The sequence below is a fragment of the Dermacentor albipictus genome, chromosome 10 (assembly GCF_038994185.2).
Source record: "Dermacentor albipictus isolate Rhodes 1998 colony chromosome 10, USDA_Dalb.pri_finalv2, whole genome shotgun sequence".
Lineage (NCBI taxonomy): Eukaryota > Metazoa > Arthropoda > Arachnida > Ixodida > Ixodidae > Dermacentor > Dermacentor albipictus.
The window spans coordinates 25,823,489-25,967,667 of NC_091830.1; the positions used below are offsets into that span (position 1 = coordinate 25,823,489).

Below are 144,179 nucleotides of genomic sequence, written 5' to 3' on the forward strand. Positions count from 1 at the left end.
GTGTCGACGTGTTTTCGCGGTGACTGCCCATGGTATTTCTACATTTATTTGAGGCACTAGCGCAGCGACGTTATGTTAGTGATCTGTGTAGGACGTCCTCCCATATCGCGTGATGTTTTCGATGGTCGTGATTGCTGTCAGTATGGCAATGGTTGGCAAAAAAATAATAAGCTACCTCTCGGAGCGGAAAACGCATAGTTCGAGAATTTCAATGCGTTGCTTTCTTTATATTTTTGTCTAAATGCACGCTCATGGGGCTTGTCGGGGCAAATGAGAGGTATATATAGAGAAGTGGGTACGCGATGGTTACATCTATCGACAGACCGATGCAAAAGTTATCGCAGACATGCTTTCTACACTGATGCTCTTTGGTCTTGGCAGCCTCGCACTTGTCGAAGGCTTCGTGCAGTATCCCGACGTTACTTCTTGTTCAGGCAAGTGGGGACCGCTGTACCAATTACATGCACTGGCGTTAAAAAGCCATAGTCGAAACATATCAAAATGCTGGACTCTCTTATCTGCATTCGCAAAGCTGTTCTTTCGGAAGTACAATCTACTTGAAACCCTATTGTTCGTGGCAGTGTCATTTCAGGTTAATGTGTGCACACGTGCTTTATTTTATTTAGCTGTTGCTAGCGATTAACGGTCACCTGTTTTAATATGTTCTCAAGAAGATTGGTTGGTGCCTCTACTAAAGCACGATTCAAGTATACTACCGTCTTCGTGTGTACGGGCCTGCAATCATTGAGTTGAAGGTGAATGCGCGCCAAATATTCGGAGTAGGCTCGAACCGCTGCCACATGAGCATTGCTTGTAATTGGCTGGCTCGCCCTGAACTTGATAAGCGTCAAGCCAGACCTTTTTCGCGTGTTCTGTACTATGACCCACACCTCACCTCTGTAACTATTTGCCACGTGGCTGCCGTGAGTAGAACATTGCAGTTATAATATATACTGGTCCATCAATTGTAGCGTCATGTTTCATGCGATGCGTCCTTCCATGCAATCTTGCGATTGCAAATCATGCCGTAGGATAATAAAGATTCATAGCCTTGATGCCTAGCCTGCCGCAGCAATGGGTCGCTTCAGGATACTCACACTTATTGAATGCACACATTCTCAGCGTAACTTCTGCATTACTCCTCTGGTGCAGACAGCGATATAGTCTCCATGAGCGATGTCTCAATTGAGGACGCACAAATCGGGAAGAACAGGCGCCTTAACTTCACGCTCACCATCAAGGAGCCTTTGGATTCAAACCCCACGTTGCAAATCACCATAACGAAGGCCACGGGCGACATAGCTGAATGCCATAATTCCATCGGATCATGGTAAGTGATGACCGCCATCTGGCCATATGCAAGTGAGCTTGCCTCTGACTGCAGCGCGATATCAATTTTGCATGGAAATTGAAGTAACAACATTTTATAATTGCACGTTTCCTCCTAGTGACTCGGTGAGTGTGTGTGTAATTATTGAGGACAATTTTTATCACATGGACAGCATATTATATGCTGCCGGTGCCAATATACTACTCATGGATGGATCCCTTTACATCTTGCCCTTTTGCTCGTAGGCTACCTTCTCTAGTTTCCAGAAGTCATGCGCAGGCTTTTGCACATGCTCCTGCTCTTTGGATATATGTTGAATGTCTTTTTTTTCGGCTTCATGCGATGGTCAAATGTCGGGGCCATCTAAAGGTACAAACCACACATTTAAAAAAGAAAAACCTATGATTAAAAACCCAGCGAGAGCGAGCAAACTTTTAAATCGTTTTTGTATAGCGTAGATGTTCCCAAAACCTTTTCAAGAACGCACGCTAATTAATCATTATCATTGACCACAGTGGTGCTTTGCACATAGTCTTATGAATTCATAATGTTTAGGAAGCCAATGAAACTCCTGGTCCCGATGCGCCTAAATGGTATTTTATCCACCTGGAGTTCTTTAACATATCTGAAAGCGCGCTGCGCAAACATTTTTGCATTTGCCGCCCCCTGAAACCCGGTGACCCTACAGGGTAATCAAGCCTGCGACCTTTGTTCTCAGGAGCAGAACACCATACCAACCCGCCTACCACGGAGTTGGGGTCACTAAATATTCGCGAAAACGTCTAAAAAGAAAACAACTGTCTAAGAAAACCTCTGAAGTTACTCCCTGCATGAAGCGCGAAATGTTTCGCATCAAAAGGAAAGTCAATGGCTTAAGACGACAAGATATTTCTTGTGTCAAAGCTGCTAGCTTTCGAATAAAATTAGATGTAGCAGTCAGAGATGCCAACGTACGTTACTTACATTGAGAAAACAATGAGGAATTCTTTCTTTTTTCCGTTGAATCTTTCTTAGCTTGACAAGTTTGTGCGTTTCATTGTGAGACTTTTAAATATGCTTTTTTTCAGCCTTAACAAATTGTGTGGTGGAACATCGACGACGGAACAGTATCTGGGAGAGGAGTGGAACAATACATGCCCCGTTCCAAAGATAACGACACGGATAAGCGCTGAATCGCTGCTGACGAATTCATTTCAGGCCCTGGTTGGAGTAAGTTTCAGAACTATATTTCTTGCGTGCTATGACGTTAGTGCCCTCAGTATTGTCTTTGTTTTTAGAGCGAACGTATTATTCACGCTGATGTCCGGTTGCGGTCACTAAATATTTGAGAAAACGTCTAAAGAGAAAACATCAGTCTAAAATAACATGTGAAGTTACTACCTAGGTGACACGCCAAATCTTTCACATCAAAAGGAAAGTCAAGGGCTTAAAACTACAAGATATTTCTCGCGTCAAAGTTGCTAGCTTTCGAATAAAATTAAATCTAGCAGTAAGCGAGGCTAAACTACGCTGCTTTCAGCATACGTTGCCCAACTTCATTCGGACTGCTCCTAACAAGTTCTGGGGAGCAGAAAACACAAATCATCGGACCAGATTCTTCATGACGGAAATCTCATCATCGAGAAACAAGATATTGCGAGACGGTTCTACTGGTACTTTAGCAGTAGAATTTTTTAGCTCGTCAGATCTCCCCCTTTCTGATCTCATCACACACGATGATCACCGATGTCGACGAGAGCAGTTACTTGATGGCCGTGAACAGAAACCGCAATGTCAGCAGAAACTTTGCTGCCAGTTGAGATGTCGACAACTGGGCGATAACGTGTCGATTGCTCTTGGCTCACACGTTGCGACGAGGAAGGAACTTCGCATACAGCAGCCTCACTCCGGCATGTTGCTGTTCCCACTTTCTAGTAAGCACTGCGGCTAGGAGCACAAAGCGTCTAGGAGATGGTGATCGAGCCTTCCGTCACTGTGGAACCGCAAGATGATGATTGCCTTGCCAAGTACGCTTCGATTTCTTGAGCGCGCTCGCCGTAGCGCAGGCAACGATGCGGGCGGGTGAAAGCCGCGGATACCGATTTGGCGGAACGTACAGTCCCGGTAAATGTGACCGGCTCCCGCCACAATGGTCAGAGAGTGGACGATCGTCGGTCATGCGCCTTCATCATGTTCAGTCGTGGGTCAGTGTATGTAGTCGTACGCGTAGTTGCGGCTCTTGGAAACCGCGGTGCTGCCTCTCCCGTAGGAGACGAGAAGCTGACTGTAGTTGGAAATGGAGCGCGCACCACTCCGGCATAACTGATCAAGGGGGCGGGGGATGCGAAAGCTTGCACTGCTTGCCGGATCTGAAGATCTGAGCGGTGGATAATAAACATTGACAATTTCGGGGACCTAGTTTGTTTTTCAACCAGGTTAAAATTGAAAAAGAAAAACAAAACGACAGCTTCCCCACAGTGCTGCTTCTGCGATTCTTTTTCAAAGATGGCGCAAAAGAAGGAGTTTGGGAGTGTGCGAAGCACCTGGATTCAACCACGTGGTAGCAGCGACTTTGCTTGAACCAACCCTTGAGCCCTCTCGCCTGCCGCGTACTGCAGATTCCCCCTTCTTCTGGGGCATGTGAAAGAAACTACTCCGAGATGGCAATGTACTCGCCAAGCTACCCAACAGGCTCACAGGGGATGGCGTGCAAAAACTGGCACATGCGCACTCGAATTTCAATGTCCAGAAGGCTTCGTCCGTTGCACCGCGAACCGATGACACGTCAAGCAGAAATGAATCAGACACAGATTGGTAGAAATGTCGGTGAAATGCTGATGTCAAATCGATTCCTTGACCTGAAATCGTGCCTAGACTTTGAACCTGGAAGATCGGCTGGGACTTTTATGATGCAATAATGTAACAATGATATTCTCGTCAGTGATAGAGAAATAAATGCGTCAGGTTTCTGATAGCTCTGTGAGCAATAGTCTATTCTCAGTATTTTGTATTTTTCTAAAAAAACATAACATAAACTAGTTTTTTCACGCCCCTCTAAATTTTATGAAATTTTGCATCTCTAGTCGGATCTCGTCACGAATCACATCTTGAATTGCCGTAACGTTCGGCAGGGAACGTGCAGCTTGGAACTTTTGGAGTTATTCCCTCCCCACGCGCCGTACGAGGTCTGTGAAACTTATTTTCGTTTCCAGCCGAAGGGAGCAGGCGGTGGCTGTGAGACGATCATATTGCGGCAACCGCTGCCGAAGCATCCCCTCTATGGTTGATGCCTCACGAAGAAACTCCGCTGCAGTGCAAGGAGGACTACGTACAAGGCAGGCAACCAGTCGCTGTTTCAGTCCACGCATCAAGAGCCGCACCTTCTTCTCGGACATGGAAGGATCCGCTCGCCGAAAAGATCCGAGACATGTCTTCGACGAACACAGCACCGCCCTTGTGTGGTCTTTGGTTTTATGACGCGAGCACTGGCTCGGCTTGTTCTTTCCTATGAGTGCTGCTGTAGGTGTCCCGAAGCTCTAGCCGAAAGCCCTGCCAACTCGTCAGAGGAGCTTTGTGGTTCACATACCTTATGCGTGTTGAAGCACCGAGAGCAAAGTAGACGCACCGGATCTACTTGAAGTCATCCCAGTAGTTGAAACTGGCGACTCGTTAGGAGTTATCCAACTAATCTTCAACGTTCTCGAATGCGTCACCGTGGAAAAATCGAGGTGTGCGTGTTGCGTAAGTAATCCACAGGACAGGAGAAGTTTGGGTCTGATGTATCTGGCCTGCCATAGTAGTGGAAATGCTTCTCGTTGGACCTAACAGCAGATTGAACTCAGGTGGTCGCCCTTGCAGGCGACGGCTTCTTTGGGGCGACTTGGGGTGCGAAAGCTAGTAGCGTCTGCAGCTTCAGGTCCAGATCGCCTAAGGTGTCGCCTAGGTTGACCCAGTACCTCAACCAGTTTGTCGCGAGAGGAAAGGCGAGAGCAGTTCACCGGCGTAGCTGTTTCACGCCTGACAAAGAGGAGACACAGAATTCTGAACAATGGTACGAACATATTTCTTGTCCTGATTTGTGGTATGCGTGAAGATAGCCCACACATTTGCGTATCACCTCAGTTATTAAATCTGCCGGTCACATAAGACAGCGAATGGCTCATAGCCCCGTAAATACGATTTCACCCTTACGACGACAAAAGGGAAGTGAAATTCTACGCTGGAATGATTCTACGCTGTGGACGGCGACGACGCGGTTGGCGCCGATAATTTTTTTCATGGTACTTTTTTTTGAAAAGATGCACAAAATATTTTTTTTTCAAAAACATATGTTCTTACCCAATGCCTGAGACCACTCTGGGTCCCAGGTGTGACAAAGGTAGTTCAAGCAAGAGTTACAGGTCACCGACCCGACAGGTGTATGTGCCATTGAGCTTGGACCTTTTCAGCACTATCACCAGGATCGGCGCACATCATAATAGTTACTGCACATAGAGGACACGAAACCCAACATCGGAGCCGCATATAGGTTTGCTGTAAACAAAACCGACTCCTGAGCCAGGCAACATACTCAATGCTCTTATTCATAGCGTTATCTAACTTAGTTATAATATTTCGCACATCTTTGTCTTCACTTCTGCTTCCTGGAGACTGTCTTACTGCCCGTGTTATCCTAGCACTAAGAAGGGCGATTCCACAATAGTAGCAAACTTTCGTTCCATATCACTTACCTCCACATGTTGTACACTTGTTGATCATATAATAGCTAATGAAATTAACAAGTTTTGAGGAAACCGAGACATTTTGTGAATCCGGCAGCGGTTTCCTAAAGCGCTTTCCAACTTTACCGCCAATTAACAGCTCCTATTCATTATTTCGCTAGCATACTGGACAGTTCTGAGCAAAATGACCTCATACTTTTGGATCTCGAAAAAAAAAAGACATTTGGTCTTCTTACACACTCAAAGCTAATAAATGACTTGAACCTCTCGATGCGAGCTCTCCTTTGCAATCCTCCGACATGTTATCAGGCATGCGACGCAGCTGGCGAAGCGAGAGGAGGCGAGCGCAATGAGGAGGAACGCTGTGTGGCGTCATACCAAACGGGCGGCGGAACACCTGCGCAGCGGCGGAACACCTGCGGCTCGGTGCTACTAGTGGCGCATGCGCAGTAATGACTAGGGAGCGAGAGAGAGAGAAATATCCGCGGCGAGGCACGAGTTGTGACGTCATGTGCCTCCTCGGAGCACCACCACGGCGAAACTACAAGTTCGCCGCCAGTAAAGCTTTGGCTTTAAAAAAGATGCTCCCGCTGGAACTGGTCAAATTGCTTATACATCCCTCACCCGTCCTTAACTTAAATATGCAGCTAAGATGTGGTATCGTTATACTAAAACTAACATTGATGCTTTAAAAAGGATTCAGCGTAAAGCAGTACGGTTTATCTTTTTTAAGGTATCGCTTAACTGACTTCCCAAGCAAACGAATGATTGCTCATAATATTCAGTCATTGCCATTGAGAAGAGCGAATCACAGACCTAAATTTCTTTTTTTACTGATTAAAGGCAAATGATGTCTTCCTCCCCCACCTTACATACATCTAATTACCGGCCGCAGAACAAGGCATTATCACTCTCCGTCACTGACACCTTACACTGCCAGAACTTACGTTTTCAAGTATTCTTTCTGCCCTCGCCCAATAACAGAGTGGAACAGCCTGCCCATTGAACGACTGATCTGAAGTGAATCGAACGAAAATATGTGTCATTAAATTGGCTTAGTTCATCCTGTTTACTTACCCTCCTGTAGAACCAGCTGCTTAATGAACCGGTTATTTTTGCTGTGGTTTTTTGGTTCATAAATGACTTCTGATTGTGTACTTCTGAAGCTTTGCTCTATAAAATGATTTTGTGTATTGTTCATATAACGTAACATTTTGCATATTTTCTAACATGCTTGCGGCAATATATTGGGGTTGTCCTTCCATTCTACATGTACTGCTTAATTGTGTATCTACATTACCGCTTCTGCATGGGTCTTCATATGAGTGCGGTATTTAAGAAATAAATAACTTAATAACTAAATGAATCATTAAAAAACTCGAAACTCACAATTCAGAGATTCAGAGATTTCTTCTACAGTTTTGTGCTTGGGATCGTTGATGTAGGCTTTAAAGTATAGCGTTGTGCTTCAGTTTTAGTCATTTTATGATCCTTTACCTGTGTGATGTTTTCCTGTGACATTTATTTTCATTTTATGTTTTAAAAGCAGGCGCCAGCTTTATCACAGGTTACATTGCTGTAAGTAAAAAAACTGCATTTTGCCATATACTAGCTGTCTCAAATCAATCTTACAATAATTTATTTCGCTTCATAGAAAGGGGCCTGAAATCAGCGAATGTGCCCGGGTAATCCGCTTCACATCTAGCTTGCACCATTTCTGTGGTGTATGAATGCCAACCTCTTACGTTCCTCTGTTCGAACTTTTCTTGGGCTAAGCCTATTGAAGAGCCTGAGAGGAGCAGTTGGTGCGCGGAAACTTCATGAAATATTCGTTTCACAAGCTTTTCTTTCGCAAGCTTTGTGAACACACATGCACACACATGTCGTTTCACAATTCTTTATACAATTTTCGTTTCAGGTGGCCCCAACGACAATCAACCTAGCGTTTGAAGTTTTTAATGGAGGTTCATCTGTGGGTTGCGAGACATTCGATGTCCACATAAGAGCCGCAGACAAGGACAACGAGAGAAAAAAGCATCGTAAACCTGTCAAATGGCGACGTCACTAGGATGATGTGTGACCTTTAATGGCGCAAGGGCCAGATATGACCAAATGTACCATGACACAGGATGATGTGTTGTCAGTGAATTCTGGATAAAACGAAAAAATTGAGTGCTAATGATATGAATATTATTCGTCTAAAATGCATAGAAATCTGTCACTATAAATGATGTAAAATGAATAGCTAATAAAATAATGGCAATAACTAGTGTGTCTATGACAAACAAATGTTAATTAGAATAGATGATGCTATAAACATATCAGTAACACCAACAACAGTGCTTAATGAGTGCTCTTAAAGGCTAGCACTAATAGGCATGCACGTGCTACAAATATCTTGCCCAAATGATTTCCAGGATATTTGTTTCGTCGAAAAAGTTTAAAACAGTTTGAAGTTAAAAACCGTTTGGTTATTAAGAAAAACTGACTTGTGCAAAGGGAGGTTTACACGAAATGCGGAAGGAAAACCTTTTTCCTTTCTATTTCTGTAGGAGGGTATTGGAGAAGAGCATGAATAACTGTTAGAGTATTGCCACACTTGCTACATGTCGGAGGGTTGCTTCAAGTCAAAAGGCTGGAGTGAGTACCGTAAGTGTGCCTTATTCGGCAAACAGTCATCTCGTGCTGTTTTCCCCGATATCCAGCGCCCAAGTTTTTACATTCATCGAGTGCAGTTTATTGAATACCTGGACATCTCACTACTTCTGTCAGTGCTTCTTAAGCTTCTGCCGTAAGTATGGTTTGATGTCTGTAGCTGAAATAAGTACGCTTGTGTCGGTGTCGCTAAAAACTACTGAGGTAGCATTCTCGTCAATAGCTCCAATGCCTTTTGTGCCACTGTCCCCAGGTGCAAGGCATAGTACAATGAATTATTCACCCATATAAGCTTAGCACACCGATGCATATAGTTCATTAAAGACAAGTGTTTATATATTCGTACACTCATTGGGGCTCACTACACTCGATGAATCCGTGAACACAAAAATGGCTGTGGCTTAGGTAAGGTTAAGCCCAGGATGCGAAGCATACTAGCCTTTATTTTAGTTGTTGAACCACTGTTTAGCCTGGTGAACTGCTGTTGCTTGGCTATATTTGGTTCGGCTAGACGAAGAAACAACTCATGCATTACTTCTTCGCCTTCAAGAGTGGAACGCGACAGCGTTCCCGTCGACCCGCCAAGGGGTGTAAGACAATGGGCTACAGGGCAGCGACTACGCGCCCCGCATTGGACGCGGTGAGCGTCGAGCAAAGCAGCGTTCGGCGCGGCAACGAAATGTGCGCCTGAGCAAGAGACGCACGCCTTAGAAACAGCGCGTTTCTAAGGCAACACCGCATTCACTAGAGGCGCTTTTGTACCGCTTTGAAGCGTTGTACTCGTGGCTCAGTGGTAGCGTCTCCGTCCCACACTCCGGAGACCCTGGTTCGATTCCCACCCAGCCCGTCTTGCAAGAGTTGAGCCAAAGCCACTTCTCCTCTGTCGTGACGTCACGGTGTCACGTGATTTCATGGTCACCGCCGCGCCTGAGGAGCTGGGTTGAGCCCTCGTAATATGCTTCGCATAATAGGCGTAGTGACCTTAGTTTGCTTGATTTGTTTAACTGCAGAGAGAATCGCGTATGCTTCCATCGCAAAAATACTTTATGAATTCGAGGTGCCGGATGTTAAATACGAAGGTCCTAGAGCTGCGTAAGCAACACCAGGGGGGCCACTTAGAAGCACTGTATAAAATTCGGAATAGGAATACATCTGAAGTTCAGGAAAATGTAAATATATATGTGCCTCAGGTGTTTATTTTGTTATTTCTATGAAAGCGACATTAGACATGATTGTCTCTCACTCCCAAGGCCACGGAAGTCGCGTATGAGCTATTAGGACATTCTCTAGAAGAGAGACGCCTGTTCCTTGGACAGTGCTTCCAACCGAAGGGACAGGGGAGGCCTAGTGGCTGGGCCGTTACGGAAAAGCCTGGCCGTGGACAGGTTGCGAATATCTGAATGACACAGATGATGAACAGCTGATTTCACCTTCAGGGCGTAGGAGAAACTTAAATGGGTCCTTTGGAGATCAAGAGACAGTTCGTTGGATTCAGCGTACCGGCTTTTTACGGGAAGTAGTACCGAATGCACTTGTAGCAAGACGGATACCCTAGTGATGTTGGGCATCCAGCTTCTCGGTGCGGTTGGCGCCGAGAATCTTTTAAGTCTTTTTATATGAATGTTGTAGAAAACATTTTTTTCAGAAAGATCGTTCTTACTCTCGTGCCTGGGACCCCTTTGGGTCCCACGTGTGACAAGGGTGGTTCAAGGGCACGTGCTCTTGAACCATCCGTGCCCTTGAACCACGCCTTGAACGGTGCCCGTGACAGGGGCATGTGTCATTGTGCTTGGGACCTTTCTGCACTATCACCAGGATCGGCCCACGTGATGATTTGTTTTTGTCGACATCTCTGGGGGGCACATTTTTTCCAGACCCTAGCTACAGGCAGCTTCGCTGTAAAATTGTTTTCATTGTTGGAACGCTTCCGGAACTTGGCCCGCGATGCATCGCGATGAATACCCTTTGATGATGCCCGTGAAGGTGTTCTTAATTCGAATAATAAAGCGATATCTTTAGAGAACTTCTATGCAGAAAGCGCAGGGTCACTGGCGTTGACGGTTCGTTGACCGAGAGCAATAGTTTTCTAGGACTAACAGCGCGTCGCACGCAGTGTTCTACGGTCGCTTCCTTGAAGTACCACCAGAGGGCGCTCGCCTCCGCGGCTGCGGCGGCATCGGCCATGCGAGGGAAAAATAAAAAGGAACCAGAAAGCTCGCCTTTTGGCATGGCTTTCGCCGGAAGCGTTTTCGGGTAAAGGTTGCGTTTGCATAACCTGTCGTTGTGTAGAAGCTAGAGAAGTCAGAGAACCTTTAATGCTATCGCATTCAACACTTCAAGGCGAAGCTTAAGCGTCTCCCAGGTTTTTTAGAATAAAAGCTATAGCTCGCAACAGCCAGAAATTCCCCTGTATTGAATAATTACCTAGACTGCGAAAGTGTCTCTTGTGAACACAGCTGCAGAAGCATGCGCGTAGCAAAGAGGCCCGATGCTGTTGGCGTTTGATGCAATGGCGAAAAGTGCGCACAAACATTTTTTCATTGGTATGTGCTGCTTGGGGAGGTTGGCTGCTTCAATTGGCGCTGGCTGCTCCTTTGCACGTAGAGATATGATGCAACGAATTAACTTAAGGGGAATAAAAGTGAAAGTCAACTCCGAGACGCATTAACACAAAGTCCACTCACGTAAGCACACTACTACAACAAGACTAAAACTCAAAGTCAACTCGGAAATACAGCAACACAAGTTCCAGTCACACAAGTGAAATAAAGTTCACACAAAGTCTGTTCACAGAACTAGAATAAAATCGGGAACATAAAAAAGCACGGATTAGATTCAAATGAAATGCATGAATTCAGGCATTGAATGGGCCAAAGTAGGGTCAAATTAATCACATAGAGTGAGCTTATTACAAATGGACAATATACTCAATAGTTTCTGATAATATTGGCCACTTGTAGAAATCTCTGGACGGCTAGCGACGCTCGTCATTGCAATGAATATGTTGGCCAATGACCTAAGATCTTCCTGAGGCTGAATGGCCATTAAATGACGTGATGAACGCAGTCACTGTGCCTCATGCCGCGGATATTCTAACAGAAGATGCTGTATATCCTCATCCGCGCGGCCACAGATGCATTCCAGAGTATCAGCTCTGGAAAGTTTTTGTAGGTGTCTTTTATACGCGGTACCGAGCCACAGACCATGGATGAACGTTTTCAAAAGCTATGGTTGTATCCAGTTTGGACGTAATTTTGATTTTTAGCGAAAAGTCAATGAGAAATAAATATGAAGATTTCGAAATGCTATCACACGACGTCGATCTGCAACCACGGCGTGATATCTGTCTTAGTAGGTACCGCAATCTGCCTCGTGTTAGCGGGAGTACATATGTGTCGCTGTTAAAAAGCACTTCTCCAGCTTTCACGCACACTGTGACATACACAGGGAGATTGCAGCTGCCGGATATCCACTTGAAGTTTTTTTGCAATTCTCTTCACTTACTTTAGTGAGTTCCTATAGTTTCCCCTAAGCTAACGCCATGTTTTGCAAATAGATGATGTCACCATGAAGTGACAAGAAAGCTTTTCGAAGTCACAAAGGACGAACCATTGTTTCCCTTTTGGCATTTAACTTATGCATCGTATTAAAGACAATATTGCAAGAAGTTCTGTTGTCGTTGACGATGTGATATGAGGCAGTTTAAACATTTATAGTCGGCTCGATTCTGGTATGGCAAAGGCGGATGTTGAAGAATTCGTTTGCCAAGAACCGTCTGCGTGCGCTTAAATATGACCAGGGTATCAAAAGTATAAGTGGTATAACGCTAGTTGTTGCGCTGCTAGAATAAAGATATCTCGTCTGCGATTGATTCCTTCAGTAGAAAGATCTATTGTGAGAGTGATCAGTCGCCACTGAGGGTAGGAGATATGTGAGATACAAAAGTTGCGATTTGGTAGTAGATTTTGGAGACGAGAATCACCGTATTGATACAAGCCCTGTCTCTCTCAATAACAGCAATTGTTATACTCTAAAAAAAAGTTTGCACGCTTTGGAGTGTATCTCTGCCACACAACGATAATCGTCATCTGCCTAGATGCGTATCCTGACAGGCCACATAATAAATGGACCTAGTTAACGGTGTCGAAGGCTCGTTAATGTGTAAAAACACCACTATTGTCACATTTTCTTCATGGCCTCCACTGTGGTATTTTGTTGGTTGTGTTTCGGTTCATATTAAGAGAGAAATGGTAACCTATAATTTGCGATTGAAACTGTCGAATGTTAATGGAAAAAATGTGTTTCACTTTCCGAAAAAGCCGTGTGGTGTTATTGGGGCAGACGCTTAGCATTTTGAAAATCTAGATGCATATTTGTAAAGAAGTGAAATTAGTAATAAGCTACTTCTAAGCATCCAATTTACCCATCGGACCAAAAATTTCCAGAGTTTGCTCCCGAGGGTAGTAGCCAGAAATAATTGTTTACTGAAACTCTAGTAAGTCAATGGGGCTTGTGCGTCCCACTTTGTTGAAATATCACTTAAATCTACTGTGACAAATAAAAAGCCCCCTTTTTTTTAGGTGAACGCCTCTTGTGGAGAAGCGAGATTTGCAATAAACTATTTGTAAGCACTGCGTTTTTTGCTACCACACCAACATTTCAGCAGATTTGTTAAGAATATATGGTGCCCTAGAAAAGCGTATAGTCGATAGCCATCTGGAGGTGGGTTCTGCCTGAATGTTTTATAGTCTAAAACGCATAATGGTAGTCTTATAGATATCTCCTAGTTCACAGGAAATTCGACATTTTTTTATCGTTATAGAAGAGGCATCAGTGTACAAGTCGGCGCGTGTGTAGAGGATGGAGTCAGTGCATTGTCACGGCAGTAAAAATGAATGGTTGTGAACAGCTGTTTTATTTCCAACGTTCAGACATGGCAACGGACAATGTTCGTTTCCTGCGGGATAACATTTTCATGCGTTTTAGGTTTATTTTATAGTATTTGAAATGGCCGCTTTGTACGCTACGAATGAGACTCAGCAAACATAGCTCACAAGGCAAGAACTATGACCCATTTCAATATGTTTTTGCTATAAGCGCCATGCTATTTCTACATTTAAGTAAGGCGTGAGCGCAGCGACGTTATGTTAGTGACCTTTGTAGGGCGTCCTTCCATATCGCGCGATGTTCTCGATGGTTGGGATTTGTGTCAGTAGGGCAACGGTTCGCAAAAAAAAATACGAAGCTACCTGTTCGGGCGGAGAATTTATAGTTCGAGAATTTTATTGCAGTTCTTTACATTTTTTTCGAAGTACACAGCTCATGGGACTTGTCGATGTGAATGAGATGTATATATAGAGAAGCGGGTACGCGATTGTTACCACTATTCGACAGACCAACGCCAAAGTGATCTCGGACATGCTTCGTACACTGACGCTCCTTGCTCTTGGCAGCCTCGCGCTTGTCGAAGGCTTCGTGCAGTATCCCGACGTTACTTCTTGTTCAGGCAAGTGTGGACCATCGTAATAAGTACATGCACTGGCGTTAAGAAGCTATTGTTGAAACATATCAAAGTGTCGGACGCTCTTACCGACATTCGCCAAGCTGACTTTCCGAAGTACGATCTGCTTGAAACCCTATTGTTCGTGGCAGTGTCATTTCAGGTTTATGTGGGCACAAATGCTTCATTTTATTAAGCGGTTGCTAGCGATTAACGGTCACCTGTTCTAGTATGTTCGCAAGAAGATTGGTAGGTGCCTCTACTAACGCACCATCCAAGTGTACTACCGGCTTCATGAGTACGGACCTGCAATCATTGAGTTGACGCTTGATTGAATACTCGGAGTAGGCTCGAATCGCTGCCACAAGAGCACTGCTTTTAAGTGGCCTTCTCACCTTGAACTTGATAAGCGTCAAGCCAGACCTTTTTCGTATGTATTGTACTATGACCCACGCGTCACCTCTGTAACTATTTGCCACATGCCTAACGTGAGTGGTACAGTGCAGTTATACTACTGGTCCATCAATTGTAGCTTCGTGTTTCATGTGACATGCAATTTCACGAGACGTGTAATTCCATGCAACCTCGCGATCGCAAATCATGCCGTAGGATATTAAAGATTCGCAGCCTTGACTCCTAGACTGTCGAAAGCTTCGGTGGCTTCAGAGTACCGACACATATTGAATGTACACATTCTTAGCGTAACTTCTGTATTACTCCTCTGGCGCAGACGCTGGTGTAGTAACCATGAGCGACGTCTCACTTGAGGACGCACAAATCGGGAAAAACAGGCGCCTTAACTTCACGCTCACCATCAGGGAGCCTTTGGATTCAAACCCCACGTTGCAAATCACCTTAACGAGGGCCACGGGCGACAAAGTTGGGTGCGAAAATTTCAGCGGAGCATGGTAAGCCACGACTGCCAACTGGCCATCTGTAAGTAGGCTTGCCTCTGACTGCAGCGCGATATCTTTCTTACGTGGAAATTTAAGGACGTTTTATAATTCACGTTTCCTCCTAGTGACTAGATGAGTGTGTGTGTAATTCATGAAAACACCTTTTGTCCCGCAGGCTACTTAATATCTAGTGCCGGTGCCAATATACTGCCACTTGACGGATCCCTTTAAATTATTGCCATTTTGCTCGTATGCTACCTTCCCTCGTTTCCAGAAGTCATGCGCAGACTTTTGCTTGTGGTCATGCTCTTTGGCTATATTTTGACTGCTTTTTTTGCGTTCCATGCGATGGTAAAAAGCCGGGACCACCTAAAAGTGCGAACCACACATAAAAAATATACCTATGAGTAATAAGTCAACGAGAGTCACCAACTTTAAAATCGTTTTTGTATACCGTTGAAGTTCCCCAAAATTTTCAAGCAGGCGCAGTAACTAATCCGTATAACCGACCACCGTGGTGCATTGCACTAATTCTTATTAATTAACGAGCCAATGCAACTCCTGGTCCCGAGGCGTCTGTGGGGTATTTTATCCGTCTGGAGTTCTTTAACATATTTTAGAGCATGGCACGTAAGCATTCTTGCACTTGTCGCCCCCTAAAACCAGGTGACCCTACAGGGGGATCCATCCTGCGACCTTTGTTCTCAGCAGCGGAACACCATAGCCTCTCACCGGCCACGGAGGATAAAACTTACACTGAGAAAACAACGAGGAATTCTTTCTTTTTTAGCATTGGACCTTCCTTAGTTTCACAAGTTTGTCCGTTTCATTGTGAGCTGTTTATAACAGAGTTTTTTTTTCAGCGATAATAAATTGTGTGGTGGGACTTCGACGCTGGAACAGTATTTGGGAGAGACGTGGAACAATACATGCCCCGTTCCAAAGATAACGACGCACATAAGCGCTGAATCGCTGCTGACGAATTCATTTGAAGACCTGGTCGGAGTAAGTTTGAGAACGGTATTTCTTGCGTGCTATTTACATTAGTGCCCTCGTTATCTTTAGAGCGAACTTATTATTCACGCTGATGTCATTTTGGTGTCACTGAATATTCAAGAATACGCATGAAGAGTAAACTTCCATCTAAAGAAACGCCTGAAGTTACTCCCTGGATGACGCGCGAAATTTTGCACATCAAAAGGAAAGTCAAGCGCTTAAGACGAGAATGTATTTTTTGTATCAAAGCTGCTAGCCTTCAAATAACATTAAACCTAGCAGTAAGCGATGCCAAACTACGGTACTTTCAGTATACGTTGCCGAACTTCATTCGGACTTGTCCTAACAAGTTTTGGGGCTTTCTTAGCAGACAGCGCATATCTGTCGAACAGATTCTGCATGAGGGAAATCTCATCACCGAGAAACAAGATACTGAGAAACGATTCGACAGGTACTTTAGGAGTCTCGTTTTTAATCGTCAGATCTCCCCCTTTCTAATCACATCACACACAATGATCACCGGTGCCGATGGGAGGAGTTTCTTGACGGCCATGAACAGACACGGTAACGTGAGCGGAAACTTTGGGGTCAGGTTAGATGTGGGCAGGGGGAGGGTCGCTTAATCGGTCGCTCTTCGTTGACACGTTGTGTGGCGGCAGGTAATCTGACAGTTTAGCGTATAGCGGCCTCACTCCCGCAGGTCACCCTTGCTAGCTTCCCCGAGGTCGGCTGGAGCCACTGTGGTCGATGAAATCAAAGGGGCATGGCGTTGAGGCTAGGGGGCACAAAGCACCTAGGAGAGGGTGTTCGAGACTGCCGTCGCTGTGGAACCGCAAGATGATGATATTGTCACAGACAAAGCCACAAAGGACTTCGGTCGACGCTGGAGATCTCTTTATTTATCGCTGTCCTGGCACCTTCGTCGTTCTCTTCTGCGAGCCACCCAACATGCCTAGCATGTGGCACCGAATTGCACCGTGTGGCTGTCAGCTGTGTCGAGGTCGTGGCATTACCCCCCTCCCTAGGAGCATCGTCTCGATGCGGAACATTGATGCACTGGAGATTGCCACGGGGATACTGTTAAGAGAGACGCAGATGGTGAGAGAGGTGCGGAGCTTTGTGTTCAGCGGCTGTTGTATAACTTCAGTCGAGAGACGTGAACGACATCGGACAGTGGTGGGCGTCGGGGACGGTGCGTGGTGCCTTCTCCTTCAGGAATCGCTTCGTATGTGACGTCGCCGAGTCGTTGAACGATCCTGTAAGGTCCAAAGTAGCGGCGCAAAAGCTTCTCCGACCGACCACACTGGCGGATCGGTGTCCACACCCATACTTTGTCACCGGGTTGATAAGTGACAATATCTTGCCAAATACACTTCGATTTCCTGGGGGCGCTCACCATAGCTCCGGCAATGATACGTTCGCGAATAAGCCGCGGTTACCCATTTGCGGGAGCGTACAGTCAGGGTAAGGTGACCGGCTTCCCCCCCAGTGGCAACACAGTGGGCGATTGTTGGCCATGAACCCCACCTTTGCCTTCGTCATGTTCAGTCATGGGTCACTGTATGTAGCCGGCCGCACGCCTAGTTGCGGCGCCTGGAAACCGCGGTGCTGCCTGTCCCGTAGGGGACGAGAAACTGGCTGTAGGTGTAATTAGTGTACGCACCGCTTCCGCGTTTTTTATAAAGGGGAGGGGGTGCGAAATGTTGCATTACCTGCCGGGTAAGAAGATCTAAGCGGATGAAAAAAAAATTACCGACGATTACGTTACTTCCTAATGCGAAATTTGAGCGCAGCAAATTGCATGCATGAAGAACACAGTCTGAATCGACACAAGTCCGAGTTGGGAAACGCACACCGGGGATTCTCACGGCACGTATCCGGAAGCGGTTTCACGTCATTTTGGAACCAGAGCCGATCACACACTGAACACACATTTCCAAACGGATTGTCTGTAAACTGTCGCCGGAAAGCATTTGTTGCACCCTGACTGTTTGCGAGCCTTTGTTTGCGTTAGGCCTCGGCCTCGGCCGCGCGAACGGTAGAGTCTTCTCTGCGACGGCGATGAGCTTCTGCTTCAGCCTCGCTTACTGCTGGTTGCTCTCGACGGCGGCGATGAGCCTCCGCTTCGGCGGCGCGAACTGCAGGGTCTTCTCGGCGGCGGCGATGAGCTTCTGCTTCAGCCTCGCTTACTGCTGGTTGCTCTCGACGGCGGCGATGAGCCTCCGCTTCGGCGGCGCGAACGGCAGGGTCTTCTCGGCGGCGGCGCTTAGCCTCTGCTTCGGCGACGCGTACTCCTGGATCATCTCGACGGCGGCGACGGTAAGCTTCTGCTTCGGCGGCACGCACCTCTGGATTCTGACGGCGACGGCGCTGGGCCTCTGCTCTGGCAGCTCGTTTAGCAGCAGCAGCAGCAGCAGCAGACGGAGGACTTCCATCGGTCGTCTCGCTGATGGCTCAGAAAGAACTGGCAGATAATTTCGCAGTGGCGAACGGCAGCGGCAATTTCGGCTCGGGCGGTGCACATATACAGATCCGCCGCCACCGATCTGGCTCTCTGATTGCCACCGCACAGGGCGAACGGCAGCGGCAATTTCGGCTCGGGCGGTGCACATATACAGATCCGCCGCCACCGATCTGGCTCTCTGATTGCCACCGCACAGGGGTTGCATTGGAGGAGGAGCGAAGAAAGGAATTAAGTTCGAGCCGGCCCTTTGACAACCGGAGACTCGCAGGAAGAGGGGGGAGGGGGGCGGCGTGTACACCCAGCGGCAAACGATGGGGGCAAAAGCGCGCGCAGCAAGCGGACAACACGATAAAGGGAGGAGGGAAGAGATAGCAGCGACTGACTGATGCTGCTGACGCCGATAGTGAGTCAACCCCAGCTGCGGAGTTGGTTTCAGGGACAACGCCGCCGATGCCGACACAAACAATATGATACCCTCGCTTCCGCAGCGCTAAGAACCAGGTCTAGCCGTGGGAAGGTGGTCACGTATTCGTCGACGTGCCGGGGCCTACGTGAAATAACCGGCGCGTCGGCAACTGAAGAGCACCCCATCCGCCACACAAGAACAGGGGGGGGACCCTTTCCTCCTCTTTCTGCATGGCGGCGACGGAGTTCTATGCAGTCACGTTATCTTGACTCTCTAGCGGCGTCAGCGGCATCCAGCGGTATCAGTCGGTCGCTGCTAGCGCTGGGGGGATGAAAGGGGGGCGGAGCTGGTTACGAGGCCGACGACAACGCCGACGACGACGCGAAACCCAGGAACGGACGCCAAAGAGCTGCGCTCTAAAAAACTTTGACCATTTCTGCCACAAAGCTTCGTTTTCATTTCTTTTTTCAACCAGGAAAAAAATTATAAAAAAACTTGAAAACTGCTTCCCCGCAGTGCTTCTGCTGCGATTCCTTTCAAAAGTTTGGTCAAAAGAAGGAGTTTTGGAGCGTGCGCAGCACCTGGATCTATCCACGGGGGGCAAGGACTTTGCTTCAACCAGCCCTTGAGCCCCCTCGCATGTCGCGTACTGCAGATTCCCCCTTCTTCTGGGCCGTGTGAGAGAAACTGTTCCGAGTTTGGAAATGTGCACACCAAGCTACACAACACGTTGCAAAAACTAGTGTACGCGCACTCTAACCTCAATGTCCGGAAGGCATCGTCCTCTGCACGGCGAATCATTGACATGTCTAGCAGAGATGAATCGGACACAGATTGATAGAAATGTCGGTCTTGAAGAGTTGATATGAAATCAATGCCTTGACCAGAAATCGCGCCTTGATATTGAACTTGGAAGCTCCTCTGAGACTTTTGTGATGCAATATCGTAACAATGATATTCTCGTCTGTGTCAGGGAAATAAATGTGTCGGGTTTTCGATAGCTGTTGTTCTGATAGTTTTTGATAGCTGATAGGTTTTTGATTATTTAAAAAAAGCTTTTCAGCTTTTTTTATTTTTCTGAAAGAAAAACATGAAATAAACTTGCTTTTACGCCCCTCGAAATTTCAAGAGATTTTACACCTCTAGCCGGATCTCGCCTCGAAGCACATCTTTAATTGCCGCCACATTCGGCAGGGGTTGCGTAGCTTGCAACTTCTCGAGTTATTCCCTCCCCACACGCCGTACGAGGTCTGTGAAACTCATTTTCGTTTCCATCCACGAGGAAGCAGGCGGTGGCCGTGAGACGATCATATTGCGACGACCGGTGCCGAAGCACCCTCGCCATGGATGGTGAGTCACGAAGAAGCTCCTCTACAGTGGCAGGAGGATTACGCTCAAGGCCGGCAAGCAGTTGCTTTTTCAGTCCACGCATCAAGAGCCGCACCCTCTTCTCGGGCATGGAGGGATCCGTTTGCCCATAACAGCCGAGATATGTTTTCGATGAACCTAGCAACGCCCTTGTGTGGCCTTTGGTTTCGTGACGCGAGCACTGGCTCGGCTTGTTCATTCCTATGAGTGCTGCTGTAGGTGTCCCGAAGCTCTAGCCGAAAGTCCTGCCAACTCGTCAGAGGAGATTCGTGGTTGTGATACCATATGCGCGTTGAAGCATAGAGTGCAATGTAGACGTACCAGATCTACTTGGTGTCGTCTTAATCGTTGAAGCGGGCGACTCGTTAGATGTCATCTAACTAATCTTCAACGTCCTCGAATGCGTCGCCTTGGAAAGATCGAAGCGTGCGTGGCACGTAAGCAAGCCACGGGACAGGAGCAGTTTGGGTCCCATGTTTCTGGCCTGCCGTAGCGGTGGAAAAGCTTCTCGATGGAGAAGGGTTGAAATCTGGGCCAGTTGGTACATACTTGAACGAAAAAGCCAGTCAAAAACACAAAGGACAAAAGGAGAAGTTCACACCACAACGACCAGTCGTTGTGGTGTGAACTTCTCCTCTTGTCCTTTGTGTTTTTGACTGGTTTTTTCGTTCTCGATGGACTTTCCAGCAGATCAAACTCAGGTGGTAGCCCTTGCAGGAGATGGCTTCTTTGGGGCGACTTTGGGTACGGAAGCTAGTGGCGTCAGCAGCTTCAGGTTCAGTTCACCTCGGGTGTCGTCTAGGTCTACCCAGCACCTCCACCAGTTTGTCGCGAGAGCAATGGCGAGAGCGGTCCACCGGTGAAGCTGTTTAACGCACGGCACAGGGGTGACACAGAATTCTGAACAAAAGTACGAACATATTTCCTGTCCTGATCTGTGGTCACCGTGAAGATATAGGTACACACACGCACACACATTCGCGTACCACCTCTGTTATTAAATGCGTCCGTCACGTAAGACGATGACTGGCTCATAACCCCGTAAATGTGACACGCATTACAACGAGAGAAGGGAAGTGAAATTCTACACTGGAATGATGAGCGGCAACGGAGCCAGCTGTGGACGACGACGACGCGGTTGGCACCGATAATTTTTTAACAGTCGTTTTAACGCGACAGCGTTAAGGAGCTCGTGTCGCAGAAAAGCCGGTGTCGTCGGCGTCGGCGGCGTTGGCCGTGAGCGATAAATCCCAGCAGGCACTTCATGAATAAAAACAACTTGCAACATGGGCTGGGTGGGAATCGAACCAGGGTCTCCGGAGTGTGAGACGGAGACTCTACCACTCAGCCACGAGTTCGATGCTTCAAAGCGGTACAAAAGCGTCTCTAGTGAACGCGGTGTTGCCTTAGAAACGAGCTGTTTCTAAGGCTCAGGCGTGCGTCGCTTGCTCAGGCGCACATTTCGTTGCCGCGCCGAACGCGGCGCTGCTCGACGCTCACCGCGTCCGATGCGGCACGCGTAGTCGCTGCGCCGTAGCCCACTGTCTTACACCCCTTGGCGGGTCGACGGGAACGCTGTCGCGTTCCACTCTTGAAGGCGAAGCTTAAGCGTCCTCCAATTTTTTTTGGAAAGTTGTATAATCTTTTTTCAAGAACATATTTTCTTACCCTTGTGCCCGAGACCGCTTTGGGTCCTAGGTGCGAGAAAGGTAGTTCAAGGACGAGTTACAGGTCACCGATCCCACAGGGGCGTGTGCCGTTGAGCTTGGACCCTTTCTGCACTATCACGAGGATCGGCCCACATCAGAAGAGTTTCTGCACACAGATGCCACGAAACCCTAGATCTGAGCCACACACAGCTTCGCTGTAAACTAAACCGACTCATGCGCCAGAAAACATACTCAGTGCTTGTCTTCATAGCGTTATCTCACTTAGTTATAATATTTCGCGCACCTTTGTCTTCACTTCTGCTTCCTAGAGAATGCACTCTTAGACAAAAGGTAGACCCTTTGGGGTACATATCTGCCGCACAATAATCGTCATCTGCCTTGCTTGCGTTTCATTTCTTGAAAACGCCGATTGGGCATGCTATGTCATGCTGATAACGCGCATGCCGTTCGTTACTGGGAAGTACCGGGCTCGCAGAGTTAAAGAAAGGAAATGCGAACAAGAGAGATGACGTTTGTTGTTGTGTGGCAAGATACAACCCAAAGGGTGTAATTTTTTTTTTAGAGTGTGGCTTACTGCCGGTGTTATCTTAGTACTGAAGAAGGGCGATTCCACACTAGTAGAAACCTTTCGTCCCATATCACTTACCTCCACATCCCTTACAATTCTAGATCATATAATAGCTAATGAAGTTAACAATTTTGGGGGGAAACAGACATATTGTCAACCCTGCAGCGGTTTCCGAAAGGGCTTTTCTACTTGAACGCAATTAACAGCTCTTATTCATTACTTCGCTAGCATATTGGACAGTTATGTGCAAAATGACCTCATACTTTTTCGATTTCGAAAAAAAAATATTTCATCTTCTTACACACTCGAAGCTTATAAACGACTTAAGCCGCTCAATTTATCGACGTACATGTTTAATTGGACTGCTGCTTACCTTACTAACACCAGGCAGTTTGTTGTTATTGCTACTTACTCTTCTAGTGAACTTCCCGTAACTTCTGGTGCTCTTCAGGGTAGATTGTTTATATCAACTAACATTTTGCTTTTCGTTTCTAACATATACTTGTGGCAATATTTTCGGGTTGTACTTCGATTTACATTACTCCTTTATTTTGTATTATCGTTACCGCTCCTGCTCGGGCCTTGAAATTACTGCATTATTTCAAAAATAAATAAATAAATAAATAAAAATCGAAGCCCACAGTTCAGAGATGACTACAACAGTTTTATGCTTGAGATTGTTTATGTAGGTGTTAAACTAAAGCCTCGCGCTTCTGTTCTGTTGTTCGCTTCTGTTGTTCTTCTGGTGTACGGAAATATCGGGAAATTATCGTTTCACAAGCTTTTCTTTCTCAAGTTTTTGTGAACACAAACGCACACAGATATTGTTTCACAATTTTTTATAAAATCTTCATTTCAGGAGACCCCAACGACAATCAACATGGCATTCGAAGTTTTTGATGGAGGTTCATCTGTGGGCTGCGAGACATTCGATGTCCACATTAAAGCCGCAGATGAGGACGACGAGTGAATAAAGCTGCGTAAAACCGTGAAATGGGGAGGTCACTATGATGATGTGTGGTGTTTAATGGCGCCAGGGCCAGATATGACCAAATAGCATCATGACACAAGATGTTTCTTTAATGAATTATGGATGAAATGGAAAAATTGAGTGCTAATTGTAGGAGTAACATTGGTCTAAACTGCATATAAATTTGTCATTGTAAATGATGTAAAATCTATAGCTAAATAAATAATGGCAATGACTAGTGTGGTCAAGACAAATAAAATTTCACTTAACTAAATGATGCAATAAACACATTAGTAACACTAGAAACAGTGCTCCATGAGTGCCCTTAGAGGACAGCACTAATAGGCAGGCAAGATGTTTGTTTTGTCCAAAAAGTTTATAGCAGTTTTCAAGTAAAAAACAGTTCTTTACTAAGAAAAAATGACGGGCGCCGAGGGATCTGTTCATAGTATGCTAAAGGAAAAAATGTTTTCCTCTCTGTTTCTGCAGCAGGGTATTGGAGAAGAACATGAATAACTGTTAGAGTATTGTCACACATGCAATATGTCGGAGGGTTGCTTCCAGTCACAAGGCAAGAATGAGTACCGTAAGTGTGTCCTACTTTTAATCTGCAAACAATCACTTACTTGCATCGTGCTGTTTTCTCCGATATCCATTGCCCTAGTTTAGCTATCATCAAGTGCAGTTTATAGGATACCTAGATATCTCACTACATCTGTCAAAGCTTCTTCTGCTTCTGTCTTAAGTATGGTTTGATGTCGGTGGCTGGAATGAGTATGCTCGTCGGTGACGCTAAAAGCGACTGAGCGTTCTCGTCGGCAGCTTCATTGTTTTTTGTGCCACTGTGGCCAGGTACAAGGCATAGTACGATGTACGATGCCTTGTACAGGCATAGTACAAGGCATGTACTATGCCTTGTACAAGGCATAGTACGATGGAGTGCTCACCCAATAAGCTTAGCACATCGATACAAATTGCTCATTAAAGACAGTGTTTTTATGTTTTCGTACACTCATTGGGACTCGAACTACACTCAATGTATCCGTGAACACAGTGGCCATAGTGAGATTCGTTTTCTTGATGCGTTTAACTGCAGAGAGAATCACGTATTCTTCCATTGTAAAGAACTTGTGTATTGATTCAATTTACCGGATGTTAAATACGATGGTCGTAGAGCTACGGAAGCAACACCAGAAGGCCACTTAGAAGCACTGTAGAAAATACCGAGCGGGAATACTTCTCAAGTTCAAAAAATGTGAATGTACATGTGCCTGAGGTATTCGTTTTGATATTTCTACGAAAGAGACGTTAGACTGCATTGTCTGCCACTCCCAAGGCGGTGGAAGCCGCGTAGGAGCCGCTACGACATTCTCTAAAAGAGACACGCCTGTTCTTTGGACAGTGCTTCCAACCGGAGGGACAAGGGAGGCCTAGAGGCTGGGCTGTTACGGAACAGACTGGCCGTGGACAGGTTGCAGATAGCTAAATGGCATGGATAATGAGCATTTGATTTCACCTTAGGGCACAGGACAAACTGAAATAGGTCCTTTGGAGATGTAGAGACCATTTCTTGGATTCAGTATATTGACATTTTACGGGACTAGACCCGAACGCACCTCAAGCAAGACGGATACCCAAGTGGCGTAGGGAATCCGGCAGATTCAAATTACTAGGCGTGGCACAGTTCTATAAAGTGGATGCATAGTCAAGGCCATACCGTATAAGACTTTTGTACAAGGTCTTTTCAACACCTTCTTTGTGAATGTCCTCGATATACATTACAGAGACAATCACTTGCAACCGCGATAGCGTGCTTTGGCCAAAGACCTCTCACAGAGGAACTCATTTTCAGATAGCGCCATCATAAGCCATCGCAGCAGAGGGCGACGAGGGCACTGTTGCGGTTCTTGAGGGCGACAGAACTGGACAGGTGACTGTAGCATGAACAGATGTTGATAGTGCTACAAGTGTCAGTGTGCTGTGCGATGACAGTGTTCGGTGACAGTGACCGATTGTGGTTGTGTGTCTATGCTTCCTCCTTTCCTTATCTCTACTTTGTTTCCACTTTACCTCCTCCTCCCCTCTCTCCCCAGCGTAGGGTAGCCAACCGGATTTTTTTCTCTGGTTAACCTCCCTGCCTTTCCCCTTTCCTCTCTCTCTCTGTACAAGGTCAAGAGACACCTTCTGTCACTTCCCCAAGATGTGCGGGACAAGAGGTTCAGTAGATTCATTCTCTTCAGGCACATCATTTTCAGGCATTTCAAGTTTGGGATAAAAGGTAATTTAGAATCTAGAATGAAGCCTATAAATGTGTGTTTATGGCTCACAGATAGTCGTCCTCCATTAACATCACTAACGGGTCTGGTATTGCACTCGTCTTGTTCGAGAAGAGAATGCGCATACTTTTTTGAGGGTTTAGCTTAGAACCGCTCTCGTCCGCCAAATTAGACAATTTGTTCAAGCCAACCTGCACTTGTTGCTCGCAGATACTAAGATCGCGTGATTTGTAACCTAGTTGGATATCATCCACATATAGAGAATAAAACTTTGTACATGGTATGATAGTATGGAGCGAGTTCATTGTAAAACTAATGGAGTAAGCTCAGGACTCCATCTTACGGCGCACCAGTCTCCCGCGTGAATGGACGAGACAGAACGTTACCAATCCGAACACGAAATGTGCGCTTGGAGAGATAATTGTGGATAACGTTTACAAATTGCCTCAGACGCCCTTTACAGCCAGATCACAAACTATTTCCGAACGCCAGTTAGTGTGATATGCTTGCTCCATGTCCGAAAATACCGATCAAAAAAACTTTTTGTGCACAAAGACAACACGGATATTTGTATCGATGTGGACAAGATGATAAGTTGTGGATCTACGTTCCCTAATGCCGCACTGCAAGGGATCTAGTGTTTTCTTGCTTTTAACAAAATGGATGAGGTGCCGGTTCGTGATTTTCTGAAAAAGCTTGCACAGGCAACTTGTTAGAGCTATAGGGCAATACCTGCTGGCCGAAGACGGGTCCTTGCCTTCTTTGAGAATAGGAATTATCACTGCTTGCTTCCCGGCGGACGGAATAAATCTGGCAGCGAATATGGCGCTACAAAAAAGGAGCGTCTTGTGTGTTTCGGGGTGTAGGCGTTTGATCATCTCGTAAGCTATTCGATAGTTTCTAGGGGCCGATTTATTAAAGCAATTTAGTGCACTCTGAAATTCCACCATGTTAAGTGGACGGCTGCACGATTAATTTTTTTCTATTTCTGATTGAGAGGCAGTCACTACACTTGTTGTAGCACCCCAGGAATGCTTCTGAGTAATGCGATTAGCTAGAAATGTACTAAAAATGTGTCCCAACACACTCAGCATGATCCTCAAGAGTATTTCCCTGCGGGATTACTAATGGTAGAGGATGAGTCTGTCGACCTTTCATTTTGTTCACTCTGTTCCAGGCTTTTCGCTCGTCAGTATAAGAATTAATGGGGGAAATATATTTTTGCCAGGTTTCCCTTTTGACACGGCGGCACGTTCTTCTAGCCTCGGACTTTATTGTCATGACAATGAGCAGCTTTACCGTAGTTGGAGAGTGTCGAAGATGTCTCCAAGCATTATTTTGATATCTACGCGCTTCCTTCCACTCGCCGTTCCATTAGGGAACACGTCGCTTACATGGCAATCCATTTCTTTCGGGGATACATAATGACGCCACGTCAACTATAAACGCCGAGAAATATGCCACTGTATCATCGATAGAAAGTGTACGGATGTCATCCCAGGTCTAATGAGTGAGCTCCCTGTATCCAGTCCAGTCGCCACAATTGATCTCTACAGAGGGACATGGAGAGCACTCATAATCTTTATGACAATGGGGAAATGATCACTCCCGTACAGATTCTTAATCACGTTCCACTTCAGATGCACCACGAGTGTACTCGATGCGATGCCTATATGGAAAGATGGGAATGTTTTGTGGGTGGCGCTGCACAATGTAGGCTCTTGACCATTTAGCAAGCATGCATCTGTAGGGAAGAGGGTCTTCTACTAAATGCCCTCTGGCATCACAACAACCCCTCCAAATGGTGTTGTGTGCATTAAAATCTCCGACGGTAATATAAGTACCGGGCAGTTCATATATAAAGCTGTGAAATTCTATTTTTCAAAGATGATAGTTCGGAGTGATGTATAGGTAGGTAATTGTGACCAGCTTATTAAAGCACCCCGCAAGGAACGCAACTGCTTCTAGTGGCTATTTAAGCTGTTATTGCCGCCAAGCAACACCCTTATCTGCTGCTATGGCCACACAACCCGACAAGGCAAGAGCGTCATTGCGGTCTTTTCGGTAAATGAGATACTGCCGGGGAAAGTTCGCGTGTGAAGCATTAAGATGCGTTTCTTGGATATACAGCACCCTTGGATTGTACTTACGTAGGAGTTGCTTAATGTTCTGTAGATTGTGGAGTAAACCCTGCCATTCCACTGTAATATCTGTGTGCTTATGTTACATGTGGTTTGTGCTGTGTGTCTAAGAGATATAGATTAAGTTAGCTCAAGAGACATTTCCAGGCCTCCTGATACGGAATATTTCCTTCTCCCCTGCGCACTCGAGGGAGTTGCGCCGTTCTTTGGACGTCTGGGCCGCAGGAGCTTCGCTGGATGTGTCCATAACCTCGTATGAGGCGGTGGATAGTGCCCGCACAGAGGGCATGTACACGGAGGTATTGGGCCTACCTGCACATGCAGTGGCCTGGGTGCGTCAGGCCCGGGGGTCTGCTGGCCCTCCTTGGAAGGGGGCTGAACAGCACTGGCTGCTCGAGCCGGGGAGGGGGGGGTAGGCTGATGGCGTGACTGCCATCACACTTCGTGTGACTTTTTGCGGCCGCCGAACGATGTGGGGCTTCTCCCGGGCGCGCCACATCGGTGTAGGAAAGACTGAACTGATCGCGTGAATAGTGTCAGGATTGGGGGCTCAATCCCATCGCTGGTAACCCGTTGTAAAGATTGGAGTCCGGCTTGAATTAGAAGGTAGCTGGCCCATGCCGTCGTCCAACTTATCCACGCTGAGGACGTTGTTGAAGGGAAGGACTGCTTCTCATCGAGAACGAGGAATATGGGTTTATTTGCAGTATGTACATGCAGTTCATCAGTCTAGCATGACTGCGAGAGAAAGTACATAAGTCTAACATGACTACTTGAGAAAGTGCATCAGTCTAACATGACTGCTTGAGAAAGTGCGCTGAGCAGCCGCACAACAGCGATTTGTAAACACACGGTCCTTCCCCGATACCCAGGTGACGGAAACGGCCGTCCAGGCATCGTAGACAAGTCGCCTCTCTGCGGGACGGTTTACACACACACACTCACACACACACTTCCTTGCGCCAGGTTCAGGGTCCGGAGCCGACGTCAGATGGACTTCGTAGAACTCGGGGCTTCCGTCAGGAAAGGTGCCTTTTATTACCCGAGCTGACCCCTGCAACGCGGCCGGGTGCCCATTGTCTTGCGTATTGGACGGCGCGTGGTAAGGAGCCTCGAAATACGTTCCCGCGAGCACTCCCCCCCTCGCGGCAGACCAGGGCGGTGGTGGTGGATCAGTAACAATAGCTGGTCTGCCGACAGCATTCAGACACAACGGCGACGAGGCTAAAGCGTAATGGTGGCGTTTCAAGAAAAGTTGCCGCCACTGTCGCAACTGGCTGGCAAAACTTGCACCTCAGCTGGGCCGTTCTTAACAATACAAACGATGGTGTGCCTCTGGGAAAGATAGACTTAGTTTTACCTTCAGTTCTATTATTTGTTTTTCTTTTCTTCACGTAGGCAGGATCACAAGTAGGCAGGGGGTCTTGTTCACAGCACAGTGGGTTGCTGAAGTGCAGATGTCAGAAGAGCACAAGTAGCACGCTCTCTTAACCTTTGCGACCTATGTCCGAAAGGTTGACACTTAAAGCATTGACGAAGATTTGGGATGTAAGCTCTGACACCAAGCTTAAAGTAACAGGTTTCGATTGATTAAGCAAGCTTGTTGATTGCAAGGGCAATGATTATATGGCTAGTTGGCATTTCCTTTTAACGCGATAGCGTTAAGGAGCTCGTGTCGCAGAAAAGCCGGTGTCGTCGGCGTCGGTGTCGGCGTCGGGTGTCGGCGTTTGCGGCGTTGACCGTGAGCGATAAATCATGGCAGGCGCTTCATAAATAAAAAGCAACTTCCAAGATTGGCCCGGTGGGAATCGAACCAGGGTCTCCGGAGTGTGAGACGGAGACGCTACCACTCAGCCACGAGTTCGATGCTTCCAAGCGGTGCAAACGCGCCTCTAGTGAATGCGGTGTTGCCTTCGAAACGAGCCGTGGAAAGTTATACTGCGGTGTATATCGGTAATTATGAACATGTAACGTACAGAAGTCACAATTACACGAGTTGCGAAGTGCGTTTCCGCTGCATTTCTTCTGCGCTTTCCGCACACGCTGAGCCATCTTGCGGCAAACACAGAAGACCCCCTCCTCTCAATGTACGGCGCTGCCCCGACAGGAGGCGCGCCGCGCGCGCTGGGACCGCTGCCAGGCGCGTCGCGGGACTCCCTCTCCCCTGACGACGCTTCGCCGTGCTCCCGGTTTAGATTACTATCTATCTCTCTGCCCGTGCCGATCACGACGTTTGGCTGGCGTAGATCGTTTCTCCTCCGAGACACCGAGTTCTTTGGTTCGTTCCGTTCGCTCAGGCGCACGTTTCGTTGCCGCGCCGAACGCTGCGTTGCTCGACGCTCACCGCGTGATAGGTGGGCGCTAAGTCCGATGCGGGGCGCATCGTAAGTGATCGCTGTGCCGTAGCGCATTGTCTTATACCCCTTGGCGGGTCGACGGGAACGCTGTCGCGTCCCACTCTTGAAGGCGAAGCTTAAGCGTCCTCCAATTTTTTAATACCACCTTGTGTTTATTCTTCGAACCTCGACAACGTTCTGGTAGTTCCATCCTTCAGGTGATTTGTTTTCGCTCAAGACGGTCATCTTCTGAGATGACACCACGCACTGTGTTCATCGACCAGTGTGGGCCTACTCGAACTTGAATTTCCCCAAACGCTACAAGTTTCGAGAGCTTGTCGTGCTGTGGTTTGTTGCGAATTTTGGGAGGATCTTCCTTTCCCATCTTTATTACTTTCCGTATTACTTGAACCGATTGCTTGAGTGAGAGATTTGAGTGCAACAATGAGAACGGTCGGACTGTCTTCGTCTTGTGCTCACTGTGGACAAAGGTTGCATCAAAACGTCAATGTTTCATTAGTGCGCCCCCATTTCAGGGAGCGATCAGGTATGGGGGGAAGCATTTGCCGTATAAAATTTGAAAATTTGGCGGCGATGGCAGGCTACCAACCCCCGAACTCATGAAGGGGATGCTACAAGTTGAAAGGGAATACTTACAAATGCCAGCCATGCATCGCCGCTATAACCTAATATAATATAACCAAGATTGGATAACTATACGAGCTTTACTCTTGCCGTCCAGAAATTGGGAAGCGAGACGCGAAAAGTAGACAGGAAATAAGAAAAGGCAAGAGAGAAAGAAAAAGATTGATGAGCAGGACAGGAAAAGGTGATTGCTGATTTCCTCCAGGCGGGTCAATCTGGAAGTGCCGTCATGTACAGCAGAGGGCGAAGAGGTGTGTTGCCTCCACCGGGGCCTTAAAACGTGCAAACACCCACCATTGGCCCAACCACCAGAATCCACCTTTCCCCAGGCACGGCTAAGCAACGCACGGCTAAGCCACGCACGACTACGTGTGGAAGGGTCCAACCCTCATGTGCTCGGGTACGTGGTGTCGTAACACACCACGTACCCGCCTGCTGACGCCTGCCAAGGCCTGCTGACGCACATGCCTCTGCGTACTGCTCTTTAATAAGCTGGTCAGAATTACCTTTCGACACAACCCTCCGAACTACCGTCTTCGAAAAACAGAATTTAGAGATTTATATACGAACTGCCCGAAACTTATATTGTCGTCAGAGATCACTAGAGAAGTGAAATCAAAGGCTACTGAAATTAGAAGTCTGATTTCTTTGACAAACATAATTTAGTTTGCATTTTATTAATTATAGACCAAATGCTGCAAATATCCGATGAACTTACATACCTCAGGTGTATCACTTGCAGCGTTGAATATTCTAGATGATGTTTGAAGTAGGTGTGACTGGTGAAAAATTAAAGTACGAGCTGGTCTTCCTCGGGTGCAATCAGACCTTTCCCAACAATTCTCGCTGCCGCATGTGAGGTTATATTTTTTAGTGTGGGCTTATCAGTTATCATGGGGTTGTTCTAATAGCTGTTTCGCCTGGCGATGGTGTCCGCCACCACCTCCACCGCCAGTGTCCGTCGCAGTTCTCGCTTCGAATGAGAAAAAAAATTCATCAGCCCTTCCGCTCTGGGAAGAAGGAGGAGCAGCGAAGCTGTGGTGTGTTCAGCCTTAATCGACGCATCTATGTATACATAGGTATTATTATTATTATTAGAATTGAACCACAACGACAACGAATACATCTTTTGACGGTGGAGTGATTCATTTTTATTCTTTTATGAAGTATTGACGTGTGCAAGTGCCGCAGCATGGCAGGCGGGAATTCTCAGGCCGCCACAGTGTGGCTGCGCTGAGGAGAAGGAAGACGACGTGGCCACCGCTTGATGTAGCGTCGCCATAATTGCCACCGTTTGTCTACGTGTAAATATATTGTAAATAGACTCATACGTCAGCTACACGTAACATTAATTTGGTGGAGGTGCTGGGTCAAACGTCCGTCGTGACCCATCGCATAAACACTGGCGATGCGAACCCTATTCACCGACGTCCATATCGTGTTTCTGCGTCAGAACGAGCTGTTATCCAATAGGAAGTCAAAAAGATGCTTGCAAAGGACATTGGCAGCAGCAGCGGCGGCGTACAGACGCGTCATAACCAACTTGATCTACCTTTCGCAGGAGCAGGACAAGCTCGCTGCCAGCATATTGTAAGGGCTCCGGAACATATCTGCTTTCGTGCATTACCAATCCTGAAGAAAGGCCAGTACTTCAGGTGCAGCGGGACTCACGCCTGCTGCCATCTGTTTTCGCTGACCGGAGACTACTCCTGGGATTATCGGCTTCATCGAGGGGGCGGCATTCCTGTGTGCCGCATTCACTTTGGCAGCAGCAGCGGCGGCGTACAGACGCGTCATAACCAACTTGATCTACCTTTCGCAGGTTGGTGGTAATTCTGTTCCTATTTGTGGAAATATTACGCCGTGCCGTCGCTGTTGCTGCAACGAGTGTATTGCTTATTGCCTGCTTGTCGCCAAATTTGTGTTTGCCGGGACACTCTCGTTTCCCTGGTGCTCTCTGTTCTGTGAATTATGGCTAACACGGGTACTCTCGGGAACGTTCTCACGGCTTTTGGTGAAAAGCAACCGAATAGCTTAAAAGAGGTTGTGAAAGTGTTAGGCGAGGTACTAGGGAAGCTTGACAAGTTCGCAACTGACATGACGAATGAAATTGCAGCCGTGCGAACATCAAACACTGATATCCATTCTGAACTAGAGGGAATACGAGGGGCCATGGGTTTCATGAATGAGAATTTTGAGCAGTTCAAGAAGGATGTCGCGGGGCTCCGCCGCGAGGTGACCGAAGTCAAAACACAGAATTCTCAATGCCAGTATGAAATTAAGCAGATGCAGAAGGCACTATTGGAAGCTAAGAAAGAAATTATCGAGCTCAAGCAATACAGCAGGAGCCAGAACGTAGAAATAAAAGGCATACCAGTGGTGCCTGATGAGAATCTGCGCAAGTCAGTGGAAAAGATGGCAGCATCCGTGGGTGTCGATGTTTCCGAAGACGACATTGACGTTGTGCACCGCGTCCGTTCAAAGGACAAGGATAGACCTAATGTTGTGTTGCGCTTTTCCACTCGTGCTGTGCGGGATAAGTTCTTCTCTGCAGCTAGAAAGGCAAGGCTTACCACAAGAATGCTTGGCTTCGAAGAATGCAATCCGGTTTATGTTAATGAGCATCTCTGTATTGAGAACAAAGTACTATTGAGCAAAGCACGTCAACTGCGCTTAGAAAAAAAATGGAAGTTTGCCTGGGTTTCGCAAGGAAAGATCTTCATGAGGAAGACAGAAACCTCAACTGTTTTGAGAATTGAAAGTGATAGCGACCTGGCTCAAATTGTATAGTTTCTTTTTTCCTTGTGCATATCTTCTCGTTGTCTTTCTGTTTTATAATGACATTTAGTTGGGATCAAGTAGATCAATTAATAAAACACCAAGATGTGTTCTCAGTTTTTCATTGCAATGTGCGCAGTATCCAAAAAAATCTGAACTTACTGAGTGCCTACCTATCAAAGCACACATTTCTTTTTGACTTGATCGCTATTACGGAAACCTGGCTCAAAGATAATGAATCACGATTTATACCAGGCTACAAACTTTCCTCTCTGCCAAGAGTTTCAAGGGCACGAGGAGGTGGTGTTGCCTTCTTTATAAAAGAAAGTATTGATTTTGAAGTCCTTTCTGCCCTTACTATCAGTGACCCTACCATTGAGGCACTTTTTATCAAAATTGAGTGTGGTACAACGGTCGGTGTGGTGTACCGGCCTCCCAGTTCTGCTGTTTCAGTTTTTATTGAGAAACTTGAATCAATTATAGAAATCTTAACCTCTAAAAAAAGTAACCGTGTTGTAATTGTAGGAGACTTTAATATAGATGTGTCTGGAGAAACTAACAATTACACCTTACTTCTACAGTCATATAACATATGCAATCTTATAACAGAGCCAACGCGTATCACAGGCAGTTCAAGCACTTTAATAGATCATGCCCTTACGAACATCCCATGTAACAGATGGGGTGGAACTTACCTAGATCCAATAGCCGATCACATGCCCATATTTTTAGCTGTCAAAATCGAAGGAAAGATATCTGCGAACATATCTGGTCATGAACGGCAGAAAAAGATTGACTATCAATTAGTTCGCGAGAACCTGCGGCAAGTAAACTTCTTGGACACCTATGATACAGACATAAACAAAGAATATACAAACTTCTTTACAGTTGTCCAGAGTGCCGTCTTGCAGAGCACCACACACAAGTTCTCTGGTCGATATGTTGCACCTATATGCCCATGGATGACTCGCGACATCCTACGCATACTAAAAGAGAAAGAAAAATGGCATGAAAAGTGGAAACGTACTAAAACCAACAATTATTATCTAAGCGAGTTTAAGCGTTTCAGGAACCTGTAGGTGTCTCTAATGCGTAAAAGAAAACAAGAATACCACTCTTCTCTCATCATTAATGCGCAGGGCAACTCAGGTAAAATTTGGAATATTGTAACAGGTGCAGTAGGGCTTCGTTCAGGGCAGCGTATGTTGCCTGATGTACTTAACCAGGAAACAGTTGATGAATCTAACGAGTATTTTGTAAATATTGGACCGCAACTAGCAAGCCAGCTTCCTCAAGTCACCGAATGTACGCAGCCTATCAAATCAGTGGTGAATACTATGGTAATTGAAGATATCACTGTGGATGAAATAATAACAGTTGTTAATGGGCTAAGAACTAAGGCTGCTGGGCTTGACCAAATACCTGTTAAGCTAATTAAGGACAACATTGACATATTAGCGGGTCCCCTCCTTCACCTATTTAATCATTCCCTTGATTCCGAAACATATCCCTCAGAATTAAAAATCGCAAAAGTAATTCCGATTTATAAGGACGGAGATCACTCTAGTCCATCAAGTTATCGGCCGATTTCTATTACTAGCGTGGTCAACACAGTGTTTGAAAAGATACTCGCTGTGCACATAAACAAATTCGTATCGAAATACAATATACTGAGCCCACACCAACACGGTTTCAGACCTCAGAAATCAACTTCCTCCGCTGTTTTCACCCTGACGCACCTACTTAATACGGCTCTGCAGCAGAATAAAATTGCGGTCGTTGTCCATCTCGACATAAAAAAGGCCTTCGATACAGTTGACCATCAGATACTACTGAACAAGATTAACAATCTAGGGTTTAGGGGCAAAATCCTGAACCTGCTTCGAAGCTACCTTAGTAACCGCAAACAGCAAGTAATACTTATAAACTATACGTCTACATTACAAACTGTACTAACTGGTGTGCCACGGGGTTCCGTTCTCGGGCCCATGCTTTTCTCACTTTACATAAATGATTTCCCTGCAACGCTTAGGCATTCACAGGCTTTGATGTATGCTGACGACACCGCTCTTCTATTTACTGGAGACAGTCTGTCCGATATACAGGATAAAATAAATGCAGAATTAGATAATGTTTTTAAGTGGTTCACGTCCAATGAACTGACCCTTAATCTTACTAAGACTAAGTATACAGTTTTTCATTCCAGGAAGAAAAAGCTCAATACTGAAATACTGGACATATCATTACGTGGCATTAAACTACAACAAGTTGTCTCCTACAAATATTTAGGCATTTTCTTTGATTCAGACATGCACTGGAAAACTCACATTAAACACCTTTGTTCTAAGCTAGCTTACGGATGTTACATTCTTCTTAAGGCTCGTGAATGTTTCGGATATCCTGTCCTTCGCATTCTGTACTTCTCCTTCATTCAGAGCCACATATCGTATTCTATTGACTCATGGGGAAACACCTTTCAAACTTACCTTGAGCCAGTATTCAATCTGCAAAAACGCGCATTAAGAATTATTACCTCATCTAAGTGTACACAATCCAGTATGTACTTGTACAGCTCATTGCATGTGTTGCCAGTGCAGGCATTGTATGAATTGAAAATTGCTGAGGTAATTCATAGTATTATCGAAAACAATAATCCACTTCCAATTACCTTGTTTAAAATCCCTTTACGAAATACAAGAGCTGCAAGTAATCAGTGTTTTAATTTGCCCCCATGTCAAAATCAGTACGGGAAAAGGCTCGTGGAATTTAACGGCGTACTTATTTGGAATTCTTTGCCAATACATATAAAAGAAGCCCGTAACTTTAGGTCTGCTGTGAGAAAATACTTTTTTGAAAATTACTGTCGATAAAACGAACCTACTTTAAATTTAGATTCCTGTCTAAGTTGTACATATCAATTGCTCGAGTTGTGAATGTCATTGTCATTGTTAAGTATTATGTCTGTTTTGTTGCTCGCGCGCGTTGAGGATAAAAGAACGCTGAGTTATATTTACATTCGTGTCTGAGTTATCTATGTTTATATTACTATTATGTAATATGTCTGCTGCTTTTGTGTGCTCGCGTGTTGCGTTTTATAGCCTAAGTTCACTATGGACCCGAGACTAGCCAATGGCTATGGGTCCAGTAAGGCTTTCGTATTTTGTAAAATATGATGTAAATAAAGAATGAATGAATGAATGAATTATCGAGCCTTCCTGTAGTCCCTGGGCTTCTCCCGTCGTACTTGTCAAAAAGAAGGATGGGACGTGGCGTTTTTTATTAGATTATCGCCACCTGAACAAAATCACGAAAAAGTACGTGTACCCTTTGCCACGTATTGATGACGCTCTAGACTGCCTCTACGGTGCCACTTATTTTTCTTCTATCGACTTACGGTACGGATACTGGCAGGCTTCCATCGACGACATGGACAGAGAGAAGACTGCATTTCTTACCCCTGACGGCCTTTATCAGTTCAAGGTCATGCCTTCCGGCCTCTGTAACGCGCCCGCCACCTTCGAACGAATGATGGACTCTTTGCTTCAGGGGTTCAAGTGGTCCACCTGTTTGTGCTATCTGGACGACGTCATCGTTTATTCACCCACATTTGACACGCATCTAGACCGCCTTTCAGCGATTCTTAACGTGTTCCGCCGCGCCGGTCTCCAGTTGAACTCGTCAAAATGTCACCTGGTGATCTAATAAAGGTATCGGTAGTCATTTTAGAGCATCGTACACACGAACACCGCTCCGAAAGCGGTAGCAAAACGCACAAAACCAGCGAGTGAGCACCGCAAGGAACCCCACCAGCCGCTACCATAGCTACCGTAGTGGCCATATTGCTCATTGCGTAACGATGATAATATTAGCATTGATTTTGCCAGCGTCATCTCTCGGTTGCATAGTTTAGTTCACAACGCCACCGCTACTCTCATTTCCGTCGCACTGTGGAAGGTGCAGTGTCCCATCTCTAAGTTTATATAGGTGCAGTCATGCAGGTGTTCTGCGATGCAGCGCCGAGCGAGCGTGAGCCGGCGGTCTGTCGTTCTCGATGCCGCCGACCGCCGTTGCGCCGCCGGTGGGCGCAAAACGCCGAAGACCGTCGGAGATTTCTTCCCCCATTTAAAATTGCTAAACGCCATGTATCCCACTCGTTATAGGGTCAACTGTCTTTGGTACGGTGGCATACCTACCCTAATACATATAACCAGGGAGTGCACTAAGCGCCCTCATAGGCCAAATACCAGTAACAGAATGGAGCAGTGGGAGGCACAGCTCGCCCGCTCCGACCTGGCAGGACAAAAGTCCTTAATTAGCCAGGTCAGGCAGGCGGCAGAGGCCAGTGGGGCCCTGGACTGAGAGGCTCCAACCACCCCTCCTTCAAATTTTTACAATTACAATAAAGTTTCTCTCTCTCTCTCTCTCCTTGTGGTTGGGCCTTAAGAATATCGCGTTTCATTGTGCGAGTACTTTACGTCTGGCTTTAGGAGAAACCATATAACATAAATACCTAATTTCTTCATACGACATGCACCAGAACCGTGACCGGTGATATCCAATAAACATAAAGCGGGTCGGTGATGGGAGGTCTAGGTTGGAAAAGTGCCTATGTGTCGTTGAGGATTCACTCAGTGAGACGGCGCGTGTCGAGGACATTCACGTTTTACAATGAAGTGCAAGCGACATTGGTGGTCTTTGGGAAATCAACAGGCCGGTGAAATTGTGGGCACAGCCAGACCGTCAGGAGGCCGGGAAGGTACGGGTCTGTGCGGGTTGTTGTAGAACCGCTCTGTAGGTCTGCTGGCAAGCTATAGAGTCGGGGGCGAACACCGAGACTTTTTCATTTACAACTGATGATTACTATGTATTTTGTGAACTGCTGCCATAGGTTGCCTAGATATATGGCGCATGACTGATTTCGGTAATCATTTTGGCAGTTTGCAACAAAGAAGAAGCGCTGGTCAGTGAACGACTACATCGACGCTGGAACTTCGACGCCAAACCTTTCACCCAGTGTAAAGTCCGAGGAGCTCGTTGTACAAGCGTGTAAAGCAATAACTGTGTTAGGTCGTACGTGTCGGTATAAGCGTGTGGCATTGAGTGGTTAATCACCATTAGAAAATGGTGATTCCTTCGGACCCAAATTATTTTAGGCCACCCACTGTGCAGCACAAATCAGCTGACCTAAGTACTAAACGACTAAATGAATGAATATGATAAAATAATAATGACCTCAATGCATCAATATGATAACTTCAATACATCTCACTCAAAATAAATACAAATTTTTCCAATTTGCATGGCACTTTCGTGTTTCGCAGGCCTTTTTTGAGGCTTGGATAAAAATTTTATTAGGTAGTAGGTACTTGCAGCAGAACGCTGGATTGTAAATTTTTCAGGATGGTCAACAATTTCCGCATTGACACTTTTGCTTTGAATAATTCATAGGTTTAATAACTATTCAATGAAGTAATTAGGCAACTTACAAAAAAATTACGTGTTACAAGCAACAGCAAACATTACCTTGGTTCTGTACAGCTATGTGGCACTTTTTCTAACCTTCGGCACACGTTGTGTGGGACACATGGTATACATATGAAATTAATTGTGCTTTAAACTGTGAAATCAAATATAGAATAATTGTTATTACAGAAATTGTACAGAAGTTCTTAATATAGGAAATTTTACAACAATATCTTAAAACTGGCAGGTACAATATTGTCACACATTAGGTCAGTGTGTCAAGCTTGAAACTAGAATTTTTTCAAAATTTACTTTTTGTTGGCTAAAGCTTCAAGCAATGTCAGAAAACAAGATTAGTAAGTACACTTCAAAGAGAGTTTCGTTTCTTCAAAGTGCTCTTTATTATGCCTGCAAGCATACTTGCAAAATGTGTGGAGCGGCAAGTTGAAGCAGAATGGTGCCTGTAGTTCCGAAAGTGTCAAATTAGAGACAGTCAAAATGACTTTTAGAGTGCTAGTTCCAACCATAAATGTCTCTTTTTTTCTTTTTGCCATCGAAGCATGACACTCAAAATAAAGCACCGATGCAAGTTACGCAGGCATGCGTTTGGTCACTTAGCCCTTTAACCATAAATTACGTGCTCTACTCAGCATGGAGGTTGTGCCAATAATGCCAATGAAGAGTCACACTTGCTGAACCCGATTTTGCGCTGATCTCATTGCCAGAGACAACTTGGCACAGCGGAGGAAGCACGGGCAATTGACGCAATCGCTGCATCTGCTGTCTTTGCAGCTGCCTTGGTAGCTTCCCTGGCGAGGCGACTATTTCGTCAAGCGGCTGCTGCTGCTGTTGCTGCAGGAAAGGAACCGCGGTGACAGCGCAAGTGAGTTACGGGCATCACATCCGCCAGGGGAAGCAAGCTTAAAGCCGCTGGTGCTCCAGGACTACGGCCACTTGGCACAGCGGAGGCAGCACGGACAATCGACGTATTCGCTGCACCCGCTATCTTTGCAGGTTGGCATTTTCTTCGTACAGTATCTCTTTCAACCCAAAATATTTCTGTTCACGCTGCCTTGACTGCTGCCAGGTTCTTAGCATTTTTTTTTCTCCTAACCATTTACATGTGTTGTACCATGGCAGATGCTGCTCGGTTCCAGGGGGAGCTAAGAAAAGAAATGAATGACTTTAAAGCAAGGTTGGAGCGTGAATTACGCAAAGAAATCCGCGAACCTAAGTCAAGCTTCGAATTGAACTTCGAATTTGATATAATAAAGAAGGAACGGGACGATCTTGTGCAAGAAAACAAATCAATCAAAATGAAGAGAAGCTTCTTTTGGACTGCGAAGCCTTTCAAAAGCAAGCGTTGAAGCTTGAGTAACGCATCGCTGCCTCCGAGCGGTACTTCAGAAATTGTAACCTCGAGGTGCAGGGTTTGCCTTTCACTCAGGGTGAAAGCATTCCTGACACCCTGAGTGAGATTGGCAGACTTGTTGGTGAGCCCATTTCGGAGTCAGATATTGACGTCTGTCACTGTGTTCCAGCGGAAAACTCCAACGTTTCCCCTAACATTGTCCAGTTCAAATGTCGACCTAAGCATGACGCTGTGCTCGAGAAGGCAAGAAAGTTGAAACTTTCGACGCGTGACTTTGGCCATAAGTCTAGCAAACCTGTGTTCATCAACGAGTACCTTTGCTCTGCTATAAAACAGTTGCACGGAATGGCAAACGCGCAAAAAATGCGACGAACTGGCGCTTTGCTTGGCCACGTAGTATCAAGGTCTATGCGGGAAAATAGGAAAAATCTCCTGTCTTGCACATCCGTAGCGCGCATGACGTAGAACAGATTGTGTAAACTGTTCCGGTTTGCGCGAGCCTGAGCAGTCTATCTCGAATGATAAATGTGTCACCGCGAGATGTCAGCAACATAATTAAAATCAACTCCGATGTATGTTTTCTTGCCTACGCCTTAACATTTGTTCGGCTAGACACGAAGAAGATGAGTTACGAGTTTTCTAGTAGAGTTTAGTTTCCACTTCAACGCTATCATGCTGACTGAAACATGGTAAACATGTGGCGAAGAAATTTACAAACCGGATGCATATCAGAGCTTCTTTGTAAATCGATCCCGTAGGATGGGTGGTGGGCTTGCTATCTTGGTTAAAGATATGATCAACTGTGAAGTTCTTTCGGAATTTTCGCTTATAAGCAACGAAGTTGGATGTTTAACTTTGTTATCACGCAATTATATTTATTCCATAGTGTACTGACTCCTTATTGCCGACATAAATACCTTTACTGAATTTCTAGACCACGTCTTCAGCTACGTAAGCGACATGTTCAATTTAATTCTTGGGGTCGACTTTCACATTGATCTCCTGAAACTATCTCCTGCGCAGGAAGCTCTTTTAATAACTGTGGAATTGAGTGGTAAGTGCAAGGTTAAGAGTTCAGGAGGAGATAGTTGAGGTTCAACAGAAAATTTTGGTCCCAGCTTCAGGGTGTCTCTCACATACCCAGTTCTGCTCCTGTCTCCTCACTGCGCTCGACCATTCTCTCGCAGTTACACGATGTGCCCACCGCTGGTCATTTGGGTGTCTCCCGTACGTACGAGCGTGTGCGCAGGTCATTTTTCTGGCCTATGCTATATGGCTCTGTTCGGAGCTACGCCGCTGCCTGCGAACTTTGGCTTTGGCTTGGTTTTGGCTTTTGACATTATACGTCCCGCTTAACAACTTTACATTAAGCAATAGTTGGGAAATTCGACGAAAAGTTGTAGTGAAAGAGCACAATATAGTTTTACGAAGCACTTAGTGTGATAAATGTGAAGAGCTCAAGCTAAGATTTTCAGCACCTGAATGTTGCTGAAGGCTGCCACCATCAGATGTTCGTCACTAAAGTTTAAGTATTCTGAATGCTTCGAGGAGTTTTCACGTACTCGCAGCCAGCTCCATAAAGCTAAACTACACATGGCGAGCATAATAACTTTTGAGGGCATCGGAAAAGCACGGATTCTCGACTTCACCTTTAAACAGTTCATAGAGTGCGGAATGACTACAAACATATTTCTCTAAACGGGTAGGCCAACATATCTACTGATGCAATAAACTAGACTTTATGTTGTGAAATAGAATAATGCTTACGTGGGACACTAGAGCTTATCAAGCATTACCGAGAAATGGGGAGCCTTGCACACTAACCAGTCAAAAGAATCCTGGTTAAATTAAGCTAATCGTGCACTAACTGGGAAACTTAAAAAACAATTACTTTGCGGACGACCTAATCAAATTCAGCTTTCATTAGTTTTGGGGCCCCGTCCGCATCTTTATCGGAAAACAAACTCCTCTTCAGACACAGGATGAACGCCTGTGACCTGCCATAGTTAATTTTGTTTTATATTTGTGCTCTTTATGTGTCGATTTTATTGCTGCCGTTGCAGTCTGTAGGCATACACTGCAGGTTAGAGCAATAAACCTCGGTTGTAACCATAACTATGGTTTAATGTATTTCTTTCTAGTCCATTTCCTTTCGTGCTGTTTGCTTTCATCATGTGTTGACGAATTGGCTGAAGCTTCTTTGTTAGCGTATGAATAAAATCAGGGGTAAACCGCAGCACGATAAAATTCTCTACTGAAAATCCCAGCATGGTCCATTATGTATTTTATGCTGGGCATGATTGAAAATGTGCTGAGTATGATGGGATTCATCGTGGGTATACTGGGTGGATAATGGGTGCAGTGGTGGATGGTGGGATGTATTGGTGAGACACGTACTGGGTAACTTGTCTGAATGGTGGGCGCGCTGAGTGAATGGTGGGTGTGCTGTGTGGACGGTGGGATACATACTGGGTAACCTGTGTAAATGGTTGGTGAATGATGAATGTGCTGGGCGGAACTGTGTGTGTGTGTAGGTGGATTGTAGGATACATATTGGGTGACTTGTGCAAATGGTGGGTGAATGGTGTGCATGCTGGGTGAATATTAGGTGTACTGGGTGAATTGTTGGATACATAGTGGGAGGCTAATGGGTGAATGTAACGACAGCGAGAAAATAATAGGTGGCTTATGGGATAGTAGTGACACAGTGATAATGGCAGGTTCATGATGTACTTTGAATCATCCATTTCCCAAATAGGATCACTGTTTCAATTGAGTCAAGCCACTCCCCCCAGATCAAGAAAGTCATCGACGCTACCTATGCATGCATACTTGTCAGCTGAAGTCTGCCGCCCTGTCTTGTCCCACCTCATTTGCTTTAGCCTTGTTCGCGGTAGTAACAATGTCAATGGAGCTGCATCGACACCAACTATGCCAAGGTTCTGCGTTAATTTCACAATTATTTCTCTACTATCCCCAGAATAACTGCCACTAGCGAGAATTTGAAGATTTGAGGAGCTTGAATTTCTGGTATTGATACATGAATACGAGTATTCACTGTGCTGTAGTAACTACAGTAGCGAGGAATTTTCTAATAAGCTTGCTTTTTTCTACCTACTTTATTTAACTTCTTCTTAAGCTATCCCCATTCATTCAAGTCGGCATTGTAGCAGTTGGGAGTCTGTGACTATTTGTATTATTTTTCACTTTCTGTCTGTATAGCATGGAGCACATAGTTAACTGGTGGGCAATGCAATCTATTGATGCCCTAATATTAAAGAAGCCCGCATTTTCGCACATCGTGCGAAATGGTCTGCTCGATCTTTCTATGCGGTTTGCTGGTTATTGCGATGTTCCTCATCAAATGAATTTTATTTCAACAGAACCACGCAGAACATATGGAACAAGTGCAATTTTAAGAGTGACAATGAACCAAATAGCTCTAATTCTACAGCTGTCAAGAGTTAATTCCACTACTTTGGGTCCCTTTCCATGCATTTGGTCCACGCAGTTGGCAGCCTTGTATTTATTCTGCTTGATGCTGTTCAGGTGAGAATGTGTTCCACCAGCGAACCTGAATTATAGCGCTATTAATCAGACGTTACTGCGCAAATGAATTGAAAGGAGTACATGCAATCCTAAAAGTATTTTTTGCAAATATACTAACGTCTAGAACAAGCATCATATGCACTGCAACTCGTGGTTTTATGTTGTGTATGCAAGTATTTATAGCTAAATATGATTTTACATGTACTTTCCACATATTAGCTTGTGTTAGAGCTACATGAAACAACCTCTCTTGTGACTTTGTTGTGACTTGTGGCTGACGAATTTGCCTTTGTTCTGCACTTATAGTTCTGTGGTGTCTTAAGCATTGTAGCAATGCGACAGCTGAAGTATTTCAGCAGTGCCACAGCTAGCCTGCACCCACTATTGCTAAAGTATGCTAACAGACACCTGTCGCCATATTTGTGGTTTCTGAGAACCATGTGTATCCACTAGGTGAAATTTGTCGTGTTGTTTGGAGTTTGCCGCTAAGTTAATATTAGTTTCGAGGACAAAATTTACACAGGGCGTGAAGGGAGACCTGACAACCTAACAAGTTTTAAGAGGAAGCTTTAGCTCGGGCCCAACTCCGACGCGGCCTATTCAAATACTTGTAAACCGAAAAAACGTTTTTCTGAGATCACCCCTGGACCGATTATGATGAAATTTGTTATATTTGAGAGAGGAAGTTAAATTTTAGTGATTGTTGGAAGCGGAATTTCGATTTATGGCTTGAATGTTGTTAAAAAGATTTTCAAATAATCGAAAGTTTGAAAAAATGGAAGCACCAAGTTTACAAATTGATAGCTCTGCGTCGAGAACAGATACCGCGGTTCTGTAAACGGCATCCATTAGAAAATTTGAAGCGGACAAATTCGGTATGTCATTTTACATCTTACCTGAATTTGTTACGTTGTTTACAAGAGTTCTGCAAAAGCTGTATTTCGTTATTACTAAATTTTTATATTCATGTGTAACATACCAATTTTGTCCGCTTTACATGTACTATTAGATGCAAATCGCGGAATTGCATTATTATTTTTTGTTGTTGAGTTACAGAGTTGTAAACTTGATAGTTTCGTCTGTGAAAATTTCTGATTTTGCTCATTCTTAATACACAATTTACGCCCTAACTCAAAAGTTCGAAACAAACAGTCACTAGATTTTAAATTTTTCTTTTAAATGCAACAAACCTCGTCAAATTTGGTGCAGTGGTTGCCGAGAAAAACAAATTCTGCTTTTACATGTATTTAGATAGGAGAACCCGAGCTAAAGCTTCCTCTTAAGGACTATTTTGATAGAACAAATAAGCATAATAACACTAGATGTGTGCTTATATTGTGCATAGGTTCTTTCAGAAGGAAAATGTGAGCTCTAATAGAAAGGCTAAAAATCAGGATGAACAGTATCTGCGTAAAAAATGGAAATAGGCACATGCTAACTTCTTTTCTTTGTGATCTAGAAAGGAATCATTTTTTCATGCATTGATAATGAGCATGCTAATGGGCAGTTATTTATTTATGTGGTATGCCTCACTGATTTCTCTTGCCAAATTTTCACTATGGGTAAAATCACATGAACGATTTTAATCCGTCCTGAAGCCCTACCACGGAAATGCACGACCTAGTCGGACGAACATACTGGTCCTCTCACTGAAATAGGGTGATTTCTTTGCTGCATATGTAAGTACTGGCCATTATGCTCTGCGTGCCATTGACCACACGTGGTAGAAATATGGCACACTGCCTCTGACACAAACTAGATGAATTTGGCGGTATCTTTAACCAAGGAAACCTCGCTTGCCTGCTCTATTTCTTCAACTCACTTGGAGACTATCCTGCATTTGCTGCCTACTTTATTGTTCGCTTGAAATGTGTGCATAGCAGTCCCCAAGCGAATTGAGAAAAGCACCCAGGCAAGGGAGATTTGCTCTAAGGTACCACCAAATTTCCCTTATGTCCGTCATTGGTAGTGTAGTCTATTTCTTCGGTCATGTGTATATTTGGTCAAATGTACATGAGGAAGACAGGCTGGCGCATCATCATGTGGCCAGGAGAACCCCATTATTCACTCAAGGGACAAGTATGCTCGTTGCACTTCACGATGCATTTACACGACTGGTGAGGCTTGCGAGATTTAGGTTGTAAGTCTTTTTTTCATTTATGGCAACTGATTGGTCAATAAAATCACTGAGGCACACCACTTAAAATAAGGGGGACATGTGTCCGCCCGCGCTGATTATGATTGCATGAAAAAAACGACTACCCTCTATATCACATGGAAAGCAACCACTCCTTGGTTATTTCTATTTTCGTACAAGTACTGTATATTAGGCTTTCGTAAATTTGTATTGCAACTTGTTTCCTTTTTCTTAAGGAACGCTTCTGCAGTAAAAGTGCACACGTAGTGTAAATATTATCTTTAACGCTTGCGTCAAAATAAACATTCAATTCATAGGTTTTCTGTCCTGTGGTCTTCTGTCTGTCACTTGTCTCGCACTCAAAAGTTAAGATGAACACACACCAACTTTCTTAGTTACTTGTCAGTTAGTGATGATAAACTTGAAATGTATTGAGTCAGAACATTCTTTTTATGTCACTTCCGCTCACTATAGTACCACTCCTATGGCTTTTTATGAAGTGGGCTAGTGTGCAATTCTGATCAGTGCAGCAGTTGCTCTAGTTGGGGATAACTGAACTTGAACATCATGACAAGCGCAAAGCACGCGAACACAAAGAGACACAGACTGGAAGTGCGCTAGATATCAACGGAAGGGTTTAATGCAAAAAACACCAACGCACATATTGCACAGAAACCTACCAAAAATTCAAAAGGTGAAGTTGTCACACGAGAGAATTCCAGTGTCGCTCGACATATGCTTTTTTCTTGTCATGTAAGGCCAGGCAAGCAGTGATCACGCATTTATCAGTTGCGGTGGTAATGCACAAGGTCTCAAAAATTTTTCTAGCTTGCTTCGCAAAATCGGGCAGGACGCGGGTGTCCTAAAGTGAGGCTTGCACGAGCACCGCCTGCCGTGACCTTCCAAATGTCCACCCTCAGCCAATGACTAAACAGCGGCGCGATGTCCTCTCAATCTTTCATTGAAGCATTGGGCAGATCTGGCCGACATAACATTTTCCACATGAAATTGGGATCTTGTACACAACACCCACTCTGCATAGCTCGAAGCATGTAGTGTGCTTTGTTGCACAGCCTGCCTCGGCAGCACCATTCACGACACTGTTCATGCCAGCATGCTTACCAGGCGCTGAGAAAATCAGCAGGATGCCGCATTTCCCGGCCACCTTCTTGAGGTTCTGTGTCAAGTAATGATTGTACGGCACAACCACAGACTGCGCCTTTTTTCCCGTTCAATGCGGCACCGTCAGGCACCCTCAATTCACCTCTAATTGGGGTTCCTGCTACACAAGCCTACAATTCTGCAAGAAAGCCAGCATTGTGAAGGTGTATCATTTGGAGCTGAAGGTTGCATGCAATCTCATGGTCAGACGATTTTTTGAGAGTAGTGTGAGTGTAGTTTTCTTGCAATAAGCCTTTTCACAATCTTAGAATGGGCCGAATCATGGCTAAGCACTCATTTTTGAACTTTCCATTGTACCAATAGCACACCTGACTGTCATGTAAAATGATAGGGAGATGGAGCAACTGAAGGTCCCCCTCTTCAGGTAACTCAGATGTGAATTTCAGCCTTTTGCCAGAGGAATCAAAACCACCAAGCACTTGGTTCACAAGCTGTTCAGAATGGTCCGACCGCATACCCTTTAGGACAACTTAGTAATCATAAACATATCTCAAAATTCGTGAAGCCTTAGCTGCGCATGCTGTGTCAAGGCATGTAAAAATACGTTTGTCACAAAAGTATAACACAACACTTAAAGAAGGAGCAATATATGATCCAGTACAAATCTCATCCTTCTAAAGGACCATGGTGTGATTAAAACTACTACTGCAGAGTACAGGTCAACATATTTCTTTCCAATGCAAGACGAAGGCCTCTCTCTGCGATCTCCAATTACCCTTGTACTCCACCAGCCGATTCCAACTAGCACCCGCAAATTTCTTAATTTCGTAGCACCACCTAGTCTTCTGCCTTCCTCTGCTGCGCTTCTCTTGTTACCTATTCTGTCACCCTAATGGTCCAACGGTTATCTAATCTGAGCATTACATGACTTGCCCAGTGCCATTCTTTTCTCTTAATGTCTACTAGAATATCGTTTATACCCGTTTGCTCTCTGATGCAAACCGCTCTCTTTCTGTCTCCTAAAGTTATGCTCAACCAACCAATGCTCAAGCCAGTGCACTGTTCAAACCAGTGCAACGTTGAAAGGCCTCAATACCAAAGTCATTGGTGTTTTCACGGACAGTACAGAAATGTTGGCTTTGCAGAATATAATAAAAAATTACTGCATCAGTAGAAAAGGGGTATAACAGCTGCAGAGGGTACTCATACTTGAAAAGAAAATTTAAAACACTCTCTGAATCGGGTACAGAAAGGTAAGGGTCATGCATTTGAAGCAACTTGAGTTGCATGTGCAAGAATGTGGAGAAGGTGCCTTGCCATGAATATTTTTCAGTTCTAGTCAGCCTAATTGGCATCCCCTCACTGTGTGTTTTTATGGAGAAAAATATATCCAGGAGAACCCTTTTTGCACCAGCTGTAGTCTTGTTGAGCCTTTCCAAGTTCATCTCATCCCATAGAGTCAAAGCTTTCTTCTTTATTTCTTTCTATGAGCACTTGACGGGGAGGAAATTCTTTGATATTGCTTGTTGAGCTGTTTCCGCGAAGACTACCGCAGGAAGCACCACGAATCAGCCCTCTTTATGAGACACCAGTAGTGAGACAAACAGAGTAATGATGAACGAAGAGTTCATTCAGACGACGTTGACTGTCTTATGTCTAGGTGACTGCATACTAATGCCAGTGTTCAGGTTTGGGACACCGTTAAGTTTTTGAAGAAAAGTAACTTAGCGCTACTGGTGTCTGATAAAGAGGGCGGATTCATGGCACTTCGTAAGGTAGCCTTCTCAAAAAAGCTCAACAAGTAGCATCAAATAATTTCATGCTCCTCAAGTGCTCACGGAACAAATTAAGGTGAAAGCTTTGGCTCCTTGCTCTAGCTCTTAAATATATTACTCTTGCGCAATGCTGCAGAGAAATACGAAATCATCTCTACCTATATTCTGCCAGAAAACTGTCTCGAATCGAAATAACTCGACGACAACGATTTTATGTGCTCGTTAGCTTGATGTTGATGGCGGCAATAATGAACTCCTGTTGCTACCGGAGTTATTGCACTCAATAAACGAACCCATATCTACACCGAGCGGGGAACCAAATCTCAATCCAGTCGAGAAAATACAAAGGTTAGGCAACTGCCTCTTTTACTTCGAAGGAAGCCAAGTAACGTTGGGAGGGAGGCGATTCTGCTGGGCAGTCGTGAAAAGCTGTCGGTACACACTCATATACTGAACTCACAACGCTAGTTCAAGCGGTCTAACAATATGGCTTTCTAAAACTCGAGGCATAGTGTATACTATAAACTATAAGTGTATGGATATAATAGTGCCCGTGATCGCACATAACCTCAAAAGTGTTATTGGAAGATAATGAAGGTTTCGTGATGAGCCTCGCGCGGTCAATCGGGAGGCGAGTGCGATTACCCGAAATGTTGAATACGAATTGAATAGTATTCGCTATTCAATTCGTATTTGGTAAACATTTTTCTCTTCGGAATTGCTGAATATTGATTTATGCTATTCGAATATAAGGCATGCGAACTAGCATACGTAGGATTCTACTGGGAGAAATATGACAAGTAGTGACGCTCGAATGCTTTCGCTGCTCAGGAACCTTTATAGTCGTGCTGGGCCGCGATTGCTGAGGCGTAGTTCCCGCACGAACCCATGAAGTGGCTGACTTTTTATCAGTACTTTCCAATCATTATATAAGAATTCCTCATCAATGTGTAGCTTACAATTTGTTTTCTTTATTTGGGCAAAACAACTTATTATTTAGGGAATCTTTACCTCTCCTTAAAACGATGCTCGTTGCTGCATGATTATACTTTGCTGCAATGAACAAAGCGCACCACGTGCGTCAAGTGACGTATGGTTTCTATGCCATGTCAGTTTCACTGTGTTCGTGCACACATGATTCACCGTTTTCACCACATTACGAAATCCTCAGTTGTCCTGATATCCAGTTAAAAACGGCCGTGCAAATGATAGAAATAAATATTGTGTTACTTTTCGAATGAAACCCCTACAATATTTATTTCCACACTTTAAAAATATTACGGTGTTTTACGTGCCGAAACCTCAATATGATTATGAAGCACACTGTAGTGGCAGGCCAGGGAATAATTTAGTCTACCTGGTGTTTCTTCACGTGCACCCAATGCCCGGTACAGAGCTATTTTTGCAATTCACGTCTATCAAAATACGGCTGCCGTGGCAGGGATTCGATTGCGCGACCTCGAGCATAGTAGCTCGACATTCAGATTTCCTAGAAATGAGAAAACTATTCGGTACTCCAGGGTCATTCTTCTCGGACATTGGCATTCGATTTAGTTAAATATTCCTGCTCTAGCAGGATTTGTAGTCAAGAGTAACGTTGTCTGTTGATGCAGTGTATTGGTTTTCTGAATATCGTATAACAGTTAACAACATTTGCAGGTCAATACTCTAGTAATGTTGCAGGCCGAAACGGCAGTTATGCCTGAACTATCCAGCTGCATCAGAGAGAAGTGCATTCCACGTTCGGTTATCGGCTTAAGAGTGGAAGTACTATGAACTTTAGTATGGGGATAAACATTGGCAGGAAATGCAGCTTGTGATAAGGGTTTCTGACTTCCAACAGTGCTATCTATGCTTTGAAAGGCACAGAACCAGTGTATAAAAAGGAAACCTCAGCTGCCATTCGGCATTCTCGAAACCTTGGAGAACGATGACGACTCTGGCGATCACCTGCTTCGGCTTTCTGGCCCTTCTCAACCTGGTGCCGTGGAAGGATCCGTCCAAAATCCGAATGTAACGCAGTGTGAAGCTGAGGCCCTTATGATCCTAGTTTGTTCTTGTTTCGAACTACTTCCGAGATTGAAATTGAAGGTGTTGTCAACTGAATTGCCAAATTTTTTATTGAAATGTAATCACTGTCAGGGGATTCCAGGTGATTACATTTGAACGACGTTTTACTAATTTCAATGGCAAAAAAAATTTATACATTTCCATAAAGAAATTTTATTCACTTCTAGGCTGTCACCTGTTTTGAACCATGAAATGATTTTAGCTCCCGTTGTGAGCGAGCTTCAAGTGACTTTGAGCCAAAAGTCAGAGTCGAACCATCATCGGGGCACTCGAACGAGAACACCCGGGCAAGTTGTGAGGACAAAACGAGATCATCCGGCAAACGAGTCAAAACTTGGGAAAATGCGCTCTCTAGCGCTCAGTATTTGTACAGGACTGCATTACGTACGCTAGTTGCTGCGCAAACGAGTTGAAAAATGCTGCTTCCAAGTTCCTCCTAATTTTTTTCTCAATAGCACTCAAGCTGTAACTGCTAGTACGCTGAGTTTTATTTATAATTTCCAATAGCGACGATCAAAAGGGAGATACAGAGGCATATCATACACTTCATTGTCATTTTTTGGCACTGTGCTTTTTTGAACGCCAGCGGTCTGTGAGTTCCGCGGCGTAAGCTTTGCGTCGCTTCGAGAGATGGTGCCACGCTGCGTGGTGCCTTCTTGAGGCACTTCTAGCTGGGCAGTGCGTACTGTCGTCCTGGCGTCTTTTGCTGCCTGTCGTGCTGCCTTCAGCCTGTTTCTTTATTCTAATTGGGCAGCGTTCATATTGACCATTGCACAGTATGACGTGGTGTGGTGGCGTAGAATGCGGTGTGCCGTCGCTAACATGCGCTACCCCCATTGTAATATTTTGTCTAGTATCATCTCCAACAAATTTGCTTTTCCGGTTGCCATTTCATGCTTACATCAACTCTCATTTACGGGAGAGCCAGGAATTTGTTTTCATGTCAAATGTACACGAGGAACCCAACAAGAAGAACAAGAAGTTATTTGTGCATTGTCTGTGCAATTAGTGCGCTTTAGTAGAAGCGCACATATAGCCCATCGTAAATCACTGCAGAAGTAATGGCTCTCTTAATATTGTTGCGCATCTCAAACCTTTCACTCAAGGAATCCGAAAAGGTAGAGCTGATTCCAAGGCGCGAGAACGATTCGCGGTGCTCGTACCCTACAGATAACACGTGTAGTAAAGCATGATGGCTGTCCGGAGAAGAATTGGGAGCGATGCGCATGCCACAGAAACGTGTTGTATATAGCACGTTGTGTCACCTTTGTGGCACCATGTCACTTTTGCTACGGGACGTATTGAACAGCATAAAAGCGGAACTGCGATTATGTAGCTAACGAAATTTGAATATGTGCAGATTACATCCATGCTAATGCATTTTCTGTGGCGTTATATAGCTTCTTCCTCTCGTACATTAAGGGGAGGGACGGAAAAAGCCCAAGTACATGCCCTGTCTGAAGTATTGCGACTCGAAAAGGAAAAAAAAGGGAGGAAGAAACTCTCAGCTGTAATGTGCGACAAATGATACCATTTTACCGCTCAGGTATTTGTGGCGTTTTTTTAAAGAATAAAGCACTCCTTCAGACACCTAAATCTGCTCGACTCTATGAACATTACATACGCAGGGAAGGAAAATCATTCGGCTACCTTAGTAGTAATCTTCATTATCTGAACTATCAGTATCTCGCATACTTCATTTTCGCAGATTTCCTCTTTGGGCAAATGCGTTGCAACGGAGGTGCGATGCGAATGATATTATAAGTATACCGAAGTGTACTGGAACAAATATTGCGTTTTTGGCATAGTGCTTCGACTTCTTGCAAGGTTACTAGGAAAACATGATTCTCAGCCTCATTTATGCCGCGTTTCATATGCCGTGTCAACTTGAGCGCGTTCTTCATATTGTAGCGCATAAAAGTCGAATAAGTGCGGAGAATCCAACGACTGGTGCGCTAAAAATAAAAAAGAGAACAAAAACCTAAAGGAAGTGTAGACCTAGCATATACACATGAGTGCTTATTTTTGTATTATCTGTCCAGTTAGTGCTTTTTTACAGCGAAGTTGTATATTGCTACCCGATTCCTCCGTCCATCGGTCTCTCTCCTGTAGGCTTAAAACTGCTTTGGTGCAGCCTCATGCGCATGCGCGAAAACAAACAGGAAAGGTTTGCGATTGGCTGCGTCAGTAGTGACGTCGTCACTCTCCGTGGCAGCCGAGCGCGCGCAGCAGTTTCTCTCCGGCGCCGAAATGGGTAGGCTATGCGTCATACGTACTCCTGAGGAACAGGTAGCTTTCGATCAGCAACACCGCGAGCAGAACCGGGAACTAGCACGTCTGCGCCGTGCCGATGCTGCAGCCCGAGCACAAGAACAGGCTCGTGCAGCCGAGCGAAGGCAGCATATACAGCAGCCTGATAAGCTGTTGTTTATTTAACCTTCGGGAATAACCAAGTGATACACACCGGGGCCGCAGATTTCAGCTTCGCTGGTTAGCCATTCGTACGGTGTGCTCGCGTGGGGATTTTTTGCTGAAGTGCCTGCCGCCACTTTTTGTAATTTCGCTAATCCCCTTCATCGATGTGGTCGCGACCATGCCCATAAATAGCCTGACCACGCAGTCTTTCTCAATGCATTTTGCCTGAAAAAAAAAGACTTACCTCGTCGTAGAAAGTTCGGTTTATATAGAGGAAAACACCGCACATGCGCCTACTATTGTTCTTGACTATCGTACAAGCGAAAGAGGTAAACAAAAGCCTGTGTCTGCACGGCAGATGGTGGCACTGCCCGGACTAGTCACGTAAAAAACGTGGCCAAACCGCGTTGTCTTCTGCTCATCCTCCTCGAGGCGTTTCTCTCCTTGATCGCTGCCTGGTGCTACCGTTTACGGGCATTGAAAAGGCAGGTTCCGTGGGAGTGAGAGTGCTTGTAAGGAAGAGGTAGTGGAGTGGTGCGACCTAGCTGGGCACGTGTCATGAACATAGGCGGCGATTGCGTTGGTGTATGGCTGGCGCGCTACATTGCGCAATGATCTCCGCCGCATGGCTTTGCGTAGAGGTGGCTGTAACAAAGGTGTGGCCGTAGCAGAGCGTGCAGAGTGCTGATGGTTTCGCGGGCACTGTGTTCTCGCCGCTCACTTCGCTTTGACGTGAAAGGCAGCACGAGGGCCTGTTCGCTCGCCGCTGCTGCCGCGCTTCCTCGCGGCAGCGTTTTGACAGTGAGTGTCCGCGATCATCGATTGACATGTGTTTGTTTGCTTCTACGCGCGGGACACCCATGCCTGTAAATTTAGTTAGTAAGCGAATGTTTACAAGTTTATACTGCCGTAAAGGCTACTAATTTGCTGTCACAATCAATTTTATCACCTTATGGTCAAAACGGCGACTTCTGTCGGCTGGAAGCAAATTTGACCATAATTTTTTTCTTCTACGTGATTTCAGGCTCGGAAGACTCTCTCTTAGTGATACAGGATGTCAAAATCACCGACGCAGAACTCGGGAAGACAGCGCAATTTGTCGTCAAAGCTCAAGTAAAGGAGGCCTTTGGCGACAATCCCATACTGGAAATTTCTTTCGCTGAACCTGACGGAAGGCTCGTGCAATGCGTTCACCTGATTATCCCAGAGTGAGTTTGCAATAGCATTGCTTTTTGCCCGGTGACCGATGCGACAGTAGCTCGTAACTGAGTGTGAATCACCGGCTTTAAATATTGTGAGGCGATTTGGTCACTTGGTCGCCATGTTTGACCTCTGCCTTCTGTCTTGTTCTGATTCGCCTCTTTCACAGCCGCGGTATCCTACTTTAGTTGCATCTGCTCGCGCTCAGTACCATATAATTTTATATATAATACCTATAGACGAATAGTAGACTGCTTTGCTGTCCTTCAGAATATTCCGCTTGCTTAGCTGTACAATATCTACAGACAGTAAAGAAACACGCTTCACTAGGACATCTCTGTCGCTCTGTTCAGAAGTAGTACTGACCGAAAGCACCGACATTCTTCAACGAGATGTGTGACGTTATAAATCCTTACAAGGGTCGTACAGGGACTCTGGACTTCATTTAAAAATGCCGGTGAACCGTATGCAGACAACACAAATATCTTTTGGACTGCACGCAGAGTAGTATAAATTTTTATGAGGGAACACACTGAGAATGGAACATAGACGCAAGCGTCACCCTATCAAATGACGGTCACACAAGGAAGCGTTTCCGCTCTCTGTGCTCTGTCTGCACAGCGCTTTTAAAGAAAAAAAGACGGAATTTTAAAGAATCACCAAGCATCCGTTTATGTAAGACTTAATACATGGCATCCAAAATTTTGTCCTCCCGTTATTATTATATCCGTGCAACAGTAATCGTACGAGTGCTGAGCAGGCACCATAGCCACAATGTCAAATACTGAATCATGCTTTCAATATCGGCAAATAGAAACCTACTTTATTCCGTAGTTTTGGTCACCACTTACTACGTTTTGAGGTTACCAGCTCATGCAGGCGTGCAGGGCTTGAGCCAAGGTATTTTAACAAATGTAATTGGTTTACACAGCAGTATTGGGCGCATTTTCGCGCACCTCTGTAGTGGCACAATTTTTTCTCTACTTCGCAAGCCTTCGACATCTGCATGAAGACATGTCAGTTGCCACTTAGCAGTGTTTCGGTACCTTTATAAGCCGTAGAAACATGCTTATAAAATTATCCGAAATAACGCAAGTGCGAACGTGCGTGCCCTGTACTTTTATTGTAGGCGTAGTATGCTAATAAAACGCACGAACGTTTTTGTGCCTACATCCTTATTTATATAGCCCGTTTTTCCCATACCAGCCTGTCACTTAGGTAATTTCACAATCCACTTGTCTCAGTTCCTTCACACTAGCATTAGCCGTTGATCACTGCATAAGTGTTGCCATATGCATGAAACATGCAAAACATTGACGGAACCGGCACATCGGACGTGATTATCTGGTGCCACAAGCTCACATGAAACCAGCAAGTTTTTCCGCTAGAGCTTCTGACGATCTGGGTGGACGCTGAAGTCTGCGGGAGTAGGAAATATTTTTCCGGCATGTAGGCGTACTGTCACTGCAGCGGTAAACGTCAAAAATGAGATATGTCATTAAAAAAAGTTAGACATTTAGCAGAAAACCAAAGCTGTGAGAGCGTTCCGAGCCTAGGAGATTTAGATTATCAGTCCAGCACCACAGACACTGGCGCCACAGGACAATTGCAGATGCGGTGAAGCAACGGGGTGAGAGAAATCGATATTTCATATCGTCTGACCTCCGTGACAAGCTGCTAGCAATGGTGTCGATTAAGAAGATTTGCGACAAAATTTGGCTGAACAAAAAGTTTGGAGAACGCTAAAGCTTCGCCTTTAAGAGTGGAACGCGATAATATTCAGAGATTCCTGACTGCAACAGCTGTCTAAGAGGAGGCATATACAAAACGTGCAGTGTATATGTGTCGCTGCTTTCAAACTGCACAATTTGTCGAAATTACGTTGTGATCAAATAAAAAGTTTCTTGCGTCGTTGTAGAAATTGCGGCTACCTTTATCAAAGAGATATTGCCATTTCTTACAAAGAAGCTTAGGCTTCCTGCTGTCAATGTTGCGTGTTTATCCCCACTTCTCTGAATAATAGACAACTGAAGCTTTGTGGTGGTGACACGGAGTATGAGAAACAGGTGACGGCTGAATGGAACAACAAGTGTCCTATTGAAGAAGGCACATATTCTCCACGTCTGTCCATCTATCTTCCTGATATGAACTTAGCCAAGGAATGCATTGGGGTGAGTGGAATCTTCATACCCGTGTCTTCCATACATAAACTAAAAATGTTAGGTTCACCTGTATTTTTCGATCACGTGGCTGATGAAAGCTCTCGCGGGCTTTGCTGCACAAGAATTCATTTACGCAATAAGTACAGTGAAATTTGTGGCATCACTCTGATCTGATGGTTGAGAGATAAATACTGAAAGGAGCTGTCGCTTTTCCAAACATACTTTTCACGTAGCAAGCTGGCACTCTCGACTAACTCACCTCGTATTTTTTGGATTGGCTTCAGGAATTAGGTTAACTGAAATGATATTGTTCTCAAAAAGGAGGTCTGATTCTGTCTATTGGTAAACGCCCAATTGAAGACAACTGCATCATATTTTACGAATTTATTATGTAATTTTTTGACAAGACAGTGCGTTATCTATGATTGAGTAATATATCGCCTAAGTTCTGACGTTATGACCATCGTCTGACGTATCAACGCCCCATAACTGATATTAGTGAATACTTCACGTTACATTATGACCTGGATATACTTCTTTAATGGTTCTTGTAGTGGCAGATGCAAATGAATGCATCAAAAACAAAGTTAATGAGATTCATCAATGGGGTAGCTAATATGCTCACGCTCACATGAAACACTAAAAAAAGACACAATTCTGATACCGTAGAGGCAGTAGAACATTTCCTGTACTTCGATGTTCAGGCTACTATTAGCTTATCATGACATCGACGTGTTGACTTCATTTTCAACAGCACGTGCAGGATATTCATTCTCACTCATCAGAGAATCCACCGTGCTAACTAAGGCACCAAACTTCTTGCCTTAACGCGTGACATACGAACACACTTAAAACATGCTTAAATATATTGAACCCTCACCAATGATATGTAATATACGAATTGGAAGCCTTACATGTATCGGTTAGGTTCATCACCAAAAACACTCTTCCAATTAAAGCATTTCAGCTATTAAAATGAGTCTTGATCCGCCATCACTGGAGACTACAAGGGAAACATTACTTCTAAAAGCTTTTACAAACTTCATCATAATACAACTAACTGAAAAACAATATTATATCAAATGGTGCACATTAATTTCGCATGAATTCATTGCGACATGAAAGTTCAGCCTCCCTTTGCACGGACAGATGTAAGGCCTCCACGATGCCGCCCGAGCTCTCGCACACCGGGTGTATCATCGTTCTCCTGACACTTCCAATCCTGACCAGCCCTGTGTTCTGCATCGCGGTCATGCGCGGGAGCGAATGGTCACGATTAGAGAAATACTCCTCCACTACCGCAGAAAATGCTACCCCCCTCCCCACCCCAGCACACAAAACCCTGAATAACTCTCAATCCACCACTTGGCGACTACTTCAGACGCGAACTTCCCCGAAACCCGTGCTATACAACCGCATTTACCCCGATGCATGCTCTCCACTCTGCAAAGCGTGCGAGGCCCGCGCTGACTTCGATCACATTATCTAGCAATGCCCCCAAGCCTGAACCACCAACACCTACCGCACTAACACTTCACGCATCATAACTACGGCCGAGCAATGGGAGATTTTGTTGCTCAGCTTGGACCCAGAGAAGCAGCGCGGGGCTGCCCGGACGGCCGAAGGCACAGCCAGAAAGCAAGGACTGGCCGCCGTCTGAGGAAGGGGGGACTGGGGGTTAGTCTCCCGTCCCCCGCCACCACTGGACCCCATAAACGACACAATAAAGCTTTACCTCTTTCGTAAGAATGATTAAACCAACCGCAGCTGAAGAAGTATCTGCCCCTTTGATGTTTTGCTATACCATGTAGTATCAAGGACGAAACGTGTTCATTTTCCCATGTTGTTTGATTTCATTTGTGAGGGCAATTTTAGTTTTTTACAGGTAAAGGGTATCTCTGAAATTAGTTCGAATGAGTACACCATAAAATGATCTCTCTTTTAGTTCCAAATTAAAATAACATTCCGCATTTACTGTTGCTTAATTGGCGTACAAATTTCACTTCGAGATCAATATATTTTTTCTTCGCATTGTTTGAAACGTGGGCCTCTGCATATGTCATCGCGTATTGTGTGATGGCGCTTTAATAGCCGTCGGCGATTGCCAGCGATTTTCTTATATTTATCAGTTCCCCTCGCATTCGAAATTCTTTCTGAAAATCTCAGTAATACATTTGCAACACTTAAAACGTTAACTAAGCCGGTACCTTTATGAACGGCTTACATTTGTTTATGTCCATTAACAAACGCACTACTGGAATATATCACAACGATGGCACGCACGTGCTATTTCTTTTACATCATGACAAACCCTGACACTTCTTGCCACAAACCCTGCTACACATTTAACACCAAAGTTTTGAGAGTGTGCTGAGCGTATTGCATTCAGTTCTAAAGTGATAATACGAGATTAAAGGTGCTTACTTGTCTCTTCAAAGGGCAGCGAGAAAGGCAGCGCTTGTGCAATGCGCCAGCAAAGCTGGCAAACTCGCTCCGAGGCCGACCATGGCGACCTAACTAGTGTATCAAAATTTTTCGTTACTAGACCATTCTATATGTGGCGCAATTCTCAAAACCTTTCGCTCACAAGTTTCTTTTTTTTTGCCTTGGGATAACATACTCAAATAAAAATATGTCCAATGTCAGAGTTTGATGAAATGTGTACTTAAGAGTAGTTTTAGCGCAGGAATTTCTCAAGGACAGTGCCCCAGTTTACAACGTTTCTAGCCGTACCTAAAATTAAGCTCCACCAAGTGTCTGATTTTCTTTTTGATGTTCACTTTCAGGATGGCAAATTTATCGTCACCCTCACGGTCACAGATCAAGGAAAGACTTTGGATTGCGTGTCCTTCCCTTTATCAATTGATGGGCGCTCCGGAAGTCTTCTGCCTTCCAAAAATGTGGTTCCGCTTTAGAGTGGTTACCCTGAGAATACGAATACAAGTGACAAAATGTTTACCTATAGATAACATGTACGTTGAAAACATAGCAGTCTGACATTTGTGTCAGTGTGCTCTTAGTGACACGAATAAATGCTTAATACAGTATCTGATAAATGCGGAGTATTGTCTCTTAATTTCACTATAAGCGAATCCTTTATCTCGACATTCTATACTGTGAAATTGAGATCTCGGAAACACACATGAACCCAATTAAAGCAAAATTGCCGTGCAAATCGATAAAAAAATGAGATCAAGCAGGCATCGTGAGGACGGATGGCATGGTACTCTTTGGATGCTTAGGTTGGAGTGTTACTAGAGTGATTCATATTTTTTCTAGGCATAAACTTTATCCCGTAGTTTCCTTGTCCCAGTGCGAATTCATTTGAGTGTCATCTCTGCATCACTCCGAGAACAAATAAACAATACATTTTCAGTTTCAATTTTTTCATTAAGAGACAATGGTTACCGTCTGGCAGTCTCAGCACCATCACCAGTTTTCCGTTTTCGCCAGGTCAAAACATAAAGCTTCAAAACGTGTTGTGAAATAAAAGATATTGTACAGAACCAGTGCACATGTCGGGACCTACGTGAAATGGACATTTCGTATAGCGGATAGTGCAATTCTTCAAGTCTGCCCATTTCCTACGTGCGTCTTGGGCATTAAATATATTGATGCGCACGCATGTCCTCTCGCGTACCCGTGCTACGCAATGGGATAAATCTTGTATTGTCTTGGATTCCTTTATTTATTATGTATTGCAAATGTGTACAGGCCGCTTCCTCACCAGTCCCCCGTTGTGGGCGTTTGCCATGCTGTGAAAACCGTCATCATATTGCCCATGCGGACACGCTTCTTGGTCGATCCTCAATTGTGGCTACGTGTCATACTATAGGAACCATAATCATCAGCACGCGGTGATCATCGCCGAGAACTAGTTGGTGTTGGCACGAGTGGAGCGTGCTTGTTCTCTGTTTCACCGAAATGCCTGTATAAAAATACTGACAAATACATCCACAAAACGCAACATGCGTTTTCCGCCTCCGTTATAAGGATCATTCTACATCGCCTTACTTCGATATCACGTGCTTGCACGGTTCTGTAAAGTGCCTATTTCTCCGCACTCTCAGGCATTCCACTACAAAGTGCTTAGTGAAACGATGCCTAGGAAAGCTAGGTTAATTAGGAAAGGCGTTTTTGTAATATCGAATAAGTGCCGCCTCTGTATTGTACCGGAAACCATAGAAAACTGCTTTATCGACTGCACCAAGTGCTTCGGGCTCGAGGCACTTGGTGAGGATGGAAATGTTGCCCCTGATGTTCACCACATCCTTGCCAGTGCTGTTCATCTCATTTGAGCAACATCTGAAAAATGTTTCGTTTTATTTCACCTCTTTTTTTCCGTTTGGTACAACATGGCATGCTTAACAACCATACACTAAGCTATAGCTTGAAAAGCAGGAAGTTAGGCTTTCCGCACTTCAATGTCGCCGAAGGGTGCACCATCAGATGTTCCTCAACATCAGAAGTTGAAGTATTCTCAATATATCTGAAAGTTTTCATTTAAGCGCAACAAGTTCCATACAGCTAACTTACAGCCTGCTAACATAATAATTTTTTAGGGCATAGGAAAAGCACGGATTCACTACTGCACCTTTAAACAGTTCAGAGAGAGCAAGAAATGGAATTACGCCTTCGTGGGGCAGTGTAGGGGGGATCAAACAATATCGACATGAAAAGAATTTTGTACACTGAGTAATTAAAATAATGCTGGGTGCTGGTATAAAAAGGCAAGGTAATCGGGCACAAAGTCAGAAAGTCTAATTTAATTTTTCAGCTTCGGCAGTCCGTCGCAATGCTCATCGTAATAGATGCTGCTTTTCTCCAGACAGAAGAGGGACACCCAGGACTTGCCCTGGTTTGTTTTCTTTAGGTTTTTGTTCTTTTTATGTGTATATCATTGCTGTAATTACAGTTTGCACAATTACACTGTACGTCAAAATAATAAACCGTCGTTTTAACCGGGAATGTGATTTAACCATTTTATGTCCCCACCTTGTTCCTTCGCACTGCTTACTTTTGCCATGTATTGACCACTATTCTAAAGCTTCTATGTTAGCCTTTGAATAAAATCAGGGGTAAACCACAACACGATAATCTTTACAAGCGATTTGTACTAAGCTAGCCTTGGGACTTCATATTACTCGTTTGAGTGGAAAACACCATCGACACTGAAGACTTCGAGCAAGTTTCCATGCTATCTTTTGCCGCCTCGTCCTGTTAGTCCACCTACTCAGCGGCTCGAACAACTAAGCCATTAAACATTTGTCAGAAAGCAGCACCACCCTAGTTCATCTCACTCGCAATAACTTTAACCTATAATAGCAATATGTGGTTTTTATTGGCGCAAGGGCCAGATATGGCTAAGGAGTGCTGTGACGTACGGTGATGGTTTCTCATCGTATTATGAATGGAGTGGACAGTGAGTTGCAAATGGTAGAAATACTGTTGGTGTATCAGGCCCTAAAGACAATTCGATGTAGATTGAATAAAATATGAATATTAAAGCATGACAATGACTGATGATTCGGGCTATGAGCATAAAAGTTCCGTTAAGAAGTGATGACATAATAACACGTATGCTGTAGCACTTGAAGTCGAGTGCTGAGAGGCACGTGCGATGAAAACATCTTGCAGTGCCGCTGCAGCCTGCAGGACAACGATGCGCTGCAGATAACCTGGCCAAATGATTTCTAAGGCGGTTACATCTGCTCAGAACTTTCACAGTGCTTCAGCATCAAAAAACAGTTTACGGTTCAGAAGGAATGCTGAGTGAAGAGGAATGGGTGTTGACTACATGCGGGATAAAAGTACTTTTTTACGTTGGGAATCCAGTTCAGGGCATTGGATAAGAACAGGGAGGAGTGTAAGACTGCAGCCGCCCATATCACAAGTCAGAGGATCACTGCAAACAAAGCCGTAAGAGTGTGTTCCTTAGGTATCGCCCATCCTTAGCCTGGAAAGGAGCGCTTCCCTGTGTCTTGTTTTCTCTGATATTTATTTCCCTATTCTTGGATTGATCATATGTAGCTCATTTGTCACTTCAATATCTCACTGCCTTTGGCAATATTTCGGCAACTCATTGCGCAGTACGTGTGAAGCATAGCTATGTTTGGGTCTGTGTATTAAAAATTACTACGTGGCACGTTCGTCTGCAGCTACACTGCCTTACTCTATGTCGAAGCACGCAGCATACAATGATAACTTGCTTGCCCGCGTAAGCTGAGCATAACAACCCGTACAGTTAATTAAAAAGTGAATTCTTGTGTTTTCGTAGATTCGTTAAAGCGCTATCCACGCTGAATGTGTCTGGGAACACAATTGCTTTCGCTAGATTTATTAGGCTTATGTGCTTAACTGCCGAGAAAATTGCTTATGCTTCGGCTTTGGAAATACTTAGATGCGGATTTACTGCACCAGACACTTAAAGAGACGGTCCCAGAGCTGCGTAAGCTACGCCGGTAAGAGATCTGGAAGTGTCCGTATAACATTCAGCTGACGAATACTTCGCCTGAAGTTCGTAGAAGTGCGAACGCATATGAGTCTCACGTGCACGCTTAAAAATATCTGCAAAAGACACATCGCACTCCCCAGTCTGCCTCTCCCAAGGCGGTGGAAGCCAACTGGGAGCCATTAGGATGGTCTCTTGAGGTAGTACGCTTGTTCCTGCAGCCAATTCTTCTAAAGGCATGGGCAAAGCCGTCAGGACAGACGGAGGGTTTCGATAAAGTCTGGCATCAGGTATGTCGCTTATAATAGAATGACATGGGTGTTCAACATCTGTCTGTACCCTCGAGGAGTAAGGAAAACTTAAACACGTTTTTGGTGATGCAGAGATTGTTCACCCAACTCAACATACAGGCTTTGCACAGGGCTAGTCCTTAAGACACCTGTAGCAAGTCGGGCACTAAGGTGGTAAACTGGGTCTAACATTCTTAAGCACTAGTTGTTGTAGAGTTACAAACTAAGTCTCCGTAGTCAAGGCGTGATTGATTAAGACTTTTCTATAAGCTAAGGAGGCATCTCCTTTCGTTTCTCATGAGGCGCGTGTCAAGAGTTTCAGCAGATTTTTCGCCTTCAGGCACTTCCTTTTCAGACACTTCCCATAAGGGAGAAAAGTTAACTTAAAGACTAAAATCATGCATAAGCAGGTTATTGAAGGCTTACAGACAGTCGTTCTCCATTGACGTCTATCACTTGGTCCAGCAGTACACCTGTTTTTTTCGAGAAGAGGACGCGCGTGCTTTTTTGTGGGTTTAGTCTAAACCCATACTTGTCCGCCCACTTAGAAATCTCGTTGAGGCCAAGCCGGATCTGTCGCTCGCAGACAGCAAGAGTACAAGATTTGTAACAGATTTGCGCATATTTCGCATACACAGAATAAAACATTGTGCTTGGTATGACATTATCTAGAAAGTTACTTTTTGCAACAAATAAAATGCGACTCTGCATACGTCCTTGTGCTACCAGCCTCTTGGGTAAGTGGACGACATAAGGCGCTACCAACTCGAGCACGGAATTTGGGGTTCGAGTGGTAACTTTGAACCACAATGAGCAAGTTGCCTCAGACGCCCATTCCAACCAGATTACGAAGGATTCCAAAACGCCAAGTTGTGTCATATGCCTTCTCGATGTCTAAAAATACTGATAAGAAAAGCAGTTTATGCACAGAGACATCACGGACTGCAGCTCTTCAGCTGTTTCGGCTTTTCGATATGTTGAGGCAAATGATTCGAGCAAGGCATGTATGTAAAGTTACCAGACAACTTTTTATTCTTTACACATCTTCCTTCTTCAAGAAACACTCCATTCCCAGTTCTTGATTGCCATGAAGGAAGCTTTGTGGTCTTGGAAATGGATGGATATATGCTCAACTTGCTGCACCGATGCCTGCTTCTCAAAAACGAGGTTTATTCAAGTATTTCGCCAGGTTGTCACATCCATAGGAGGCGTTACGAGCGAGCCGCACTCACTCCTGGGTCATCTCGATGGCGACGACGCCTAGCTTCTGCTTCGGCGTAGCGCACCTGTGAATTCTGGCGTCGACGGCGCTGGGCCTTTCCGCCCGGGTAGCTTGTTTAGCAGCAGCGGCAAATGAAGGACTTCCACCGGTTGCCTCACTCTTGACTCAGAAAGAACTGGCTGAAAATAAACTATTTACATAGGAAGAGGGATTTCATTATAATATAAACCATCTGTGAGCCTCGGACATTCCGTCTCGTGCGGAACATTTCGCACCAGCCACCGCAAACGGAGCGTAGCTTGGCGCGACTGCCTCGCTTATCGGGAGGTCGCGGGAGGCAGCGCGTAGGCGCATAGGAACGTTGCACGGCGAAAAAAATGGCAGCGAGTGACTGACGCTGCTAAAGGCGTCCGCACCTCAGCCTGACACTGCTAGCGAGTCAACCGAAGGAGGCCCTGCGTTTCGGCAACCGGAGAACACCGCGCGCTCTCGCGCGGTCGCCGCCACGCAGGAGGTGGGGGAGAAGGGGTAAACGTAGTGGCGAACGGCGGTGGCTATGCGTTTCGGCTTGCGCAGCACCACCTCATCGAGATCAGCCGCCACCGAGCCGGCGCTATGATTGCCGCCACACAGGGGTGGCATTGGAGGAGGAGCGAAGAGAGCAAGGCCTTGCTCGAGTGCGCGCAGCTAGAACAGCGCGCTGGTCCCGGCTACGGAGCTGGTTACGGCGAGGGACAACGGCGAGGCACAACGGCGACGGCCATGGAAGCGCAGGAACGGGGGCCATGGAGCGGCGCTCTTAAATGTCTCGAAGACGCACGTCCTTTCGATGGCGCGGTGAATTTTATGCGAAGCATATTACGAGAGCTCAACCCAGCTCCTCAGGCGCGGCGGTGTCGCCATGAAACCACGTGACACCGTGACGTCACGACAGAGGAGAAGTGGCTTTGGCTCAACTCTTGCAAGACGGGCTGGGTGGGAATCGAACCAGGGTCTCCGGAGTGTGGGACGGAGACGCTACCACTGAGCCACGAGTACGATGCTTCAAAGCGGTACAAAAGCGCCTCTAGTGAATGCGGTGTTACCTTAGAAACGAGCTGTTTCTAAGGCGTGCGTCTCTTGCTCAGGCGCACATTTCGTTGCCGCGCCGAACGCTGCTTTGCTCGACGCTCACCGCATCCAATGCGGGGCGCGTAGTCGCTGCCCTGTAGCCCATTTTCTTACACCCCTTGGCGGGTCGACGGGAACGCTGTCGCGTTCCACTCTTGAAGGCGAAGCAGTAATGCATGAGTTGTTTCTTCGTCTAGCCGAACCAAATATAGCCAAGCAACAGCAGTTCACCAGGCTAAACAGTGGTTCAACAACTAAAATAAAGGTTAGTATGCTTCGCATCCTGGGCTTAACCTTACCTAAGCCACAGCCATTTTTTTTTACCGCGGCTGCAATAACGGCAGATTTCGCTGCGCAGTCGCACAGAGTCCGTAGATGCCACCGCCACCTGACCGGCAGAGGTCGTCAATAGCAGACGCCATAATGCAGAAGGACACCTTCAACTACTTCACCGAGTTGCACGGCCTTGATTCGTAGACGCGTTTCTCGTAAAAAGAGCAAGTAGCGACCTCTCATGGCGCGCGGTACTTCGCATTTTCATGCGATGCCATGGACGAGCTTAGTTTTGTCTCTCTGCTTATTCTTGCTTTTGGTAGATGGCAAAACACAATCAATGGGATAGCGAAAGCAAAAACTAATTTGTTCTTTTTATCGAGGTAGAACTTGTTGGCAACTGTGGTATTTAATATAATTTGGCCATTTTTGGTTGCAAAACCGGAAAATAGCTTGGCATGGACTGGGTTACGATTCGTTCGCACCTCTGATTTGTCGAGGATGCCCGTATAATCCACCAGACTAAGAGGTACTACTCAAACAAGTTTTAGTGACATCTAGTATCCCAAGTTCGCGATGAACGGCCATAAACATAAGAACCACTAATTGGCGAGAAGGGCCAAAGATATGTATCGTTTTTAAAGCAGAATTAGTTTTGCCGAACACGTAATAAGTACACTTACCGAAATTGTTAGCTAAAACCATGACGCACTGTGTTTTTGGAGAAATGTAGGCTCAAGTGATTTCCTAAGTACACTGCAATGCCAAGTAGGTGCACACTGCGAGACCAGCTGTTAAGGTTGACAAAAATTTTCTTCCCATGTTTTTCCGATATCCCCATGGAAACGCGGCACTTCGGTTTAATCAATCAAGCGACACTGGTTGTAGCTCTAAAGTATATTTCTCGTCCTCAATGCTGCGAAAAAATACGAAATCATCTCACATACTTTCTGTCAGAAAACTCTTTCTAGTTCAAATAACTCGAGGCCAACGACTACATGTGGTCATCGGCTTCGGGTTAATGGTGGCAATAACTAACTTCTATTGCTTCCCGAGTTATTGGACTCGTAAAACGAACCCGTATCTACACGTGCGAGGAACCAAGTCTCAATCCAATCGAGTAAATACAAAGCTTTAGCAGCTGCCTCTTTTGCTTCAAAGTAAGCAAAGTAACCTTGGGAACAACGTGACTTTGCTGAACAGTGGTGAAAAGCTTTCGGAACAGAGTCATGTAATGAACCAACAACAGTAGTTCAAGTTGTCTAATCATATCAATTTCGAAAACTCGAGGAATAGTGTAAGCTACAAACTGCAAGTGCATGGGTATAAAGCTTCAGGTGATATCAGACAAATCTCAACCGTAGTAATGGAAGATAGCGAAAGTTTCGTGCTGAGCTTGGCGCAGTCAATCGCTAGGCCTGTGCGAATATGCGAAATATTCAATACGAATTGAATGGTATTTGGTGATCAGTTCTTATTGGGTAAGTATTTCTCTGCTCGAAATTACCGAATATCGATTTATGTCATTCGAATATAAGGCATGACAACACCGATAGCATTCCACAGGGAGGAAGATGACAAGTGGTGACTCTTACTTCCACCGCAGAGGGGCCGTTATAGTCTTGTTGAGCCACAATTGCTGAGCCGTAGTTGCTGCACGAGTCATGAAGTGGCTGACTTTCCATCAGTAGTTTTCGATCATGAAGTAAGAATTCCTTTTCAATGAGTAGCTTACGATTTTTTTTCGCTATTTGGGCAAACCAATTTATGATTGGGAGAATCATTACATTTCCTTGAAACAATGTTTGGTGCTACATGATTGCACCTTGCTGCAAAGAAAAAAAGAGCACCACGGGCACCAATTTACCTGCGGTTCGTAGATTTTATTAGTTTCGGTTCTTTAGCGCACGCGATTGACCTTTGTCATCAAATTACAAAATCCTCAGTTGTCCTGAAGTCCAATTAAACACGACAGTACAAATGATCCAAATAAACATTTTGTTTCTTTTCGAATGGAATACCTACAAAATTTATTTCACATTGAAAGAAACATTCGAGTGTTTTACGTGCAAGAAAAAACACATAAGATTATGAGGCAGACCGTAGTGACGGACTCCTGATTAATTTACACTACAAAGAGTTCCTTAATGCGCACCCAATATACGGTTTCGCGTTCACCCCCATCGCAATTAACCCGCATCGACATACGGCCGCCGTGGCCGGGATTTGATTGGGTGATCTCACACTTGGCAGCGCAATATTCCATTATTTAAAAATAGGAAGTACGTTTGATAATCGGAGGTCCTCCTTGCGAATATTGTAATTTGATTGATTGAAAAAAACTGCAGTTCGAACGTCCCTGTAAATACGAGGATCGATTTGTAGCCAACGATAACGTGGTCGGTCGGTGCTGTATATTAGCTTGTTAAATATCGTATAACAGTGAACTAGCCTTGGAGGTCACTAGCCAATAACTTCGCAGGTAAACACGTCAGGTATCTGTGATACACACAGCTATAACTTACTGCCTGTTGCATTGCATGTTCGGTTGTCGACCTGGAAGCGGCAGTGCCGTGAACCTTATGTGCATAAATCTTGGCTGAAAGCTGAGTTTGTGATACGTGGGCTTCTGACTTCCTGCAGTTGTGTCTATGCTTCGAGACGCAGGCAACCAGTGTATAAAAAGGAAATGTAATGCGGCCATTCGGCATTCTCGAAGCCTTGGAGAACTATGAACATGCTGGCGATCACCTGCTTCGGCTTTCTGGCCCTTCTTAACCTGGTTGTAGCGGAGGGATCCGTGCAGAGACCGAAGGTAACGCACTGTGAAGGTGAGACCCCTATCATCGTGGTCATTTCTGCTTGTTCTTGGTTTGTACTTCCGCCTTTGAAATTGGAGGTGTCGTGAAGCTAATTGTCAAGATTTTCATTGAAATGTAACCACCATCAGACAGAATCATCTCTTGAACACTGCAATCGTAAAAAAATCTTATTCGCATCTATGCTGCCATTTGTTTTCCTTTATTATGTACACGACGAACCGAACAAGAACGATAAGTTGTTTGAAAAAAGTCTGCGCAATTAATGCTCTTCTACCACCGCATAGGGAATCATTGCAGAAGCGGTGACTCTCTGAATATCGTTGCACACAATGTTTCGCTCAAGGAATCCGCGAAGACAGAACCGATTTATAGCTGCCAGAAAGATAGATGCTGCGTGGAAGTGATGGAGCTGGGAAGGAATAGGTAGTGGAGTGGTGCGACCTAGCTGGGCACGTGACACGAACATAGGCGGCGGTTGTTGTGGTGTGCCGCCGGCTTTCTACATTGCACAATGCTCTCCACCCACCGCACGGCTTTGCTTGGAGGTGGCTGCCACACAGTGGCAACTGTGGTTCGCTCAGGTACATGCATGGGTGCGTGGCTGTATAGCGGTACGTATTGTCAGTCTGGGTAGTGAGATACCTAGGGAAGCGGCATGGTGCGTTACGCAGCCATAGTTGCGATTCATGCGAATCGTGGTAAATAGCAGCGAACCAAAAACAATTAACCTGTTCTGCATTGGTTGAGAAGAGGCGCCGCTGTAGGCTTGAAGATAAAAGTAGGAAGACTTAGAGCTGCACCAGAGAGCGCCAGTAGAAAATAATGTAATAACTGTCAGATTGCCATGACGCAGCAACTTTATGTAGATGCCCAGAGATAATAATTAAATGGGTGCGATATCGCCCTGCTCTGGCGATGCAGACACCCGTGTGCAGACAGGAGGAATAAGATCTTTTTTAAATATTGCTGTTAAGCTGTGTTCGTGTAGTGTTCCTTGACGCCACTTGCACTTGATGAACGTGTCTTGCGTTTGGATGGTATTTATATTGGTTTGTTTTATTTCCTTATTCTAAAGCGTGCTGACTTCATAACAAGTGCTTTACTTCACAAAGAAACTTCAACTGGTAGTTGGCGCATGTCCTGTCCGCTTGCTGTAGTGCTCGTTCGCTTTCCCCACTTTTTATCGGTCGAGATAGACCAAGCTGGCTCAAGCCAAGTTTTAGGGTGCTCAAACGAAGGTAATTCAAGCCAACGCATGGCCGCTGAATGTTGAGCAGACCACACTGAACTTAATTGCGATGGCAATTATATGGACACTCAAGCTGAATTGGCGCCATCGTCGCCGGCGTCGGAATCACCGAGATGTTCCGTATGGAGTCCGAGTGCGATAACACCGTGGCCGCAAGGTGTACGCTGCACGTGCGGTTTACGTGCGGTGTACGTACGTGCACCAGTAGACAATAATGTAATAACTGTCAGATTGCCATGACGCAGCAACTTTATGCAGATGCCCAGAGATAATAATGAAACTCCCTGCTCTGGTGAGCGCTGTACGTGCGGCACCGGAGAGACGGGGAGGGGGGGGGGGGGTGTTATACCCCTGCGCCGGTGCCGTATGGCATGACCTAGCGCGACCACACGGGCCCTATCTTGAAAGCGATATGCGATTGGGAAATAGTGTACCGACTACTGATAGCTTCGTACACGTTGTGTTCTCGCCGCTTCCTTCGCGTTGACATGAGAGGCAGCACGAAGGTCGATTCGCTCGCTGCGGCTGCCGCACTTCCTCACTCCAGCGTTTTGACAGCGAGTGTCCGCGGTTATCGATCGAGGTGTGTTCATGTTTGCTTGTTCACGCGTGATACAGTACTTGTAAACCATTGCTTATTAATTAAATTACAAGTTTATAAGGCCGATAAAGCTACTTTCCTTACTTCGTGTCTTGTCTAATAATTTGCTCTAACAATCGATGCTTCGCTTTTCGACCGAAACTGCTACTTTTTGTCCGGTGGAAGCAAATCTGACTTCACAATTTTTCTCTGTCACGTGATTTCAGGCTCGGACGACTCTTCCATTGTGATTCAGGATGTCACAATCACGGACGCCAAACTCGGAAAGACAGCGCAATTTGAAGTCAAAGCTCAAGTAAAGCAGGCCTATGGCGTCTATCCCGTGGTGACAATCTCTTTCGCGAAACCTCAAGGACAGACCGTGCAATGCATTTACGCGATTATCCCAGAGTGAGTTTGCAATAACATTGATTGGTATGTAATGCAGAAGTCGCTGAGAGCTTGGAGCCTTCCAGCATTCATTATGACCACTTGGTGATAATATTCGATGGCTCTCCTATGTCTTCCTCTTATTCTCTTCATTGACAGCCGTGGTATCCTTATTTATCTGCATCTGCTTCCGCTGCAGACCGCGGAATGTTAAACAAAATGCGTATAGGCAAATGGTAGACTGCTCTGCTGTCTTTCAGGCTATCCTGCTTAGCTGTATAATATGTAGAGAGACTAAAGGAGCATATGTCGTTAGGAAATTTCAGTCGCTATGTTCAAAGGTGGTACTGACAGAAAGTACAGACATTATTCCACGAGATGTGCGACACTAGAGATCTGGAAATGTATCATACAGGGCCTGCGAAATTCATTGAAATACCTGTAGACCGTGCACAGATTACCTGTTTAAATATTTTGGTGGACAGTACACAGAATAGGCAACACATTTTTGTGAGGAAACATACTTAGAATGGGCCATAGACGCAATCTGACTCTATGAAATGGCAGTCGCACAAGGGAGCGTTTCTGCCCTCTACGCGCTCTGTCTGCTTCGCGCTTTGCGAGGAAATACAGAAAACTTTAAAGACTTGCCAAGCATCCCTTTATGTAAGACTTATCAGATGATATCAAACATTTGACCTTCCCCTTGCTATCCTCTTGGTGCGACAGTAACCATACGAGTGCTGAGATAGCACCATGGCCACTGTGTCAAATTCGCAAACGCGCTTTAAATTTCTGCGAATGGAAACGTCTTTAATAAAGTAGTTCTGATCATCATTCTCCATTGGTGATGTTACGAGTTCACGCAGGAGTGTAGGGCTTGAGCCAAAGAATTTTAACAAACACAACCATTTTACAGAGCAGTATCTGGCGTATTTTCATGCGTACCTGCAGTATGGTATGGTATGAAGAACTTTATTTAGGTCCTGAGGGATCAGTCTAGGACTGATGCGGGCCGCTCCCACGTCGGTACAGAGAGGCCGAGCCCCTCTGCCATCACACGGGCCCTCTGGACAGCCCTGAGTTGGTCCGCCAGCACTTCATTGTGCAGCATTCGCTGCCACCACTGTTCACCTCGAGAACCATCACCGGCCAACGCCAAGCAGCGCCACAGCATGTGTTGTAAATCGAGCAAACCCCCACACTTACTACAATAGACTGAAACCCCGCAGTCCGGATTAATTTTATTCATGATGACCGCGTTAGGATACGTCCGTGTCTGCAGAAGCCTTAATGTAACCGCCTGCGGCCTATTTAATTTAGGATGTGGCAACGGGAATGCCCTGCGCCCTAAGTAATAGTGCTTGGTGATTTCGTTGTAGGTTAACAGTTGGTCCCTGTACTCAGGAGCGGGAGATCCAGCCCCTTCAGGGAGTACACGGCACACTAATCCTCGTGCCTCCCTGTGCGCCATCTCGTTGAGGTTACGCGGGGCTCCCTCCACTGTCCCCATGTGCGCCGGGAACCAAGTAACGGTATGCGAAGTGATATCCCTACCCTGCAGCAGTCGGTTAGCAGGTTCCGCAACAAGTCCTCTCGAGAAGGCTGTAATCGCAGATCGCGAGTCGCTAAACACCAAACCTCTTCTAGAATCAATTAGTGCTAGAGCAATAGCCACCTGTTCAGCAACCCCCGGATCTTTGGTGTAAATGGAAGCAGCATTTCTAACGCTCCCTTTGCCATCTACTACCACCACCGAATAAGTATTTTACCATTAATCCATGCGGCGTCAACAAACGCAGACTCCTCAGTGGCAGAATTATTTCTCTGCTCCATTAGTCTTTGCCACCTACGTAAATACATGCCACTTATCCATGTAGCAGCGTTTTGGTGCTTTTATCAGCCGCAGAAAGAGTGTTAAAATATTATTCGATATATTGTATGTGCAAAATTGAGCGCATCGTACTTGTGTTGTTCGCGTAGTGTGTTAAAAAACACAAGAACATCTTAGTGACTTGAGCTTCAATTTATGATAGCCCGTTGGTGCCCTACGAGCATCTCAATGACGTCATTGCACAATCGTCCAGCTCAACGGAGCGTCGAAATCAACAGTACTGCCAGTAGCTCGCGAAATAGTGGAGTCACCATGGTGTCTGCCTGTGACAGCGATGGTAACGTAATTATCGCAAAATAAATTACAGAATCTAGGGAGCGTTTAACGTGGAAGCTCTAAATGCAGAGACAGAGTGGATTCATCTCGATAGACTCAACATGTCATGTAATGTCAGATGATTAGCCATATCATAAGAAGCCAACAAAAACTGACACCAAGGACAACGTAGGGGAAATTACTTTTGCCTAATAAATGAAATAAAGAAACGATATAATAATGGAAATGGAAGTGCATGCAAAAAACAACTTGCAGCAGGCGGGGAACGATCCCGCAACCTTCGCATTTCGCGTGCGACGCTCTACCAATTGAACTACTGCGACGCCGTTTCCCCCTCCACTTTCTTATGTATTTATGTTTCCTAGTAGAACTCTGGGAGTGTTAGCCAGCGCCACCACTCACAAACCTTCGCGCCGGATGTGGAGCATCCTTTCTGCCGCAGGTGTCACGAGAAAGTGATCTTTTGGGATGAAGGCAACCTGTCAGTGAACCCACACATGCTACCTGGAGGCATCAATGTTACCGGATTCGAGACCCTCGTGACGTAATGAACGAGAAGAAAGGGGGTTAACCGAGGAGCCCAATGGTATGACTAATAAAAAAATCGGGCCCTTCGGTTAACCCCCTTTCTTCTCGGGCAATGTTAGATGATGACACAGGCGAGTAATGATGGCATACATGGGCAGATAAACATCCTGCCGTCTCCGCCTCCATCGTAGAACGCTTGGGAACACTTATCGACGATGTCTGGCTATCCGTGAAGTAGGCGCTTGTGAGGAGGTTAAATCTGCCCCAGCCGTTCAAGCGGAGACATAACCAAAACGTGCAGTATGAGTATGTCACTCTTTAAAATTGCACGATTCGTCGAAGTTACGTTAGGACAGATGATGCATAGAAAGCTTCCTGCGGCGTCGCACGAATGGCACCTACCTTTATTGAAGAGATATCGCCCTTTATTTCGAAGTAGCTCGGCCTAACCTTTTTATATGCTGCTTGTTTATTCCCACTCCTCTCAATAATAGAGTACTTCTGCTTTGCGATGGCCACTCTTCGTTCGAGAAAGAGTTGACGGCAGGCTGGAACAACACATGTCCTATTGAAAAAGGCACATATTCTGCACACCTATCCATCTATCTTCCTGACAACCCTTTAGCCAAGGAATGCATTGGGGTGAGTGGAATCTCGATTTTCGTGTCTCCCACAAAAGTACTAAACTAAAATGTTAGCTTAGCCTGTATTTGTCGGTTTGGTGACAGATGGAAGTTTTCGCGGGCTCTGCTGCCCGAGAATGCAATGAATGCAAAAATACAGTGAAATGTGTGTTATCATTGTGATCTAATGGTTTAGAAATAAGCAGTAAATGGAGCTCTCACTTTTTCAAGCAGACGTTTCAAGAAACAAGCACGCACTCTCGATTAATTTACTGCATAATTGTGGAGTGCCTTCTTGGATTAAGTTGGCGTGAAATTTATTAGTTCTCAAGTTGGGTTAGTGAAAAGGAGCTCAAACTACGGCTATTGGTGTACGCCTGATTGAATACAAGTGCAAAATGTTTAATCAAATTGTGTTGTAATATTTGCTTTGGAAACACTGAATTGTCTATGAGTTCTCTATCGCCTTAGTTATGACGTTATTATTATCGCCTGAGTGGAACGACAGAGTTAGCTATCGCCCATTGCTGATATTAGTAAACACCTCGCGTTACAATATGACCTGGATACATTAATTTAAGGTTTCTATGAGTGAAAGACACAAATTAACGCAATAAAACAACGCTAATGAGATCCCTTACACGTAAGGGCTAATACCCTTACACTCACAAAAAAAATACAATTCTGATACCGTACAGGCAGTAAAGCCTTTCAGGTACATTGGTGCTCTCTAGACAACTAGCCTAATGACATAGACATAGTGACTTCATTTTCAACAGCAAATATAGAGTACTCGTTTCATTCGTCAGAGCCTCCGTAGTGCTAGCCAGGACACCTAACTCCTTGCTTATAAAACTATGATAACAACGCCCTTAAAACATGCTTTAAATATATTGAATCCTCACCAGCCATACTCAATATAAAATTCGAAGCCTTTCATGCATCAGATGCGGTCATCACCAATAAGTGTTCTTCGCATTCAAATATTTCAGCTATTAAAAACTGTATCCATCTGCCATCACTGGGGAATACAAGGAAAGCACGAGGGCTAAAACGTTTTAGATACCTCAACATAATCCAACAAACTGAAAAATAGCAATGTATTAAGCAGCGCACATGAAGTTTGCGTGGAGTTTGGGTGCACCTTAACAGGAGAAGTATGTGTGCCATTTGAGGTTTTCTTTTACCAGGTACTGTCAAGAACAACACGTATTGTTTTTGGCATGGTGATTGATGTCACTAGTAGGGGGTAATTTCAGTTTCCAACAGGTAAATGTGTATCTGTAACATTAATTAGTGTAAGTACAATGTAAAATTATCTCTGTTTTACTTCAAAACTAAAGAAACAACGTTCCGCCTTCACTGTTGCTTAAGTGATGTTCAAATTTCAGTACAAGATCACATATATTTTTTTCTTTCGCATCGTTCCAAACGGGGGTCTGTGCTTCTGCCACCGCATATACGGGAATGACGCATTCATTGGTTGCGGTGCGACTGCCATCGATTATTCTATACTTTTTTTTACTTTCCTCGCATTCAAAATTCTTCCCTGGAAATGTCAATAAGAAATTTGTAGCACTTAATAGGGTCACTAAGCCTGTATCTTTCTGAACGGCATACATTTGTTAGCGTCCATTAACGTGCGATGTCCTTGAGTATCGCACAACGATGGCGCGTACGCGCTATGTCCTTCGCTTCAGGAAATATTTATGATCTAATTTTGCAGCACACCCTTACCTATCTGCTTCACTTCTGACACCAATATTTTAAGGAGTGGGCTCAGCGTGTTGTATTCAGTGCTGAGGTGACAATACGAGAGTAAAAGTGTTCATTTGTCTCTTCAAGGGGTAGCGAGAAAGGCAGTGGTGGTACAGTGTGTCAACAAGATTGTCAAACTCGCTCCGAGCTCCACAATGGCAAACTGACTAGAGTATCAAAACTTTTTAATTACTAGAGCATTGCATTTGTGGCGCTATTCGCAAAACCTTTCGTTCACATGCTTTTTGCCTTGTGATTACATTCTCCGATAAAAATATGTCCAACGTCACAGTTGGCTGGAACTTGCACTTACGAGCAGTTTTAGCACAGGAACTTTTAGTGCAGACTGCCCCGGTTCAACGTTTCCAGCGATACCTAAGATTAAGCTGCACCAAGTATCTGATTTTTTTTTTTCATCTTCACTTTCAGGATGGCAAATTGATCATCACCCTCAAGATTGTAGACCAAGGAAAGACTTCGGATTGCGTGTCATTCCCGGCTCACTTTCATTATGACTGAGGAAGTTGTCAGCCTTTAGAAAATGTGCTTCGGCATTAACGTGTCTAACCGGAAAATACAAATGCATATGACAAAAATTTTTAACCTTTAAATAAGACGTTGATACGTTCAGAATAATGCATACTTAGATTTATAGCAGTGCGCTCTTAGCGACCACAATAAAAGCTTACTACAATACCTCATAGATGCAGAATACTGTCTCATAATTTCGGCTTAAGCGAATACTTAATTTCAACATCGTATACTGTTAAATTTACATGCTGGAAGCCTGTATGGAGCTAGCATGAATCAAAACTGTAGTGCAGCACGATAAGATATGAGATAAAGTAGGCATCACGAGTACACAGGGTGTGGTCCCTTTAGTGGCTCGCGCTGCTTTGTAGTCAAGCATTGTACGCAAAGCCTAGTGCTATCGAGGATCTCAGCAATCAAGAATTGGGACAAAGCCGAATGAAAATTTAGAGGAAGAGCTTTCATTATGCTGGGTTAACCGGTAGTATCAGAACGGCTCCAAATGAACTGAAGCAGTTCATAAGTAAAGGTGATTTGGCTACGGCTGTCACCAGTTGTTTCGGGGAGGCAAGTTTCGGCAACCTTTAATGGCGTCTGCTTGTAGCTCGAACCAGACTGGCAGACGGCGAGGGACCGACAGGAAAGATGAGATGATGTAAAAACAAATAACAGGAGTTTAATGCATCGTTACGACTGAGTGGTGCGCTCCAAGAGAAAAAGGGCCGAAACGTTCAATGTGAGTGCTCCTTTACGCAGGGGCAGAGAAGATGTGTCCGTGGCGTCTCGCATGCCTTCTCACATCCCAAACCATGCAGGCAACTTTATTCTCTCTTGCTCCCTGGTATAGGGCCTTGTCAGCACAGTGGTCAGCCCACACAGAACGATTCGGAGAGAAAACACTAACTGGAGTAGAGGTGGAGAACGGAGGACAGCTGAGAGTAGGATGTGCACCGGTACACAATCCCGTCTCGCATGGACGACGGAAAAGTCTTTTCATGTTGACGAACGTGACGATTAGGCACATCATGCCTCAGGCGTTTGGCATCCGTTCCCTGCATGGCCGCATAAAGGGAACCCTAACAGCTGTGAAAAGCAAAACGTTGAGGTCATAAATGGTTACAGTAATAACCGACACTAGTCATCATAAATTGTGCTTGTGAAACCAATAGTAGACGCTGCTGTTGACGAGCATGACGATAAGGCACATCACGCCGCAGGCGATTGGCATGCGTTCCATGCATGGCCGCACAAAGTGAACCCTCATAGCTGTTAAAAGCAAAAAGGTGCTGTCATAAAGGGTTACAGTAATAACCGAGCCTGGTCGTCATAGATTGTGTTTGTGAAACCAGGAGTAGTCTCTGAAATCTATTTCTCCTGAATGGCTTTCCTTCAAGCAGTGTAATAGGACGGCCCTCTGGGGCACTGGGTACGTTTATTTTTTCGTAATGTTTCATTAATTCGGCCTACCGTGCGAAGGACTTCCAACGCAGCTATTGGACATTTGGACGTTCAAAGGAAAATACAAAACCACCAGCCAGGAAATTCGTCAGCTTTTTATTTCGCTCTATGTCATTGAATCAGACTCATTCAACTCCAAGGGAGAAAGTAAAAGTGAGGAAATAGTTACGAATAGCCTAATTAATAAAGTCCGGTCCTTTCACCAACAGTTCAACGGCACTTAATAAATATATGGAGTGAATGTAACCGAGGTAGAGAGGGCAACAACAAGAGATATGCTTGCACATATGGTATCAACGACCGACGTAATGCATTTCCTGCATGAAAGAACACGCTGTTTTCGATAGAAAGAAACAGAAAGGACCTAAAGTAGCGAATAAATAAATGGAGCGTGTAAAACGTCCAATAAAATGTAGCAGTAACAAGAATTCGTGGAGGAAGCAAAGCGTTAGTAAAGTTCTGGCCAGCAAGGATGTGTTGGAGAACGTGTGGCGGAAGTACATGCTGTTTCTCGCAACAGAGCACTGGGAATGGTGCCTCACACATCAACGTTGCCATGGCAACCACGCTCCAGAAGCTGTCGCTGCTGCCCTAGGCCACTGAAAAGTGAGATTTGGCCGCAGAAAAGGGGCAAACCTAAAACAATTATTGTCAACGTTTACAGTTCTCCCAGAGAAAAACAGGCGGATTTTGAAAACGTGGTGGCCACCGCGGTGCGACTCGCTCAAGGTAGGGACAAATTAATATTGTTAGGCGACTTTAACGCACAACACTCAAACTGGGGCTACAATAGAGACAATCCCAAGGGCATATTGTTAGCAGACGTTGTAGAGCGCTACGGACTTTTCCAGCTAACTCAACCAGATCTCCCAACGCGAATCGGGAACAGCGTGTCCCACGACACTTCCCCCGACCTCACGTTCACCAACAACGAAAGTGAGACGCGATGGACGAACCTAGGTGAAAACCTAGGAAGCGATCACTATATCTTAAGCATATCGGCTAATGCAGCCAGGATTCGAAGGCAAGGCTATCCGACTGGACCAAATTTCAGGAAAAACAGGAAACAATCGGCAGCATAACAGGCGTAGGAGAATGGGCCGAGCGGATCCGAGTTATTCACTCTAGGGTCACAAAAACAATTGAAACGACAACGGAGGCTCCAGCCGTGGATCGTCACCTCTTGCATCTCTGGGAAGCCTGGAGAGGCCTCACAAAAAGGTGGAAAAGGCAGAAGCTTAATCGCAAACTCCGGACACGGATAGCTCAGCTAGCGCAGGAAGCTAACGAATACGCACAAAAGTTAAGCGACAGCAATTGGCGTCAGTTCAGTGACTCGCTTCGGGGCACGTTGACTACAAAGAAAACATGGCGCATTCTTCGAAGTATGATTGACCCGGGAGGAACAAAAACAGTCGCGAATCGCACACTCAAGCTACTTGAAAACGAGTTTGAAGGTCGGGAAGCTGACATGATAGACAAAATTAAAGAGATATACGTAGGAACTGTACCGACCGGGCAATCCACCAAACCCGTTTACGAAGGTCAGGACCAACCGGAACTGGACGCCCCCATAACCTTTGAAGAGGTTTACGCAGCGGCACACTCCTTCAAGAAAAACACGACCCCAGGGGTAGATCAGGTCACGAACGCAATGATTCGCAATCTAAGTGATGACACGCTAAAGAGCTTGACCGAATTCTTTAACGGCACGGTCTGGACAGAGGACGGCGTCCTTCCAAAAGAATGGAAGGAAGCAGAAATTATTCTTATTCCAAAACCAGGTAAGCCTCGTAACATCAACAACCTTCGACCCATCTCCCTAACGTCGTGCGCGGGGAAACTCTTTGAAAAGGTTGTGCAGGTCCGGCTCTCGAACCACATAGAGCTAAACAACATGTTCCCCTCCAACATGTTCGGTTTCCGACCCCACGTGTCAGCGCAGGACGTTTTTCTACTACTAAAACACGAGGTCCTGCACCCCAACAGAGGGTCGGAAGATAAATTTGTATTGGCATTGGACATCAAAAAGGCCTTCGACAGCATCTCCCACCACGCTATTCTGGAGGGACTGGAAGCGGTGAACTGCGGAACGCGAATTTATAACTACGTGCGCTCGTTCCTCAGCCACCGCACGGCCACAATCGGATTAGGCTCCACGAGGTCCGACACCTTCAACTGTCCCGACAGAGGTACCCCTCAGGGAGCTATACTCTCTCCACTTCTTTTCAATGTAGGGATGAGAAAGCTAGCCCTGGAGCTAGATAAACACCCGAATCTCGGTTGTGCGATATATGCCGATGATATTACGTTCTGGGCTCACCAGGGGTCCTACGGGGACAAGCAAGAAACCCTTCAAAAGGCCATAGACGCAGTCGTGGAATACGCGAGGGCGGCGGACATGGTGTGCGCACCCGAAAAATCGGAATTCATTCGGGTGCGTGCGAAATACGCAAGAAAGAAGGACTGGGTGCCGCTCACTCTGACTCTCGACGGGGCGCCAATTCGTGAAGTGGAGACACTCCGAATATTGGGGATGTGGATACAGCAGAATGCTGGAACATCTCACACCCTACAAAAACTAAAGGCGGTCACAGGAAACGTGGCCAGAATGATAAGGAGAGTGGCAAAAAGCAGAGACAGCCTAACGAAGGGAGAGACCATCAGCCTGGTTCACGCATTCGTAATTAGCCGACTCACATACGCCCTTCCATATCAGGCCTTGACAAACCAAGAGAATAAACAGGCAAACGCAATAATAAGAAAAGCCTTCAAAGCCGCCCTTGGTCTTCCCGAATGCGCTAGCACACAGAGATTCGAGGGACTGGGCCTGCACAATACTTTTGACGAGTACGCAGTCGCGACGTTATATGCCCAGAAAGAACGACTTTGTTCTTCAACTCAGGGCAGGGAAGTATTGGCGAGGTTACGCTTTCCCCTGAGACCCCAGTATTGCGGAGAGGAAACGGCACAGATAGACCGCAATGTTCGATCGCACATCGCGGTGGCCCCAATTCCCAAAAACATGCACCCCAAGTACCATCCCGGATGACGCAGAGCAAGGGCAAAGACCCTTCACAAACGTTTCGGCATGGGACCGGGGGTGTATTATACGGATGCCAGTCGAGCCAGCTCAGACACTTTCACCATAGTTTCTACATGCAACAACAACATAACAACGGCATCCTTCAAAACCGCCTCGGCATGCGTGGCAGAGGCTGCAGCCATCGCCTTGGCCATTCAGGACGCCGAGCGCCAAACCAATTCGGCTGTCATATTATCCGACTCACAAGCGGCTTGCCGCCTGTTTTTGCAAGGAACGGCACCCAAATCAGTAATCAATATTTTAGGTACTCAACTGGAGGGGCACCACACTATCGTCTGGTGTCCGGCACACGAGCGACTGGCAGGAAACGCTAGGGCAGACCGTATTGCTCGAGGTTTGAACGTCCGAGCAACGGCATGGCCTAGCGATGACCTTCCACCGAATTCTCGTGACATCCTCCTACAGCAAAGGCAGGAGCGGAGACGTTTTGGACATCCTCACTCCGATTTAAACAGCCAACAGGGGAGGGACTGGCGTCGTATTCAGACGAATACATACCCCAACCTGCACCACCTACACAGAATACACCCCACGAGGTTCACTGACGAGTGCCCGTGGTGCACAGACACACCCACACTAAAACACATCACATGGGAGTGTCCCAGGAGGCCTCCGCCCATAGACAGTCCCATATTACACGAACATCCACTAATGAGAAATAGGCAGTGGGAGGCATGGCTTGCGGACGAGGGTCGGGAGAGCCAGTTGGCTCTTCTGGACCAAGCCCAGCGAGCCGCTCGTGCCAGTGGGGCCCTGGAATAGGGGCTCCAACCATCGTGCCTTGTTTTATTTATATTAATAAAGTTTTACTCTCTCTCTCTCTCTCTCTCTCTGGGGCCCATGTCTTTCTTGCCGCACAATCTGTTCGCGAGGGAAGTTGACTTCGGAGCGTGAAGTGTAAACTTAAAAGTCGTGCTCGAGGATCAGAGCGAGTGTCCGCAAGCAACAAAGACACTTAAGTAAACACAGCCCGCGTCTATGTCGTCTTCTTCAACGAGCCACAGAAAAGCACAGGAGTGCGTCTGCAGCAAAACTCTTACAGAAGTTTCGTATGCTTTGTTCTGACACCCATTGGCAGCACGCGCTTCCGGCAGCTACCAGCAATGCAAATACAACGCTCGCGCCTATCTGCTCCGGCCAGCGGATTCTAGGCCCGAAGGGAGATGGTACCCAAACATAAGTGCACCTCTGACTTCAAAAACGTGACGTCAGGGCCTCTGCTATTTTCTTTCGTTGCTCCGATGAGGTTAAGTCATATGGTCGCCATTACCGTTCATTCTCATTTCTGTCTCCTTCTCAAAACCGTTAGCAATGGTTTAGCAAAGGTTAGCAAAGGTTAGCAAAGGTTAGCAATGCCTAACCTTTGCCTAAACAATGCTTCGAAAAAGTCGTGCCACCATACGGTTTCGTCTGGCTTTGCCTCTCAGTGCGAACGGCTTTCGCAGGCCGGTTATCCCGTGTCCCTACAAGTGTCAGTAGCAGAACAGATTCTAAGAGAGTTTAGAAAAGGCTACCAGCACGAAGATAATCCTGCAACTACTCGGGGTAGGACAAGCATCATTCTTTATATTCACGCCGTCTCACCTAATCTTAAGAAAATCGCCAAGCGAGCGAATATTCGTGCAGTGTTTTCTGCCCGTAACAAGCTTATGAGGATTTGCAAGCTCACTAATACGAATAAGGAGGCTCCTCCTAGTTGTGATAAGAACCATAAAAAGAAGCTGGTTAATTGCACACATTGTGTTTTTCATTGTTCTCCACTCAAATGCAGAAAACGTTAGGTTGGTCAAACTGGCCGATGTCTGAATGACAGGCTGTGCGAACATGGTTACAATGCTAAGCATCGTATTACAGCTGGGGGGTTTCTTGCGCAGCACTGCAAAACGTGCGAGTGTGAACCTGTCTTAGAGGAATGCGTCATTCTAGGTCGTGGTCGAAATCAGCTCACAAAAGAAATAATCGAAGTAAAGGCTATCGTAGGTCTGGACCATGCATGTGTACGCTCACCTTCATTATCAGTATCAAGGAATGAATTGGCGTATCTCAGACTGCCGCCACAGGCTGTCTGAATATGTTTTCACATGGTTACTATCGGTTCTGTCGCTTGGTTTTGTGTAATCTCTTGATGTCACATGGTTCGCTGAGTATATAAGTAACCTTCTGTGTCACCAAATAAAGCATCAGTTGGAAGTTAGCACTCACTCTGTTCTCCGTTCGCTTTCATTGCACAGTGAGCATGCGGAATCATAAAGTCATACGGTAGCCATCACTGTTTATTTTCACGTCTTTGTCCTCGACTTCAGAAAACCGTCGACTTGCGTCCTCTTGTTTATCATTCACCTTACAATCAGTGCGGGATCAAAATAGAGACAAAAATGCTCAAAAAAGGCGATCAAAAAGAAGAGAAAACGAAAGGCCAACAAGAAGGCCGTCAATGATTCCCATGTTAGGATAAGCATCAAAAGAAAGCACTTGTTGACACTGTTTTCCTTCGAACATGCAGTGATGGTTTCAGAGCCTGACCTGCATAAATTCTTTGACAGGAACATGTCAGGCAGATAAAAAAGGCAGCGTGACAAATGTACTTCAATTTTCCATATGCGGACAACAATATATGGGTCGTAGTTAATAAGCATGTTCTGGAAATTCAAAATTACGCTCGTGGTTCAACGCGTGTCAGCGTTGCTAGTGCATGTAAAAGCATGTAGCAGAGTGGCACAGTAAGGCACGCGCAAGCTTTCGAAAGAATCCTCAACACAATTTACGACGTGCCAGGAAGCACGCATCGAGCGTACTCGCGGAATATGTAAAAACCGCGGAGAACAAGCTTGAAGGAATGTGATGAGAAGGCTGGGGATTGATACCCGTGGTCGAGAGAGAACGTTAGCTAGAGCAATAAATTCCACCCGTAAAGTCGCAAGCTTGCTGCAAAAGCAAACGTTGCGGGAGCAGTGAACGAACGTCGCACATGAGGTTGTCAGCCAGCCGACGTAAGCTTTCTCAATTTGCAGACTCGCACGATCCAAAACGTTGCAGATGAGGAAAGGGGGTCTGCCGTCTTTCTCCACTTGCCACGACGTCAAGGGATACGCATTACAGATATGCTTAAAAGCCGGACTTGCGCTTACCGCTAGCCTACTCTAAGCATGCCGAGGGGAACGCCGATGTTGACCTTCGCCTGTTTGTGCATCCTTACTGTTCTACAACAGACTGCTACAGCTCGCCAGACACCAAACCTGACCAGATGCCGTAGTGAGTATTCTCTTTACCTCAACTCATTTATACAACTTGTTCTGATATTCTGAACTGAGACCACAATTTGACGTCCAATACGAATGAAATGGACGAAGAGCTTAATAACAATGTTGGATGCCTTGTTACTAACATGGTAACGATACAAGTCAAGTGCCCGATTTAGCTTAGGAGATCTTCCTTATTTAGCTGGTACTAGTATTTGTGACTGGACAGCAATGTTGTATTCATTACCAGTTGGAGTGCTTGTTTACAGGTTGTATAAGCGGTTCCAGAAATAGCAGTAGCGAAAGGAAGAAACCGTGCAGTTACTAAAATTTTAGTTAATGTCAAGTGATAAAAACGTGTTCCCAGGATACTTGAGCGTTGGCGTATTTTTTATGCACGGAAGTAGTCGCTTCTCCCGACCTTTGCTCTGTGAGTGGCCACAAATTAACCGACGTACTCATCATGTCTCTTGCACTGCCTGAATTTCGCAGCGGACGACGACACCATCGTACAGATCCAGGATATCTACATTAGTAACACCACCTTGGGGAACAGGCTGCAACTGGACGCCACCTTTAACGTCTTCAAAGCGTACGGCTCCAGTCCCGTCCTGGAAATATTTGTGAACACGTCGAGCGGAACGCCGCTCCATTGTGTCCACAGCACATTGCCAAAGTAAGCTCTTGGTGTTTTCAAAGACAAGCTTTACTTGCGAACCCTCCCGGACTGCGCTGCTTCGGTATCCCCGAACAGCCCACACACAGCACGGCACTCATAAAAGACATCGGCTCATACGTAGCTCCATCTCTACTACCCCTATATATATGCCGATGGTTGACACTATTCTCTACGTAACTGCTGCAGCGAAACAGCAAGGAGTGCCAACATATCATCACTACAACGAATATATACCTTCAGGCGCTCAATTACTACACTAAAGTGAAGCTTTCTATGCCCTTTCTTTTTGCATGGGTTTTCGTAAGTCTGCTTGGTTGGACTCTTTAATTCTTAGTAATAAATGCCTATCCAGAGTGCAGTACCCGATAAGGCTGACCCCAGAAATGTCGGAGAGGGGAGGACCTGATAGAACATGGGCAGGTTGGAGAGTTAGTGCTATCCACGTTCGTGAGGATCACGTACAGTGGGCGCTTGCTCATATCGATCTAGCGCGCAGGCACGTAATTGCTGTACTACAAACCGCTTTGCACATGAACAGTTTTCAAACATTGAATTACCTCTTCATGAAAGCTTCAATTCAGATAGAAATTCACATGTGCGTGGAATCGGCATGATATTTGTATCCCAGTTTCATGCTCGCGAGTGCGTAAGGCAACCAACAACATTGAATTCAGTATCGGACAAGTGCACCGTAACTTTAAGTGTTCAGTCATGTATTCCTAAGCGAAATTGCAAAAGAAAAGTAAGCCTTATGCGACGGAACATTCTGCGAGATAATAGGTGGAGTAACAGTAATCTTCCGAACGGTCCCAGTAGTTTACTGTTACGTCAGGATTGTCTTGTAATGTTAAGAAAAATTGCAGTAGTATTCGTAAGATTGCTCTTTTATAAGTTTTCTGGTTGAGGCACTCCCGCTCAATTTATCATCTCGGTGTTATTTAGTAATCTTGCAAAAATATGCTGCCGGTGAATGACACGTCAGACATGAATCGTTACGAAGTTCAAGATATGATTTGTTCAAGCACAATCAGCAGGATTGTCGCTTGCTAATTAGTCTACTGAGCCAGCGAGTGCTTTAATTTCTCAAATTTTGTTTATTTCGTAGAGTCAACTAGCGCCAAGATGAGTGCGGGAGGGTACTTTCGCACATATCACAAATAATTCTGTGTAAGCACAGGCCTGTGTGTTCTACAGCGTTGCCTAAAAAGTGCGTTCCATTAGCAGTTTTTGCCAAATGTCACCATGGTCTCTCCCTAGTGGAGTAAAACCTTTTCTATAGTCCTAGTTCAGGATGGCGGCCGACAAACTGAAACACCTTATGGAATAAAAATTCTGAGAAGAGTTAAGGTGCTTCCAACACAACAACAGTTAACACAGTTAACAACCGATGCTTGGATATTTTGCCATAGTGGCCTTGTCATTTGTCACTTTTATTCAGTTAATAGATTAAAATTATTACAGGGTGACTCTCTGAACAAGCGCTGTCCTTGTACGTTATTCGGTTATCTCCTTGTTCAAGAAGTCGCGCTGGAAAATTTTTAATCATAACCAAATAACACAATCTTTGACATTACTTTAGGCGTTAGCTGAGTGACATGAAGTGGCGTATTTCTTAATCCTGATGATGCCTTCTTTATAGCGTCTGTTTTTTGTGTCAAATAGAAAGTAACATTACTGTATTTGTTACTAAATTTTTACGCGAACACAAAAAAACATGCAATCACCTCTCATGTTTTCCTTCACTGTTTTTTATGTCACTCCTATGCAGGGAGCTAAGGCTTTGTTATGGCAAAACGGTGACAGAAGTAATGCTCAACAGGGCTTGGAAAAATCGCTGCCCTGTGAAGCCCGGCAAATACATCGCCCATGTGTCACTGCAACTTCCAGATGCAGTAAACGCCAGATCATGTCTAGAGGTAAGTCGAATTATCGTTCCATTTAAGTGACCGTAACCAGGTTGATTGGCGTTACTTTGAAGTATTGCTTTGAAAAATGTTACTCTTGTCGTCTGGGGAGGAAGGCGCCAGTGGAAGTATGCGTGCCTGGCCAATGAGCCTTTGATGCACGCAATATAGTGAGCGATCAGTCGAGAACCCAGGAGAGGCTCCCCCAGAAAATGCGTGATACGGCTCACTTTCGAGCTCCGCGCTTCGCGAAATAGTTGAGTCAAATAGTTATCTAGTATCTAAATATTTATCTAAATAGGTCTGTGTAGTTATCAGCAGCAGTGAGAACGCCTTGATCAAACACCACATGCACGAACAGCCAAAATCTCCAACCGCCGAGACTAAAAAGCCATCTCACTGAACAGACGAATTCTAAAGCGTAGTTTGAAGAACCTAGATGGCACCTTCCAACTTTATTTGAGGGCCCCCGCCACCGCTGGTATATGCCAGGAAAGGCTGCGTTGAGGTTCACTGATCCATTCGGCGGCATAGAAGTTACACCTGCCGTGTAAAAGACATCGCCTAACAGGACAAAAGGGCTTCATGGCGAGAAATCACCGAATGAAGCCAAGTCAGGGACATGACTCAGCTAATGCGCTGGCTCTTTTATACGTGTTCCTTTTTAAGGGCACAATTGCCACCGCGTTCTTTACCTGACCCTGAATACAGTCATGAAAAGCTCCTTAGAAGTCTGGTATATCTTATCAGGAATGACGCTAAGGTGCACGAGATGAAAGTACGCATGCTATCGATTTTAGCGAAAACGTGGAGTGATTCTTTAATGAGCCGTTAGCTAAATCAGTGTTTTTTTCGTCCACGTACCTATGTTTTCCCAACGACATAAGGAACTGGCCAAGTATTAAAATAAGCAACAACTAACGCGCATAAGCTTTCGATTATGCGCGTAGTTGGGCATGTCACAACTACACTACCGAAACTGTCCAGTGCAGTACCCACGTCGAAACAGTAAGTCTACAAAGACAAGCTCTAGGTTTCATATGTTTATCTTCTAACATTAGGCGACATGTCTCTACTCCACGTGTTTTCCTAGGAAGTTGTCTTGCCGTATTGGTGTCGAAAAGCACTTTTTTCTATGCACTGCCATGCCTACCCATAGCAGTGCTTTATTTACGTGAAGCTCGTATCCCGAAATAGCTTGAGAAAACTTCGACAACGCTTATTTTCTGCGCTTATCAACTAAAAAGGCAAAAAAAGTGATTATTGACGGCTGCGTGCTGTAAGCTTCAACTAATTCTCATTTATGACGTCCGGCAGGAACGCTCATGTCTAGCGCGATGACTTAATAATCAGCTAAAATAACTTTTTATGTTTACCATTGTTCTGACTGTGCATTAACTTACCTGCAAGCACGTAGAGTTTATGTTCATAAAACGGACAACGACTTCAGAGCGAAAAAAAGGTGCGATGGAAGGGGATGGGCGTGGGGAGTGTTGTAGCAAGAATTTTGCTTATAAATCTTTCTGCGAGCATGCGAAAACTACGAGCTTAAATGACCTGCCAGTAGTAATTTCAAATATCGAACGAGAGTAGTGTTGGAATCAGCAATCCAAGGTGGGTAAATGCTCTTCATGAGAGAAAAAGCGGAGTTGGACAGACCATCCACCACTAAAACGGATGACAGCTGGTTTCCGACGGTTACCAAATTTGCTTCTAATAGAAAAACACAAAGGCGCGTAGCAAACGATTAAGGACAATGCTGTGATAAGCAAATTGTGCTATGTAAAACGTTTTCAATTCAAGCTCGACCGGGGCTAGCACAGCGTGACATTCAGATAGAAATTTATCCTGAGGTGAACCTAACGGAGAAAATTACAGTTACAAACGTGGGTCCAGATAGTCCCGCTGATGGAATCATCGAGTCTCCGATTGACAAAACTAGCACCGTTATCCTCACTACATTTGTGTTCACATCTTTCATTAACCACAATGAATTGCGAGGCTGGAACATGACACACATTTGAATGCCCTATCACGTGACCTTCTATTAGTGTACGCGGCTCCGCGGCCTTATTCAAATATTGAAATGCCATACATTTTTTTATTATAAGTTTTTCTTTGGAACTAACAGACTTTATTAGGGAGAGGCCGCATTGGTGGTCGATATTGGAATGCATTATGTAACCGCGCAAACGACAACGGAAGAAGAAGGTGTTTCCTTCTTCTTCCGTTGTCGTTTGCGCGGTTACATAATGCATTCCAGTAACTAACACAGCATAACTGAAATCTACGCTTGCTATGACTAGAAGACTAGCGCATACGCCTCCGAGATTTAAATGGCGAGCGCTTTACCCCATTATTGGAGGCCATAGTTGCGCCATGCGAACTTGCTCCTACAGCGAAAACAGGGAACCACAATGTCACTGGCTTACAGGACATTGGGCAAAATAAGGACTAGAGCCTGGTGGCGCATCCAACCACCCCATTTCAAAGGGCACGCTCATAGCGTCCATCCATCCATTCAACTTAGAAATAGGATTTGCTGAGGTAATAGATACAACAACCTATTACAGCACCGTTCGATTTTCAGACGAGGTGAAAAAAATGCAGGTGGTTAATGAACGTTGCATTCACTTCTGCGAAAGCAACCCACAGTTCGGCTGTCCCAATTTGCGAGGCCGGCTATAGGCATCCCTCTCGCTTTTCAGTGTTGCTGGTGTTGCGACTGCTCCATTTCTTTTAGAGATTGCTAAGATCGAAAAACTCGGCTTACAAGACTTCTACGCACTTCTGCAAGGAGCCGCTGCAAGCAGAAACACTTCGATGTATGTGCATTTCCCTGCGCCATAAAAACTGAGTCTCCAAAAATCGGTTAATTTTGAGTCCCTCTAAGATAGACTGATGATGACGATAACGATTTTTTGTTTTCAGGATGGTGAGCTCCTTACTACCATCAGGATAAAGGACGAAGGATATATTTTCGACTGTGTGACTTTCCCCGTCACCATTGCTCTCTTCCCGCCGGATTCGGTGTACTAAATGCAAAAGCCAAAGCGGAAGGAATATGCAAGGTGGCGTGGCCTCTTCAGTTGTTATATTCCGGCAGCAAATCGGCTGTATGCATTGAAATAAAACTACGGTTTCTTTTAGTGTTCATGTAGAAATTATATGGACACCGCATGCGTAGATCCGCCGTTGTTGCCACCGTCAACGTCAACATGATGTTCCGTTAAGAGTCCAAGTGCTCTAACCCGTGACCGCGCGCCGTATTCTGTAGGTTCAAGGGCGAGCCGATGATGGTGGCTTGATCTCGCGCTCGCAAGGGCGGAAGGCGGGGCGGAAGCGGGGCCGCCTCCACCGAGCAAGGCACCGAGGGAGAGGGGGGGGAGGTTCTACTACGGCAGCGGCTGCGTATGACGCTGCTCATCATCATCATCATCAGCCTGGTTACGCCCACTGCAGGGCAAAGGCGTCTCCCATATTTCTCCAACAACCCCGGTCATGTACTAATTGTGGCCACGCCGTCCCTGCAAACTTCTTAATCTCATCCACCCACCTAACTTTCTGCCGCCCCCTGCTACGCTTCCCTTCCCTTGGAATCCAGTCCGTAACCCTTAATGACCATCGGTTATCTTCCCTCCTCATTACATGTCCTGCCCATGCCCATTTCTTTTTCTTGATTTCAACTAAGATGTCATTAACTCGCGTTTGTTCCCTCACCCAATCTGCTCTTTTCTTATCCCTTAACGTTACACCTATCATTCTTCTTTCCATAGCTCGTTGCGTCGTCCTCAATTTGAGTAGAACCCTTTTCGTAAGCCTCCAGGTTTCTGCCCCGTAGGTGAGTACTGGTAAGACACAGCTATTATACACTTCACAGCTATTATACACTTATTAGACGCTGCTCAGCGCGGCCCCAAAGACACTGTTTTGAAGGTGATCTGCGATGAGTAGAGTCAGCAGCGCGGGCCCCGTACTTAATGTGGTCTGCGATGAGCACACAATCTAGATACGCCCAGGACTGATAGCTTCGTGTGCATTGTGTTCTCGTCGCTTATTTTGCGCTATGCCAAAGGCAGCACGAATGTTAATTCGCACGCTGCTGCTGCCGCTCTTGCTGACGCCAACGATTGGACAGCGAGTTTCAGCTCTCACCGCGTTAGATGTGTTCATGTATGTACGTGCGCGACAAAATGCTTCTTAATTTGGTTACTAAGCGAATGTTTACTACATTAGATTTCTGATAAAACTACTATCGTTACTTCGTACAGCTGTCTACTAATTGGCTATCGCAGTCGATGCCTTGTCATTTGGGCGAAACTGCGAATGTTTTGGTAATATGAGGAATTTACGTTATCCTAAAATCAATACCAGCACTAGTCGCACACTTTCGAAGGCCATCTGCCCTCGCGAGGAGGTTGAACAAATTAAAGCACGCATTTTCTATCAGCTTTGGTTAGTGATATCAGTGTTTTTGCAATACAGGTTTCAGGAGGCACTCGTTCTGTACGTTCCTCAGACTGACAGCTATTTGCTGGCTGTGTGATACGCATGTAACACGGGCACTTTTTCAACTGCTACCGAGCCTATGGTCATCGGAATTCTCAAGCTCTTTCCGACTCGAAAGAACTGTGCTGCTATTATACGCACTGAAAACTGGGCGGCCGTTAAAATCATTTTAGTAATCTGACACCAACCACTTCTTCTGCAACTCTAGCGAGCAAGTACTCCGCATCCACAATAGAGACTTCTAGCGTTAAAAATAATTCCAAATATCTAATGATCGCATTTCATTGTTGTATGATTGTGAAATATCTTAAAATGGCAACATGCAAAAAATTATTATTCTTCGTTAAGCTACTGTCTCGTCAGCACATATTCTGAAGATCGTTGTCGGATTTTCTTCAGCGATCTGGCAACATTGTGTATGCTGCAGTGCTTCTTTTTTTTGGCGTTGTTGATTCCTGATGGGGGAGTTGCGATCATTGGTTGTGCAAGTAAATAAATTATTTTTATAACGTAATAGTTTCTTGGTATCCTTTTATTTCTTCGAAACCTTTGCTTATGGTACGCTAGTGTAAACTTGGCCTTGACGAGCACGCTTGTGTTTGTCACTCGAAGGACCAAAGTTTTGATAGAGTTCCGCTCCGCACACCTTCGAGTCGATAAGCTATTTACTCAACAGCCATTGAAACTGCCCGTGTAGATACGCTAACTTCACTGTTGAGTTGATTAACTATCGACTCGAAGGCGTTTATTATGCCTATGTCACATCGGAAAAGGGGATGGTGATGATGATGGTATTGGCAGTAGTAGAAAAATAAATACGGTGATAATGAAGAGTAAAACTTATGAAACGAGTTGGTGGTAAGTGCCACGTGCTTTTCGTAATATAGTTTTTGAGTTCCCAAACAACAATGCTATGGTTAAATTTGTATATTTTCAACTCGCCGATGTCTGTAATAAAACCGTTATCCATCATCACATCGTTTGGAGACTTTATCAGGTGTGATTTTTTCGCAGAACCAAGTTTTTAAACGTAGCTTCTGCCAAATAAAACAATTTTAACGCTTGAGCTAAACAACTAAATGAAGCGGGTATTACTTCTACGAGAAATCAAAACGCCCACTTGAACAATTAATGTAATTACGCTAATTATCTTATTATGAACCTTACGGCACATATTTCAATCTACAAATTGTGCCTTTAGTGAGTCATAAAGTATATCGATTTACAACAAATTCCCAAGACTAAGTTATTTTGATATGTGAATTTTCGAAGTAACTGGCAAAATTCATCCGCATTCCACTACTTTTCTGCTTCAATGCATAAAATTGCATTTTATTAAAAATGCAAGTGGAACAACAGTGCATTTTTGCCGCAACTTTCATGACGCATATCTCAGAACCGGTGGCATCCACAGAATTCGTTCCAAGTTGATATGCCCTGCATATTGATTAGCTACAATTCGTAGCGTGCAATGTGCTGTGCGTCAATTAGTAAAAAAGAAACTGAAATATGGATCTTTTTTCGTCTAATACTCCGGTTGATGTCTTGTGGAAGTAATGCCCACCTCATCGTGTCATTTAGTTGATGGAAGTTGAATCGTGCTATCTGCCACAGGCAATTTTTGAAAATATGGTACGCCTAAAATAAAACACCCAATATAGTATGTTTTATCCCACATCACTCTTGTTCTTCTTTACCTATGAGCCACTAATATTCCAAATGTATCGTGCTCATGTTTAGTGGACTAATCTTCACCCATTCATTACTGTCTTTAAATATCAAGATTTCACGGAGACTTCATATTCAAAACACCAAGAACCATCTATTGACTTGTAGCAAAACGCTATCGTCCGTCTTTCGTACGGCACAGCAAAATAATATTTATTTCTTAAGAGCGTAGCTACAGGTGCCGCTTCGGTTGTCACTCTTGTTATCGAGTGTCCTCCCACTAGCGTTCGCTAATATTGACTGCTTTGACGCTCTTGCGAGTCCTCAATTTTCTTTTATTTTAGCGTGCTCAAGGTGATTAACCGCTTCTCGAGCTAATATGCAGGGGTAATGATGAAGTGTGCCCATTATATTCACGACACGGAATTTTCAGTGTATTTCGATGCGTAAATCTACTGCGCCCAAACTTTGAACGAAACGAAATTGAAAACAGATTAGAGGTGTGTTAAGGTAGACAAATTCGGATTTTTGAAATGCAGGCCGCTTCACGGCGGACTTCTTTCTGGCGCAATATTATTATGCATTGCGGCGTTATCGCAAGTCCGTGACAGGCATCACGCTAACCACAAGTAATTAAAGATATTAATGGGATTAACTCGTCTCGCCTTGCAATTCAAAGTGAGTGGGTGAGGTTATCCAGACACTGCCGCTCCTCCAGGCGAACAGCACCTCCCAGGCGCTAACTTTCCCCGGATGCCGAAGAAATAGGAGCCTGCCCAGGCTGCCAGCACGAGAGCAGATGCGATGAAGCCGATGAAGCATAGGTGGGTGAAACAGAATGCAAGAATTCAGATTGCAGTCTAGAGAGGAAATGCAATTTACGTTAATCTCGATTTAGAAGTCGATTTCCTCGCCCTAACTTGGCCACTAAAATATCTTAACGAGGCCTCTTCGGAAAGGCTAAAGGCTGACGCAAACATCCGGCGATGCCATTCGGAATGTCAACGTACGAGCTCCGAAAGCACAGTCGCCGATCATTTATGGTCTGCTGGCTAAACCAGACACCCGACGCGGAAGGGAAAGCGTAAGCGTCGGCTCACTGTTTCGAAAAAATCTCATTATCTCATTGAACACGCCAACACCATTCTGTGGCCCGACCAGCTTCAAAGCCGCGAACGGCGCTTGCCTACAGGTTGCCTCTTCCCCATCCGTCCCATAGTTGCGCTTCTGCTGCGACAGATGGCGCGGCTCTCGCCGGCAAGCCTTCACTATCAGGGGCGTAATCTAATTATCTATATATAAATATATAATTCGAATATAGGTCGACTGGTACTTGTTTAGAAGAATGATTAAATTTGAACATGACACACCCTTATTTACTATACGGTAGGCTGCTAAATCTGTCTAGTCGATGCTCCAAGCTGCATCCTCGCCGGAACTAGACAGAACTACCCTCATCGCACGCTTCGTGCACATCCTTCATAGTGAAATTACGCCGTCTTCGCTGCCATCGAGTGTGCTGGATATGCAAACTTTTGTAAAGCGAGTCTAACTGGCTCCGTAAACGCTGGCTCCAGACTGGCTTTTCGGCTGCGCAACGGAGGTATTCCATTAGCTCGGTATTTTGCCTAGCTTTGTTCACAAATATAGACCGATAAGTTTTGGTAAAAGAAATAGGTCGATTGTTCAGTTCGGCTACCTTTTTTGAAACAGAAAAAAAGAAGGTCGGTCCATATATTGGAATAAATACGGTAGTTGTTTTCTTCCTCCATGGCGCCGAGTTTGACGCTCGTCTGCATGTATGAAACCTTACTCCGTAACTCCCGTGCCAGAGGCACCGTTCAAGGCCAGCGCTTTTGGTTGTTTTGAATTGGCTGGCGGCGACGGCGCGGTATCGGACACCTTGGTTGCAGCGAAATCGAATGCGCCCGAGATACGAAACTGGCGAAGGCTCTCTACGCCGCGTGCATCCCTACCGCGGCTCATACCACGGATGACAGTTTCGCTTTCAGCATCGTTCTCTTCGTACCGAGAATCTGGTGTGATTCACAGTTTGTAGCTCTCGATTAGCATCGATACCATAAGAGCCCGCATCTCCCAACTCACTGCTGTCAAGACACGCACCGTATGGAGCTAGGCAGAAGTTCGCTTTTTCTGTCCACTACTTTCAGCGCTAAATACCACGCACCCGATAGCATGATGTAGCGGACTCTGCTTCGATACCTCCCCTCCCCTTCCCCAAGGGACTATTGAAAAACGGTAAGTCGACGTTCTTGTTTTTGTAAGGGGAAGCATAAGTCGCCTGATAGCTGACCCCAAGCGCTCATTCTTTCACAGTAAAGTGGATAATTAGGCTATCTTGATATTTTATCAAATAGAATCTGGCGAGTTTCTATGAGTCTTCTTTGTAAGTCGGCGTGAAAGTTTACGTAACGACTGGAAGGGCCTTGTACATGTGGTGCAGGTGGTCTTGTGTAAAGACCTCTCTAACTTTGGAAGTCACAAGAAGTTAGAGAAATCAAATACAGTAATGCATACGGAAGGAACTCTTTTAAACATGTTCGCTACTACAAAAATTAGTACACCCAGTTCTGGCATCTCGACCTGGCATGTGCTGCTTTCTTATACTAATATTTACAACTCAAAAACCCCATTTCGTACATACGCACACATGAGCCAGTCATGCCAAGAATACTACGCTTTACGTGGATGTCAGCTGCAATTGAGTCTGCCTGATATTTTCTAACAGCCCTCGCTTTACTGACCAGCACCTGCAAACCAGCTTTTGCGTCTTTATGCAGGCCGTGCGCGCGAAGATATAAACATGTAGAGTACAACACACGACGCGCGGAGCAATCCACACTATTCGTGATTCCGCCAGTGCCCGTCAGGCGGCGACTCTGCTCGATCTCGCAGCCAATATCTTAATTCCCTTCTCTCACTGTCTCTACTGCACCCTTCGGACAAAGTGCGAATTTTCTCACTCGTCATGTATACTTGATAATGATAATGAACGTCGACATGGAATGTTCGACGACGCCAACTTTCAAGCATGTCTGTCTTGATCACCGCTATCGTTCTCTTCAAATATCTCTCCTAATGTGGATTATCATGAACTCTGAAAAACGTTCTGTGGGACCGTGGCTTGATGGAGCCTTTGATGGACCATGCTAAATATTACAATTGCGGCAGTGAGCAACACTTCGCACCCGGTCGTTGCTGTTGTCCTTCCTACAGCAAATTGTTGCGGTCACTGGCCAACACTCTAGCTTTTGCCGTTAATTGATGGCGTTCGGTGCAGGTGCTCCTCAAGTGCCGGCCCATACAGTCATTGCGAGAGAGAGTGATCAAAGCACTACACTGGGTCCAATGTTCAATTCACGTTTTAAACGACTGTAGCATTGGCACTCTTTGTATAGTCTGTGCGCGTTTCTTATTCACTTTTGTTTCCCTTTGTGTTTAATATTTAGCCCGCCCTTAGGACAGGGTAGCAAACTAGATGCACTTCTTCTTATTACCTTGCATTTCTCATATCATCATTATCTCTATCACTGCTTCATTCCTCTTCTTCAGCCTCACTCGCTTCCATTCTCACCATTTGCATTTAGATAATTTCTACATAGTGCGACGCCACAGAAGGCGCAACAATGAGAGTTCTCACTCAGCGCTAGGTCACACAATTGTCGAGTATAGTCTACGGCAAGGCTTAGCGGGATGTTAGAAAAGGTCTGTAGAGCGAACCATGACAGATTATCCTATCATTCCTTCCAGGCATTGCCGACTGTGCGTACACGTGCGTGCACAGCAAGATGGAGCTGGTCAGAGATTTCGGAGATCCCCACGCCCTGACGCTCGCCGAAGATCACATCGTCCTCAAACTGGACACTGCATGGGCGCGGAACGTGATTCTTCCAGAAGGTCTCTCGATTGCCGACGAGGACGGCCTCCTCCTGGTCGCGAACCAGAGATCTCTGGTTTCAGCATCGAAGACAGCCGCACTACGTGGCGTGACTATCTCGAAGGCCTTGTTCTGCGGATGTGCATCGTTTGACTCCTCGGACTGCTACGGCCGGGTCGCCGGCACGCTGCTCCGACAAACCCAGGAGCTATGCATCATACACAACAAGGACAAAGTGTACAATCTTATTCGCATGTTCCCGAACGTCGAGATCCTTGCTCTACCGCACGATCTTTGCACACATGCCTTGGAATTGGACGAGCCCTGCAGGGACCGCTCTGCACCGCTGGTCGAACGGAGCAAACTGAAGGAACTGGTGGGCAGCATTGGCAGCTTCCGCGATGGTTGCATGATTCTGAGTCCCGAGACTACGCTGGCGATAATGCGCACTTGTCCTGACGTAAGTAACGCGATCTTACAGTCAGTTTATGAACAATCCGCAGGTTTATTACATGTTCACAAATGCAGTCCGGTAATTACGTGTAGCGATGGAATTGAGCAAATTGCAGGCACGTCTTAGTTTCAAGGGGGAGGGAGGGGGGGCATTTTGAAAACATCCGGCAGAGCCGTTTCTTGCTGCAATCGGTTCAAATCTGCTGCTGACAGTCATAATGTTGAACATCTCTGTTTTTTCACGCCGTCCTTTAGATACGTCGCCTCGACTCGTTCTGGGTCGTGAACTGCTTCGAGGAGCTGCGCGGCTTGCCCGGTTCGGTGGAATGTCCTAGAATGGAGAGATTCAGCCACCTCTGCCTTCCCTTGCATAACTGGACGCCAAGTGAAAGGCTAACGAGCACATTCATAGGCGATGACGTCACGCTTGCTGCGAAGTTTCCATCAGTTAAAAGGTTGCAGGTAAGAACACATTGAGGGCAAAGTACACTATGCACATGGAGCAGCTGAACAAAGCAGTACTGCGTACTTTTCGTTGTACTGCGTTGCTTTTCCGTACCATCAACAAAATCATGATAACGATATCGGTGTGATTATTATTATTATTATTATTATTATTATTATTATTATTATTATTATTATTATTATTATTATTATTATTATTATTATTATTATTATTATTATTATTATTATTGAGTCACACACTGCGTTCAGCACAGAAGGGCCCTGCAAAGGCTGTCATATGTGACACGTTCAGCGCAACTGGAACAGGGCAGTACATCTTAGTTGAACAACATGCAATGCAACTGAGACTTTAAGTGCATCAGGGAGTGGCATACATTAAGCTGGTGACATCAGTCATCAATTATCTCATTTGCGTTCATCGGAATGATAGGGACTCTCGTCTCTAAACCAGAAAGAAAATGAGGGCTGAAATCTCACTTGAAACAAAAGGCGTAAAAACTGGCGAACCTATCACATTAAAGTCAAGAAAGACATGTGAAACAACATGGTAAATACCTCAATAACTGCAAACCGATAGAAATTATGCTTGAAAACTCCAAGCGATAAGCCACACTTCGGTTTGTCAACACTCGAACGGACGTAGTCGGGACGGGGGTGACAGCGGGTAGGGCCTGAAGAAGGGAGAGGGTGATGGCTGGTGACAACTGACCCTGTCTGTACCAAGGGCCGCGAGACGTAGTTACAAAAGTATTTTTAGTCGCGCCGTTTCGCTATGTACAATAAACAAGGGGAATGGAGAAAACAGCTACCTATACAATACAGGCATGGTTGACGGCTGCGGCCCACAACATAGATAGAACCACGACAAATACAATAACGTCATGGTGTTCACAACAATGCAGCAGAAGCTAAAAGGGAAGACTGTCAAATTGAGCAGCCTGGCATTATAAAGAGGAAATCCCGTAGAAAGAAAAAAGCATTTGGCTGTACCTGATTGCGTGTGTGCAGGACTGGGATTATTTACTCTACCAGCTAATTTCCAGTCAGTTGGAGAGAGTGACTTTTGCGGTGAGGTCATCACGTTGATCCGACGCAAGTCGACGTGTCGGGGGCTAAGTTACCTGGCCACCGGCGCGTGCTCTTCCAGTCTCATCTCATTTCTCCTCTAAACAGGGGCGTGCTCGCACCTTTCTCTTCACCGGGCGATTGGGGAAGAATGTACCGCGGCACAATCTATTTACAGATCTTCCTTCATGTTCTCTGTAGTTCTCTTTTGTGTAGCAACAACGACCGTAAACTTTGCAGGTGGTTGTGACTTCGCTGAAAATGCTCGCGAAGGTCTCGGCGTTCCGTAACCTTCGCAGCCTCGTGGTGGAACTCTACCCTGATGTTGCCTTCCGCGATGTGGATCGGGAACTAAGGAAGCTACTTCCAACGTTACCGAATCTCGAAGAGTTGGTCCTGAACAGCTGTGGTGGCCTGATGCTCTCCACAATAGCGGAACTGTGCCCCAAGCTCAAGAGCCTGATTGTCCCAAATGGCGTTGGGTCACTTGATGACATCCCTGTGGACGCAGACGCGTTTCCTTATCTGGAAAAAGTCGAAATCAAAATGGACGTCTTGAATAACGCTTTTCACTCGCTTCTGTCGGCCACCCACGACACGCTTCGCAGCGCGTGCTTCGGCGGCGACGAAATCTGCATCTTGTTCTTGACGCATTGCCTCCAGCACGGTCGACATCACCCATTTTCTCGGCTCGAACACTTAACTTTGCACACGGAACAGTCGCTACGCGTACTGCAACTTCAGCCTCAGGATCTGCACGACGTACTGAAGGCCCTGCCCGCTCTTCGACACCTGCAGACGGACAGCTACGACCTGCGACTGTTCTTCGAGAACTACTGCATTCCACGGGGTCGACTGGCGTTGTCCTGGGTACAATGCGTGCACTGTGCGGTGCACAATCCAGATTTTTTTGTGTTTCAGAAATTCTGTGCCTCCTTCTGTGGCAGTCTGCTTCCAGGCCAGTGAGAAATGCAGATTTGCATGGTCGGCCGCCTCTGGCGCTGAATCCTTTCGTAAACGTAGACGAATTATTTCGTAGACGAATCATTTAAGGTTATACACTAAAAAATCAGATATGTAATGTGAAGCCAATAAGCAAACGTTATAATGATTCAATTAAAATATATTTGGAATGCAGTCCTCTAGAGCAAGTCATATGGGAGCCGAACCGTCTTGGTTTCGTTGTCTTTAATTTTTTTTTTTTTGATCGGCGTCCATGTTACCCTTGACTAAGAAAAAATTTGTCGGGCATGATTTGCTGGGAACTTACTTTTGCCCTGGGAGCCATGTCAGCAGTCTAAAACCCGAGTTGTCCCAAGATTCTGGTGTCATGTATAAAGTGCACAACTACCTCCTGGTTTGGGCAAAATAAGTTTTATATTTGCTTTTTACTATAAGCCAGGCTATTCCATACTAGTCCTAGGGACTTCTTTATTAACTAATGACAGAAAGTTTACAGTCATGCAAAAAAATAATGCTTGGATTTATGTGAATTTCAGAGGAGACAGAAGGCACTGGTGGAGCACTCAACCACTGTTGGCAAAATGCAAAATGTTAAAGCCAGACCAAGTTTACTACTTGAAGCTTGGTAAATAAATTAATAAAAACAAGTGGCAAATAACACATTATGTTGCCCTACGCGGAAATTGCCTGTTGCCCGAACATATTACGGTCGACAAACATTTACAGTCCAGCAGCAAGAATTTTAGACGGACGGAACTTTGATGATTATTTCAGAAAAACTTTCCTGTAGTTTAGAAATATCTACAGACGTTGCCTTATCGCAAGTGGCTTTGCTCGCTCATTTGCATGCTTATAATATAGCGAGCTTATCAATGTTAGTGCAGTAAGGCAGCATTTTAGGACTATTTTTAAATTCTGTATTTTTCCTGCTGGTATGATCTTTGACTATATACGCGACCAGATATTGCATTTCGCTTGCTTTTATACAACTCTTTGCTATCATATACAAATCATGACTTTCTTGCCCTTGTTTGATTTTATTTGCAGTGATTTACTGATAAGTGATACATAGCTATCCTTTTCATTTTTGAACAACGGCATATTTCGTTTGTTTGTGTAGACTGTTTCTGTGTTGTTTTTCTTTATATTTGTGCGAACTGTTTTTTTTTATATTGTACTGCTCCGGAAAGTGTAAAAGGGGACGAGGCCCTGTCAGCTATGCATGTGCTTTTGTCCTGTGCCCCCTCTCAGCCACAGTCAGACAACCAATTAAACACATATCAATAAAAAAAAGTTTAGTTACTTGTTCACGTGACTTTCATGCTATGATTTCGTATCTCACAATAGCCACAAATATGCATTTTATGTTGTCGCAAAGCGTTAGCTGGAGAACGAAAAACGCGGTAATAAGATTCAGTATCCGCAACTACATTGCTTTCATCCTTTAACTATACTCGACCTATCGGTAATCCTTGACTATACGAGCATCGAATTATGTCGCTGAACCGTGCTCTACTACGATGGGTTAGATGAATGTGCATGTCGATGACAGCAACGTGTTTACTTAAGACGGTTTCAAATGGTAGAGATACTTTCACAATTTGGTCAACCTAATCAGTCCATTGAATCGCCCAGGTACACAGCCAAGTGGCTCTTGCAGCATATCCATGAAACCAGTCCGTATGCTAGCATCTGATTTTATTCCGACAATATGCCGCGTGGGAACTACGGGGAATAAAAAAAAGCAAGCGAAGAGACAAGAGTTGCAATATTCGCGTATATAATTCTTAAGGTTACGTTCGGCCTAGAAGGCTATTACGAATGCAGAGAAATGCAGCCTGGTTTGCGCAGAGGTAGTTGCGCGCACAAACATGATATGACTTAACGACCACTACACCTGCCATTTTTATTTCATGTCTTCTTTCTGTAGCTGTGCTGATATGGCACTCCTGTAAGAGCCTTACAAGGCCTAAAGAATTAGTAAACAATAAATAATTTAATCAACCAACAAATCTAGCTTTGTGTCTTAGTTTTGCAGTTACAGCAGTTCAAAGCTGTAAAAATTATTCGGCAGGCTGTACTTGGCCCGTTGCCGTAATTTAGTTGTTGCCCAGCGTGAATGTAGGTGCTACTCAGGAACAGTGAGCACAAGGGCACAAACATGGAGGTGACCAAATATATGAGTAATAAATTATTGCGTTATAACCTTACCCAATATTGCAGGCACTGAAGAAATTTTCTGTACATTGTGATTTGCTTTTTGCACAGGGCTTGTGGGTTGCGTTTATCACAGTCCTTCCTACTGCCGCAGCTTCGTGCGCCTGTTGCATATGTACACAGAACGTAGCGCGTCGGGGTCTAGATTATTGACAGGTAGTGATATTACGGTCCTGAAGTGAACTGGCAGTCATTGCAAAACTAAGACACAGAGCTAGATTAGTTGTTTGATTAAATTACCAACTATTTACTAATTCTTTGAGCCTTCATTCAAAAACTTCATTACTGCTTTTTCTTTCATTATTCAATTCCGCATATGATATCTCGTAAAAGTAATGCTCGCCTCATCGAGTAATTTAGTTGAAGGAGGAGGAATCATGCTATCTGTCACAGGCGATCTTGGAAAATATGGCGCGCCTAAAGTAAAGCACCCTATATACCATGTTTTATTCGACATCACCGTGGTTCTTTAAGAATGCACCCCTAACGCTCCAGATGCATCGTGCTTACGTTTAGTGCACTAAAGTTCACCCGTTCTTTATTGTCTTTAACCATCAAGGTTTTATGATGGCTTAATTGATATTCAAAACATTAAGAGCCATCGATCGACTTGCAGCAAAACGCTGTCATGCATACTTCATGGGGCTCACCAAAACAACATTTATCTCCCTATAGCATAGCTACACGGGGAGCTACTATTGTTATTGTTGTTACCAGGTGTCCTCGCACTGGCCGGTATTGATGTTATAAGCGAAGCGGGCCATTCGAGATAACGTCGGAAACAATCCAGGGCTTCTTTTTTCCAGTACCAGAGGCCAGAAGGTGAGAGAATAAGTAACCTGCGCACACTAAACGGTGGCCGATGCAGACGACTTTCCGTACCAGGTGCTGCTGTTAGCACGAAACATGAGCATTTGTTTGGGCTACATGTCGATTCCGCTTGTCCATTTGTTTACTGTGACTCGCGTAATTGCTCCTGCTTCCTGGAACAAAAAAAGGAAACTATTCCTTTTATTTATTGCCACTTCAAATTCGCTTAAATTTATGGTCCTCGGTGACGCTAGCTTTTGTTCAAGAACTTGTTCAAAAAAATTGTTTTTTTTTAACCTGCATCCGCATTTATTAATTTTTCTTACTTCAAAGCACTGTACGTTTATAACAATGCACTTTAAGGTTTCCAACTATTTCAAGCATCTTAGTGGTTAAAAGAGTTTGCAACTGGTATTAAAAACTTATTCGCGGGTTGTTGAGCAAGTCGATCTGATAAAAATTTCTTTTCAGGCCGAGGAAGGACGAAAGAAATTTCTGAGAAGGCGAGGTCCGATTTCGCTAAAACTAGTGCTGCAAAAAAAAAATAAGAACCTCGACATTTCAGCATGCCAGTGCAGCAAAGTTCATCAGAGTCGGTGTTACCAAACAGGAAAAAAAATTAAAATGTGGCTGCGACATAAGTGCACGCTACTACGGAATTTATTCACAGTTGCCTAGCAATAATAGAAGTTCACAGGGCATCTCACCCAACCTCTAAGCTCTAGTTGCTTCAGCACGTAGCGTGCTGTTGCATAAAATGGGCGTTCGTTTTGTGCACTTTAATTTGGGGCGTTTAAATACCACGCGCTTCTTTGTTTGCGGAACCAGTATTGAAACGCCTATAGCAAGGGCGCCTCGCCGCGCGTTGACAGGGTTGCTCATGTTACTGCGCGGTGTTCCTGGCGGAAGCGTCTCTGTGAAGCGAACCCTCGGTACTGAGGAGACTCGGTACTGAGCGAAGACTCGGTACTGAGCATTTCGAAAATGAATTGCGTAATTATGTATTCTGTTAATGTTTTCTTGTATTCTGGTGACTTTTGTTGAAAGTATGTGTAACTGTATTTTTTTAATTTTTACTCTGTACTCACTCCTGCTATCTCTCAGAAACAGAGACAGCAGTATTTGTAAATAAAAATTTTAAAAAATCGACCCCGTTCAACCCGTGACACGAACATGGTGAAGCGTCCCTTGAAAAGCCTCTGAGAGCAACGTGCGATAAGAAAACAACAGAATTTAATGAAAAGAAGTTGTTAGAAAATACGGTGTCTAATAGATGATAAATTGAGGCAGCTTTTCCGCGTAATGTCCCGCAAAGCACCAATGGATGTACGAAACGCACTGTAGGTCTGCACAACCAGGCAAAAGCGTTGTGACCTGGTTTGTGCTTTAGCGGACTGCAAGGGCATCATCCACGCGTGCAGCCTTGCTCCACAACGCTCATCTCGAGGGCCACGCGCAATCAGGAAGGAAACTGAGAAAAGGAGAAAAGTGTGGAGGAAATCACGTAGTAGGTTTTCCTCTTTTTTGTTGATTTTTTATTTTTTGCCGTGGCGGCCACGCCTTTTGAGTCACAATGGCGGCTTTTTGTTTTGCTTCTGTGCGCTCACACGTGTTGGTCCGTAGGTTTCGTACCATGGCAAAGGCGCCGTGCGGGCATGTTTGCGTCGGTCTCCGTGTTTTAACGGGACAGCGTTAAGGAGCTCGTGTCGCAGAAAATCCGGTGTCGTCGGCGTCGGTGTCCGCGACAGCGGCGTTGGCCGTGAGTGATAAATCCCAGAAGGTACTTCATAAATAAAAAAACATCTTGCAAGATGGGCTGGTGGGAACCGAACCAGGGTCTCCGGAGTGTGAGACGGAGACGCTACGACTCAGCCACGAGTTCGATCGTTGAAAGCGGGACAAAATCGCCTCTACTGTATGCGGTGTTGCCTTAGAAACGTGCCGTAGAAAGTTCTACTGCGGTGTATATCGGCAATTATGACCATGTAAATTACAGAAGTCGCAGTTTCACGTGTAGCGAAATACGTTCCGCTAACTTTCTTCTGCTATGCGCACACTCAGAGCCATCTCGCGGCAAGCAGAGAAGACCCCCTGCTCGCAATGTACGGCGCTGCCCCGACACGTGGCGAGCCACTCGCCGCATGATCACGTCCGCCTTCATGGCGCGTCCCGGCCCGGCTGTTTGGCTCGCGTAGATCGTTTGAGTAGGCGGTGCGAACGGGGTGCGATAACGCTATCGCGTTCCACTCTTGAAGGCGAAGCTTAAGCGTCCTCCAATTTTTGTTGCGCTGCGTTAGCTGGACTGTCCTCTCCCGTATTTGGCTGTGGCCAGGTGGGACACGAGGAACTAAAGTTCGTGAAATGAACGCGCATGCAACGCTGCACGCAATGTACCGCGCCACAGTAATTGCAACGGACGAAGGAATATCCGCGGTAAATACTGCCCTCTTTGGCGGAATCATGCTAACGTCCCATCGCAGGCCGAAAGCGATGCCTTTCAGAATCTGTACAATGAACGCCTTGCAGGTCAGTGATTCGTGCTTTTGACAGCGCCTAAGGTGAATTTTCGGCACGTAGACGTACGTTATGAATGCATAGTTCCTGTTCGGTAGCAACTTGCCGTTGTGCATATTAAAACACATGTTGCTTAACTGTTGCTTGTTCCTCGCAGTACTCGCGACAGCACGAAGTCTTGTAAGCAGAGCGCGTTCGAGGTTCATGCCCACCTGCACAGCTGTGTACCTTACAGGGGTATTACTCAGGCTCGCGCGTGCGCACCTGACCCTTCTCTGGATCGCACAGCGCCGGCGGAGCGGCAGTCGCTCCCTAGCACTTTCGCAGCAGCCCTAGCAGTCAGAGCTGTGACCCCTAACCCGCGGTTCGCAGTGAGTTGCGACCACGGCGGGTTCAGGCCAGTGGGGACAGGGTGAGTCTCGACCTAAGGTGTTTATTCACCTTAGAGTACAGAGATTCCAACAGACAACAACAGCCACAACACACACAAATACAACACAAAACACAACCGCAGCGGCGGAGCATTCCGCACGTCTGGGGTGAAACACAAACCGCACAATGTGGGAACCACAAAAGAGGCTGATAAGAGTTCAGCTCACCCAAAAGTGGATCCGCGCTCGGGCCCTGGGGCGGTGAGTCGCACACAAAGGCCGGGCGCAACACAGGGGGACGGCGTGCGGCGGTCTCAGCGGCTGATTTGAGATGCGGCCTTTCGCTAGCTCTTCCGCCGTGAGACAAACGGGCCTCGGGGGAATAGCGCTTCTCCCGAGCGGCGGAGAGAGACTCCCCGGTTCCAAGAAAGGGAAAGGAGGGAACGGGGTGCCTTGGCTGCAGCGTCGCGGCCAGGCGCGAAGAGCAGCGGGAGTGGCGAAGGTGCCCTCTCCACGCTACCCTCCGCGAGCGAGCACGTGATTATCGCGTGATAACCGCGTGGCCGCTCCGGAGATATCGGGATGCGCGTGCGATCCCCACATCCCCCCCTCCTTAAAATAACCCTTTAGCCGCTAAGAGGCCGCCGTCACCTGAGGCTTTCCTGCGAGAGGGACATGCTACTCCGACAGCAACACGGTTTGAGTCCATCCATGTTGGTGAGGGAGCAGCTCTAGCTGCAGACCGTCGTTGTCGCCGTGTAGGTGGTCGCGAGCCAGGCCGGAACGTAGGAGGATGGTACGGAGCAGCTTGACAGCAGCGGGATGCAGTGGGAGGCAAGAAGGGCGCTGGGTCCAGGTCAACTTGCGTCTCGGCGGCGTCACCTGCCCAGTCGGACGTGCCGGGTCCGTGGTGGCGAAAGGGTCCCTGGATTTTTCTTGGCCGCCTCGATTACGCTGACGCGATCCCCGAACCAGCCTCGAGATGGCGCAGGACAGCTTTCTTTTGATGTTCTCGGAGGTCGTTGCCCTCTGGTGTGGTCGAACGCTTTTCTTCCGGTTCGTTCCGACACAGCTCGCCCCCTCGCGGGTGTCGGCACGCAAGATCGGCAAAGGCGCGCCGACCCGCCCCGACGATGGCTTGCACCTCGCTGCGCAGCAGGGGTCCACTCTGTCCTTGCGGGAGAAGTGTACGCTCGGCCTTGAGGCTGGATGCTTGGTTGCGGGGCTCGAAACTCGGTCGCGGAGCCGTGCGGCGCGGTTCGGCGAATTCTGCGCCGCAGCGACCATTCCGGACCGGAAGTCGCCCGCTGCACCTCTCACCTCGCTGTTAGCCGCCGGAGGATGTTTTCTCGCCGCCTGTTGCCTGCACTGCGCTGCTGACTGCTTGCGGCCTGCTCGTCCCCACCGGCAGTGGAGATGGTCTTTCCTTTTTGCTTGGTGGTTGTTTCACGGCTCCCGACGGGCGGTCTGCTGCTGCGACAATTGTGTTAGCCCCTCTCGCTTCTTCCAAAGAGAAAGCGCGTGCTCGCTCTGGAAGCCTGCATGCTAGACATCGGAGGAGCATTCCGTCCGATATCGTGCACAATAAAATAGCCTCCGCGAACCGGACAGAGTTAGTTCTGCCGAGATCGCAAGTTATAATGCCGCACCGTGCTCGAACGTCGAGCCGTGCTACCCGATGCCGCTGCCTGCGGGCGCGGGAGAGCATTCTCCTCGGGCCACTCGTTCCCTCTGTCATAGTAGGGTTTGAGATCGCAGACATGCACCGGTCGGCTGATCGGTCTTAGCTTCAAGTCCGCCAGCCTGTACACGAGCGAAGAGACAGTCTCTCGCACCCGGTACGGTCCTGCCCATTTTGGCGCCAGAGAAGCTGAGAATTTCTTACTGGCGTCGCTCAGGACGTGATTCCGTCTCAACACCACGTCGCCCACTTTGTACTGAACTTCCCGATGAGAGCGGTCGTACTGCGCTTTCTGCTCGGCACGTGCAGTGCTCAGGTTCCGTCGCGCTTTTCGTAAAGCCTCCGTTACCTTCGCGCGCAGCCCAGTCGCATAATCGGCGCGTGCCGACGAAACAACCAGTTCCGTGCTGCTTCGTTCCTGTAGAGTATAGTTCAACCGGATTCAACAGCTCCCTCCCAAGGTTGAGGGTGGCGGGGGTATACCCAGTCGATCGATTCACTGTCGACCTGATAGCAAATCCAATTTCAGGAAGACAAGCGTCCCACTCATTGTGCGTCCCCGCAAATGCAACTAGCATGTGCTTGATGTTGCGGTTCACACGCTCAGTGGGATTCGCCTGGGCATGGTACGTGGTTGTACTCCTGTGCTTAATGCCGAGAGCTGCACACGAGTCCACGAAGAGTTTGGCAGTGAAGTAGGACGCATTGTCCGTTATCAGCTGCTCAGGATAGCCGAATCGTGTGAACACCTCGATCAGCTTTCCCATGATTACGCGTGCCGTCAGCTTCCGTAGGGGGAACAGTTCCACCCACTTGCTGAAATGGTCTGTGACTACGAGAAGGAATCGGTTCCCGCTCGGTGTCCTGGGGTAAGGCCCCATGACGTCACATGCCGCAATTTGCCACGGTGTTCGGCTATTGATCGGCTGCATGAGCCCGGGTGGGCGTCCACCACGCGGCTTCACGCGTTGGCACACGTTACAAGAGCGGGCGTAGCGCATCACATCCCGCTTCATTCCAGGCCAGGTAGCAAAGCGGCACAACTTTAGATAAGTCTTAGGGCCACTTGCATGCCCGGCCAGGCACGTATCGTGAAAGTAGCGTAAAAGTGCTCCTCTCAGCGTGCGTGGAATCACCGCTTTGAAGGACTCGTGTGTATCCTTCTCCGCGGGAATGTATCTCAGCAGAACGCCGTCAGAGTCTAGCAGGTAGGAATCCAACGCGCTCACAGCATTACCAGCTGTTTCGGAGCGCCGCGCACCCACAGCAATACCAGCTGCGTCCATGTGCGCCGCGGCCGCGCCGCCGGGCTCCCGGAGCCCCTCAAACACTTTTTTACAAAACGTATCCTCCCGCTGTGCCTCTAACAGCTCCTTTCTGCCGAACACGCTCCCCACAGAACTGACGCAGTCCAAGTGGTTCACGCTTTCGTCCTGAGAAGGGGGTTCATCCGCCCTTCCTTCGGGACCAGCGCCGTCGAGCATTGTAGCAGTTACTCTGCTCTTAGGCTGAGTCACTGAGGGGTCACGATGGGTATTAATATTACCCCTCCTGACAACCTCAGTCGTCGCAGCGGTTAGTCCGCTCACAAGCTCAGTTTCGGGCGAGGTGAGTTGAGTAGTAATATCACTCTTCTCACAGTCAACGGGCGCGCGCGAAAGTGCGTCCGCCACAACGTTGTTCTTTCCTCTCCTGTAGCGAACGGTAATATCGTATCGCTGCAGGAGAAGTGCCCATCGCGCGAGCCGGCCGCTCGGCTCTCCTAAGCGCCTAAGCCAAGTTAATGCCATATGATCGGTCTCAATTATGAATGGGACTCCATCAATATAGTAATCAAACTTTTTGAGAGCGAAAATGATCGCCAGACATTCCTTTTCGGTCACGGAGTAATTTTTCTCTGCGGCAGTCAAAGAGCGGCTGGCAAAAGCTACCGGGCGCAAGCTACCTTCGTGCTGTTGGAGCAAAACCGCTCCTAGGCCAAGGTCGCTGGCGTCCGTATGAATGACGAATTCTTTGTTCAAATCAGGTAGCCTTAACTCGGTGGTTTCCACGAGCGCGTTTACGAGGTTGCGCAGTGCCTCCTCTTGCTCGGGACCCCACCTCCACTGCTCACCTTTCCTCAACAGCATTGTCAAGGGGGCTTGCAGTGCAGCGCAGTTTGGGATGAACTGTCGATAGAAATTCGCCAGCCCCAAAAAGCGTCTCAGTCCGCCTATGTCTTCCGGTGACGGGTAGTTCAATAATGCCTGAACCTTGTCATCACACGGTAGAAGGCGTCCGTTATCCAGTTTAAACCCCAGTAGCGTTACTCGGGTTGCCGCAATCTGGGTCTTGGTCGGGTTTAGCGTTATCCCCGCAGACCTCAGACGCTCCAACACGTCCCTGAGATGGCGTAAGTGCCCATCAAAGGTACGCGAGTATACCACAACATCGTCCAGGTAAGCAAGAGCGTGGTGCCACCTTGCGTCACCCAAGACACGGTCCATCAGGCGCTGGTAAGTTGCAGACGCACCGACAAGTCCGAATGACATACGGGTAAACTGGAAAAGTCCCCTGTGACAAGTGAAGGCAGTCTTCTCTCGGTCACTGGGATCTACCTCCACCTGAAAGTATCCTCTGCTTGCATCGATCGTAGTGAAGTACTTCGCTCCGCCAACGTTGGATACGATCGAGGGAATGCTAGGAAGCGGATATGCGTCCTTGCGTGTCACCTCGTTCAGGCGGCGATAGTCAACACAAAGGCGGGGCGTCCCATCCTTTTTAGGAACCAACACCACAGGAAAACCCCATGGGCTGTCCGATCTTTCAACAACGCCTGTATCGAGCAGTTCGTCCAGAGCGCTGTCTAGTGCTTTCCTCTTAGCCAAACTCACCGGCCGAGGATTACACTTCCACGGAGAGGCGTCGCCTGTCTCAATTTTGTGCCTGTATAGCGCAGTGCAACCAGGCCGCTCTGTGAATACGGCATCATATTCAGTCAGAAGCGCTGAGAGGCGAGCCTTTTCTTCCCCCGACAAACTGCTTGAGTCGTCCAGCAGCGGGTGGTATCGTTCGCCCCTCACTGCGGCACAGTCTGCCACCGCAGCGGGGGTTATGGGCTTTGCGGGAGGGGAGCAGTTCCCCTCCGCGCCTCTTTTCTCAGCGCGGTTGGCCGGACGGCATTTCGACCCGGCCGCAACCGTTCTGAGGGACCTTTTCGGGCAATCGTTTGGTCGGTCTGCGCGCGAAGCATCATCGAACGAAGTTGTCTCTGACGCTTTTTTGAAATGAAACGAAAGGTTTCAGGGTGCCACATGCTCGCTCCCTATATCCTCCGTTGCAGACGTCAATAACAATGCCCGTCTTGGCGAGGAAATCTCTACCAAGAATTATAGGAACCGACAGGCCGGGAAGGTGAGCTAGGCGCTGTCGCCTCACTCGTTTCTCCCACCGCACCACAAGCCTAGCAGCACAGCTCGCGTGTGCCGTGCCGCTGGCCAGTCGGAAGGTCACATTACTCTCTCTCAGTCGGATAGCGCTCCGACGGAGATGTTCACACACCTCGTCGCCAAATAGTGAAGCGCTTGCTCCTGTGTCTAACAGCGCAAAAAACCTGCGCCGGGCGACTGTAACCTCTATGAGGGGGACTGGCGTGTCGCTGGGCAATCCAAAACGACAAGCCAGCGGGGCAAGGAGTTCGTGTGTCTCACTTCGCACCGCTGTAACCGCCGCCGGCCATGCAGCATTGCTCACCGGCGGCTCCGCTCGTTTCCCGAAAGCGCGTGCTCTCGGTTCGCAGGCTGTCTGCAATCCCGGGCGAAGTGCCCCGGCTGGTTGCACCGATAACAGAGGAGAGCCGGCCTTTGACGGGCTTGGCGTCCAGTGCCTCGCGCCGTTTGACCGTTATTCCTCTGTATCGACTGCTCCCTTGCAGGCACGCTCTGCTCTCGCATCATCGAGCCGGCATATCGACCACGATTCTGCATACCTCGGCCATCGGCAGCGCATGCTGCACGCATGGCATAAGTGTACGGATCGAGAGCCCGGTCAGATAAGCCCCAACCGTTTCTCAGTTGTCCGTCACTGAAAGCAACCACACCATCTCCACCGGAACGAGTGCGAAAAGTGTCCCCGTTCCACGCGCATCGCGGCTCAAGTGCCCTCGACGCTGGGGGTGGAGGTCGGTATGAGCGCAAGGCGAGTATGTCCGCCTGTATGCGCTTTGCCTCCGAGGCCAGCTCATCCAAATCCCTGAACTTGCTGCCTCTTAGGTACGCTGCGAAGGTGGGATGAGCTTGTCGTGTGACTCTCTCCACCTTATCGCAGTTCGGAGCGGTAGGGTCAGCGGTACGATAAAGTTCGTCCATCGCCCTGACGTACTCGAGCAAGGATTTGTCCGGATGCTGAGTACGTAGCTCCAACTCGCGCCGCAGACGACGCTCGTAATCTGCGGGCAGGAATTCCTCGCGTAATCCCGCTCGGAACTCAGCCAGCGTGCTAGACCGGTAGCCAGTAAGCCGGAACCAGTGGGCAGCGTGATCAGTTAACGACACTGGTACGACGCGTTCCAGCATCTCGTCATCGGACAGCCCCGTTGCGCGCTGGTAAGTCAGCACGCGATCGAGGTATTCGTTGACGCTAACTGAATCATGATACCCGCTGTAGGTGGGTAAGTCCACCCTCACTCTCGGTCTAGCAGCGGCGGCAGATGTCAGCAGAGTGTTCTGCACGGCACCTGTCAACCTCTCAATCAAGCGCATCGCGTCCTGCAACAGCGCCTGTTGAGGATCGCTCTGGCCAGTAATGCCTGGCACAGGAGCAGAACGCGTCGAGCAAGTATGCCGCAGTGGCTCCATGCTCTCCGCAAACACTGGCGAAGGGTTCGGCGTAATGTGCCTCACGCCTTCAAGGGTACGAGGCTCGCTCTGGCCAGTAATGCCTGGCACAGGAGCAGAACGCGTCGAGCAAGTATGCCGCAGTGGCTCCATGCTCTCCGCAAACACTGGCGAAGGGTTCGGCGTAATGTGCCTCACGCCTTCAAGGGTACATCCTGCCGGAGAGAGCGCCTCGTGTGTAGCGCTACCCTCTTCGAAGCTTATCAAATTCCCAGGGCTAATGTTCGCCGCAGGGCATGACTGAGCGGTAGCAGTTACCGCCGCTTCGAATTGTTGCCTGTTGGTAGCAACCTGCGACAGCGTATACAACGGCTGTAAATCAGCCCCGTATGCTGCCATGGTTCGTTCGTGTCGTGGCAATCACTTACACAAACAGACTCAACCTGTCACACCTCTGGCCCCACGTTGGGCGCCAAATATAGGGGTATTACTCAGGCTCGCGCGTGCGCACCTGACCCTTCTCTGGATCGCACAGCGCCGGCGGAGCGGCAGTCGCTCCCTAGCACTTTCGCAGCAGCCCTAGCAGTCAGAGCTGTGACCCCTAACCCGCGGTTCGCAGTGAGTTGCGACCACGGCGGGTTCAGGCCAGTGGGGACAGGGTGAGTCTCGACCTAAGGTGTTTATTCACCTTAGAGTACAGAGATTCCAACAGACAACAACAGCCACAACACACACAAATACAACACAAAACACAACCGCAGCGGCGGAGCATTCCGCACGTCTGGGGTGAAACACAAACCGCACAATGTGGGAACCACAAAAGAGGCTGATAAGAGTTCAGCTCACCCAAAAGTGGATCCGCGCTCGGGCCCTGGCGCGGTGAGTCGCACACAAAGGCCGGGCGCAACACAGGGGGACGGCGTGCGGCGGTCTCAGCGGCTGATTTGAGATGCGGCCTTTCGCTAGCTCTTCCGCCGTGAGACAAACGGGCCTCGGGGGAATAGCGCTTCTCCCGAGCGGCGGAGAGAGACTCCCCGGTTCCAAGAAAGGGAAAGGAGGGAACGGGGTGCCTTGGCTGCAGCGTCGCGGCCAGGCGCGAAGAGCAGCGGGAGTGGCGAAGGTGCCCTCTCCACGCTACCCTCCGCGAGCGAGCACGTGATTATCGCGTGATAACCGCGTGGCCGCTCCGGAGATATCGGGATGCGCGTGCGATCCCCACAACCTCGATACACGTGCTGATAGAGCGTTACGCAGAATATGTGCATTTTGCTGGCCTCGGCACCGTGCGCCTGCCAGCCGACGCTTCATCCTGGAAGATGTGAAAGAAGCAGCTGCTTTGACTTAAGGAAGGAATCCTCCCTACGGCAGGCGTATCTTATTTGTGCGCGCGAGAAGCACAGGGAAGTGAAGATTAGCGGATGCGCTGCAAGAGTGAACAATATAAGGCTCCGCAGAACGTACGCCTGCGAACACATCAAACGGCTGTTCCATGGTCGCACGACTGGCCGGTTCTCCGCGCGTACTGTTCTGCAACGTGCGCCGGCTGTCGCAAAACTTTGGTTGCGTGATGCTTCACTTACCGTGGTAAGAATTAATGCACCTAAGGCCGCAGTCAATGAATGTAAACGCGGAGTCAGAAATGACATTCTGCCTCCTCGCCGGCGCACTGTCGGCCACCCGTACTTTGTTGAATAAAGCACGACGATTCCTCAAGGGAGAATGTGTTTGTGCTCATAAACTCCAAATGGATCGCAAATGGGTCCCTGTGTCGTACGTGTCTCCAGTGCGTTCTTGCAGTGCAGTGAGAATGCGTACATTTTTTTCGTATAGCCAGACGTCTAGCTCGCAAGACCGTCTAAGAGCCCAGGGAAGTCCAAGCAGAGAAAAGCAAGTATAAGGCAGCGATAAAGGTGACCTTTCTTTAATATCGCGCAAGAACTGGGCAGCGGCCGGTACCCGCGGTTTATGAGAATAGCTCATTTGGCTGGCCTGATAAAGCATGTTTATTTTCATAAAAGCCAGTAAAAGCAGCCGATTCGACCCACGGCCCAATTTTCAAAGTTCATTATGAACTTCTTTCAATATGTCTTCGGCAACGGTAATGCATTGAGACATCGCGATTACATGATTGCTGCGGAACGCGCGCGTCCGAGCAGCCCGGTTGTGCGCCGCGCGGCGTGGTTTCGCGAAAAAGGTAAAAAAGAGAGGGGAGCTGGCCCGAGAGGCGGCGCAACGCCATGAGCAACGCCAACTTCCGGCTTCACTTTAGCTTCACAACACGGAGAAAGGAAACTAAGGAGAGGCCCTGACGTCACTCTTTGTGAAGCAAAAGTGAAGCCGGAAGTTGGCGTTGCTCATGGCGATGCTCCGCCTTTTGTGCCACCCTCCTCTCTTGTTTACATCTTTCGCGAAACCACGCCGCGCTGCGCGTGGTCTCGCGCGCGGAGCGCGCGCCGTCGCGCAACATCCGGCAGAGCACGGGTGCAGGTAACACAGCGCAACAAGACACGGTGACTAACGCAAACCCGCCCACACAGCGCCTTTGCCACGGCACGAAACCTACCAGAGCAACACGTGTGAGCGCTCAAAATTAGAACAACGCCGCCATTGTGGCCCAAAAAGCGTGACCATGCAGCAAAAAAAAATAAAAAGCAAAAAAAAATTAGAACCTATACGTCATTTCTGCCACACTTTTCTCCTAGCGCGCGGAGGGGGTAGGGCCTCTCCTTAGTTTCCTTCCTCCGTGCTTCACAATAAGTAATGTCAGGGTCTCTTCTGAGTTTCCTTCCTCCATGGCCACGTCCAATCGCAGCGCTCCTTTCTTCGGTTTTGTTCTTTGCCGCCGGATGGCAGCACATGCCTGATTGTAAAGTTGAAGTAATGCTTACTGTCTTCTCCACGTGCCGCCACCTTATACTTTCGCATTCGGCGTCGCTTGCTGCTGTTGGCTGCGGGTCATTTTGGAGAGGTGATTAATCTCGACTGCGAAACGCATAACGTTTAGTCGTCGACGGCGCTGTCAGGCGGCCAGCGCTGGACTGTTCCAACTTATCGTCGTCCTCACTGCTGTGAGCAACAAGCAACACGCATAAGCACGCGGAAGTTCAGCTGCCTGTCGTGCACCTTCAGTGCTACGGACTATCGAACAGCCTCAGGTAGCGGACTGTGCTTTTGTGCCCCTCTGAAGCGACTGTTCGGAAACGGTAGGTAACCGCTCCTATTTGATAACGAAGCTGTTAATGCGACTAGAAGCTGTCGCAAACGTGAAATGCCAGTTTTCACGGTTTTTTGAAGAAAGAAAAAAATATTGGCCTTATTCCTTAGATCAGCTGGACAACACCGGTAAGGAGAACTATGGCATTTACACGTTTGTGACTGACTACTGATTCGAACTCTGCATGCGGCGCCACTTTTAGACCGGCTGTGTTTCGTATGGTCCCTGAATGCGTTGATGAGTGTATTGCGGAGGATACAACGTGATTTCCGCAAGAAACAAGCTAACTTTAAGTGAATCGTTAGATCTCTCTGTCTCTCCATATATATATATATATATATATATATATATATATATATATATATATATATATATATATATATATATATATATATATATATATATATTGTTCACCTAATTATAGGGTCTGCCTGATTCACGCAGTGCAGAACAATTCCGTGTGCTTCGAATGATGCTTCTACAGTTATCAGTCGCGCCGCCTGACGTATCCGCTTCTCTGCTGTGCTGACGCGGGTGTTTTTCTAGCCTTCCGCGGTGGGCGCAGTACGTCTAGAACCGCAGCATCCTGCGCTCTATGCGGTTATACGCCACTAGCGCCCTCGCATCGCTACGCAACTTCTGAAATAACAATACAATTCGGTTTTGGCACTTGGTGGAGCAGTAAACGAGGGATACAAAAGAACTGTGATTGTTCCGCAAATAGATATTTGTCTGTAATTCTTCAGAGCTAATTCAAGAAACGCTACTAGAAATGTTTATTTTGCACTTTCGCTTGGTTACTTGTTATTTGCGGTGTGATTTCTGTGCTCACGAGCAGCGTTTTCCGAGCAAGAGCGCTGAAGAGAGTGGCCCACTAGAACGCGCTGGAGAGGACAAACCACTATACCGTTGCAATCCTCCTCTACACTATATGTATCGTGATTTCGCAAATATTCGCATAAAGCAGTGCAAGTTATGCTGTGCTATATAGGTACTATATAGGTTATAAGTTATGGTATAGTGGGATACAACTTAAATAAACAGCTGTTGGCATCCAAAGCACACGGACCTCGCAAGGTTGTGTTGCTCCGCCAGCCAATCACGTAAGCAAACAAAATCGTCGTCATGCGACCATTTCATGATGGCGTCGTTCTTGATGCCTCCGGAGCGCGTCTGCTGTTCTTGAAGAGTCCTTTCATCGGCGGAAGGGATGAGCTGTGCCACAGACGTGGACAAAGTGTGTGGAGTCTGAGCATTTCACTCTTCCAATGTCTGCGGTACAGTTCATTTCACTGTTGACACCGTTTTACTCATGAAACTTCATTGCAAACAGAAGTAAAACTTGACAGGAAATAGTTCCAGCGAAGCAAGCGTTTTATTTCAGTTCAATAAAGATTTAGGCGTCCACCGTTCCACTATGTTACACGAGTGAAATCGGTATAAAATTACGCGCTTGTAATTTCATTTTTGTAGTCACCGCCTTGTTTAGGGAGCAGGGAAGGTACGAACTATTTTCACCCTCGCGGAGAAACTGTGGCTGGCAGTTATAAAGGCGTGGGCGGCGCTTCCCTGGAGACTTCAGTTGTGTCCTACTATACAGGGTGTTTCAGGGAACACTTTCAAAAATCTTTAAATGTTGCCTATTGCAGATATCATAATTTTTGTTCATGAGCTGGTCTACTCGAAACGAAGGACAATACCTGCACAAAATACCGAGATGCAAAATGGAATAATTAATAATAATTCACTAATCAAGTTATAATTTGTAAATTTCAATATGGGCCATAATGTAAATAGTTAAAACCCTGAAGTACGCAAGACGGATTCACTTGGAACGAATTTTCAAGAGGACACCAGTTTCGAGATTTAAATTCCCGAACTTTGCGCAGAAATGCATTGGAATTTGTTAACAAAACGTCGCTTCATGCACTGAAGCACAAAGTAACTGGAACGCCAATGCATTTCTCCGCAAAGTTCGGGAACTTATATCTCGAAATTGGTGTCGTCCTGAGAATTCGTTCCAACTCGATCCGCCATTGCGAAGTCCACTGCTAGAATTTGCAACTTGCAATATGGGTCGTAAGATAAATAGCTAAAACAAAATTAGTGAATTTTTGATAATATGTCAATTTTGCTTTTTCATTTTCTGAACAAGTAGTGTCCGCCGCTTCGAGTAAACCGGCTCATAACCTAGAATTGAGCTATCTGGCACAGGCACCCTTTACAAAATTTGAAAGTGTTCGCTGAAACACCCTGTATATGCTCTTGCGTGCGAGCCTTCCGCCCGCATTCGCTTTGTATTTTTCTCGCCCTTGGCCGATTTTGTGACAGAGCCCATTTTATTGCAATTTTAGGTTGTTGCTTTTTCGGTGACCGCCATACGACGTGCAGTGCATATTGCTTGCACAGCCGTAGACATACTGATATGATAGAATGCTAACTCCGCTAGCTGAGCTCACATCCGCGCACACATCAACCGTGAAATATCGGCGCTCTGTAACCAGCGTTTCAATGAAAAGACTAAGAACAATTGTACCTCAACCCGCCATGGTTGCTCAATGGCTATGGTGTTAGGCTGCTGAGCACGAGGACGCGGGATCGAATCCCGGCCACGGCGGCCGCATTTCGATGGGGGCGATAAACACCCGTGTACTTAGATTTAGGTGCACGTTAAAGAACCCCAGGTGGTCGAAATTTCCGGAGTCCTCCACTACGGCGTGCCTCATAATCAGAAAGTGGTTTTGGCACGTAAAACCCCATAATTTATTAATTGTACCTAGTTGGTGCAGTTCTCGCTGAAGGGCTGTGTTACCAAACAAATCAGAGCCATTCCACTCTGTGAAGGTCCATGAGCAGCGGATCTGTACAGCGCACGACACAGAGGTGACACAGAATTTTGAACAAAGGTACGAACATTTATTGCCCTGATCTGTGGTCATAGTGACGATTAGGTACGCGCGCACATTCTCGCGTCACCTCACTTATGAAATGTGCCCGTCAATTAAGATAATGATTGGCTCGTACCCCCGTAAACGCGCCCTCACCATTACGACGACAAAAGAGAAGTGAAATTATACGCTGGAATGATGAGCGGCAAGCAACAACAACGGAGCAAGCTGTGGAATAAGACGATACTAGAGCCTTTGCTGATGATGATAGTCTTTTGCACGGTGGCGCCAGCGGTGAAAGAAGACAACGGCGATAAACACGCGCAGTTTTAACAGTCTATCTTTGTAAAAGTTGTACAGAACATTTTTAAAAAAAAAAAACATCTGTTCTTACCCTTGTCCCTGGAACCTCGTCAGGTGGGACAAGGGCAGTTCAAGTGTGCGTTTCGGGTCCCCGAACCCACAGCGGCATGTGCCATTCAGCTGGGACTCTTTCTGCACTATCACCGTGATCGGTCCACATGATGATAGTTTTTGTCTACGCACATCACGAAACGCTGGAAACTAGCCCAAGACAGCTCCGCTGTGAGGCATCCTTGACGTGATCTGTCATGATTGCCTGGAACGCCGTTGGGATACCGTCGCTGAACCGGTCTCATAGCAGTGATAAGTCAGCGTGAACGGCGCATGCCAAACAGAAATGAATGAAAGAATCGTTAAAAAATGCGGCCCCATGGACAGCACAGCTGGAAGTTGCGGTTCTCCGTGATAACCCTGAAAAGGCAGCAACGGATCAAGATAAAGCAAGCCCTGTAAATAAACTGCGCTCCTCGCGCAATCAAGCTAGCGATTAACAGTGGTATGGACGCTTCGCATGGGTAAAGCGGATTCACTAAGCCAGGGAGACCGTGAAAGAACGCAGGAGTGGCAACCCTCGTAGTTTCTTATCGGAGACGAAGCCAGAGCTTGCCCATAATTCGCCTCTGAAACAGGGCCGCGACAGATCAGTTCCGCTCACAGCTCAGTTGATTTTCGTCAGACATTATAAAAGCTAATCCATTTGTAAAGGAAAAGCTTGTAGCTAGCTACTTACTAGAATACTCATTTTGGCGGCGTATGGATGTCACGTTTTATGGTAAAATTTCACAAGACGTTTCAGCTTCCTGCGCAACCAAGTCGCGAAAAGAATGACTTCGACCTTCGAACAATTTGGTGAGTGGGGGGGGGGAAGGGGGGGTTACTCCGGCAGTGTTGCCGCGTGGCGCGCCCGAGTGCTGCCGCGCAGCCCTTATTTTGAAAGCAAACTGCGATAAGTGTACAGTATAGGTGCTCCGAGGGCTCAGAGCTTCATGTTCGGTGTGTTCTCGCCGCATTGTTCGCCTTAAAGCGGGGGCAGCACAAAGGTCAATTCGCTCGCTGCTGCTGCCGGTCTTGCTCGTGCCAGCGTTTTTACAGCAAACGGTCGGTGGTCGTCGAGTGACATGTACTTATGTTAGCCTGTGCGCGTGCCACAGCATGCTTATTAATTTAGATAGTAAGCTAGTGTTTACGAATTTCTACGACTGATAAAACTGCTATCCTTACTTCGTATAGCTGTCTAATAATTTGCTATCGCAATCGATACTTTGGCTTTCGGGCGAAACTGCGACATTTCTTATTCGTGGTTATTTTTTTAAATATACATACCGAACATCACCGCGACCAGTGGTGCAAGGGGCACTTATCGGCCCACGTTTTTAAGCAGCACTATCTCTTGGATCGGCCCACGAAAGAGGCCTGAAACGTACCCGATGCAGAAAAGTGGTGGTAACTCGCTAAGACTTCGTCTTTAAAGAGGGTAAGTAGTTGCACTTTATTGTTAGTCACATCGTGATAGTTTGATCGCTCCTCTAGTGAGTCGACTGCGCCGTCTATCATTCGGTGGTGGCGCTAGATCAATGACAGGCGTTACATGACCCCCAGTGTGAAACTTCGTCACAGTGTTTTCGGCGTCTCGCTTGCTGGGCCCAGCTGTTCAGGAAAGAATTTAGTTCAGTGGAGAAATATGTGTATGCGGAAACAGCACTGAAGCAAGTCTTCGTAACCCTAAATAAAAAACTCAGTGTCCTTCCACTCTGTGAAAAAGGATGACCAGCGACGCTGTGTACGTGGGCCCCTTTATGGCGAACTTCACCTTCGCCGCGCTTCGACCCGGCATTGCACTATTTTCGGGATCCGCCCATGTATTAAGAGTGGTTAACGCCTCTTCACATCCGCTGCTGTATAAGCCCCGCATCGCAGTATCTTTGCATCGGCTCACGTATGGGGAGGACTTAACGCCTGCTTCACTTCCGTCGCTGGTCGGCCCGATATTGCACTAACTTCGAGATCAGCCCATGTATGGGGAGTGCTTTACGCCTGCGTCACGTCCACCGCCGGTCGGCCCGGCATTTCAATATCATCGGGATCGGCCTATGTAAAGGGAGTGCTTAAAGCCTGCTTCACTTCCGCCGTGGGTCGGCCCGGTATTGTACTAACTTGGAGATCAGCCCACGTATGGGGAGTGCTTTACACCTGCGTCAGGTCCGCCGCCGGTCGGCCCGGCATTGCACTATCTTGGGCATCGGCCCGCTGAGTTTTTTGTCTGCATGTGCACAAGGACGCGATCCTGGGGCAACTATCTCTTAACAGCTTGGTGGAAAATTGTCGTGGCTGAACGCGGGTACAAACCAAGTTTCTCGAGCTATAGCACGGTTTCGCTTGCTTTGGATAAGGACACAGACGCTGCTTGGCGCCGTCAGCAACTACCGCATCGACAATTCCACCACAAGACAACACACAGACGCTTCTCGGCGCGGCAGCAGCAGCGTGCGAATTGACCTTCATGCTGCGTCTCGCTTCAGCGCGAACTAAGCGTCGAAAGCGCAGCGCGTACGAAGCTACCAGCACTCGGTGCACTTTATCCACATCACAAATCGCTTTCAAGATGTGGGCTCCCACGCAGCGCACGCAATATTCTAAGACTAGTACAGCGCAACATAGAAAGGAAGAAACAAGCCGAGCCGGCCAGATAAAGGAACAGAGCGCTGACTTTCATCTGGTGCCGCCGGTATAGTGGCAGGCTAAGTCCCAGTACGACCTCGGCTGATCTTGCAGGTCAGAGTAACGGAACCAGACGTTTTCTTGGCTTGTACCTGAAGTAGTAGAGCTGTATCCCACTAAAAAGATGCTTCTAGTGATCCTATGCACGGGACTTGAACATGTGCTATAAACTTCCCCGCTATCCTCAGGCATATATGTGCCTATTGTGTCGCATAAATTATATTCTAAAAAGTTTTTGTTCCTTCACCCCATAAGGTGGTGAACGCACTTTTGCATTTCGTACGCACGAAGGTCTTTTTTAAACGACACCTACACTTCCATGCTTTATCTAGCGTGTGGGTGTCGAAAATATTGCGCCTCCCTTCCTAGTGTGGATGTCAAACGAGATGTTTTTGTTCTAGCTAACGTCGTTACCTTTCCTATGTCATTAGTTTTGCGCTGTATGTACGCATAAACCTACCTTCTTAGCACTTTCAGTACTTGTATTTATGTATTTTTTACATATTCTAGTGCCCTATAAAATGCTTCAGCGAGAGTTAACATTGAACGCGCACCCACTTATAAGCATACTGTAATCTACAGCAACACTTAGTAGATTGTCGTTGCAAGATGTCTGCCGTATGGAATCCGAAGGCGCGGCGGCGGAGAATACTAGAAGGTGCCCTGACATGATCACGTGGTCGGCCGACTTTCTACGTTTCAAGCAAGCCACAAGGCGGCGAAAGCGGCAAGCTGTACGCAACAAGGTCCCTGAGTTTCTTTGATGGTTGATCGATTGGTCGAAATGTCCAAAACTGAAAAGGAGTGCACGAATGCCGCTTAGCAACCCAATTGTGGCGGAGCAGTTCCTAAACAACAGTCTTGACTTAGTAACGCTTTTTTTCGTGTAAAAGAGAAGTCGCTGCTAGCTCGATGACTTGGCAGAGGCTGCTCACAATTTCTTAGAGGCTCAAAGAAGACCCAACTTGTTACACAACCGTGACAAAATGAAGAGCAGTTGTTCTACGGAAAAAAAGCGGAAATCCATCCGCCAGGGATGGAACGCGGTCTTTCTCTTTGACAAGCTGGGTCACAAAGTATTGTATTGCCAGGCTAAACCAAGACAACGATACTGTGGATATCGCCATAAGTCGGGGCATGACGTAAAAGCCTGCACGAAGAAAAACGGCCCAGCAAAGAAAGTGTCTTGCCAGGTGTTCCCCAATACAGTGTGCTAGTACAAGTCATATACACAAGAACACATTGCCAGCGTGGTGAAAACTCACCCAAAGGCATGGACATGAAAGATTTCAGTGTCACAGGGCATGATCTGGCCAGACTGCCTTGGTCTTACCAGACGCGGGAAGCTGGCAGCGCGCCACTCCCTCGTACCCAATGAAGCAATTACAGGTACAACGGCTGCCCGGTTCTTGGCCGTTCATAGTAGCCTCACTTTTCCTGGCGCAGAAATCGAAATTTCTTCACCTCATATTTCGGGTACCTCGACTGTAAAATCCATGGCTCCTCTGCTTCATGGCATCGTCGTCAGAAATGTACTGGGATCGCGTGAAGCTCGTGACCGAGACAAAACAAGGAAAGAGAGGCTACAGAGTGGAAGTCTGCCCCAAACTGTCCGACCTACGAAGAAGGCACTAAGGGAGAATACGATTCTCCGACTGCTTACTGGTTGGCATCAAGAGTCCATAACAGTTGAAACCATCCACTGGCATTTTAAACGCTTAAGAGGTGACTGGAAAACGTCTTACGGAGTGCAGCACAAGAACAAATAAAGACCTTAGAGACTTGCAAGAAGAAAAAAAGATCAAGTGTTCCTGCAATAATTCTATCCATTTATACTATTATTATTATGAATTTCCATTATTATTAAACCATTATCATAAATCTATTCGTTTATACTAGTAAAGGGAGTCTTGTACCACCATTACCGCCTACCCCCAGGCAGAAAGGTCTGACATGTGCTGGTGCCTCAAATATTACGGGGCCAAGTGCTCTCTTCGGCACATGGAAGTAGGATGTCGGGGCAGCAAGGACTAAATACAGTGATCGACTGCGTTGTGTAGTACTATTGGCAGGGAGTCCAGAAAGAAGAGAGATGGTACATGCGCTCTTGTGATACATTCCAAATGATGTATCATAAGAGTAAGGTTAGCGAGGCACTTCCTGAACGTATGCCTTTAATCCACAGTGCATTCGCACTAGTGGCGGTGGACGTCGATCCCTTAAAGCCCGTTTCACGTAAGGGTAGCCGGTACATACTAACCTGTGTTGATTTCGCCACAAGACACCAGGACACGGTGGCCCTGCCAGCGATGGATTCGGCTACGGTGTCTGAAAAACTTATCGCAATGTCTTGCCGCGTTGGGCGTCCACACGAGATCATTTTCGATTAAGCCTCTTGCATCGGACCCAATCAGAGAAGTGAATTGCTTGCTGGCTATCAAACATATCAGACCGACGCCTCACGATCCCACCTGTAATTGGCTGGATGAACAATTTAATGGCACATTCAAGCAGATGCTGTGCAAGCTCTACTAAGAGTCCCGCCTTTCTGGCCGTGAGTTTACGCACACTTAGCACCGAACCCCTCTGAGCCGGCCTTGTCAAGGCTCAGCTACTTAACATTCTCTACTACATATGGCGGTAGTTGTCTGACTGGTCGACGAGTCCGGCACTTCCAGCGTGCCGGGCAGCGACCGGTGAAGTCGAATGCGCTAAAATTCTACCCTGCGCTTTGAACGTCACCCGTAGCAGCGCGGTGATCTGCTGTTGCCGCAGCGCTAGCGGACAAGTGGGACAAGTGCGCGCCGAGTGAGTGCTTCTTTGTTTGTCGAAGGCGCAAACGCAAGACGCTTGCTTCTGTGAACCCGAGCAGCTTCTGGTCAGACAAGCTAGCGCGCGATGCAACCTGTTCCAGCTGCTCCGGTGGGCGTTAGGACATGTTCAATACATTCCCGCGCCAGCCACACTCGACTGCAGAGGGTTCAAGTTTAGCCGATTTAGCGTAGCTGCACCACACGTGGATCGCCTCTTCGTTAAGCCGGACTATACTGCTCTTTTAGCTGGGCCACCCCAATGCGCTTTTCTTCGAGTGGAGGCAGAATGCATCGAGGCCCTCCTGTTGAACGGAGACGACCAGGTAGGAAAACCGGTTGGATTCGGGGAATACTTCGCATTAAAAGAAGACCGCGGGCGCCCAACGGTGTTGTCACAGCGCACGAAGCATCTCAGCTCTGTGGCTAGCAGATGTGCGTTACCTGTTCGCTAATACGCCCTCTGTTCGCTCTCGAGGAGGCCTTGCGAAAGCACACAGCAAGGGCGCTGGTTCTCCACATTCTTCACGTTACGTCACTTCCGCCGGGCGATAATGGCGGCATTTTTTTCTTTCAGTTATGAAAAACATGGATTCGATTGTGGCGAGGTCTTTGTGACGCATTAAACATACACTTGAAGCGTAAGAAGTTGCACAGAGGCTACTGCGTGTCTAAATTACCTGAAAAAGGGTTTTTTTACATGGCCCAAAATTTCGTTGCAGTAGGCCTTTAACATTACGATTGCGGCAGAACCCGGTCGTTGCTGCTGTCCTTGCTACAGCAAACTGTTGCGGTCGCTGACCAATAGCCTAGCTTTTGACGTTGATTGATGGCATTCTGGTACAGCTACGCCTTAAGGGGCGATCAAGGCACAACTCTGGGTCCAATGTTCAAGTCACGTTTTAAACGTCTCCAACACTTGCTCGCTTTGCCTAGTGTCTGTGCGTTTCTTATTCACTTCTCTGTCCCTTTCTGTTTATTGTTTAGCCCTCCCTCAGGATAGGCTAGCAAACTGGATGCACTTCATCCTGTTATTTGCCCCCCTTTCCCATATCATTATATTCTCTATCACTGCTCTATTTACCTTCTTCAGCCCCACTTGCTTCCTTTCTCATTGTTGTAATCTCAGGGACTGTGCGCAACGCCTGGGCTTACGCATGAAGAAGGCTTTATTGTCAGTAACGGTTACAAAGGGAAAGTGTCTGAACATAAGTTGGCTGCCTTATATATGTCGGCAGTAGTCACGATAAAGGTGACCTCAAATCGCGTTACACACACGCGCGCTGATTGCACACACACCACACTGCTCACACACGCGTTCACGCACGCGCACTGACACAGCATTCACCGTTTAGGTTACTTCTACATACATCGGCGCCACAGAACGCACTACAATGAGAGTTCTTATCCAGCTCTCGCTAATACAATAGTCCAACAGTCTCCGCCAAGGATTAGCGGTATGTTGTAAAAGGTCTGCAACGCGAACTATAGCAGATTGCCCTCTTTTTTTTCCTTCCAGGCATTGCCGACTGCGTATACGTCGTAAAATGGAGCTGGTCACAGAGTTCGGAGATCCCCATGACCTGACGCTCGCCGAAGATCACATCGTCCTCAAACTGGACACTGCATGGGCGCGGAACGTGGTTCTTCCAGAAGGTCTCTCGATTGCCGACGAGGACGGCCTCCTCCTAGTCGCGAACCAGAGATCTCTGGTTTCGGCATGGAAGACAGCCTTACTACGTGGGGTGACGATCTCGAAGGCCTTGTTCTGCGGATGCGGATCCTTTGACTCCTCGGACGGCTACGGCCGGGCCGCCGGCACGCTGCTCCGACAAACCCAGGAGCTGTGCATCATACACAACAAGGACAAAGTGTACAATCTTATTCGCATGTTCCCGAACGTCGAGATCCTTGCTCTACCGCACGATCTTTGCACACATGCCTTGGAATCGGACGAGCCCTGCAGGGACCGCTCTGCACCGCTGGTCGAACGGAGCAAACTGAAGGAATTGGTGGGCAGCGTTGGCAACTTCCGCGATGGTTGCATTGATCTGAGTCTCGAGACTACGCTGGCGATAATGCGCACTTGTCCTGACGTAAGTAACGCGATCGTACCGTCAGTTTATGAACAATCCGCAGGTTTATTACATGTTCACAAATGCAACTCGGTGATTACGCGTAGTGAGGGAATTGGGCAAATTGCAAGTACAGCGGAGGTTCATAGCGGGCATTTTGAAAGCATCCGATAGAGCCTTTCCTTGCTGCAAGCGTTTCAAATATGCTGTTGATGCTCATAATGTCTAATGTCTCTGTCTTATCACGCTGTCCTTTAGGTACGTCGCATCGACTCCGTCTGGGTCGTGAACTGCTTCAAGGAGCTGCGTGGCTTGCCCGCTTCGGTGGGATGTCCGAGAACGGAGAGTTTCATTCACCTCTGCCTTGCATTTAATAACGTAACGCCGAGGCGAGGGCTACTGAGCGCATCGGTAGACGATGGCGTCCCGCTTGCTACGAAGTTTCCATCTATTAAAAAGTTGCAGGTAAGAGCTCATTAAGGGCAAAACACAGAATGCACATAGAACAACTCAACAAACGAGGACTGCGTACTTAATCTGTCCCACCTGTGCGCTGCTTGTCCGCAGCATCAATAAAATAAAGATATCAGTGCCAATATTATTATCAGTGCATCACATACTACGCACAGGACAGAGGCGACCTTCAAAGACTGTCATACGTGACACGTTGCCAAGCCACATTCCGTGTATACTTGATTCAGTGCAACTAGAGGGCAGTATATGTTTCTTCAACATAGTGAAGAGAACAACAAAGTGAATAAAAAGTTACAAACGGGACATTATGCATTTTGTAATAATGCATTGCAACAACAAGCTTGAGCACATCGGTGTGGGGCAGACATTAAGCTGGTGACATCAGTCGCCAATTATCTCATGTGCGTTTACTGAAATGTAGGGGTGCTCGTCTTTAAACCGGCAGCAAAATGCATGCCGAAACCGCACTTCAATAAAAAGCGTAGACACGGGCGTTTGTAATGTTAAATTCGAGAAAGACATGCGAAATATTATGGTAGACTCGATAATAACTGAAAACCGATAGACATCACGAATAAAATTTGCAAGCGAAGAGCCGCGCGTCAGGTTGCCAACTCTCGAGCGGAGAAACTCTGGAAGGGGTGAAAGAGGGTAGTGACTGGTGATGAGCGCCCTATCTCTACCAAGAGCCGTGTGATGAAGTTGCACAAATATTTTTAGTGCTGACGTGTTGCTATTTACAACAAACAAGGTCAATAGATAAAACGGCTACTTGTAAATAGAGGCATGGTTGAAAGTTACGGCCTATAACAGCAGGAGAACCACGACAAATACAGATCCGTTCCTACATTTACGACAATGCAGAAGAAGCCAAAAGCGAAAAATGTCCAATCAAGCAGCCTGGCATAATTAAGTGCAAATCTGGTGTATTTATTATCGTGCAGAAAAAGCGAACCAAAGTCGGGACATTTTGCCGTCCCCGACTCGGGAGTGTCCAGCTGAATTCGGGTAACTTTGGGAGACCGACGTGTGTGGCGAGGTCGTCGCATTGGTACGGCCCAAGCCGACGCTCCGGGCGCTAAGTTACCCCGGCCGGTCTTCCCGCAGTGCACCTACAACACTTGCGCGTGTACTTCCACTCATTTATCCGCTAAACCTGGGCATGCTCGCACCTTTCCCTTCACCGGGTGATTGGGGAAGGATGTACTGCGGCGCAATCTTTTCACAGAGGTTCCTTCCTGTTCTCTGTACTTTTTATGCGAAGCATATTACGAGAGCGCAACCCAGCTCCTCAGGCGCGGCGGTGTCGCCATGAAATCACGTGACACCGTGACGTCACGACAGAGGAGAAGTGGCTTTGGCTCAACTCTTGCAAGACGGGCTGGGTGGGAATCGAACCAGGGTCTCCGGAGTGTGGGACGGAGACGCTACCACTGAGCCACGAGTACGATGCTTCAAAGCGGTACAAAAGCGCCTCTAGTGAATGCGGTGTTGCCTTAGAAACGAGCTGTTTCTAAGGCGTGCGTCTCTTGCTCAGGCGCACATTTCGTTGCCGCGCCGAACGCTGCTTTGCGCGACGCTGACCGCGTCCAATGCAGGGCGCGTAGTCGCTGCCCTGTAGCCCATTGTCTTACGCCCCTTGGCGGGTCGACGGGAACGCTGTCGCGTTCCACTCTTGAAGGCGAAGTAATGCATGAGTTGTTTCTTCGTCTAGCCGAACCAAATATAGCCAAGCAACAGCAGTTCACCAGGCTAAACAGTGGTTCAACAACTAAAATAAAGGCTAGTATGCTTCGCATCCTGGGCTTAACCTTACCTAAGCCACAGCCATTTTTTTTAGCAATAACGACCGTAAACTTTGCAGGTTGGTGCCGCCTCGATGAAAATGTTCGCCAAGGTCTCGGCGTTCCGTAACCTCCGCAGCCTCGGGGTGCAACTCTTCCCAGATGTTGGCTTCCGCGAGGTGGATCGGGAACTAAGGAAGCTGCTTCCAACGTTACCGAGTCTCGAAGAGCTGTTCCTAGATAACTGCGGTGGCCTGATGTTCTCCACAATCGCGAGACTGTGCCCGAAGCTCAAGAGCCTGTGCGTCCGAAATGGCGTTGGGTCACTTGATGACATCCCTGTAAACGGCGACGCGTTCCCTTATCTGGAGAAACTCGATATCACAATGAATGTCTTGGAGGACGTTTTTGACTCGCTCTTGTGGGCCACGCACGACACGCTTCGCAGCGCGCGCTTTGGCGGCGACGACGTCTGCATTGGGTTCTTGAAGCGTTGCCTCCAGCACGGTGGACATCGACCATTTGGTCGGCTCGAACACCTAATTTTGGACACGGAAAAGTCGCTATGCGTACTGCAACTTCAGCCTCGGGATTTACACGACGCACTGAAGGCCTTGCCCGCTCTTCGACACCTGCAGACGAACAGCTACGACCTGCGACTGTTCTTCGAGAACTACTGCATTTCTCGTGGTCGACTGTCGTTGTCCTGGTTACAATGCGTGCACTGTGCGGTGCACAATCCAGATGTTGATGGGTTTGAGGAATTCATTGCTTCCTTATATAACCGTCTGCTTCAGCCAGTGAGAGATGCAGACTTGCATGGTCTGCCGCCTCTGCTGTTGAATCCTTTCGTAAACGTTGATTGGACGTCGATGGGCTGATGTCATGGCTCGCAGCACTTCTGATTTGTCCCTAACGCAGTGGGAAACTTTAATAGCTTCTCAATATTTACGTCTATTGGACGTTCGCATTTGTCTGGCCAGACCGGCGTAAGAATATCTCTTAAGCGTAAGAATATCTCTTAAGTGTTACTGTATGCACAAGTGACAAGTAACACTGCCACTTGTGCCAGCGACGTCCTGTGGATTTAATACCTTACGTAATTCGTATGCTGGAGTGATGTTGGCAACTCAAAGTTGGTTTTCACAAAGAATTAAGTAGTAAAATATGAATGTTACGGCCTCTAAAAGAATATGGGATGAAGCTTTGTGTGCTGGGCAGGGGAAGCCATGTTTTTATGGCTGATAATGAACGACACTGTGCTCTACGTTATGGAGGTACAGCGTCTTTTGATTTTATGTAACCGCCGCCAGAAGGTGTCAATTCCTGTATGTTACAGTTCTAACTGCTACTCTTTGTGCGATGCAAGTTTTGATCTGGGATCCAGCGAGCAGGCTGATTGGAGTACAGAGAAGTGCAGGAAAATTTAGCTGCGCCAACTCAGAGTGGAAGTATTTAATCGAATGTATGGTTTTGGAACAACTACAGACCAATTACTAAGCTACCAGTTTTTCGAAACTATTTCGACGAGTCTTCAATGAAAAGCCAACGCACTATATTGAAAAAACCGCATTCCATGGCAATCTGGCTTCCATCTGGAAAAAAAAATGTGTACAGCCAGCTTTAATTCACCCAAATGTTGAGATTGTTCAAGAAAATGCTAGATTTCCTATTGTGGGTCTACTTTTAGGCCTCAGAAAACTGTGTGGCACTGCGAAATGATATCGTAATAAAGAAATTTAAACACAATGGCAGTCGGGGTATAGCTTTCACGTAGTTAAATCGCACGTAACGAACCGCGATTTCCATGCATATATAGAAACACTGCCTCATTCAATAAAATGAAAGGGCTTTATAGAGTGGCACATGCCTCATATTAAGACTGACCCTCTGTGACGCTTACATAAGTAGCATGGCAAGATTATAAGATTCACAAGAGTTAATTATGCACGCCTACAAAATGAGTGCATTTTTTACAGAATCATAAAAAAAGGCTCGAGGAACCGGCGAACGAACTCGTGAGAAGCGGTTGGATTGGTTACAGGCGAATCATTTAAGATTGTACGCTAACAAAACCAGATATCTAACCGTGAAGCCAGAAAGCAAAAGTTTTTAGGATCACATTAAAATATATTTCGAATGCACTCTGCTAGAGCAACTTGTGGAAGAAAGATTTATCGGGCATGATTTACTGGGAACCTAACCTTCCCCTTGGAGCCATATCAGCAGTCTAAAATCATAGTTTTCCCAAGTCGCTGGTGTCATGTATGAATACACAACTTCCTCCTCGTGTGGCTTAAATAAGTTTTATACTTGCTTTTCATTATAAGTATGGTTATTGCACAGTAATGTGAGGGACCACTTCTGCAACTAATTAGAGAAACTTGAAACTTCTGCAAAAAAATAATCCCGAAAATTTGTGTAAACTTCAAAGGAGGCAGTAGGCCCTTTTAAGCACTCAACTACTGTTGACGAAATACAAAATTTTTGTCAGACCAACTATATTGCTTCAGACTTCCTTAATGTGTTAATAGAAGCAAGTGCGAAATAAGTACTCGCGTACAACGCCCTATACATTCCGTTGCCCAACGCTGAAAGTGCCTATTGCCCGACTAAATTACTGTGGACAAAGGTTTTACAACCGAGCAGCATGAATTTTATGTAGATGGAACTTTGATGGTTACTTCAGAAAGTCTTTCCTGCAGTTGAAAAGAATCTACAGACATTCTCTTATCATAAGTGGCTTTGCTTGCTCATTTACATGCTCTTGATAAAGCGCGAATATCAATGTTAGTGTAGTAGCGCAGCATTGTAGGACTCTTGAATCCTGTATTTTGCTTCCACCATGCTTTGTGACTATGTACGCTACCAGTTATTGTATTTTGTTTGCTTTTGTACAACTGGTTGTGGTCATGTACAAATTATCACTTTGTTGCCGTTGCTAAATTTTATTTGCAATCATTTGCTGTTTGCTTATAGCGTAGAAGGCCTGCCTTTCATATATAGCTACCTTTTCATGTTAGTATGAAGGTATATTTCCTTTGCGTATGTAGACTGTTTCTGTGCTCTTTTTCATTTATATTTGTGTGTTTGTAACTGCTCTGGAATTTGTAAAGGGGGACGAGGCCCTGTCAGCCTGTGTGCGCCTTTAGCCTCGGCCGCCACTGAGCCACTGTCTGAGAACCAAATAAACGCAAAATAAAACTAAAACAAATTTTCATGATTGTTCGCTTGACTTTTATGCCATGTTTTCCTATCTCCTAATATACCTAGAAATGTGCATTTTTGTGTTGTCCCTCTCCGGGCAAAGCGTCAGCTGGAGAACGAAGAACACCGTGATAAGCTTCAGTGCCCACAACTACGTACATTCCTTTCAGCCTTTAACTGTACGCTTCCTATCAGTAATCCTTGACTACGTGAGTATCGAATTATGTAGCTCAACTGTGCTGCGCAGCAATGGGTTAGATGAATGCGCACGTCGATGAGCGCAACGTGTTTACTTAAGGCTGTTTCAAATAGTAGGGCTATTTGTTTTCATAATTTCATCAACCTAATCACTCCGTTGAGTCAGCCACGGACGCAGGCAAGTGGCCCTTGCAGAATATCCTTGAAACTGGCCTGCATGCTGCCATGTGATTTGATTCGGACAATTTACCGCGTGGAAACCACGCCGAATCAAAAGAAAAAAGGCAAGCGTATAGAAAAGAATTGTAATCGTATATATCACTTTTAAGGTTACGTTAGGCATAGAATGCTATTGCGAATGCTGGGAAATATAGGCTGGTTTGAGCAGAGATGCATGCGCAAACTGGATATGACATAACAATCAGTACACCTGAAATTTTTATTTCAGAAGTTATTTCTGTAGCTGCGCAAATATGACGATCCTGTATGAGCCTTACAGGCTTACAAAATTGGCAAATAACAAGTAATTCAACTAACGTATCTAGTTTTGTGTCTTAGTTTTGCAGTTACGGCAGTTAAAAGCTGCAAAAAACTATTGGGCAAGCTGGATTGGGCCCGTTGCCACAGTGTAGGTGCTTCTTAGGGTGAATGTAGGTGCTGCTCTGGGCGAATGGGCACTAGGGTACAAAAATGGGCATAACCAAATACATGAGTAATAAATAGTTACATTGTTACCTTAGGCGATATTGTGGGCGCTGAGGCAATATTCTATATTTTGGCAATTGTGTTTTGCTTTTTGTACTGTGGTTGGGGACTGGATTTATCACAGTCCTTCCTCCGGCCCCGATTTCGTACGTCCGTTGCATGAGTAGCCAGAACATGGTGCGTCGGGGTCTAGATTATTAATAGCTAGAGATATTACGTTCCTGAAGTGAACTTGCAGACATTTGGGTATGCGTAGTGCACGGGCGTGATTATTTACATTTGTTTTAGCGTTCGACCTTATCCAGATATTAACTGAGCCCAGCGTGTACAAGTATGCAGCTGTTCCAGCTAGGTTTAGTTTTTCCTCACTTCACGAATGAGGGGACTAAAATTAACTTACTAGATGACATTTCTCATCAAGACTTTTGCAATGTAAGATTTCATGACATCGTGGCGCTGTAACTGCTTCTCAACCAGCCATCGAGTATTCTTACTATAGTAAAGCTAATGACACCAGCACACTCGAACATTTATTCCATGAATTTCTGCCGTTCTCCAAATCTTTATGTATCAGCTGCATGGATATCGATACCCTGTGGCTCAGGTTCATACGTGTTATACCTCAGTGTGTAACCAATGACACTAGAACCCACTAGAAAGAACCTGGAGGACGCTTAAGCTTTGCCTTTAAGTGTGGAACGTGATAGCGTTCCTTAGTACCATGTCTCTAACACACTTCATTAAGTTAAAGGCAATAAACCACTCACTGTGTCGCCCTAGTATCCACACCTAGCGTCCGTGTCCCTAAGACACACTTCAAATGGCAGCTAAAGAAGGCGTCTGTGTTTTTGGTTTCCGCATACCAGAATTGTTCTCTCGTATGTTCAAGTTACAATCCGATGCTATCATCTCTGTCCAATCTGTGTCAGTCGGACTTTACCATTTGTCTGAAGCACCATGCATGGGATGCTTGCTATGTGCTCGAAATTTAAACATTGTGACTCATGCAGTTGTTATCAGACGCATGCATAATTCTCGAAGGCTTGTATAAGTAATTTGTCGCAAGGACAACTAATTAAAGTCCTGTAATCAAAATTTCAGCGCACGTCACCCATAATACGGCGCCCATTTCCTGCAAATATATAACTGTAACCACCTGGGGTTCTTTCACGGCAGTGGGACGAGAATGGAAGCACGCACTTCAAATGCTGCCTGCGTATCCCCCCTTGCATACCTTCATCCTCTCTGCGTATAATATTGGTCAGTTAATCTCGTTCTTTCAGGACACCGTGAAAATTTCCATGCAACGATATCGAACTTTTTTAATCGCACTAGCAACTTCGCTGTAAGAAAACCTTGGAGGACGCTTCATCTTCGCCTTTAAGAATGGAACGCAATAGCATTTAAAGATTCCTGACTGCTTCTGACGCTTCCGAACAACTGTAGCTTACGTAAACGTAATGTTTAAAGGGAAACCGTAGAGAAAGAAATTCAACAAGAAGGGACACTCGGTAAAAACTGGCAACAGGAAACACGTCAAGCCTATAGCGTCAACTCCATCCGTTATTTGACGCGAGCATCAGAAACAAAGAATGTGAAATGAGCTTGCAGATAACGTTTTATTTATTTTTTTTGTTCTTTCCCACTAAAACTAAAAAAAATTTTTTGCGCTGAAATGAATTCATACTTTGCGACTTTTCTTGCGTTGCCTAGCAACAAGCTAGCGGCACGCCAGACGCAAGGTCGATTCAAATAGGTCGTGAAGCTTCGGGCGAAAAGCGGTCCAGTACAGATTGTCAGCGACATCAGCATGGGGGGTTATGGGAGCAGCGATCGAAGCGCGACTATGTTTGGAGGGAACAAACATTGAGAAAGAAAAACGCGTTTTTTAATTCAAACGAGACACATGATTCATTCAACGAAAATAAAACTCCTAGTCAATTTTATATATTCGTGATGAGTTAAGAAAATACGTTTAATTTTATTATTATTAATAAATGCATTTCTTTTCAGCGCCCATCGCTACAGGGGGCGTTGACGCCAATATCACTCGCAGTGCAATGCACGTCTTGAAATGGGCAGAAAGGCACACTCGTATCACCTGTTGAAGTACGCCCCCCTCACAATTTGTGCTTTTTTGCTTGTCGAAGTTTGTCTGAATTTGGTGGCGCGGGTAGCTTCATTGCTTCCTAATCGGTTCAGTCAAAAGTAGTGAGTTGCGACCACCAGATAATTGTGTAGTTGTTTTCGTGCGACTGCGCTGGCCGACAGACCTGGCATCCGGCAATAGGATCAGCATTCTACACCTAAAGCCTGTTTCACATGATGCGACTGCAACGACGAAAATCGGTGCTGTCGCACGCGTCGCAATGCGATTTTTAGAGGGCTCATTTCACATGATTGCGATTTTAACAATGCGACTGGTGCGACGCCCAGGGTTGCTTAGTGCCAGGTTTCGTGGCACACGCTGCATAATTCATTTATTGTAGTGAATAAAACGTTTACACTATAATATTATTGACTTCTTTTGATTATAAGCAAATAATATGTACGTTTACTCATTTAAAAACGTTAGTTAAGATTTGTCTTGGGGTGCGCGACGGCGGTTTCTGTAGTTCAGTGCGACATCGCGCACGTAAACAGCTGTTCGTAGGTGGTTCAGCGGTGTGTGTTGCCTTATCTACCTTCTATGACCGTTTTGTTCTGTCTGTGCTACAACAATCTGCAAGATGACCTATCGACAAGTTCATATAGCTACCCTCACCGTATATGCAGTATTCGGAATTCGGCTGCCACGAAGTTGTCGTGTCAGCCCAACAAGATCCTCGCGCTACCCGTGCTCGGCGTCAGCGTCTAGAGAAATGATGCGTGTATATTGCCTGTCATTGCGCATATGTGGTGCCTGCTCCTAGCCATATTCTTACGCCAAACGCAACAAGAAGCACCAACCCGAACGCCCGCGTGTGCCCCTGAACGAAGCCTCAAACGATCTGTGTGATTACGACGTGGAATGAAAATTGTGTTGTGAAATTTAACCTTAGCGCTAGCCTGGTTCGTCCATCGCCATGCTTGCGCTGCGAATATATATATATGGGAGCCCCCTCTCAATATTTCTAAAGGCGCAAAAGCCGACGCATCAAATGTTTCGAGCAGTTACCGTCACTTTTGTAGAAACCTGTACGTTGTAACATAGCATTCTAAAAGACACGCTTCTCGTCCACTTTGTTGTCCCGTGTCTCGCGCTGGTAGTATACTCGGAACTTCTAACAAGAAGACCATATCAATACGCGCTATTCATAATGCAGGATCGTAGGCCCACGGCAGGCGCACTTGCCGTAGAATTTTTCAGCTTTCTGCTCAGCCTCGCACGCCTCTCACGGTTAGCCTGTTTTGTGGAAATAAATATTATTATATTATTAATGTTATTAGATATTATAGTTTCTTCACTGTAATTTATAGCAATCGTCCAGATTTCTTAAGCTAGTCATGCATTTAACCTTTATTAGATCAACATTGTTACGACATGCTTATGGGAGTCATTTCAAACTAGATTGCTCAGCCAGAGAAAGTACAAATGCAAGCCTCAATGTTTATTCCAATTTGGTATTCCTATACATTATATTGTCAGAATTTTATGCCTGCTTGCATTTCCTGCAATTCAATGTTCAGAGCTGGAAAAACTGATTCCTTTTCTTGCTGTCGAATGGCTGCTTCAATGTCGATAGCAAGCTATAATTATTCATTTCGAAAGTGTTAAGCAATGACTATATGTCTAAGCTTATCAGTGCGTTTTTGTTCCACGAACACATTTAAGTTTTCTCTCTCCCTCTCATTGACAGCCATGGAATGAAACCGTTCACTTTCATATGTATCAGAATGCAAACATTCTGAAATTTGTCCTGAACATTTGTCTGCGTCCTATAGTGTGCATGTTTGTATTAAGTTCTGGAATTACAATCGCAGTGATCTACACATATTGTTATATTGCAAGAAACAAATTTATTTCACTTTGTTTTCAAATCTACAATGTGGCCATGCAGTAACGACTGCATTAATAAGCAAAAAAGAAAACTGCAGATTCAGTGTACGTGTTGGAATCTATGCGAAGTGAAGTTTTTGTCAAGTGGTCAATTAAATGCTGTTAAAGTAACTGCGATATATACCATTTGTCTTATTTTCAACAATCCAACTTGTCATCTTTTGCAAGGTTTGCTTATGCACCGCATAGGTCACAACCTTAATGTCATGTAATCTTTATGCATTACACTGTTCACAAACCATACCGAAACGCAAACGGCAGTTAATGTAGATGCACGCTGCGAGACATCAACACAGTGACGTTTGTTGAGCAAGGAATGGTGCGAGGTGTATGCAGATGAATGAATGACGTGCTTATGTACTTATTTATTTATATACCTCGCAGGCTGCAAGGTTGGAGTATTATGCAAGGGGGAATAAAAAAGTTGTTACAAAAGGAAGAAGGGAACAACATTAAGAAAAAAAACAGCAAAAAAAGCAGTACCACTACATTGCACCAACTAGCCCAACGTGTTTTACTGGCACATTATACAACACTTAACAAACAATAACAGAAAAAGTTACTGCCCATGCACCCTGTACAGACGGTAAACCAGCGAAGCTGAAATGTGCAGCCCCGGTTTTTATCACTGGGTTAATTCCAATGGCTTATTAAAGTCTTTCTATATTATTGGTTATGTCTGTGTTTCTTAATAAGGTTATGCACATGTTTGGCTTGGGTTTATCACATTGTTTATTTGGAATGCCGCACATTGCACTTTGCAAGATCACCATCTTCGAAAGTGCAATGAGCAGCGGTTCATTGTGTTACTCCAGGTGGTCCGTCGAAGTCTTTCTGAATTATGTTACGCATTTGTGTTTTGTAATGCGTTAATCATAATGTTTATGACTCAGTTATGCACTGTAGTTACCAAGTGACACACCGGGGCTGCACATTTCATTTAATTAAATACAGGGACACATTTTTGAACCTATAGGGTAGTCTGAGAGAGACTTCTGCACGCGCGCTCTGCTGCTAGAGAGAAATGACGTCACTATCGGTGTAGCCATTGGCCCGCCACACCTTTGCTGCAAGATAATTATGACATCATGATCTTGTCTTAACCCCGTCCCACTCTGTGTCCCTTCCTTGGAATAATGCGTAGATAAATGTTTATGTGTTAAATGCATAAGCAATTTCTATGTCTACCCAACAAGAAATGTCTCCGTCCCTCATGTAAGACGAACAATGGCTCACAACCCCCGAAACAATGGCTCATACCCCTACGCTAGGGTTCTTGTGATCGGACCATGAGTGTTTCGCCCAGGCATATACAGCTTCACTCTAAAAAGAATGAACACCTTTCTGCTAGATACCAAGATAATCTCATGAGGTGTTCTAACAAATGAAAGTTTATTGACCATGCCGAGTAAATGCTGGTCGACAAGCAATAAATCGAATTTACACAAAAAGCAGAAGCAAGATCTGATGCGTGTCCATACAGATCCCAACAGGAAACGCATCCATCTCTGAAAGTGTAACAGCGGCCATGCTGACACAAGATTCTCCCAGTGTATTTGCATCTACAGCATCCATAATTTCTCTAGGCAGCCGATCTCCACAGAATGCTAGCTTCTTCCTCTACAATGCACTCTCCACATCTGAGCGTGCATCGTAGAGGAAGAAGCTAGCATTCTGTGCAGATCGGCTGCCTAGAGAAATTACGGAAGCTGTAGATCTAAAAATGCTGGGTTAATCTTGACATCACGGCCCCCGCTAAAAATGGATGCATTTCCCGTCAGGAAATGCACATGAATTTTTGCTTCTCCTTTTTGTGTATGTTCAGTCTATTGCTTGTCAGCGAGCATTTACTCGGTGTGTACATTAAACTTTTGATTGTTAGATCATCACGGTTTTCTTGTTTGTCCTATGTGTTCTTTGGTGCCATTTGCAGCCAGGCTATTCGTTTTTTTTTAGACTGCAGCAAGTCACTTTAATAGCCCTCATGATACCTTATAAAATCTTTTATTTGGCCAATGTAGCAAGAATTTACAGTGTGAAGCAGTAAGAACAGGGTATGCTAACTTCTAATTAAAAGGTTTATTGTGAAAGTGCAGTGATCTATAAAGGTTACCACAAAGTAGTGCAGCAATAAAACCTGATAAAGACTAGTGCTTGATGAAACCAAACATAAGAGCAGGAAAGGGGGAAAATACGTATAGATATACAAGTCCAGGGAAAAAAACAGTGATGACCAAGTGTGCAAGTGGCTACCTTCCAGGAAACTCATTTTTTCCCCAATGGCATGGAACTGGAAGAATGTGCTTGCATTGCATAAGCAAACTGTCAGTCTGTCTATTGAAATAACAACAGTGTTTCTTGAAAGGTGCTGGCATGCAGGATTGGCAATTGTAATTATTTTTTCCTGCACTTGGAATTTTTCTCTATTTTCTTTCTGTAGCATATTTATTTATGTTTGGCTGCATCAAGCACCAATTTTTATCTATCCTTCAATGATGTCTTTCTTTTTCTGGGGAAAATTCGGGGAAGGCAGGAGATGGAAATTCAAGACGATGAGCAACATGATAACAAGGTGAAAGTAGGAGCCAACGTTTCCTCACGTGGACTTTGAAGAAGACAAGTCCACTTGTCGAAACGTTGGCTCCTGCTTTCACCTTGTTCTCGTTTTGCTCATCGCCCTTTTACAACTCGCCACATTTTTACAAATGAACCTCAGTTGAAAGTTAGTCCTCATCCATATCTAGTGTCATCCTGTTGATACTGCTCCATGCTATGCACTCTTGCAACATTTGTGTGTGTATGTGTGCACACGTGTGGATTTGGATGCGAGATCGGGCCCTTGGGCAGAGGTATCATTCTTCTCCTGTGCAGCCTTATGAATTCATTAACTATACTGCAACAGAAATGCAATGGACAGGAACGAAGTGAACACACAGAGCGCTTCGTTCTTGTGTGTTGTCTATCTGTTGCACTTTAGTTAATAATGAATACACACAAACTCATCTAGTTTTCAGTTATTATGTCAGGCTTATAAGCCCGCTTGTGTCCTGGAATAACTGCATGGCTATGTATCCTGTAATTTAATTTCTGGCCATGTGCTGGCAAGTCGCGTGTTAATCTCTTGATTTTCCTGACAATCTTGTGTGATGTGCAGGCCCAGACAGTTTCTGGTGAATCCATGCAGGGTGTTGTGCAGGGTGTAATCTGCATTACAAGTGCTGCTTTGATTGCTTTCCGTTCAGCTTTTCTAGGTGTAGGATGACCTAAAATGGTACTCACTTATATGGGGTTTAGTTTTATGTAGTGTCATACTACTGTTACACTGCTATTGCCAGATCAGTGTACTATATGTGCCTTATGTTTGCTTGTATCTTCATGACTAGCAACCTCCTCTGTGTGTTTGGCAGTTGCATATAGTCTCCTGGCCTAATTGTTTGCCCCCATATTCCATGGTATGGGCCTGTTGTGTTTCAAGTTCAGGTACTCCCGAGGTTGTGTTTCTTAAGGGAGGGGTAGTCGTCTTTGCATCTCATATGTTAGCTGGCATAGTATCTTGCGATGAGGTTCTGAGCTCTTGAGACAAAGAATTTGTGCTGCAGGCTGCAACTCTACTCTGTCTGGGTGCTTGTTCGTTAGCTCTTTCTCATAGAGGTCTTCAAGCATGGTACAGTTGGAAAGACCTGTTATTACTACCCGATGCCTGTATTCCATGAGTTGTCTTTTTTGTGTGCTGTTGGTAATTCATACCGTACCATACCTTGGACACAAGCACAGCATCTGCGATTTTCTATAGTATCCGCTCGCCCACCCCCGTTATTTCGAGATTATTCTTTTCACCAGGTGTGGAAGTTGCGTCCAGACATTGCATAATTGTTTCACCCACATGCTGGCTCTGCCGTCATGGGCTTACACTAGCTGAGGATTTGTGGATGTTGACTTGCGGGCATATTTGTCCAGCTATGTGGATCACAATGTGCAATCTGGGGTAGTTCTTGATTCTAGTCTTTCTTTTTTTCTGATGTCGATATGAGCTGACTTATCAGAAAGCGAGAGGCCGGACTAGCCAAGAAAGTCTGCAGTGTTGTCGAGGGCTTGTTGCATCATTTTTTATTTCTGTATAAGATAGCTTTCCCACAGAGTGTAATACACCATAGGCTGTAGTGTTTCTTGTAGTGTGCCCGTGTTGTTGGTGTGTGTGGGCTAAACGTACCTCCAACTCTCACCTGGAATTTTCTGTCTTTCAGAAGGTTAGTTTAAGTGTTCTACCAGAAATGTTTTTGCACATCGTTCCTCTTATTAGAGCAGCATGAGGTACTGCTGTTAACCCTTTAATGACGAGACATATAAATACCGAGAAAACATGTTTATTGTTCTATCTAAATATGCAAAACACGTCAAGAGTAAGCATAATCAACAAAAAGAAAAAATATTTTGCAGAAATTTTTCAGCAATAGAGGGAAAACCCCAGGCAGGAAACTGGAAGTGGGCTTCACCCCATTGAAGCCACCTAGCTTTATTTTCAATTTGTATAGACAGCTCTTATCATATGTGAACCAGAGGTGCCCATTTCATTTGCTTTACATCAGATGTGCGACACCAATGCAGCTGCATACGTTGCATTGGCCTGTCTCCTCTGAACTTGCTTGCACAAGACAGTGAGTCGCGTGCCAAACTTCTTCTTCCTCGTCCAGTGTTCCTGCTCTAAACCAACAAATGACGCTTGCTGCTTGTCATTCAGTGTTGGCCGAAGACATTTAGCTAGAAACTTCGTACTCGATACTTAAACTCGACAAGAAAAAAATTCTTTTTTGGTGTGTTGCCTGTAGGCAACACTCGTCAATAAAGGGTTAAAAGCCTCTTCACTCTGTTCATTTTTTCATAAGCGGTATTACACAATGTCCTGCAATAAAGTTTCTGCTGCTTATGGCCCACTCATATCTGCCAGAAGGGACAACTCTTGAAAAAGGTTTTCTTTGTGCTATGTGTGCGACGTAGTATGAGCATTCATGCCTTGACATTTATACATCTGTATAACCAGCTTCTTGACAGAGTACTTGCTATACCTGATCATGCTTACTTGTGCAGTGCTGTTGAACAATACATATTGATGCAATGAATATTTACACACTTGAATTATCACGAAAGATGGTTGTTTTACAATTCTGCGCTTTGCTTTCTATTGGTGTTAGATTTTGCATAAGCATGCCCCCTGTGCAATAGCATTTTAAAGGTGATGAACTAAATCTAAGTGCAAGAGCTTTTTTTCGCACCTATGACTCCCATCGAAATGCGACTTCCATGGCTGGCAAATCAATCCCTCGCCTTGTGTTAGCAGCAGAATGCTATAGCCACAGTGGCAGGTGAACAAATTGAAGAACAATATTTCTGTCTATAATTTTTTTCTTGCCTGTATGTAAGTAAAGTTTGGAATAAGTTTGTCATTGCAAAAAAGCCCAGTTTGTGTTCTTTTATTGAATGAACCACATATTGTGTATAGTTGAAATGCAGAAATTTGTTCTAAAATCCTCAGGTGATATATGTTCTTGCAAGTAGCATGGTATTTCATTACTTATAAAGATAGTAATCGCAGCGGATATCGTTATATGGGTTTACACACTAATATATGTGATCACAAACTTATTAGAAACTTACTAGAAACATGTAAGGCATGAATGTTTCTGCACACTTGATCAGCTGATAACGTGCAAGCACTGCTTGTACTGGCTGACTTCACTGCACAGTTTGGATTTACTTTTCTTCAGCGTGTCGTTTTATACTGTTTTATCCACACAAGAACAGGGCGTTTGCCTGCTTTTCACATTGTTGCACGAGTTCTACATAATTGTGCAGGAGGGTACGTTGTCACTGTATTTACTTAATCTACTAGCTGTGCAGTTAGTTACTTTGCAGAGCAAGTGTTCATACAGATGCAGTAAGGATACAAAGTCCGCAACATAGTCAATGTTTATCGGTTTCTGTGCAAGAAAAAAAATTCTCCAGAGAAGAGGTGCAACTAAACGTGCATGTAATATTTTATTCAAGCCACGGATTTAATGCTATCGTAGCAAATTCATTACGATAGCCTACACTTTTGCTCTGTCAGATTTAATAAGAGGCAAGATAAGCTTTCAAGATGCATCGGGAAATTCGTGCTTGAAAACCGACAAGAAAATGCAACTGAACGGTACCGCGTTCAGCGCAACGTTGAAACTTCGGGTACTTTGCTGTCTTGTCATTTGCCCTTGCCGAGGTTGAAATAATTCAAGCTGCTCCGTAAGCGCGATTTTTGCATGCTACTCAAAACATTGTAGCGACCTCGTCGTCTGCTGGGGATCGAACACCTCCTAGCACTGACAACTCGCAAAGGCATACGAAGCAAACGTGAAAATGCACTTCATTTGCTAAACGCATAGAAATCGGAGAATGCAATCTGCGGTACAAGTTTTTTATTCTCCCTTCGCGTACGTACCGAATTCGACGATCCACGTCTCCGCGTATTGCACTTGTCGATCGAGACGCCATTTTCCAAAACAAACCAGCGAAATAGCTCCTGTGGCAGCTCTCCGCGCAATTTCGACGGAAAATCGCAGCGATCGGTGCGACGGTGCGACTGTGCGACCAACCGGTTGGTCGCAGCCGAAAATCGGGGGGTCGGCACTGCGACTGCGATTTTCATCGCAAACGACGGAAATCGCACTTCCGGTGCGACGAAAATCGCATCATGTGAAACAGGCTTAAAGCTTTCGTCGGCCTCCAAAGAAAGTATGTTCTGTGCAGGGATGCGATTTCGACAACCGCACTGCTGGCCTTTTCCTGCATCGCTTTCCACGCTGAAAGCTCGAAACGCCCATCAAGTCGAATGGCGGGGCATTTGAATATATAGCTCCAAAGGAAGAACAACAAAACAAATTTCGCGCCTTCGAAAACAA

At 46.1% G+C, this 144,179-nt stretch overlaps 4 protein-coding genes and 2 long non-coding RNA genes across 9 annotated transcripts; all 6 read left to right on the forward strand.

Annotated features, from left to right (window-relative positions):
* Positions 1-343: 343 nt before the first annotated feature.
* Positions 344-8,174, forward strand: LOC139050383 (uncharacterized). The gene is made up of 4 exons (XM_070526643.1): positions 344-438; positions 1,157-1,330; positions 2,398-2,539; positions 7,949-8,174. Exons 1-4 carry the CDS (start codon positions 347-349, stop codon positions 8,096-8,098), a joined length of 558 nt encoding a protein of 185 aa, XP_070382744.1. The 5' UTR covers positions 344-346; the 3' UTR covers positions 8,099-8,174.
* Positions 8,175-14,969: 6,795 nt separating this feature from the next.
* LOC139050746 (uncharacterized) lies at positions 14,970-23,514 on the forward strand. The gene is made up of 3 exons (XR_011509064.1): positions 14,970-15,093; positions 15,945-16,086; positions 23,413-23,514. It is a non-coding gene; the product is annotated as an uncharacterized lncRNA (long non-coding RNA).
* An 8,911-nt stretch (positions 23,515-32,425) lies between these two features.
* Positions 32,426-60,180, forward strand: LOC139051013 (uncharacterized). Of its 2 annotated transcripts, XR_011509192.1 has the most exons (6): positions 32,447-32,511; positions 32,564-32,743; positions 39,955-40,176; positions 54,627-54,810; positions 56,826-56,973; positions 59,751-60,180. It is a non-coding gene; the product is annotated as an uncharacterized lncRNA (long non-coding RNA). The 2 variants fall into 2 exon arrangements; XR_011509191.1 differs by having other exon boundaries at positions 32,426-32,743; positions 59,751-60,042.
* Positions 60,181-84,617: 24,437 nt separating this feature from the next.
* On the forward strand, positions 84,618-90,501 carry LOC139050271 (uncharacterized). The gene is made up of 4 exons (XM_070526478.1): positions 84,618-84,777; positions 85,257-85,440; positions 87,212-87,359; positions 90,279-90,501. The coding sequence occupies exons 1-4, from the start codon at positions 84,672-84,674 to the stop codon at positions 90,384-90,386; spliced, it is 546 nt and encodes a 181-aa protein (XP_070382579.1). The 5' UTR covers positions 84,618-84,671; the 3' UTR covers positions 90,387-90,501.
* Positions 90,502-95,485: 4,984 nt separating this feature from the next.
* Positions 95,486-101,678, forward strand: LOC139050950 (uncharacterized). Of its 2 annotated transcripts, XM_070527843.1 has the most exons (4): positions 95,488-95,783; positions 97,296-97,882; positions 98,131-98,337; positions 99,646-101,678. In XM_070527843.1, exons 2-4 carry the CDS (start codon positions 97,334-97,336, stop codon positions 100,369-100,371), a joined length of 1,482 nt encoding a protein of 493 aa, XP_070383944.1. In that variant the 5' UTR covers positions 95,488-95,783; positions 97,296-97,333; the 3' UTR covers positions 100,372-101,678. The 2 variants fall into 2 exon arrangements, with proteins under 2 accessions (XP_070383945.1, XP_070383944.1); XM_070527844.1 differs by lacking the exon at positions 98,131-98,337 and having other exon boundaries at positions 95,486-95,783.
* A 14,018-nt stretch (positions 101,679-115,696) lies between these two features.
* LOC139050949 (uncharacterized) lies at positions 115,697-132,336 on the forward strand. Of its 2 annotated transcripts, none has more exons than XM_070527841.1 (4): positions 115,697-115,978; positions 126,288-126,864; positions 127,102-127,308; positions 129,182-132,336. In XM_070527841.1, exons 2-4 carry the CDS (start codon positions 126,316-126,318, stop codon positions 129,980-129,982), a joined length of 1,557 nt encoding a protein of 518 aa, XP_070383942.1. In that variant the 5' UTR covers positions 115,697-115,978; positions 126,288-126,315; the 3' UTR covers positions 129,983-132,336. The 2 variants fall into 2 exon arrangements, with proteins under 2 accessions (XP_070383942.1, XP_070383941.1); XM_070527840.1 differs by lacking the exon at positions 115,697-115,978 and adding an exon at positions 119,746-120,089.
* The last annotated feature ends 11,843 nt before the right edge of the window (positions 132,337-144,179 follow it).

Excerpts from the sequence above, each read along its gene's own strand:
- LOC139050271 (XM_070526478.1), top strand. The coding sequence starts at position 84,672 with ATGCCGAGGGGAACGCCGATGTTGACCTTCGCCTGTTTGTGCATCCTT. Across the intron at positions 84,778-85,256 it reads AAACCTGACCAGATGCCGTA|CGGACGACGACACCATCGTA; the intron begins GTGAGTATTCTC and ends TGAATTTCGCAG. Across the intron at positions 85,441-87,211 it reads GTCCACAGCACATTGCCAAA|GGAGCTAAGGCTTTGTTATG; the intron begins GTAAGCTCTTGG and ends ACTCCTATGCAG.
- LOC139050950 (XM_070527843.1), top strand. The coding sequence starts at position 97,334 with ATGGAGCTGGTCAGAGATTTCGGAGATCCCCACGCCCTGACGCTCGCC. Across the intron at positions 97,883-98,130 it reads TAATGCGCACTTGTCCTGAC|ATACGTCGCCTCGACTCGTT; the intron begins GTAAGTAACGCG and ends GCCGTCCTTTAG. Across the intron at positions 98,338-99,645 it reads CATCAGTTAAAAGGTTGCAG|GTGGTTGTGACTTCGCTGAA; the intron begins GTAAGAACACAT and ends TAAACTTTGCAG.
- LOC139050383 (XM_070526643.1), top strand. The coding sequence starts at position 347 with ATGCTTTCTACACTGATGCTCTTTGGTCTTGGCAGCCTCGCACTTGTC. Across the intron at positions 439-1,156 it reads GTTACTTCTTGTTCAGGCAA|CGATATAGTCTCCATGAGCG; the intron begins GTGGGGACCGCT and ends TGGTGCAGACAG. Across the intron at positions 2,540-7,948 it reads CATTTCAGGCCCTGGTTGGA|GTGGCCCCAACGACAATCAA; the intron begins GTAAGTTTCAGA and ends TTTTCGTTTCAG.
- LOC139050949 (XM_070527840.1), top strand. The coding sequence starts at position 119,998 with ATGTCACGTTTTATGGTAAAATTTCACAAGACGTTTCAGCTTCCTGCG. Across the intron at positions 120,090-126,287 it reads TTCGACCTTCGAACAATTTG|GCATTGCCGACTGCGTATAC; the intron begins GTGAGTGGGGGG and ends TTTTCCTTCCAG. Across the intron at positions 126,865-127,101 it reads TAATGCGCACTTGTCCTGAC|GTACGTCGCATCGACTCCGT; the intron begins GTAAGTAACGCG and ends GCTGTCCTTTAG.